Genomic DNA, 123,942 nt, shown 5'->3' with positions numbered 1-123,942 from the left:
ACATGCATCCATCGCGTGCATATATAATATATAGCAATAAATCAAAATGGACAGATTTTTCATTTCATATCAAGTGCATAGGAATAACAAGCTCATCATCAAGGAGTTCACATCTCCGTCCTACAAGGGGCCAGCCTTCACATCTCCGCCCCACAGCATATCCCCGTTATGTATTGAGATCATCTTCCGATGATGGCATCATCAATTTTAATACAACATTGGGAGATGTTTTCAATATACAGCGGGGATGTGGTATGGGGCGGGGACGTGATCTCATCAAGGCGGAGCCATGGACAAATCAATGAAGACTTAAAATCGTTGTTTACGGTCTAGAAATATATCAATATTAGTAAATGATTGCCATGAAAGCACAAGGGAAATGGGCATGCAATTCAATTAATCATACATCTCCAAAGAAGCAAATCAAGCACGGGTTTCGAGGTATGTCCATTCAAATCTCAGCAAAAGCTAAGCCCAAGCCCGACATATGAATAGTTCTATTCATCAATCAATAAAGTTTTTCTTGTTTTCTCATTTATGTTATCAACCAATAATAAAGCGCAAAGCCAATTCCTGTTCGGTTTTGGTATATAGACCAGCACGAGGTTCTCTGGTTCTTAAACCAAACCAAGCCAAGTAACCAACGAGATGAACCCACATCAATGGCTATTTTACGTGTGAGCAATTTAAGATGGGATAGGAAAACGTTAGATGAGTAAAAAATTGAATCCATCATTCAAGTCCATTCTAACCTTGCTTGTCCCATCCTTGATTGTCCATTTAATATGAAATTTAAAACCATCAAAATAATGGTTTTTTAAAAAAACAAAAATTAATATTGTAGGATATATGTAACATGAAAATGAAAATAGATATTTCATGTTTTTGTTTTAAAAACCAATTTGTTTTCAAATTAGATGGTTTTGATTTATTTTTGGAACTCATAACAACTTAGCAAGAAAAAACAATTCACATTGGAGAGATCCCCAAATCCAAAGCTCAATATAATATATTTATATTATATAATATATAATATTTTTATTATATTCATATTATTATATATATAATAAGACGGTCCATGTCACCATGCCTCTTGTTGCTCCATTACCCTCACTCTGCATTCTCCTTGACTCTCTCTCCTCTCTCCCTTCCCACCACTCTTAATCTGTTATGTCATCATCCACTCCTTCACTCACTCTCAATTCCATAACCATCTTGCTATACATGAAAAACGTGAAATCTGTAGTGAATTCAAATTTAGAACTACGGTAATTAAAAAGAATATCTTGGATTGATTTTCAACTTTAAAAGCTAATGTAAATGGTAATAGAGTAGTTTAGCCAAGCGAAGAGTGTTAAAAGTTTAAAATTTCTATGGATTTGCTTCTCGTTAGGTTTGTTTCTATCCCCTCCCAAAATGTCTGGAGACATTTTCTTTTTTTCTGTTTGTTTTCTCACTGCAATCCTTTCTTCTTTGGAGATTGGTTATCTTCATTTTGTTTGTTTGTTTTTTTTTTTTTTTTAGTTTCGTTTTCTCAAATCTGTTTTTGAAGGTTGTTTGTTTAAGATTGTAAGTTTTCTGTCACCCTCCAGCATCTCATATTGTAGGTTTGTTTTCTTTTTTTTTTTTTTTTTTGCAGGTTCATTTGTAACTTATTAGCGTCTCTTTTGGTTTGCATAGGAGTTGTTCAAGGCTACTTCAGGAGTGGGTGAAGACCTGAAATGCACTTCCATCACATAGCCGCCAATTTTGCACTTTTCTAGCCAAAAAGACGGTCCCATTATTTGCCAATATGGCTGGGAGGTGATTAGAAATGGTCTTCATGTTACTTCCCATCAAAACCCGATTCAGACTGATTTCGGATGAAGAAGACGATCGACAAAAAAGAATTTTCATAAGATTTGATTTTCTGATATTTTTCTTTTTTTGTTCCAGCCATGTTTTGTTGATGTTTTTCTTTATTTTTATAAGGGAAAATTTCGGATACTTTAGGCCTAGTGCCACTTTAGTCCTCAAACTTTAAAATGCGACAAATCAGTACCTAAACTTTTAAAACTTGACAATTCGGTACTTGTCGTTAACTAGCTATTAACCAACCGTTAAGTGGCATTTGAAAAAGACACAAATGCCCTTCAAGTGTTATTTAATTTTCTTTATCAACCATCTAAACATTGACAAAAAAATTAAGTCTCAAATCTTTGTTTTTTCCATTCAAGAAAATTGGGGTCACGTTTGAGTGGGCATTCTGGTAACCTCAACTTTCTTGAATAGAAGAGGCAAGGCTTTGAGACTGTTAATTTTTTGTTAATGTTTGAATGGTTGATAAAGAAAATTAGATGACACTTGAAGGGCATTTGTATCTTTTTCAAATCCCATTTAACAGATGGTTAACAGCTAGTTAACAATAGGTATTGGATTGTCATGTTTTGAAAGTTGGAGTACTGGATTATCACATTTTAAAATTCAGGGACTAAAGTGGCACTGGGCCCAAAATATAGGATACCAATCGGAAATTTTCCCTTTTTATAACATGTCATCTTCGAGAGATGTTTGATTTCCAAATTCTTATTTTTGATTTTTGCATCTTCCATTATCATTTTTTTTTCATTTTCATTTCAAATCCCTTATGCAACCAACCACATCAACCCTATGAAAGAAATTATCTTTTTTTACCCTTTTATCTTTTCCTTCTTTAAGGGCCATGGAGTTCTTGCTAAGAGGAGGAACATATAACATATGTTTTACAAAAAAAGGAACATATAACATATTGTTTCCATGATTTGTTTCTGCAAGTATGCATTTATTTGGAGGTAGAAGAGGCAGGATTGAAATTTCATCACTTTCATTTTTTCTTCTCTTTATGACCGTGGATCTTATGGATCTTTCTATCTTCTTCTGCTTTTGTCGGACTCGGAATGATTTTAGTATTGAAAGTTTTGCATTTCATTTTTCCCACACAAGTAGAACTTTATTATATCTCATCTACTATGTGGTACTTGGTGCTCCAGATTCCATGATAATAAAATCGTCATGGTTTTCAAAACCTGACCGGACCGAATGGTCAGACCAGAAAAATCGGGAACCAGTCAGGTGATCGATTCTGTTTTCTCCAAAAAACGGATTTTCCCCCAAAACCGTTGATTTTGGTCAATGAACTGCTGAACCGGGCAGTTAATTGTTCAAACTGTTGGAACGGTTTTGATCGTTGATTTTTAATTTTTTTGAGCTCCATGAATGACACAGACCCTACTTAGAGGGAGTTCACTATTTACATTTTACACACAAAATATTTAAAGAAAATGTCCAAAAAAGGGCCAGAAATTCAATAGGCATGCTCTCATTTAAAATTATTAATTTTACAGTTATTTTTATTAATTCAAAGTCCATTTAAATCCATGCAAATTTAAAAATAATAATAAAATTAATACAACTTTATCTAATCATAACAAATAAATGGACAAAATTCATTTTATTAACAAATTAATAATTAATGAAACTTAAAACCCTTTAAATTATACTTAAAAATAATAATTAATAAATATTAATAGAAATTAGAAAAAGTTAAGGAATGCTTGAGTTGGACTTGACGGCTAAGCTCAATTGAAAATGTCAGAACTCAGAAGTATCCCACTTATATATTCCATTATTTTTAATATTAAATAAATTTTATTATTTTTAATATTAAATAAATTTTAAAATTTATTAATAAAATTAGCAATGCCAATCTAACTAAAAAAAAAAGAAAAAAAGATTGATTCAGACTTTTAGAGTGATTTAACCCAATTGAAAATGTTACATAATTTCTTTTGCTTTAATTTTATTTAACAAAGCCCGTGCATTATACAAGTCCCCACTAAAGTCCCCACTAGTATATCATATAGCCAAACCAAAACAAGTATATTATAGTCATATACAAAATATATAATGTATAAGTTCTGGACCAGGCTAGGCTAGTATTAAACCTCTTGAGACAGAACATGGACAAAGGTCAGGTTTAAAGTTGAGATTGAACCTTGTTGGATAAAAGGCTAATTGGGTTGAGATTGAAACTTCCGGACCGCCCAGCACTAATTAATTTAAGGGAAATTCAGAGTTCAGTCCACTTATTTTTTAAATCTTTTAATATCTTTGCCTGGACAATGAACAAGGCGGTATCTCATCTATCTATATCAAAATTGGTAAAGAAAATCCGTTGTCAAACAAATCACTATCACCATTCAATGTTTGGTCTGGCATCTTCTGTCCGCTGCTTCGACTAAATGGTGCAGAGAAAAGACAATGCCATGTATGGTCCAAGGCCCTAACAAAACAAGGTGGTTCATCACTTGAACAGTCCAAGCTCAGTAGTCAGGTGCTATTCTTTAGCCTGGGAAGAAGGGAACACCAACCTTCAGTATTTCAATTTCCAAGGCTACACCAACGTCTGGACCATAATCATACAAGCAGAAAACCTGATTGAAGAGAACCTAGTTTCTCAGGTCGATCAAGATAATCTAAATCAAGGGATTCCCCATTCTGAGAAGGCATCCGAAGTTCCTAACCGGACAAACCAAAATCTTCTCTCTAGGAAGAAAGTCGCTCATTGTTATCATCAATAACAACAAACACCATATTAAAGAAGATCCAATTCTTTCATTTCCTGTTGATATATGAGATATACAGATAAACTGGACCCAGCTTTCTCTGGCTGCAGTTGCCTTACTATGGGAAGAAAAAAAAATAACAAGAAAATAAATAAGATTAAAATTAAAGAAAGGAGAACAATCAAGACTACTCTATCACCCACCCAGACGCTGGTAATCAGATCAGTCTTCCAGCTTTATTCAGTTCCACCCGTTGTCCCACCTAAGCCAATGGGTTCCTCTATCTATCTTCTGGGCCACATCTGTTTGGTAATGTAAGCACTGATCTTTGTTGTTTTCCTAAACCAACAATATCTCCTCCCTTGGAGGAAGAAGCCTTGGATAAATAAAATTAAAAGAAAAAACCTCTAATTTCATGGTCGCTGTTGTTTGTTACCACTTGGATATGAATCCCGCCCACCATCAGGTTCCTTCCGCCTCACTGCCATTCCTGAACTTAATGACCATGATGCAGGCTTTATCTGTTCCTCATCAGATCTGCTCTGCCCCTGAATAAATAGCTGCCGGGAGCCCCCCAATTCCCTGTTCTCACCTTCCACCGTTGTTAACCCTGAATTCAAATCAAGGCTTGAATGTGATGGCCCAACACCATTCAACCCAGATGGAGGGCCAGGCATGTTCATAATGAATGATGGTTGGGAGTAAGAGGGGCCAGGGACTGGAGAGCCCACTACCTGTGGTGCCACAGGATTTCCCCTTGAATCAACCATGTATGGAACAGAGCCAGGTCCATACATAGCTGGTGAAAGAGACACAGAAGGCCCCACTGTGAGGCCATTGTAACTAAACACCGGAGGTGCGTGTGTATATGTCATCACTGGATATGCTGCAATGCCACTACCTAAGCTTGCTGAATTGGTCCCCATCACATATTCAGCAACCTGCCCATTTGGCAGGAAGGACTGACTTGGGGGTAAAAACTCCTTTCTATTGACCTCCACTTTTGTACCCATGATAGAGATGACAGGATCATTCATGCCTTGGGAAGTTGACTTCATCTCAGCACGTCGATCATGAGAATCATCAAAGACAGAAAAGCTGTCATTCAAGTCTATATTCCTCATTGAAGGCTGTCTTGATGATGAAGCTGAGGAAGGAGACGGGCTTTGATTGCCATTACAGTGATGATAAGGGGATTTTTCATCCATCCTCCAGTCTGATGATGGGGCATCTTCATTTTCATCAACACGATTCAAGTCCAGCTTGAGTCTCTCTGCCCTTTTTGAGCTCACTTCAGTGGAAGATTCCCCAGAAAGAAGGCCAGAAGATACTGGCATTTGTTTCATCAGTGCCGTATCAGTGACCCCCTCATCGTCAACTTCAGCCACGTTCAGATCAATATCAAGAACATCCTGCCTCTGCTTTGAACTGTAGCTGCTTCCCTCGACAGAGGGTGTCTTCTCACCATCCAGAGTCCTGCGGGGAGATGGTGGGCGGAAAGCACTTGTTGCAGCAGACCCCTTCCATCCCAGTGCCCCCTCAAAGTGCAGAGGAGCCACAGACATTCCAGCAGTAATAGCTGCTTTTGAAGCAGCAACAATGGGTTTTGGAGCAGATATTGGAGTCATTGGGCGATCCATTTCCTCTGAGCAGACCTCCTTGTTCAAATCGAATTCATAAATGTCCTTCTCGGTGGTACTATTTGGTTCTTGAGCAGCTTCTGTGACCTGGGATATCTCCATATCTTGCATGCAATCTTCAGATTTTCTATCCCCGTTATCTGAACATATTAAATGCTCTCTTCCATTTGGTGACGAGGCCACTGCACAAAGATTTTGTCCTGTTGGGACCTCATTTTGTGGTCCCATTGTCGATTGGTCCTGCTCTCCATTTATAGAATCAAGGCTAGAGTGCTGCACAACTCCACCTTCTGAATTATTCTCAGAGGAAGAACTACATAATGGTTCTCTATAATCCACTACCTCTTGCTCCACTTCTTTAGCAACTTGTCTAGCAACTTCAAGTGCATCATCTACACCATACTCAAGGTCCATCTCTGATTTTCTCTTGTCAACCTTATCTGAGCCTTCAGTATCTATCGTCTGTCGTGAAACATCAGCATCTATCGTCTGTTGTGAAACATCAGCATGTAGTGCCAACTCCTCTCCTTTCCCTACCTTCAAACTCGATTCACCAGAAAAGTCCTTGAGATCTTTTGTTGGATCAATGTCTTCCTTCCTGCAAAAAGAAATCTGCGAACCCTCTGTCTTTCTTGAGATATAGCCATTGCCAGATAAGTCCTCTGAAACATTGGAAATACATTCACCAGCTTGACCCCTAGATTTTATATCCATTGTGCTTCTGGAATGTTTTACTACCCCACAATCAACTAACCCCCTCTTTGGTTCTGATAGTGTAACCACATCACTGTCAAGACAAGTGGAAGTAGTTGGAGAAATCTTCTTTGGACAAAGTTTCATCTCTTTTGCATCAAAACCAGTTGGTACAGAAAGTTCCACCACAGATTTCTGAGCAGCAGCAGCATCCGTAGAAGAAACATATTCAGGGCCCAGTGATGCAGAAACAGAAGACACGTCCTTGCCAAGGTCATCTGGTATGTCTATTTCTTTCTTGTCATCAGTGAAACCTTTTAATTCTGAAACATCTAAGGACTTCCTAACATCAACTTCAACTGGACCTGGGGAAGTGCATGCCCCTGGGGAGATTGTCCCATCTGCACGAGGCAAAGAGGAATCTTCCATTACAGAGGAGCCAAGAGCATCTCCTGGGAGCTCATCTCCCTCTAACGGGCTTGAATTTTGAGAAATACCCTGATTACCAGACATAGGGAGCTTTATGTCTTTAAGACTCTGTGAGTGAGAGCTATCTGAGCTTCTTGATAGCTGGGATTCACGCCCAGAAGGCTCCACTATGTGATTATCTTCATCAGCATATCCTCTGAAAGGAGTAACATTAAGAACTGTCTGTTCCAGGCAACCACTCTCAACAGCTATTTCTCCACTGGGCGAAACATTGTCATTAAGGCATGCCTCATTTTTTTCAGCATCTTTATTACTGGCTTCATTCTGTCTTCCTTGGTTCCAACCATCAATCAGAGCTCTTGCCCTATCCTGAACCTTGAAGCTGTGGTGGCTAAAAAGATGATTCACAGTTACTCCAATTCCAGAAGAAACTGATTTCTCTTTATCAATGGGCAGCTTCTCAAGTGCACCCAAGAGTGCAGTTACTGATTCTTCTGCAGAACTGTCGCTTTTGTCATTACTAAACTTCTGCACTTCATGGAGCCATTGATTAAGGAAATGGAGCCCATCTAAATGAATAAAGCGGTTAAGACAATCCTTATTTTCTGTGGCTGCCAAGGTGCTTGCAACAGTGCACCACTGTCTGGCTGCCTCTCTGACATTCTTCCCAGGAAGATCATTTTCCTTTATCATAGAAACTAGCTCCTCAACTCTGGCAGGGGCTGTAAGCCCATCCTTCATCTCAGTCAGGGTAAAGAAGTCCTCTAGCGTCATTCTGTTTCCACACACCAACCAAGCAGTTCCAAGCTTTGAAGTAGTCCTTGTAACATGCTCCTCTGCTTATGTAAGAAAGCTAATTGCAGCCTAAGACTTGGACCCTGGTTATGTGATTGTCTACAATACATGACACCATAAGCTCAGTAAGTGTTTAACTGCATGCCAAAACCAACAGAAGAAATACAATGTTTCTATCGATCAAGAGAGAGAGAGTTTTGAAATAAAAGTAAAAGAAAACTTTCATGGTTATAATACATGAATTACACACACATACATACATTATAATCATGGAGAATATTGGGAACTCAGTATCTATACAGCTTGAACTTTTAAGCATTCAAGGTGATCCTAGATCATGCACTGCACTTTATCAGTCTAGATAATGTGCTACGTCAAGAATGCCTTAGCCAACAAAATTTACATCTCAATTGATGGTCCTACTTGAGGCTACGAACTTTGAAGGATGCTTCCACAAGCACAAGTTTGGAGTGTATGGAAAAGAAGAATTTTGAAGATGAAAAAAATAAATAAAGCCTGTCAAGCACACGCGCACCCACACCCTCCCACACACAACAAAAATAAGATAGAAAAAGGGATCTGCCTTCTGTTCCTTTCCCTTTTTATTACTCTGTTCTCTGTCTCTTAAATTTTTTAAGTTAATATAATATTATAGCTTTCTTTAGTTTCTAATAATTTTTTGACATGCAATTGTTCTGTTAAAATGCTTGTGTTAAAGTGTTGTATTTGAAATATTTAAAAATACAATTGTCTTTTAGATATGGTGATTTACTATGTTTTTAGAGGAAGGCCAATGCCATTAGCAAAAAGCATTTCCATTTTTCAATTTATATGCATGCTGATTGGCATGTAAAATTAGGGAACTAGAGTAGAACATGGTTATTTCTTTGTAAAATTCTATTGCAGAAGTGACTAGGTCTTCCATTATCGCCTAGAATAGCCTAGATACCTTGACAACTATGATAACAAATGGTTACAACTGGGGGGGGGATATCCAACCCTCTATGGTCCATTGGTCCATGATCCTTGAAAAATTTTGAGGAGATCAATATACCTGTCTGTTCTTGAAGCATGATTCCATAACAACTCTGACAATGATGGTTGAGCCTATACTATATGCAGAAAAAGAGGGGGACATTTGTGTTTCATTATGGGAGGATAAAAGATGTTAATCTTGAAAACCCACCCCCAACTCCCCATCCTCCAATTGTAACCAAGGAGTAGCTTGCTCAAGTCCCCACCCACCCCCAACTCTCCTTCCTCCAAGATCACATCTGCTGCAAACTTTTTTTATAGTATAAAATTTTATTAAAATCCAAACTGCATACGAAAATATGCAGCAGATTGAAAGGTACAACAGTGGTCCTCCTAAGAGGAGCCTTATCACAAGTAAAATAAAGTAGAAACTATCTGCTGCAAACATGACCCCTCGATGATATGCAAACACGATAGTGATTAAATAAAAAACAGATAAGTCCAGTGTTTTAAATTTGAAACAAAAGTATATTCTGTCCACACTTTATTAAGGGTTGCAAGAAAGTTTTTGCGACCAGCTAAAAAAAAAAAGAAAAAGAAAAGAAGTGCCTCCCTGTTATGGGCCCGAGCGTAGGATCTCGTCACGGGTCGGTCCACGGGGAGAACCTCTAGTTTCCCCTTGCCCCACCCTTTGCGTGCTGACCCTATCGTGGCGACCTAAGGGGTGATTTGTCCAAGAGATCACCCTAACTCTCCTTTACTCTTCTCTTTGACTGAAATTTTGGATGCCTTTATTCAATAATAGTGGCTCCTTAAATAGGAGATTACAAGAGTCCTGCTCTTAGGGAGACTCCTTGCTGAATAGGGAGACCTCCAACTCTATCTTGATAAGATAAGACTGATAAGATAAGATAAGTCTCTCTTAATCTTAAGACTGATAAGACATGTGGTGGTTTGGGGCTTGGGAATATTAGGAGAAGGAATATGACTCTGTTGGGAAAGTGGTTGTGGAGATTCCCCTTGGAGAAGGAGAAGCTATGGGCTAGAATAGTGGCAAGTATTCATGGGCTGGAGCATAATGGATGGGACGCTGGAATCAAAGCTAGGACCACAAGCAATTCTCCTTGGAAATCCATTCATGACTTGCTACCAGTTTTCTACCCTAATATCAGGTATGAATTGAATTCCGGTAACTCCATAAAATTCTGGGAACAAACCTGGGTGGGGAGTGCCCCTCTAAAGGATCAATTCCCTTCTTTGTTTGCTCTTTCTGATCTGAAAAATGAGCCAATATCGTCTTTTACCACCCCGTCCTCTTCCACTTCTGGGATTGAGTGGAACTTGGGTCTAAGAAGGGATTTGAGGGACTCAGACTTTGACAATATTTTGAGCCTTATTGCAATTCTTGATAACGTTGTCTTAGACCCCACTAGGGCGGATTCTAGATATTGGACACCTTCTCCCAACGGCATTTTTTCTTGTGCTTCTTTCTTCAAAGTCTTAAGTCAGTCCACCAGTCCTACCTTCCTTCCTTTTCCTATTGATGAGGTTTGGTGCAGAGCAATACCTCCTAGGGTTGGTAGTTTTTGTTGGGAAGCCTATCAGGAAAGAATCAACACTGGTGATCTACTCCAAAAGAAAAGACCCAATACTTGTTTGTCACCTCAGTGATGTGTTCTTTGTAAAGCGGATGGGGAGACTAGTTTTCACCTACTGGTGTCTTGCCATTTTGCGAAGTCAATTTGGGAATGGGCTTTGTCCCTATTTGGATGTAGTTGGAATACCCCATCAGACTTGCAAGGCCTTTTTCCCCTTCTCTTTTTAGGTGGCGGATAAAAAGGGGAAGGACAATGTGGAGAGGACTAAGGGCTGCAGTATGTTGGACACTTTGGGAAGAAAGAAACTCCAGGATATTCTCAGAAGCTCAGAGAGGAGCAGCAGATCTGAGGGCTATCATTCATATTAGAGCGGTACAGTGGCTAAAATCTTTGGAGCTCTTCACAGATTACACTGTGGATGACATGTTGAGGAAGTGGGGTGAAATTGCAAATTGCACACAGACTAAGTCAGTAATGAGTGTGGTTTGGACCCTTCCACCTAGTGCATTCGTGAAACTAAACTTTGATGGGTGTAGCAGGGGAAATCCGGGACAATCGGGGATTGGGGTGTTTTTATGGATGAAAATGGGGTCATTTCTGCTATGTTCTCTGGCCCAATTGGAGTGGGTGATTCCCTTAGAGCTGAGATCTTTGCAGTTATGGAAGGAGTACAGAAAGCTAAGGAGTTGAACATCAAGAAACTCTTAATTGAAGGGGATTCAGAGGTGGTGATAGGGTGGCTGATTAAAGATCACAATGGCTTATGGAAGTACAATAATGAGAGGAGGAAATTCAAGTGGCTGGTGCGGGAGATGGAAGTTAAGATACTTGGGTTAAAAGATTGGCTAATTCCCTAGCGGACGGTTTAGCTAAACAAGGGGCAGAAAGGGATTCACTTTTTTGGACTAAGCTGTAACTATAGTGTGTTTTCTTTATTTTTTTCTTTTCTTGAGGTTCTTTGTTGCTCTTGGAAGATAAGCGTGTTTGTCTTCCTATTGTAAATCTTCTTTTGATGAGTTAATGAAAGTGTTATTGATAAAAAAAAAAAAAAAAATCTAATAAGATAAGTCTCTCTTAATCCTAATCTAATAAGATAAGATAATCTAATCTACTAACTTAATAAGATAAGAATAACAAGATAGTCTAATCTAATTTGCTGAATGGATAAGACTGTTGCTGCCGAATTGGATAAGATGAGAACACCGGATCATTGCTGCTGCAGCTCCCAATATGCGTCCACATCACTCCCCCCCCCCCCCCCCCCCTTTTCAATACACACACAGACAACCACTAACCATCTCAAAAAAAGTGATCAAATTACTATAATGAAGACCTAAGCAGACAATCATCCTAGTAGTTCCTACTAATCTCCTTGTTCTAAGATTATTTATATGGCACAGAGCTATAGCATTTCAAATAATGTTCTACCATTGAGACTAGAGATAGTTTAGTGGAAAAACTAAAAAGGATAGGATCAGAAATGAAGTCATCCAAAGGAACCTAGGAGTAGCTTCAGTAGGCAGTAAAATGAGATAAAAGTAGACTAAAATGGTTTTGTCATGCATAGAAGACCATCTACAGAACCTGTAAGAAGAACCAACCTGTTGCAAGTTGAAGAAGCTAGAAGGGCTAGGATCAGACTAAAAAGGATATGAGTTGAAGTAATGAGAAATGATTTAAGCACTCATAATTTAATGATGGGTATGACACCAAACGGTAATGGAATGGCGAAACAGGATTTGTGTAAACCAACCCCATATAGTTGGGAGTTGGGAAAAAGCTTAGATGATGATGAGTCCAGAGATAGTTTTGAATTTCAAAGCTGAGTTATATATCATCATGTGAAACTTGATTAGTCAAATTGAAAAGCAAACACAACTTAAAACTCAATCCATAGATTATGCAACTCCAATAATTAATTGGATCAGCTGGGAGAAACTCAAAACTTGAGAATTCAGAGATGGTGGTATGAAGGGTGACAATTCAGAAATGGAGGTAAAAAAAAGGCTGTATGCATTCACAAAAGCACAACAATTCAGAATGCAAAGAACAGCTATCAGTTCAGATATAGGGAAAATTATATGATATAGTATATATCCATGTGCAATTCAAAATTTTCATCAAAATGAAAATGCCACAGCAAAAGATCAACTTAGAATGTGTTCATGCTTAATCTGTTTTAATACTTAAAATTGGACCAAATATCTAGCATATTTTACAAGAACATGAATAATTTGTAATTTTTTTTGGTAAATGTATAATGTAGTAGATATACTATATATTCATGGTATCCTCCTTCAGATGTGAGAAGCCTCTTCTGGTCCTTTAATCCACCAAGAAAAGGAGGCAAATCATGTGGGGAAGCACCAGGGTGGCAATAATTTTGACTATACAGGAAGCGAGGAATGAAAGGATATTCAACAGAAAACCAAGGTCTGTAGAGGTATTCTTGTCAGTAACACCACAAAGGTGGTCCAATGGATCAAAACAATGACCCTTTTTCAGCTCTTAGTGGCTGCCACCGTTCCACCTGAAATGTGTGCAATAAATTAAATCTTCATAGCTGCAGCTTGGGCAATCCTGATCCCTTTGGGTAATGGAGACATTTATAGAGATTAAAGAGCGATAATCCTAGCCATATTCTCCGGACTCTTGGGCTATGCAAACACAACAAGAGTGGAACTAATGGCTGTACTTCTAGCCTAACCTAGCCCAGAGTAGGCATAATGAATTTAAGGTTGTAAGCCTGGAAGCCTGGCCAAGCCCTTCATCACCCCTAAGGAGAGTAAAGCATAGTTGTCAAGGTGATGCCTAGGTGACGAGGTGCCCATGGAGGGTTGCCTCGCTTAAGTGCTTATCTATTTTGTACATGGTACAATGAAATATTTTTATGTTCTTTATTTTTTGAGACTATAGTAATAAAATAGGCATTATTAAACTAAAGTATTCATTTTGTGGGTTTATATGCTATTTCCTTTTTATTATTTTCTTATTTGTTAGTGTTCAATCAACGCACATGTTGGTTTGTGCTGTCTTGAACCCTCGAAGACTTCAAACCTGAATTGATAAACAAGGAAGAACTTAAAATATTGTCCAATCAACACATTCTTCTTCTATCCATTTTATTTTCTTTTTTTTTTTCCTAGGAAAAAAATAGAGTCTCAGCCCTATATCTTCTGAATTTTCTTTTCTTTCTTTGTTTCTTCTCATGAATATGTTGATTTTCTGTCTTAACATGAAGTTTATAATTTTTCTTATGAAGATGATAGATAATTACCTGTTAAAGATGGTTGCTGGTTGCTATTAAACCTAGGGAATTTCCCTAAGGCACTCTGCACCCCCCCCGGTAGCCTAGCCTAGCCTAGCCTTGGTGCCTTGAAAACTATGGAGCAAAGCTCCTTAGTCTTGGGAAATTGACAGTGAAAGGTGATTCAAAAGTAGTAGTGGGATGATTTTTTTTTTGATAAATGAGAGTAGTTTTATTAATTCGAAAAATAGCAGTACATTCAGCCTAGGAAGAGGCATGAGGTATTATCTCCCCCTAGGACCGAGTCATAAACACTAAACAAACACAAGCCTGAAACACAGTTACAAAGTGGCCCAAAACAGATCTCCCCTTGACACCCCTTGCTTGGCCAGAGAATCAGCCATTGCATTTGCTGATCTGCTGACCCACTGAAACCTGACTGACATATTCCTTGTCAGCCATTTAGCTTTCTTTAACAGATCCATGTAGCCCCAACAAGCTGTCTCTGGACTTGTCAACCAGCCCACTACTACCTTGGAATCCCCTTCTACTATCAAATTATTCACTCCAAGTTGACTGGCCATCTGTATACCTTGTACCGCTGCTAGTATCTCTGCCCTTACAGAATCACCAACACCCACTGGTCCTGAAAATAAAGACATGTTGCTATCTTTGTCTCTCAGAATCCCTCCTATTCCGGATGGCCCAGGGTTACCTTGGCAGCTACCATCAAAATTCAGTTTTACCACTCCATCCGGTGGGGATTCCCATTCAGCTTGTGATTTGTTCTTTGTGGAGACTGTAAAAGCCACTGCTGCCCTGTTTCTCCTTAAGTCATCAAAGGAGTAATCTGCCAACAAGTGTGAAGATTTCAGCCACGAGACTATCCTTGTCATTATGCATTCCTTGATTTCAGCAAGACTTCTTTCCTTTTCTTGAAATATTCTAGCATTTCTCTCCTCCCATAAAGTCCAGAAGGTAGCGGCTCTGATACATTTCCACATTAGCTTCCCTCTTTTTGCCAATCTCCCAAAGGCAACCAGAATGAACAGCAGCTTTACTTCGGAGGGAAAGTTCTACCTGCACCCAAATAGTGAAACAACCCAATTCCAAATATTGGCAGCAAAAGAGCACGATATCAGTAAATGGTTACATTCCTCACCCTTCACTTTACACAAGAAGCACCAATTTGGGGACAAACACAAGTAAGGTTTCTTCTTTTGCAAGTTTTCCACCGTATTGATCTTACCCAAGTAGGCTTCCCAACAGAACGCTGCTATTTTAGGAGGAATTGGCCTTGACCAGACCTCTTTAACAGGGAAAACCTGAGAGGAGGGGTTGGAGCAATGGGCTTTAAAGAAAGAAGCACAAGTGAAGGAGCCAAACGGGGTTGGAGACCAAACCCTTTTATCCAGGTTAGGGGGGTCCAGGCACACTAAGTCTAGAAGCAACAAGAGCTCTGAAACACAAAGAAGTTCTTCATCCCTTAACCCTCTTTGAAACCCAAAATTCCAGTTTAAACCCAAAGTTCTTTTTAAAGAGGGAGATGGAATAGAGAGAAGGAAAGCGGTCTTTTAGGGGTTGAGTGCTCACCCAAATATCTTCCCAAAAAAGAATGGAATTTCCGGAACAAGCATCGTACCTTACAAATCTGAGGAACTTTGGGAGAATGCCATAAATAGCCTTCCAAGGTGTTGTGAGCAAAGCCCTTCGGGATACCCCCGCATCCAAACCTGATTCAGAACAGCTAGGGATACTCTTCACTACTTCATGCCACAACCTCTCCCTCTCCAAGGGCCACCTCCAAAGCCACTTACCTAAAAGAGCTTCATTTTTACTCACCACATTCCCTAAGCCTAGTCCTTCATTTTTGCTTCTATTCACCACCTCCCACCTAATCAAGTGATCTTTTTTCTTTTCCCCAGGTTCCCATACGAAGTCCCTCATCAATTTTTCCAACCTCTTTGCCTCCCTTTTAGGAATTCTAAAGATTGACAAGAAGTAGTAGTGGGATGATTAGAAAATGATAAAGCAGTCGCATGACAATGCTGTAACATCTTGAGGGAAATAAGAGGAATGGGAAGCAGTCAGAATATAAGATTCAATTTGATACCAAGATTGGTCAATGCTCTTGTAGATGGACTGGCCAAACAAAGGGTAAACAGAAAAATTGCTTTGGGGACCTTCATGTTAGTTAGCATTGCAACAAAGAGGAGGCAATGGGATTATAACTAGTCCATTTCTGGGGATGCTTGGCATGTTTGCATATAACCAACTCTATTCTTTATATCAATCAATAAAATTTCAGTTACCTATCAAAATAGAAAGGATAATATAGTAGATACATTAGAGGAAATAATATAATTTAATACTTTACCTTCTTCAAAAAAAAAAATCAATATAGTAGATATATACAAACACTTGCATAAGAGGAAAACTGATCCAATACATGAGAGGTATCTAATTTACAGGGTTGAAAAAACAGTCCACTGAAGCATTAATACATTAGCACACAAGACGAAGGTTAGAAAATCCCTGTTAGACAGAAGTCTATAATTAGCATTTTGAAGACCTGCATTATTGTACATAAAGGGGCCATTGCGTGGTGTAATGGTAAAAGCTCAGGCAGTGAGGGAAAATGTGGCTTGGACCATTTGGGAAGAAAGGAATGGAAGAATTTTCAATGATAAGAGAAGGGCTGAGGTGGAAATTATTGATTCAATTAAGACAAGAGCTACACACTGGGTGAAAACTTTGGAGGCCTTCCAAAATTTCTCACTGAATGATATGTTGAGAACATGGAAAGAGGTGGTACTCTCAGCTCAAGAAAAAGGAAAGGCAAGTTATGGTAATGGAAACCCCCGGTATCTAACTTCCTAAAGCTCAATTTTGATGGAAGTTTTATAGGCAATATGGAATTGGCTGGGTAGGGGCCTAGGGGGCATCTTCAGAAATTCAGAAAGAAGAGTGGTGCCTTTGTTTTTAGGACCTTTGGAGCACAGTGACGCACTAACAGCAAAACTGGTCAGCTTCTTGCAGGGGTTAAAGTTGGCTAAACAATTTGGTTTCCGGACTCAGGTGGTCATCTCTTGGACAAGATGCAGTACCCAAATCCCTTGGGCTTTTTGGCACAAATTTAGGGAGATAGAGAACTTAATAAGAGAGTTAAATGTTTCTTTTAAATGGGTGAGAAGAACAGCAAATGAAATGGCAGACACTCAAGCCAAACAAGGGGCTTAAGACAGCATTTGTTTTGGGCAAATCTGTGAACTCTTGTTGTTTGGGGTGGATTTTACACCCACCTTCTTGTAATCTTTAAGTTTGCATTAATAACATTACTTTCTACTGATTAAAAAAAAAAGGTAAAATCTCAGGCAGACAAGTGTGAGAAAGCATGTTTGAATCTGAGAGCAGACTCTTTGTGTGAAAAAATAAATGCCAAAGGTAGGTCCATATCCAGTCCACCCCTCCCAAGTCCCAAGACTCCAGATGGTTGGGACAACATTGGGTTAATGGCCTTCTGGCCTTCTGCATGATTTGTATATTAAGTCTTTTCACAACAAAAATAATCTTCTTGCAGAACATATCAGCAGTAGAGCATTCATATACTTTTGCAAAAAAAAAAAAAATCGTGCATAACATGTTTTAATAGAAAAAGGTGTAAACAAGGCTTCTAGTCATGAGGTATCTGTCAGCCCAAAAATTGCTGCCATGTGAGCAAACAATGACCCCCTGGAGAAAAGCTAAGTTTTCAGTGAATAATTTCACCTAGAAATTTTCAAATAAAGGGTGGTATTGGAATGATTTGCACTAAGGGAATGAAGACATGACTATGAGAGGCTCACCTGCCTGATGGACAGCCTGGATTGCCCAGAAGATAATTCAACCAATGGTAGTCCTAAACCAAAATAAGAACCACATAGGTTCATACAGAGAGAGCATGTTGCCAGGTTCTTGAGTTCTTGCTCAAAACCATTCAAGAACCAAAAGAAATTTCATTTAGAAAAGTATGAATTTTTCAAAAGCCCCTAAATATGTCTTTTCTATTTATATTTTGTCTCCCATAGTTTCTTTTGATTCTTCCAAATATTTTGCAAGTCATTGGATAAGCTTAGGCTAATTAAAGTCCACAGCCTTTTGGATTGGCACAAGAAACATTAAAAATATTACACCAAAAAACAAGCTATGTTCAAATTATGAACTTCTATACTTTGTTGGATAAGAATTTAAGAGCTTTGGATTAAATTTCTGGCTAGCAGTTTTAATTAAAGGGTTATTTATATTGGATCATTGTATCCCTGTAAATCATATCAGAAATAAAGATGCAAAGCTAACATAAAATATCTCATATTGACCAAGTAACAAACAAAAATGGTATTAGATGAAAATGACACTTTTGTAATAATTGTAATGGTAATGCATCAAGGCCAATCATCAATACCTTAGCAATCTTGTCAGACCAAAATAAAGTCATGTTGATTTGATACAGTAACATCAAGGAATTGCCTAAGAGAATTGCCAAAAGCAAGCTGACAGTGACATTGTTGGTTCAGTCTATGTGACCTAGTTCGTGACTTGGTTTGACCATTTGACATTTCCAACAAGCATGATAAGTAAGAGAATTTTATATTAATTCTAAATTACAGGTTTTGCAGATTTCTAATAAATAAAAAAAAGTAAAAAAGAAAAGGCATACCATAAAAGTGCTTCCCAGACAAGGAAAAAAAATATGTGCACTGTTATGGTAATAATAATGTTTTTATCAGAAATAAGGTAATTTAATCTGATAAATAGTAAAGTCTCAATAAAGTACCGTGTAGAGATTAGTAATCCCAAAGGGCTTTACATCATCAACTAATGCTAATGAGGAAAGCATATATACGTACAAAGCTATACACCACTGGAGGAATTAAGAAGTGTAACTTCCCAGTGCTGCTTAAAATGATAATAATCAACAGCTAATAAGATAATGGTAATGATAATGATGATAAGACATCTTGTAACAGAGGCAAAGATTTTGGCATCTGGCTTTAACTGCTCATATTCAAATGGGTACCTGGATCTATAAATAACCTAGCTGATATTCTAGCAAGAAAAGGGGTTTCAAGAATGGAGTTTTTTATGACTTTTGAGAATGGAGTTAGTGTGGGGCTTCCCAGGCCCAGGTTACATATTTGTAATAATTATGACTTATAAATGTTTCAGCAGTGATTTTTTGTATTTGTTCCTCATGATCTCAACGACATGGGGCCCCATATTATTCATGATTTATAAAATCCCATGCATTGTTACTGATAAAAAAGAATGATGATGATAATAATAATAATAATCACACAACACATGAGCAGAAAAACTGCATTTAAAAGGACCCTTCAAGCTAACAGAATAGTTCAAAAGGCTACCACAACCGCAATAATCAACTTAGATATGAATTCATGTTAGAAACTTATTGGTATGATTTCGTGAATACAGACCAGTGGTAGATTTATGCTTATCGCATTTAATGTTAAATGAATACAAACTTGGATGAAACACAATTGGTTCAATCAGAACATGACTTCTTATCAATAACTAAAAAAAAGAAAAAATCTTGAAGTCACAAGTGCAGAATAGAAAAACATGAGAAGATGATATGTTATTCTTTTTAAGAAAAAAGGTTCTAATTGTACTTACTTTAGACACAAGTTTTCTGCTTAAATATTCTTCCTCATATAAATCTCTAACCATGATCTCATAACCTTTTTAGACACATCCATATCTGAACTAATATGTCAATACCAATAAGAACTTGCATAAGGTGGGACACTATAATTGGTTCAGCTAGGGTATCTGGTCTTTCTTTTTTTTCTGAATTGTCTAATATAGAATCTCCAAATCAACCAACCGATGTTCAATGAGACGAACTGTAAGGAGTAGAAGCATTCATGAAGAGTGTAAAGTTATGTATAATCTTTTGGGGAGAAGGAAAGGAAGTAGTTGTAGTAGCCTTTCGGATAACCTTTCATATGACAACAATGACGACAACAATAATAGGTACTCACAGAATAATGGAACAACCCAAGAAGCAAATTATTCACTTCACTGGTGATCTGTAATACAATATGTAATCATGTTCTTTTACAGAAACTCATCAAATGGAACCAGGAGAACCAAATATTGTATATTATACCATACCACGATATATAAATGCCAGATATGGTCAAATTTTTTGCTTATATCTGTGATTCCAGGAAACTATCGAGGTAAAAGTTGGGGACTTGCTGATTCAGATGGATGTATTTTGGGATAAATATGGTGGTTGCTACAAGCATTTTTCCTCAAGATATGTATCAATTTCATGCACAACTTCCATTTAGAATCCATGCATTTTGGATAGATGTAGCAGTTATTGCATTGTCAATTATTAAAAGATATATAGTGGTTATTGCAAGTATTTTTCCTTTAGACACAGTATCAATTTCATGCACAACTTTCATTTCCAGAAAATGATGGGAACAAGTTAGAGAAGCCAAATTTAAGCTACCACCTTATTAAACTACACCACTAATGAACCATTAAGAAAGTAGAGCTTTCAATAGTTTTAAATTTACCAGAAGACTCCAATGCCCTAATTAGTTGAAGCAGCCGAGGAATTGATGCATAATGTACGATTAAGAGCCTATCCACAAAAATTGCCAGGTGAAGCAAATGTCATAGCTAAGAATACCATATAAAACACTAAAATTCAGCTGAGGATAATGATTACCAAAGCTCCAGTTAAGAAACTACAATTCCAACAAACCACTCAAATCGACACCTTGTTGAATTGCAGACAGACTCCAAAACAAACGACAGTAAAATAGCAAACTAAAATGGCTAAAATCAAAACCTTTGGCCTCAGTAAAATAAAAATCGACCAACCCATCACCTCGCAAAGGAAACGAAAAAAAAAAAAAAAATAGCCAACATGATGAAACAGGGAAAATCATCCCACAAAGAGAAACCCACACACTCACTTTCAAACGAGAGACTGGACCATAGAACTCAAATTGAGAATTCTACAAGGAAAGCAACAAGAGCGAAACCCTAAATGTTGGTTCGTTCTTGGAAGGTAGGTGGGTTTGTAAGGAGCAGGGAGTACCAAACATAGAGAATCTACATTAATGCAACGTAAGAGGATAGATAACACGTGTCAGAAACTGTCTAGAAACCGACCAAATTGTTGAATGTGCAGAGCGCGAAAATCATGAGAACAAGAAGATACGAGGTGAACTTTACCTTGTTTAGAATACTGAAATCTTGGCAGCCGCCGAGAGCTTGGAACAAGGGCTTATCCTCGACACTTCCACCGTGTTATCCTATTCACCACCATATCCTCTCTCTCTCTCTCCCTCCTTCTCTCTTTCTCCCTCTCTCTCTTCTCTCTTCTCTGTGTGTCTTTCCCTCTCTTCAGAACCCTCGCTCTGGCGTGTTCGAACGAGAAGAACGTTTCTTCTTCGCACCGGTTTTTTCTTTTTCCCTTTTTTGGCTTGTTTCAGTGTTGTTAGACTCGGACCGTCCGTTGACTCGAGAAGGCCATTGGGTCCCGTGCCAACGGTTCAATCGAGGTTAAACCGTGGTTTATTGCTGACATCATTAAGTAGAGTATCAGGATCTGCTACCTACGACACTCTACCAACACAGCTTCTAACATGATTACCGTTCCAAAACATGATTACATCTCCTGTAGCCGCATATCTAAAACATGATTACCGTTTCAAAATCAATCCAGTACAAGTACGAAACATGTTTGAGAGATCCGTTTGCTGATGCATTCGTTGACGTTGAACGTCACCGTCCCAAAATCAATCCACCGTGCTCACAGCTTTTTGCACAACTGCAAGTCGTTATGAGCACGGTTTTGTGAGCACCCAATCCCCAAAAACATTAGTTGTTGCCGGAGTGGGATCTACTCCTCACACTTGAGCGCCTCACATGCACATCCACCGTGCATTGGGAACATCTCTTATGAAAAATAACTTATAAGTACGGGAGATGTTTTCAATTGATGATAGGATGTGCGTGTGAGGCGCCCTACGTGAGGAATAGATACGGTCTCACTGTTGCCAATGATGTTGAGTGTGGGATCTGCTCCTCACAAATGGGCGCCTCACAGGCACATCCACTGTGGATTGGGAACATCTCCCATGAATAATAACTATTAATTACAGGAGATGTAAGATGTGTGAGGCGCCTGAGAGGCACCAAGTGTGAGGAGTAGATCCGGTCTCACCATAAGAGTGGGGTAAAATAGTAATTGCCCATATTTCCTTTTCGCCATAAACATAGACATGTGCGTGAATTGATGAATGATCCCATTGAATCTGAATTCCTCTCACCATTCAAGGGTTACCACGGTAAAACCATCTAGACAATCTCACGAATCTTAAGAAACTATAGAGAATGGGGCAATTGTAGAAAATTCTCACTAGTTCTTTTCTTTTTTTTTTCCTTCTTTTATCGTTTGATCCTATTTGTTGGTACTCCGTGCTTTGTACTTTAAATAACATCAAAGTACAAAGTACAAAATATATTATTGGTTTTCTATTTTTATTTTAAAAATCATTTGGATGAAAATTCTTCAAAGTAAAAATAAATGATGGCACTTTGATACAATAAAATATTTTATATGTGTGTATGCCATGTGGTATCTAAATGTAAATCAATAATATAGGGCACTACCTGACATCATGTATGAATGTCGCATGGCATTTGAATATGGATCATTGACATATAGATGTTATATGCATGCCACATGACATTCGATGGTGAATTAATGGTATTATATACCGCGTGGCAATATAGATGAATATCACATGGCATTTGAAGGTAAGTTAACGGTGTTGCATGCCACACGACATGTCATGTGTCATTGAATACATTAATGTGCCTATATTTCCATATGATAGTTGTATATGCTACTAAATGGTGGAGTGTATAAGTATCACGCATATGGTTGATACACACATTTTATAAAGTATAAAATATGTTAAAGGACCAAAAAATACGAAGTATCAAAAACTGATTTTATACTTTTCTTATTTTTTGTACTTTTATTTCATGTTTTTTTTTAAAAAAAAAAAAAAACACCCAAACAAAAATGTTCCGGTACTTTTCGTACTTTCATACTTTTGAAAGTAAAAAAAGTACTTTCAAGAGTACCACCAAATAATAACAGGGCCAAAGCTTCGAGCCCTCCCTTGGTCATATTCAAGCTTCAATATTTTCAAGCTTAGCACATGTTTCACAAACTCTTTCATGGACTAGTATTTCAGTGTGTATACTCTTCCATTACTCAAGTCAATGGACATCTCCCATATTACATTAAGATATTGAATTGAACCATCGGAAAATTCAAAAGAAAATTATAAATAGAAGTTGTTTTATTTTGAAAACCAAGTTGTACATAATTTCTAAAGGAATCATGGTTTTACAATTTTAATGTTTTTATATTTTTAACTAACAAAAATACTAATGAGTTAATCATCCAAGTATGTATGTATGTGTACACACACATCCACACAATCACTAAGGTTGTGTTTGCCTTTGGTGTAAACAGTAATTGATGTAAAAATACATTAAAGTATATTGATGGAGTTCAACACCGATGAGTTTTAAAATGAGTGAACCATTGGAACTTTTTAAAGTGTGGCAATCAATGTAAAGTGTGAAAATTGATTTAGTGTTTACATCGATTATCGATGTGAAATTTAACCGTGCGTAAGGTTTAACATCAAATTTTTATGTAGAACTTACTCCGAAAACAAATGCATGAAAATACGATTTAGGAATGGAGTTTTACATTGGTCCATATTTACACTAAAAACAAACACAGCCTAAAAATTACTTTGTAGACAAGCATCTCGTATTAGATGAACATTGCTTAGCAAACTGGGTATGCACTCTACTTTCATCTTTTTACAAATAATAGATTAGATGGGGATTAGACATAATAGGCACAATATAGTAAGCACTTGATAAATATTTTAATTGTCAAAAGTGGTTTTTAATATTTTTCAATGATAGGCCTAGGGGTATTTTTAAGGGATAGGAGTAGAAAATTTTTCCAAATATTCATTGAAAATGCTTACAACTTTGTGCCTTATTCAAACTGGATTAGCTGAACACAATATTTATATAACAGGTTATGAAACCAATGACAATGCCCCACCCCAATCATAAAATATATATGACCCACAATCATTCAATCTCCTACTTATATTATTTATAACTAGGTATAGTGAGATAGGATTTGAGACCAACCAAAGTCGTTGTCTCACATGAATTTACATTGATTAATTAGTATTAGACCTGTTCATGGGTCGGGTAGCCTGATGGCCCGGCCCGCACCCTGGTCGGGCTTGGTCATGTAATTAGGCCCGTGGCCCTGACCTCAGGCCTAATACAGTAAGCCCGACTATGTTTCGGGCCGGGCTCAGGATTTGTCAAAAAAGCCTGGCCTGAGCCCAGCCTAGCCCGACTCAGCATTATATATTTTATAAAATACATAATATGTATTTTATATATTATATAAAATATATAAATAATGTAATATTTATTGAAATATATATATATTTATAATTTAATATATACATTTTTTATTATTTTTATTTATAATTTATTTCTCTCTCTCTATTCAGTCGCTTCAATAGTAGTAACAACATGGGCTAAATTTCGAGTTCGGGCCCAGGCTAGGGCTTCGGGCTTTTTATGAGGGCCGGGCTCAGGCTCGGGCCTTAGAAAAATCTGTTAATACAGAGTGAAAGCCCGGCCCGGCCCATGAACATGTCTAATTAGTGTACACTTTAGTCTAAGGTAAGTGTAGGAGATCCGAACTGATTGGCAATTAAACAACCTTAAAAACTCATTTTCTTAACCATTTATATCAGGGTTCGACTATGATACGGAAAAGATATGATATCTGAAAATTTTCTGACAAAGTTAATTGGAATCATAAACGCGGTAGCCAATCAGGTGTTATTTATCAAAATTCACGGGTGGGTTTTGATTGGTCAAAACTCTTTCCATACCATATATTTTCCGCATCATAGATTTTCCCTTAAAACAACTTAAAATTAAGGAATAGATAATGAAATATCCACCGTTAAAAGGGTTGAGATAATAACTGATTAATTTGAAAAAGTTAAGTCCATCTATGAAAAAAAAAATCGAATAGAGAGGATCTTAAAATTATTGCAAATTCTCTCACTCAAAACTTTTCTCACTAATCCCTTCGACTAATGAGTTTATCTTCACTCCGTTTCAAAAAAGACAAGCGTTAAATTATATTAATTCCATTGCTAGATTCTCATCAGTCCCCTTGGGCCTCGATCATTGGGTTTACCGTTTATCTTCAGTTCTTCACTCCTTCGATGAAGGACGAGCAATATTCAACTTATAGACGCATATAGTCAGGTGGAAGGGCAGCATGAAAGAAAAAATGATCAATGAACTGAAGATATTATTTGCTTTACAAAGGAGAATTTCTATTGCAACATGATCAAATTAGAAGAAAAGAATTCTTTTGCAAGCGTAAGTCAGCAATGACAATCATCGGTTGCATACACAATGAATTAAAAGGGAATGAGGAATGTGCTTACCTTGTGTTGCTTAAGCTGCATTTGGTTGCAATACAAATTTATTTGCAGTGATGCAAAATTATGATAATGAAAATGATTAATTAGGTGCAAATTTTGATTTATTTTTGTTTCAAAATTTACCTTGTTTTGATTAATTGCATTATAAATGAAATAAAGTAAAACTTGAATCAGAATAAAATAAAACTCAAAACAAAATTAAACCAAAATTTGCATTCGTGCAAATAAGAATGCACTGCAACTAAACACAACGGATTGGGAATAACTGTATGATAAATCAGCTGATGGTGTCTCAATTGAAAGGATCATTGACTCGTGGTACCAGATATACCTAGGATCAAATCCCACTGCCACCTGGATTGGGGGGTTAAAGGGGATGGAGGATGAGCTACTCCCGTTGTGTAGTCCCATATATGGAGCACCAAATGTGTGACAAAATAATAGGTGAGAGGGTGTAACAAAGGAGCTAGGGTGATGGTTTTCAAAACTGGAACGAACCGGATGGTCAGACCGGGAAAACTGAGAGTTCCGTTTCCTCCAAAACCGTTTTTTTCCCCAAAACCATTGATTTTGGTCAACAAACCATAGAACCAGCTGGTTAACCATTCGAACGGTTTTGATTGTTTTCCAATTTTTTATTTTTTTATCAGAATGGGCCAGTCATTCAGGCCAAACGGTCAAACCGTTTGAACCGATAACCGAACCCCTGACCGATTTGATCACTGATTCGTTTTAAAAAAACATGGCTAGGATTTGCTTCTTTCTTTTGGAAAAAGGAACTAAGATGCTGATTCGATGTAGATGTTATGAGATATTGTTCAGATTTTATGGATGGAGATAAATATACAAGTCCATAAAAAAGTTGGTGCTTGGGCCCGTCTTTGAAAATATATAGACAAGACAAAATACTGAATCAATCAATATTTTAAAACCAAAAATGCAATACATATCTGTGTTATAACTAATCCGCAAACTTTAGCAACACTTGAATTAGCAAAGAAAGTATAAAAATAAATTAGTGAACCGAAGTTTTTGACCGTTGTTGAAATTTTTCCAGAAGTTTAGTTATTGTAATCATTTCTTTTGAATTTTTTGGTATAGTTGCAAGTAGATCCCTTTTGATAGAATTTTCTTAAAAAGGGCATGAAAATGTCCAAGTATTGTTTTTACTGAAAAAGAATACAAACTTTATGAATAATAAAACCAAGAGAATTTAAAGTTGCTGCCCTTTGAGTGGTTAACATGATGGGAAAATTTGAAAAATAAATCAATTTCAAAAAAAGAGATTGGAAGGGTTTGGGATATGATTCATATGAAGGGAAGATTTGAAAAATAAACATTTTTTGTCAAAGCAACCCCATGGATATTTTAGACATTTTATGCCACTTTTTAGAAGATTCTACAAGAAGGGGTCTACTTGCAACTATGTCAAAGAGATCATGGGAGGTGATTACAATTATCAAATTTTAAGGGAGGTTTTAACAACAACCAGAAAATTCAAGGGAGATTTCAACAATTTATCCTTTTTTGGTAATCTAGAGATATGACATTGAGGACAAATTATTTTCGCACTCATTCACAAATGACCTCTCAAAATCATCTATATAAGGGAGATGACCTTGGTAATTTTCTTCCTGCTTTTAATTTATTTGGTTAGAATTGGTAGAAGATCAACTTCTGTCGATCTATCAATACCAAAAAAAACTTCTATCAATCTATAAAAAAAAAAGAAACACTAGAAGTATAAGTCACGGTCCAAATGGTCCAACCACGCATAGTCTAACCAAGTTGGAAACACCGATCAGTTTGTTATAGTACTTTGTTAACTATGGCGGTGTTTGGAACCGGTGTTGTTGCTCTAGAAAACGGTGACACATCAGCGCCACGTTGGAAAAATCGTTGCTCCAAAAAACGTTAACATGTTTGGAACCGTTTTTCCCTAAAAAATGGTGTTCCAAAATCGAGAAGGCATGGTCTAGGGAAACGTTGAATTCGACGTTTTCTCAATTTAGAGTTTGTTGTTGCCATCGAGGACATGATGTGACAATGATGTGGACTTATGGGTAACAGTGCTGAAAACAGATATGGAACACTGGTACCAGACAAAAGGTGCTGTTGTTGCCCTAGTAAGCATCCTACCTGGCAGCAACATTTCCAAACAAAAAATTAAAAAAAAAAACATTGTTTTCTCTTCCATTCCACACATAAGCACCAGCATCGATGCCAAACATATACTATATGTTGCATGTGATGCAATTTGATTGGCGCTCAAAGCCTAGGCCAGTTTTGAATGGGGTATAATACAAAAACCTCCCCTATAGTTTCATTTTAACAAATACCTCTCCTAAACTTTTGAGCAACTCAACAAAAACCTCCCTTCTGTCACTATCCCAGATGGAAAATGTTAGATTGATGCACCAATTTTTGCCAAATATCCATTCTACCCTTTTATAAATTATTTTACATACAAAATTACTGAAATAATCTCATTTTAACTCAACAAAAAAATATATTTCAGTAATTTTGTATGTAAAATAATCCCATTTTAACTCAACAAAAAAAACATATTTCAGTAATTTTTAATGTAAAATTACCGAAATGATCGTTAAAAGAGGTTTTTGTTGAGTTAAAATGGGATTATTTCAGTAATTTTGTATGTAAATTAGTTTATAAAAGGGTAGAATGGATATTTGGAAAAAGCCGGTGCATCAATCTAACGTTTTTCGTCTGGGACAATGATAGAAGGGAGGTTTTTGTTAAAAGTTCAGGGGAGGTATTTGTTGAAATGAAACTATAGGGGAGGTTTTTGTATTTTACACTTTTTGAATGAGATCGGTGAGTATGTTTGTATTAATGTGTGGGGCCCATGTGACATAAATACTTAAAATCAATGATATAAAGAATTAAAAAGAAATGTAATCACTATTATCATTTCCCCACAAAAAACAGTATTTTACCTAATAAAAATATTTGGATATATGGTGGATTAATGAAAGATAATCAATTAATTAATTTATTACAATAGAAATGGAACCCATATGCTTACTAACAATTAATCTAGGATAATTTATTTATTAACGAAATAGGGCAAGCTTTTATTAATATCAAAGTTTTTTTGTTTTTAATCTTCAATCGTCTAAACTAAGGTGATGTTTGGTATTGTTTACGTATATTCAATAAATGTTTATTGATGGTGCCACATAGGCGCCATTTCAGCATTTTCTCTCTCTTGCTCTTCTGCATACATCGAAAATGTAAAAAGTAAACTTTGGTTTATGTGTGTGTCAGCTATTTGTAGAAGTTATTTTTTGAAGCTTCCACAAACAGCCAAGCGTTTATTCACTGTTACGCATGGATATAATAAATCCAAGTGTTTTTACTCCCATATAAACTATATTAACATAGCTAATTAAACTATATTAATTAAATTGATATATCTAATCTAGTGAGGGCCGTGTAATATACAAGATTTTGTTAAACAAAATCCCAATTGAAAGACCTTTGTTACATTTTCAATTGGGCAAAACCAAACTAATTCCAACCCAAGCATTAATTCAATTTAGGTTGTCAATTAAATTAAATTTAATAAATTAACCAATTTACTTAATTGAATTCTGTTAAGTAAATTATATCACTCAATATAATAATTAGTTATATTTATTAAAAGATAATTGATCTAAGAGAGAGAGGGAAGAATTTTAGAGAAAGTGGGAGAAAGAGAGATGAGGGAATGGGCATAACGATGGAGAGAGAGAGAGATTATAATGGGGATGTGAGATAGTACTTGAGAGAGGTTTTATAAAAAAGTTTTAGGTAAGGGAGATAGTTCAAGGGGAATTTTGGAAAAAGGGAGATGTTTTTAGATGCGATTTAATGAGAATAAGTTATTAATAAAAAATTAGAAAAGAAAGAGAATAATGAGAAAAGAGGGATGTTGACGTGGCATTAAGGAAGGATTAGGAAAGAAAAAGGGAAAATAAGAGGGAATTAAAAAGAATGCATGAAAGAGGTAAGGAACCGCTTTGTTTTATATAATGGTATAGATGAAAAGAGAAACAACTATTTATCAAAATTCTCACAACATTTGATCCAAGATGGAGGGGTGGAATTCACATCTGTGCCCCATAGAGGGCGCACACAAACACCCCACAGCATATCCCAACTGTGTATTGGGAATATATCCCACTGACAATTTCGGGAGATGTTCTCAATTCTTGGGATGTGCATATGGAGTGCAGATGTAAAGGACAAGTGATCAATAAAGGATAAATATTCCCATTGCCGAAATGGATCAGCTAGTAAGATGCATCCACCCTGTTCATTTTGAAAAACAAAATCTCAGACATGAATGTAGCTTATAAAAGCACATGCATGCAAAGCAAAGGTATTTTATTTTTTTGGGTGATTCTCAATGTTGACCAGGTCAAGAGAGGCAAAGAAGGTCTCCTTAGCATTGCTAAAAAAATGGAAATAGAAACCGATCTTTCTTAGTTAGAGTTTTTGGATTTCATCCTCATGGAATTGGTCTTCACAGTTCTTGTAATCACACATTGGGAATATCTTTGTATTTGTACTATTTGTTGGAGATGTTCCTGATCACAAATGCAAATGCCGTGGGGACCAATTCAGTGAGTTGAAAGATATCTCTTGTATGTAGCTATTTCATTAATACTAATCCTGTTGCGCAAAATATGGCAACAACAACTCATGATAAAGCTTTTAATTACAGCTTTTGAAATTAATGACCACAATTCCATGTCCGCTGAAATGGCATAAAAACACGTTAGTATAAGTGGAATCGGGATTTGCTACTCACACCAACCTTGCAGCACATTTCATCATGTACTGGGAATATCTCCCCATAAATAATAGCATACAAATATGGGTGTTCTTGATGTGTGGTTGGGATGTATCGTAAGATAAATGTGAAGAGTGCTCTGTGAGGAGCAGGTTTGGACGTGCATAAAATGTTGCCCAAATTTGAATTATAAGCAATGATAGATTTGAAAAATTAATAACCCAGACTACCCAGTTAGTTATGAACTTGGTAACTTGACATCATTGACTCTATTCCCTAGCGTAATTATGTGATCATTCTTATTTTTTTTCGTGATGAATTCTCATATTTTTTTTGAAAGTTTGATGAATTTTTATTGGTTAGTGTATATCACGTTTTAGTACACTGGTGAGTATGCATGTGCTTTTCACATGACAAATTTTAATGGTGGTAATGATGATGATGATGATAGTACATAATATGTTTTTAAAATTTTCTACAATTATTTTATATTTCTATATTTATAAAAATTATTTTTTTTTATCACACTTATTTTTGTTTAATATGATAAATATAATGATATTAGAGAAGTACCCAAATGTTTTCCACATTTTTTTTTGTATTTTTATACTTTTGTGTATTTTCATCTATTATTATTGTTGTTGTTGTTGGAATCGAGATCGGAATGGTTTGCAGTCGGAATCGAGATCGGAATGGTCTAATTCCCATAATCTGTTTGGTTTAGACAAGAATGAGAATGCAAATTGGAATGAGAGTTCATTCCCAAGGGAGGGGCAAGGAATGGCCATTCCCTTGAATGGGGGAATACCATTCCATCATGAATGGGAATGGGGTTCCGATTCAGCCCAACCAAAGAGGGAATCAAATAGCCCATTATGATTTTGATTCCGGACCCCTATTCCTACAAACCAAACGAGGCTTGAAATGTTCACTCGCCACCAAATAGGAAAATAACTTCATTTTTTGGTTGGCTTCAAGTTTGTGTTTTATTTCTATCATCAATTAAATTAAGTATTTTTTTATCACACTTATTTTTTAATATGGTTAATTAACATAGGATTCAATGAAAGAATGGGAGTTAATGCCCTAAATATAAAACTTATTGATAGGGAATTAAATGAGGGGAAATGTACTAGTTCAAATTACATTTTGTGACTTTACAATTAGAGATGTATCAAATTCAAAAACAAGGGTATTCTAGTCAAGAAAGGGTTCAATAAATGTTAATGGGAGTTAATACTTCAAAGTCCCACTCGTTTCTCGGATTCTCAAGGGGGGAAGATCGATCAATGGGATTGTGGTTCCCATTGTCTGATTTTTCCATGTTCATTTTGTAGATTCATGTGGGATCCATGAAAAAGTCAATTTCCTTGGGTCTCCTAGGTGGATAAATAACTTTTCCACTTGGAGGGAAAGTTGTCAACACATGATGGGACAATATTGTCCATTTTAACTCTCTTTTTTTTTCAATGTAAATGATCATAGTATCACTTGTTGGGACAATAAAAACACAGGTAAATTCACTCATGGGTAAGTGCTTGCTGGGAAATACTTACTCAGGAAAATGGCCAAAGAGAAAACAAACGAAGCCTAAATATAAAACTTAGTGAAAGGGATTTGCACGATAAAAAAAGTGATTGCCCAAATTATATTCTTGTCTTCACAATTACAGAGGGACCAAATTTAAAAATTTGGACATTTTAATCAAATGAAAATTTTACACTCTCATTCACACTTTTAATAGCAGTAGTAAGCGTTCACGTGCTTTGCACATAGCAATTCTATATGATGACAATGATAGTAATAATATATCCAAAATTTTCTATAAATTTTATGTATTTTTTATTTCATTTTTATATTGTTTATTATTAATCATATGCAGATTGTAAAATCCAAATATGATTACATAAATACATCATCTAAATATGTGATAATCAGATCGAGCTATGAAGTTTCAAGTATCATTGACAAGCCCACCTGCTTACCTAGACTCTTCTTTTTCTAATATTTTTATCTTTTTTTGTGCATCTTTTTTTAGTTCATTTATCAAAAATATAAGATTTAAATAGAGGGAATTAAATGAGGTGAAAAATAGTAGTTTAATTTATAATTTAAACCTTACAATTAAATAGGAACTAAATTCAAAAAATGAGTATTTTAGTCAAAAGAAAGTTTCATAATTTTATTCATATTTTTAGTAGTAGTGTAAATATAGAATTATAGACATGCTTAATTTTTTCTACAATTTTTTTATATTTTTGTGTGTAAAAATAATTCAGATATATCACACGTACTTCTTGTTTAATATGATAAATATATGATATTATACATGTGCTTAAATGCTTTTTTGAAAATCTTATGTATTTTTCATTTTTATATTTTTATATTTTATTAATTTCTGAAATTAAAGGTTAACACATTTAACTCAAAAGTTGAACTAATATTATTATTTTTTACATTTCATCTTTAGCTAGTTCTAATTTTTTCTATATATATATTTTTTTGTAATTTTCTATATTTATTTTTATTTTAAAAAGCTTATTACCTTACTATGACTTCATGGGTTGATCAATTTGATTCTGATGGTTGAATTGCTTAGCCACCACTTCCATAAAAAATGGTTTTGTTTTTTAGTCAGTTTTAAAATATATGAGATTATATTGTTAAAACTATTGGCATAGATATAACATTTATTAGTGGAAAATAATTACAATATATAATTTAATAAGAGAAAATGGGATTTAATACTTTAAGTATAAGACTTGATGAGAGGGGGTTACATGAGGTGGAAAAGTAATAAACTAATAAATTATGTTACATTTTCAACCCTTATAATTAGAGATGGAATAAATATACAAATATAGGCATTTTAATAGCCATTAAAACTATAATAAAATGTCTTTCATACCCTTTCTCAAACAAATAAATAGGGGGTAATTTTAGTCCAAAAAAATTTCACATTACATCCACACTTTTATATAGTATAGATAAAATAGAATTAGAGTTGTTCATAAGAAGGCCCAACCCGACCAAACTGACCAACCCGGACCGACCCAACCCGAGTCGGTCGGGTTTTCATCAACACGGGTCGGTTTTCGGGTTGTACAAATTCTTAAACCGATGATTCAGGTCGGTTTCGGTTTACACACAAGAAAACCGAAACTGACCCGAATTGAACCGACTTAGTTCCTAGTTCAAACATGAAGTTCCAAAGCCCATTAGGCCACCTAGTTTTTTAATGGTTGCAAGAAACTTTGGATTAGTGAATAGTGATTAATGAACAACTTTTGTGATTAACTTTTCATTTAAATTTAATCATAGGAGATGGCTGAAATGATGTTTAATTTATGACTGTTTTTAAAATTAGCAAGATTTTATCACAGGGATGAACTTAGAACCGAAACCGACCCAAACCGACCCAACCCGACTCAAACCGACCAGGTCGGTTTTGCTTAACACTGGGTCGGTTACGGTTTCTATGTCAGGTAACCCGACCAGGTCGGGTCAATTGGAAAAACTGTAGTAAACTGACCCAACCCGACCCGTGAACAGCCCTAAATAGAATAAATATAGATTTTAGTGTGAAGCATCAAGTGTAGGAGATTAATCATTCAACTGATAGGAATGCAACTCAAGTGAAGTTGGATGAGCTCCCCAGAGTGCGCACCCTACATCCCATCTCCCCATGCATGGGAACATCTCCCGTGACCATCACGAGAGAAATGGTTGTAGGGCAAGCTTTGTGGGGAGCTCATTCCATCTTGGTTGAGGTCAGCCACAACCCGAACCAATGCATTTAAAGTTTAAAACCTTGATAGACTGCTAACTCTCATCCAATCAAGTTCAGATCTGCACCCCACAAGGGGATGCCCCACAACGTCCCACAGCACATCTCTGCCATGTATTAGGAATATCTCCCGATGATAATATCAGAAATGATGATGTTATCATTGGCAAATATTCCCAATATATAGCGGGGATGTTCTGTGGGACGTTGTGGGGCACCCCACAGCAGATCTGAACTCCATCCAATCCGGTTGAGTTTGGGTTATAAGCTTATCTTGCAGATTTAGAAATACATATACATGCATAAATACAAATTTACAATATGAAAATAATATGATAATTCTCACGACAAAATCAGCTATACCATGGTCATTTCTCCTCCCCTCCCACATAAAGAAAAAAAAAAACCACATGCATATACCACACAATAACTTATAAGGCTATATGTTGATCACAAAATGATTTGATTATTAATAAAATCTACCCTGGCCCATCCCTCAACTTGAAATAAATTTTGGGGTTAATTACAAAAAGGAAAAATCTATTACTGGTAGACATTTGACCAACCAAATCACCTTACGAATTTTGATGAAAACCATCTGATTAGTCACCTATTTTATGATACTAGTGTTTGGCTGTAAATTTTTCTGATATCATGTCTTTGTGGCATGATAATGAAACCCTTAAAAAATGATAACAAACGTAATACATCAGGCTTATTGATGGGAGAGGACTGAGGTTTTATAAATCAAGTCCGCATTAATTGGGACACGCATGACATAATGACCATAAACAACGCCGAACAACTGAATTCATCATTCAGTCATCAGCCATGGCAATGGCAACTTGATAAGTGATTTCAATGAACATCAGTATTGGAATACAACATGATTTCACCAAGGCCACCACCTTGAAAATATATATTTCGTAATAACTAATAACCACATGTGTTGCAATTATTCTGAAATCATACTCTAGTTAATCTCTATTAGACTTTGAAAGACAATGCCCATACTTAGATTATGGCTGCGTTTGGAGATAAGCTTTTGAATTCGCACATTTAAAGCTCAAAACATAATTTTTTTTGTTAGTTTTGCATGTATTGACATGCTTCGATTTTTCTGCTGTTAGATGGCCACCCATCCATCTGGAATAAAGTTTGGGATTAGAAAAAAAAAGCTTTGTGCTTTTAAGACTTCAAAATGTATTGCATTTAAATAATTATTAGAAGCAATTCTTACCAAGTATTCAAAGCACTTTTTGGCCCGAAAAGCTCAAAACCAAAAGCTTATCCATACACATATAGCTTAAATTGATATTTTAATTGACTTAATTTTACTAAAAATCACTAAAATGATTAGCTTGCTGTGACATTCTTTGTTTCCTAGTGATACCTACATTTTCCGATTACCATCCATGGGTTTAAATTTAATCCAGTGTTGATTTAATTTTAGGGTAGAGGACGAATAGGCCCAATTGGCATATATTGTGGAATGCTCGGAGATACTATCACGACCTGGGCCTGGGGGGATATATCACAATTAGGAGACGCTAATCCCAATTGGCCTACGCTATTACACACAGGCCCAATTGGCATATACTGTAGATTGCTCGGAGATACGAGATCAAATCAGTCCCCATAAGATTGTCTCCTACAACGTCTTACAGTACATCCCTACTGTATATTGGGAACATCTCCCGATGATAATATCATCATTTCTAGTATTATCATTGGGAGATGTTCCTAATACACAAGAGGAATATACTATGGGACGTTATGGGGGACAATCTTGTGGGGGGCTGATTTGAACTCGGGAGGATACTATCATATTATATAATTGGGGACCTCGGCCTTTGGGGATGCTATCACGAATTGGAGATACTATCCCAATTGGCCTACGCTATTACACGCAGGCCCATTTGGCATATATTGTGGATATTGCTTGAAGGCTTTGGAAAAAAAAAAAACTTTGTTTTTCTTGGTACAAATGCTTTTAGATGGATGGCAAAGTCATACTCCCTTGGTTGTCATAATTTTTAATTTTTTATTTTGGATGAGGTGATTTTAACATCACCATAAAGAAGTTATTGAACCTACAATTTTAATGTCTATTTGGATAAGCTTTAAATAAGCATGAATACCATGAAATAATTGAGATACTTTAGACATGGTTTTTAAAACCGGACTGGACCAAACGGTTGGACTGGAAAAATTGGGATTTGACCGGTTCCATTTTCCCCAAAACCGTTGATTTTGGTCAGCAAATTGAATCGGTTAGTTAACCGCTCAAACCGTTTTTCTTTTTTTTTTTTAAATTTTTTAATTTTTTTGCCAGAATGGGCCGGCCGTTCGGATCGAATGGATGGACTGTTTGAACCGGTAACCGGACCCCTGACCGGTTCGGTTTTAAAAACCATGATTTTAGATATGCTAAAGGAACTTACAAAAATCCAACAAATGCATCTCAAATTACTATAAATAAAGTATAAATACATAAAGTGGGGAGGAGGGGGTAGCCCATCCCCAACCCATGACTAAGCGTATCAATGGACCCATCCAGTCCAAAACCAATTTGGATGGATTTGACAGACCAAAAAGACATAGTGGATTGAACCAATCCAATCCAAAATATTTATTAGATTGGACCGGACCTGGTCAGTCCGTAATAAATTTATATTAGATTTGGTTAGAGTAAGCCAATATCCGGTCCATTAATATAAGATAAGAATATAGGTGTCAATGGACCAGGTTTGAGTTAAAACTAATATAAATTAAAATGAATTTAAACAAATTGGATGATCTAAACATTGAATTGGACCGGTCCAAAATAGTCCAAATTATTTATTAGATTGGATTTGGACCTGATCCATTTGTAACGGACTCACATTGGACCGGATCAGATTGGACCACCAATCCAATCGATACCCCAACCCATGACCTCCCAACCCTGGTGCAGGTGAGATTTGATCCCTTGCAACAACCTGCATAAGCCTTACCAACCAGCTAGTTGACATCTTGCAACAAGTTAACGTGAATTAAATATAAGCTACTTTGTTTTAAATAAGGGAGTTAGGGCTTTAAATATAGTGTGGAAAAATTTAAATATGACAATTAATGTGCAAATTAATACGAATCAAATACGAGTTAACGTGCTTTAAATATGGGAGGTTGGCTCTAATTTAAAATTTTATATAAATTAGGTAGGAGTGGGCAAAAAAGTTTAAAGTTTAAAATTTAAAATAAGCAAAATGTATTAATAAAAAGGGTTCGACTATGATATGGGAAAAATATCATATGTAAAATTTTTTTGACCAATCAACTGGTATCATAAACGTGATAGTCAATTATGTGTTATTTATCAAAATTCATGGGTGGATTTTGATTGGTCAAAACTCTTTCCATACCATATCTTTCCCGTATCATAGATTTTCCTAAAATATTAATCGGTGCATGAAACATATATAAAGCGACATAGGACTAAGCCATTCCACATCATAAGATTTTCTTTTGCATTGATTTCTCTTAACAACATCCGTGCATCACACATTGTCCAGTCGAAAATAGACATGATATTCAATATTTTTAACTTGTTAAATTTTGCACACTGTTTTCAAAACAGGACCGGACCAGACGGTCTGACTAGAAAAATTGGGAACCGATCACCTGACTGGTTCCGTTTTCCTCCAAAATTGTTTTTTCCTTCAAAACCGTTGATTTTGGTAAGCAAACTGCTGAACCAGCTGGTTAACTGTTCGAACCATTTTGACCGTTTTTCAAATTTTTAAATTTTTTTGTTAGAACGGGCCAACCGTTCAAGTCAAACGGTCGGACCGTTCAAACCGGTAACTGGACCCCTGACCAGTTCGATCATCTGTTCGTTTTTAAAAACCATGATTTTGCACGAAGGGTTGTGCATTGCAAATATGTCATTAGACCTTCTTATAATTCCAAAAAATCTTTCTAGTCTTGACCACAAATTAAATCAGAAAAGAATAAATATTCCAATTACACCCTTTGGGCACCTCCAAGGCTATAAATAATCCTTATGCCCTCCCTCTCCAAAACGGTGCTAGACGTTTATTATCTTGAACAAATTGTGGTGCATACTTTTTTTTTTTAACCAACAGGAGATTTGGAAAGCAAATTGCTAGAGACCAAAGGAACAGTGTGAATTCCGTGCAGCAACGTTCTCCTTTGACTGAATATGATGTTTTAGATTCTCATCTTCTCCATAGAACGTATATCAGAATCAAGAGTCAAGAATCAGGTATGTGATAATTGTAGACAAAAATAACATGAAACACATGGAAGTATATATCTGCAGGATTAAATGTAAAAAATTATTTATTTTGTTTATATTAATTTTCAACCAACAAGATAGATGATGGTTTGTAATTCTTAACCTAACACACCCATTTGTAACCAATGGTCGTCACCATCATCATCATTTAAGCCTTGAGCCTTATTCTAACTATGTATGATCAGGTCCGAATTGACTATATGAATTATGACTATTGTTTTGTCATTCTGTTTGTTCAGTATATCAATCATTTGGTCTTTGCTTTTAATTTCTAATAACAATGATGTGGATATAAAATTAACTGAAAACTCCATTTCTAACCCATACAATGCACGCGAGATGATTATATATATAAAAAAAAAAATAGGTTAGGTAATCAAGTATTGGGATTATATAGCAAAGATATGATATCATGCAGCTCAATTATCTTCCCTTTTCGTATGGTAGGCCAGCAGCTCAATTATGCACCCTTACAAGTTGTCTCTCCGGGACCAAAAGTGTACTGAATGAAAGGGACGACTGTTACTATTGCGTCACATGCTCAATTATCCTCAGTAGTCAGTAGTGTAGCTCAAGAAAATCCTTGATCCCCTGGTAAAAAATAGCAGGAAAAATCGCGAATGGATTGAAGTACCAATCCTCCAACAAGAAGAGTACACATCTCATGCCACCGTAGTCGTAGCAGTTGTACATGAAATACGGACAGTGGTGACAAAAACTAAGAATCAGTTAAAACTGATGTTTGAATTTAGAAATATCTATGATGTCAGAAAAATATGTTATGGAAAACACGCTAAAAAGCTTCCCCTTGAATTTTGATGAAAAATTTACCCAATTGGTTACAACTTTTATGAGGGCTCGGATGGAGATCAAATCAGACTCCCACAACATTGCCCCTACAATGTCCCATACCACATTCCTGCCTGTGTTGAAAACATTTCCTGATGATAATATAAAAAAATGATGATATTATCATCAGGAGATGTTCCCAATACACAATGGAGATGTGCTCTGGGACGTTGTAGGGGGCAATCTTGTGGGAGGCTGATTTGAACTCTACAACTTGTTCCTACAGTGAGTTCAGGTCTGCTCCTTACATCGACCTCGTAGTATATTCTGACTGTATATCAAAAATATTTCCCGTAATTGTATTATTATTATTATTATTATTATTATTATTCATAGAACTAGAGATGAGACAGAATCTGCTCCTCACACCTGGCACCTTACACACACATCCTACCATACATTGGGAACATCTCCCATACTTATTAATGAATATTTATAGATGTTCCCAATGCGTGGTGGATGTGCCTGTGAGGAACAGATCTCGTCACGCTAGAGATGTTTCTAATATATGGTGGGATGTGGCTGTAAGGAGCACATCTCAATTCTCCCACAACATATGAAGAATACGAGAGATGTTCCCAATACAAGGTCATAATATTTATTGTGACTAGATCAGATTTCTCATGGCACATTATATAGATGGGCATTTAGAATATCTTTTTGTCATTCAGGAGGAGATAGGTTCGGATGTAAAAACACTTGTAGTACATTTAGAATGCTTTTACAATATCTTTTGATTAGTTATAAGTTTTGAGGTATCATATCTTTTCAGCATCATAATAAAACCCAAACCCTTGAATTTAAGTCCATCACTGTCCTCCTGTCGGTGTTATTTTTGGTGGATATTATTCAATGAAAATGGAGTTTAAATCTGTCCCCCCTCCCACCCCCACAGCACATTCCGTCGTTTATTAAAAATATCTCTAGATGATAATATCAAGAATGATGAAATATTTTCAATACACGGCAAAGATGTGACGTAGGACGTTGTGGGAGGTTAATTCGGTCTCATGAAAATGCTAGGTCTGCTTTGACTTCAGCTAATGAATGGACAATTATAATATAGATCTACTGACAATAAAACGCTGGTCACGTCATATATGCATATGACACATCAGAATTTAAGCCGCACATTGGGAATATATCCCGGGCAATTATCTCAATAATTGGGGAGAAGACAAAAACAGCATAAAAAATACATGCCATATCTTTTCCGCATCGGTATTTTACTGTTATTTTCTAAAAATTTTATTGTAGGCTGCTCGACCAATCAAACTTACATGGATTTAACAAATAACCACTGATCGATGACCAATACTATTTGATTGATTATAACCATTTCCGATGTACGTGAATTGATGGAGGGAGAAATGGGTCAAAATTGGAGATGCTATACAAATGCATCGTGCACCATATACATCAGCAACATTTTGTTTGGATCGTTACTTTCCACTGTACAACGAGACCGAATTTGCTCCTCAACACGCACATCCTACTATGCATTGAGAACATGTAGGAAACGCATGAATATGTTCATCTTATGACCCGAAATAACTGCAATAAATGACGTAGTGTTCAGCTAAGTATTTAACCTATTGTGTCTTTGTTGTCTCGTTAATACATGTCATATACCAAAGCTCCATACCCGTATGTCTCTATCTTTGGCCCGTTGCTTACCAGATGCTATAGACTAGAGTTACTAGACTGTATAGACTGTAGAGACACTGCACAGTGTACATTCATTGGTCATCGTTTGCAAGCTGTTCATTTTTGGTTTTTTTTTTTTTTTTCAGTTCTAGTTTTTAGGATCGCCTGTAGAGGAAGAGATTGCTCTGTATATCTGGATCTTCACTCTAAACCATAATACGCGGGGTCCGCTAACGATCCCACTGTAAAAACTTTTTCCTCCCCACACAGTTGCCATTAAAGTCAATTACCGAATTCATTTGGATATTTCTAATGGCGGTACTCAGAGATATGCGTAGAAATCGTGGCCACGCACAAAAGAGAAATATTAAACCGAAACCCTAAGCCAAGGCCGGCTGGGAAATGCCAGGGTAGAAAACAAAGATTCGTTTGTCTTATTGTTTTCATTCACCCATTTCGTCTTCATTGCACACGTCACTGCTGTCTCACTTGATATTTTAAATTTTTAATGGCCTTGGTTTCAGTTGTTGGGACTATTAAATCAGTAGAGTTTCCATTGATCGGAACAGAGGAGATAGGACTGAGCAATGGCGAGACTAGTGGCTGCAGCAGCCATTGCTGCTGTTCTGTGCATTTTCATTGTAATTTTTACTTCTGGGGCGGTTAATGGAAAGTACATTAAGTACAACACTGGAGCAGGCATTGTGGAGGGGAAATTGAATGTTCATTTGGTTCCACATTCGCATGATGACGTTGGATGGTTGAAGACAATCGATCAATACTATGTCGGATCGAATAATAGTATACAGGTTATAATGAACATTACGTGTTGCTGATTGTGTTGGCTTCTTGTGTTTTGGAACTTGAGGAATTCGTTTTGAATTGTTTTCTGATTATGTTTGTGGTTTCGCCCAGGGTGCTTGTGTTGAATGTGTGTTGGACTCAGTTGTTGAATCGTTGCGCCGTGATCCTAATAGGAAATTCGTTTTTGCTGAGCAGGTAAACAGAAAGTGGTTTGGTGTTTCCCTTTTTATTTGTTTGGTTGCATTTTGTTATTTTGAATACTACTTACTACTACTAAGTCTCAATATGAATAAATTCGAGTCTATTTATTTTACTAATTATTGACTTGCCCTATTATATGCATCTTACTTGAAAAATCAAGGGTGGAAAATGCACATGGTGCATGACTAGATTGATTAACATGTGTTAAAATTTATGAGCAAAAATAGTCCTATTTTTTTGTTTCATTTTTTTTTATCTTTTTCTTTTGTGAGAAAATGAAAATTAAGTTCCTAGGAAATGAATAATTTAAATTAAAAGTAGGATCTATCTGTTTATGCTTTTGCCAAAATGGGAAGTTGGTTGCATATTGTGAGGAAACTCTTATAACTGCACTGCAGTATGCAATGAACCACTAACGGATGCACAAGAAGCAATTATGGAATATGGAATAAGTTCCTGCATAGAGATGCTCAGTTATAGCCTATAGGTGAATTACATGGGACTGTTCCAAGAAGTTGATAAATGGATCTTACACAGAAGTGTATTTGCATGCATGTATACATGTATGCCCTCTATGTGTGTTCTACAATTTAACTTAAGGAACTCATATTGTATTTTATCCTGGCTACGCATACATTATATATCTTTATGCTTACCTACAAATGTTGGTTGCCTTTTTCTAACAACTTTTATGTGGTTGGTAGGCCTTTTTCCAACGATGGTGGGCAGAGCAAAATTTGGAAACACAAGAAGAAGTGAAAAAACTAGTAGATTCTGGCCAATTGGAGTTCATGTATGCAGCTGTTAAGAAATTTTATTTTCATATTAGAGAAAACATTAGTGTCACCATCTACCAATCAAAAGAAAAAAAAAACATTAATATTACAATCTTATGGTAATGGTTATTTTTGCATATTTGGTTCAGAAATGGTGGCTGGAGTATGCATGATGAAGCAACATGCCATTATATAGATATGATTGACCAAACAACTCTAGGACACCGCATGATAAAGAAGCAGTTCAACAAAGTTCCACGTGTTGGATGGCAGATTGATCCTTTTGGGCACTCTGCTGTGCAAGCATACCTATTTGGAGCAGAGGTATACAATTTTCAAATTGATCTCATATAGTGGAGATGAGATGACATTATGGTGAAACATAACTAAACAACTAAATTCAGAAGATGATATAGGTTGTTTCCTTGCAGCTTGATATAGATGACAAAATGGTTCCTCCAAACAAATTACAAGGAAAAAAAGGAAAGAGAAACTATTCTACATTCTAGGGTTAAAGTTCCCATAAGATGGATATGAAATGTTTCTGCTAGAACTTTGTGCGTGTTCTGGAGTTAAAGGGTTGCTAACTTTATTGTTAATCTTTCCACTTCTTTTGGGATTGGAGGATTGGAACAATGGCATCTTAATTATTTTGCAAACAATATTATGTTGCAAGCAAAATTCTGATCACAAGGAAATCATAGTTTTTTGTTCACTTGTTTAATTGAATTAGTTTGAAGAGTATGCAAATTATGAGAAGATTTTACATAATCGTTTCCTTTGCCTGACACATTCTGTGCTCTCATTTCATGGTCAATGACTTGTACGATAGGCATCAAGTTAATTTCATCTCCACTGATTTAAGAATACTTAGTTGGAGTCTTACAAAGTCATCTTCTTGATTACCAAGTAAAACCTATATTTTGTGTCACTGTGTCATCCATATAGCTTGGGTTCGACTCCCTATATTTTGCAAGGATTGACTATCAGGACAGAGAAAAACGCAAAGAGGATAAATCTCTTGAAGTTGTATGGCGTGGGTCCAAGACGTTTGGTTCTTCTTCCGAGGTTAGGATTTAGGAATATTCAAATTTATTGTGTTTTTATTTTACATGTGTAGTTTGTTGACATGCCTGAATTCCCTGCAGATTTTCACTAGTGCCTTTCCTGTTCATTATGGTCCTCCTACTGGTTTCCATTTTGAAGTAAATGATGACTCATCTCCTGATTCTGCCCCTGTTCAGGTATCTACCTTGAACAAGATCAACTTGTCTCATTCCTGGCTCTGTTTTTCTTTTTTTTTTTTAACTTGTTTTTCAGCTGTACCATCCTTATTCAGTTTAGCTGCACTGATTTATTAGATATGTGTTAGAATTGCAGGATAATCCTCATCTATTTGACTACAATGTTGAGCAACGTGTAAATGATTTCGTCGCTGCTGCTGTGACCCAAGTAAGCCCGAGATTTTTTAAACATTCCCTGTAATGGATGTTATGGTTTCCAATGTGAGTACATCATGGCTCACAAAAATTTGGTTCATCCTTTTCTTGATTACATTGCTTGTCCTTTCTTGGTTAATAGGAAAATGTGACCCGCACGAATCATATCATGTGGACAATGGGTGATGATTTTCAATATCAGTATGCCGAAACTTGGTTCAAACAAATGGACAAATTAATCCATTATGTTAACAAGGTATAATCCACAGAAAAATAAAATAATTATCTTACCAAGTTTTCAATCTTGATCATGGTATTTGGTAAAGTTATGACAGCACATTATGCATATTTGGGACTTGGAAGCAGTTCAGTTCTGCAAGTATATACTTGTTTTTCATTTCTTTCCTTTTTCCCTCCTTGATGAGTAGCACTCAATATGACCCTATTAATATAAAATGGGAACCAGGGACCTGTAAAAAGAATGTTACACAAGGCACTTCCTATAATTGTATGATCAGTGTGTGTGTGTGTGTGTGTATGTTTTATTTTAGGTCTAATTTATAATTTATTTATTTCGTTTTTTATTAACTGAACACAAAGTTATGGCCTATGGAAGTTTTGATATACATGTAGTGTGTAATCCATGACCTGATGACCGGGTTGAACAGGTTTTGGTCAAGTCAACAGTTTTTTGTCAAGTTTTAGAAAAATTAAAGGGGCCGGGTGATGGTTCAACCATTCGAATCAACGATGGGTTGAAAACATTGCTCAGAACTGGTACAAACAAGGGGAATGTGACTGTTTAATTAAAACAAAGCATTGCGGTGGACCCTGTAGATGCTATACAATGTGACTTCTGTCCAGTAGTAATACTAGATCTTTACTTACTGAATTTAATTTGATCAACTTAAATTTACATCCTAAAACGATCTAATTTTTACAGGATGGTCGGGTTAATGCATTGTATTCTACTCCTTCAATCTACGCTGATGCAAAAAATGCAGCAAATGAATCGTGGCCCTTGAAAACTGATGACTATTTTCCGTGAGTATTACTTGTTTCCCTTGTGATGCAACTGCATGAATTCTTCATCTAAATATATGATATTTATATGTTTTTTTTGGTAATTTCTGCAGCTATGCAGATAGGGAAAATGCTTACTGGACTGGATTTTTTACAAGTCGCCCAGCACTAAAGCGATATGTGAGAATGCTAAGTGGATATTATATGGTACTTCATTCTTGTCTGGTTGGTTTTGTGCTAAGAAATGTCTTGATACAGGATGGGTGGGGAAATAGCTCTGCCCCCTGCCAGTACTTTATGTTTGTTATATATGCAATTGGAGCATGGTTGAATCACACCATCTCTTAGTTGTAACTAGGAGATTTTCTGATCCCCTGATCTATGATGATCCTAACAATCTATTCTATAGTTTGCTTTGATTTCCTTAAGAATGTCTATATGGTTCATGAGGAATTGTGCAAATAGAAGTTTGCAGATAAAAAAAAAAAAGAAGTTTGCAGATTTCTAGTTTGTTCAAGTTGTGACCCATAAGATTTCCTTAGTTGACCCATAAGATTTCCAAATTTGCAGATATCTAGTTTGTTCACTGACTCTGGTTTCTGTTCGAGTTCTTCCCTTCTCTATATGGTTATTGAGTATAAAAAATCCATAACTTTCTAAAATAGGCTGCACGCCAACTTGAGTTTCTGGTTGGAAGGAGATCCTCTGGTCCCCACACATTTAGCTTGGGAGATGCTTTAGGAATTGTACAGCATCATGATGCCGTCACTGGCACTGCAAAACAACATACAACAAATGACTATGCAAAACGCTTGGCCATTGGGGCTTCTGAGGTTTGCAGTCATTCCTGGCTTAAGTCTCTTGATTTATGGTTTTTCCTTCTGCACTATGGTCCATCTTATAATTGACGTTGTTTACTTTCTTTCAATGCAATAACCTTCTTAGGCGGAGAGTGTTGTAAATTTAGCTTTGTCATGCCTAGTGAGTTCAAGATCTGGCAATCAATGTGCAGCTTCTGCAACACAATTTAGCCAGGTAAAGATGTTCTGAATTCTTGTATGTTAAAACTGTTCCTTCTGTCCTAATAGTTACCTAGGTATGTGGGAAACTACTGCTGCCATTATTTCTTGGCTTGTAGGCATTGTAGATGCAAAGGTTAAATGCTAATAGTGCTTGGATTATATCAATTCAAGAGATATGTTTACTGAACTTTGTTGCAGAAGTCACCCTCGTACTACATCTTATACAATTTCAACATGCTTCTAGACTAATAAACATTTGGTTTTATTTATTTCCAAACTTTTAGATCTATCACTTGAAGAAGTATAATGTCAAGGAAAAAAAAAAAAAAAGAAAAGGACTGCAGAGGCAGGTGGTGCCTATTATTGGTGTGGATCCCCAAATTTAGCAGAAGCCTCCATGACCGGGACCTTGATGAGGTGACAGTACTTCTAATGAAACTTCAAAATTACACTGAAAAGGTTGGTATATCTGACCAATGTGTATGGAAGTGGGAGATGTAGGGTGAGTTTTCAATCAAATCTTTTGTTAGAAAGCTGTCTACCACAAGAAGTGGCAAATTCTCACATATTGTTTAGAATCACAGGGCTCCATCAAAACCGTTTTCTTGGTCTGGACTGTTGTGTTAAACAAATGCCTCAAAAAAGTGCCTGTTCAACCTAGTTGGGAACCCCCTACACATTTGCTAATTAAGCTCATTTTCTATGACTGCAGTAGAGGCAGCCCTGGACCTTTTGGTATAGGAGGAATTTTCAGACATGCTGATGGGAGCATCCTTGGTCTATTTTCTGGTCCAGTTGGTCACGGTAATGCAGTTAGAGCAGAAGTTCTAGCTGCCCTACAGAACCTAAATCTGGCCAAGAGGAATAATTACACCAACATTATTGTCGAAGGGGACTCTAAAGTGGTTGTGGATTGGGTTAGGCAAGCAGAGAGGTGCCCTTGGCAGTACATACACATTCTGAGAGAGATCTCTGAACTCAAAAGAAACAGAGTTATAGCTGTTCAATGGGTTTAAGATCTGAAAATGTGTTGGCAGATGGCTTGACCAGACAAGGGGTAGAAAGAGAAAATCTATTCTGGGGAGTTGGGACTCATTCCTGACTTGTAATTGTCCCTACTATAGGGTTTAACTTGTAACTGCTGCTTGGGGGCTGGTGTTTTGTTCCTTTTGTTTCTTTTATTGGGTCTTGGCCATCTCAATCTCTGGGATGGCTGAATTCTTGTACTATTTTCAGCTTCTTTAATGAATATTTTTCGTTATTCATCGAAAAAAAACAAGTGCCTCGCAAAAGATATTAATCAGAAGGGTTTCGGGTTTTCCTTTGACTGGCTTTGTTATGTAATCATGCTTAGGAGTGAGCTGATCATCTCTTCATGGACAAATGCCTTTAAAACAATAGGTTTTAAAATAAGCAGGATTGAAGCAGAATATATGCAACATAAATTTAATAATAATAGGATTGAAACAAGAGGAGAGGATGTTGCCCATAGAATTAGAGTGGGATGGGAAAAATGGTGAGGTGCATCTGGAGTTGTATGTGATAGGTGAATATCAGTTGGGCTAAAATGAAGCTTTTACAAAACAGTTGTAAGGCCAGTAATGATGTATGGAACAGAGTATTGTGCAGTCAATAAACATGTCCAAATGAGTGGCAGAAATGTGAATGTTGAGATGGATGGGTGGGAAAACTTGGACGGACAGGATTAGAAAGGAACTCATTCAAAGGAATGTAGGAGAATCATCATAGGTGATAAAATGAGCGAAAGTAGGCTAAGATGGTTTGGTCTCATACAGAGAAGATCATCTACAGAACCTGTAAGAAGTGATCTGTTACAAGTTGAAGGGGCTGGATGAGATAGGGGCAAGCCAAAAAGAACATGGGTTGAAGCAGTAAGAAATGATTTAAGGGATCATAATTTAACAATGGATACAACACTGAACAGAACGGAATGGCACAATGGGATTCATGTAGCTGACCACCCCATATGGATGGGACAGGACTTAGATGATGATGATGAAATGTACTTTACACTTTCTCAAATAAATGAACAGTATAAAATAACCCTTATCCCTGTTGTTGTCCTCTGAACCTGGTGGTTCCACTCAGGAGTCTATATGTCAACTCATGCTATATTACTGGCCAGGTCAATGGCATGAAGGAAATTATTTGGTTTAATAACATAATTTTGCTGGACAATATTCCTTACTAGTCCTTGCCTTTCCCCCCTGTTTTGCGATCAATTTAGCAGTACAGAATCTTTAAGTTTTTCCTTTTTCTCCTGCATTTCTGATAATTGATCAAGTGTATCTTCAATTGATCTGGTTAATTTTATCCCTTTCTGATAGTGTTTTCTCTATATTCCTTCTTTGTCAATGAACAGTGTCATTTACTAAACATAAGCTATTGTCCACCAAGTGAAGAAGAAATTCCAGAAGAGAAGAGTTTGGTAAAATTTTGCCATTGTTTCTGTATTTTCTACAATCCACGAGCTGAAGCATTTAACCAAGAATATTAAACCATTTTATCATAATTGTTAATTTTTCAGGTTGTGGTAACATACAATCCTCTCGGGTGGACTCGCACCGATATCATTAGGATTCCTGTGAGTGCATACTTTTGTTTTGTTTTGGGATGGTGGGGGTGAATTTTGTTCATATTTATATCTATATCTGCATTTATATAATATTTTTTAAAGCTCATGGAAGGCTTCAAGCATTCAAACATACATGGTTAAAGAACTTATATCACCTACATTGTCTAATTTCTGTGTTCGAGTATGGACAAAGAAAAAATATAAAATAATGTGCAAAAGTGAGATTGTTCCCATAACTAGAACTTGGTGGATAAATTATCAATTAAAAAGATCTTCTTGTCTTTGTTCCCTCAAAGAAACAAATTTGTGTTTTCTTTCTTGATTGAGATGAATGTTGCCAATATAAGCAGATGACGTCTGTGGTCTTTGGCCTACCGACATATTTGTTTTAAGTTTTCATGAGTGCATATGGAAAAGGCAATTCCTTCATTGATTTGAGATACAGGGTACTTTCAATTATATTACTAACAATTGAAGCCAATGGTTTTGTTTTTTTTTTGGGGGGGGGGTGTTCTCATGGGAACGATCAAGAGGATCATGAAAATATTTGAGCATTCAACCAATGCCTATGTCAATTTTGTATCACCCAAGAACACCCAGCAATACTGATTGCGCCAATAGTCCTCAAGAAACAACTATGAAATTGAGGAAGGCACTTGGAGATCATTTATTATCATTAAGCAGGTTCTTCCATGCCCTCTTTGAGAAATACCTTGTTCTTTGTTTATTTTTGAGATTGGCAGATAGGGCTCTGGCATGTCAGGTAACTAGGGGAATGGGTGATGCAGTACATCTCTTAAATATTGAAAATATTGCTGAAAATTTTATTGAGAAAAGAGAGCATCCAAAATTTCATGAAGTACATGAAAAGAGAAAGAGGACTGAGAAGGAAAAGCATCATAGTAGCAGCCCTAGCAGCAATTAAGTTCAGTTTCTGTTAGGTTGTTCAATATATCAGTTTTAGTTTTTTAAGAAGTACTATTAGAAGTCTGAGTTATACCTTTTCTGAAGAAGTCAGTTTCCTATTGCAAGTCAGTTTCTTTTTGGACTCCTATTGTAATTAACTCGTCCCTATTATCTACAAGATAGGGTTGGTAAAGCTTTTGAGAACAGAATTGATATTTGAAATTAATTAGTTTTCCGATTACTGTTCACGCTACAGGAATCTGCCTTACTAGTCCAGGTAATTCTACACTCTTTCTCTTCTTTACTCTTTTATTGAATATAAGAGAGGATCCCAGCTCTTTCTATTTTTGTGGGTTAGACATTGTTCCACAAATTAGAACTTGAATCATACTTCAAATTTCTGGACTAAGAGACTTGTTAAGGAATTTATGGTGAGCTAATTGAAATACAGCCTACTATTTGGTGCTGTGCTTCATCAATGGGCTTCCAGGTCATCATCATACATCAATTCCATGATCCCTTTCTTTGTGTTTTTAACCCTTTTCAATTTTTCTCCCCTTAATTTTTTAGTAAGTTCTTGGCATTAATGAGGGAAAAGAATGCAATCAGCAATGCCTTGGGGGGGGCATTTGGATTGCATACTTGAATCTGATAGGTTTTGGAGCATCTAGAATGTGCCATCTGCTCGCTGGTAAGGTCTGTGGCTGGTTGTAGTAGAGGTTTGGGATTGAATCCTGCCTTCACTGGGGTTGGGGGGTCTTGGGGCTTGAGGGAGGGCTACCCCCTGTTTTGTGGCCCATTTGCCTACCCCCCCCCCCCCAAAAAAAAATAAAATAAAATAAAATAAAAAAAGATTTGGATTTTTATGTTTTATTAATATTGCCAGAATCTGTAGTCCAAAATTCTAGAAACAGGTTGCAGATGGATTCTAGAGTCAGTTTGTAGAATCTGCACCAAGCACCCAGATTCTTGCCAGAACTTGAATTTCCATGGTATCCAGATTCTATCCAAACATTCTCTGTGTTACTCCTACATTCCAGGTTGCCTTTTCTTCCATGTCCATGCAGTTGTGCCCTAAACTGTTCACAGCAAGCAGGTGGAATGGCTGGGGTGGTTATGGAGTAAAAATATCAGAGAATATAGGCGTTTAAAGTGGACCATGAGGATGTTAAGGTTGTTAGTAGGGTTTTCAATGGAGTGTGAAAGTCTGAAACCAGATCCAAATTTGGACGATCTCTTTACATAATTGGATTGGATTATTGAACTTGCATCTATTTAATATATTTTTTTGGTTGAAGCATCTGTTTATTAATTGGATTTGATGTGGATGTGACCACATCTGATCCGATTAAGATCCAAGTTCAATTAAATTTTATAATATACATATTATATGTAATGTATATACATATTAATTGGATTTGATGTGGATTATTTTTTAAAATATTTTAAATTTCTGTTAATTTAAAAATAATGAAGTGAACTCGGATTCTGAATCCAAGGCCCTAGATCAGATTGGATTTGGATTAATGTTTTACATAATCAGGTCAGATTTGAATGTGGCTGGATCTGATCCAAATCTGACCCAATTACAGCTTAGTTGTAAGGTTGGTTTGCTATCACTTGTGTTACAGCTACAAGCACAACTTAAAGTTCTGAGGCCTGTTGGGGCTGTAAAATAGATCTCATATGGAGGGTCTAGGGGTTAACAGGAGGCCAAATTGTAGGAAATAAGTGTTAAATCAGAAAATTGCTGAAGTTACAAGGTTTATAGGGACTGATGCAAAACTATTTTTGTGTGTAGCTAGGTTTAGGGTGGAACTTTAGAAGGCTGGTAGAGGGGAAGTAAAGAGGGGCTCAATTTGACCCTCTTGGATTATAATGGATCTGTAGCAGCAAAGGATAGCTAGAGTTTCTCGGAGATTCCACCTTGAAAATCTCCTTGAACTTTTGTCCTTTTTTTTAATGGAAAGTTCTGTTCTGTTATCTTCATCTCTGCATTAACTGCGATATACACATAATACTAAATACTCAGCTATATACATGAACTCCAGAAAACAGATTTGGGGTGTTGACCCATCTCATTAGTGTCCATTCTGCTTTATTGATTTTAACTTCAGTGGAAGAAGCCTTAGCCTAAAAAATTCTGCCATTCCTTTCCTTCCATATAATCCAGCAGATGACAAAAAGGTAAAGAGTCCTACAGCATCTTGCCCTTAACTGAAAAGCCATCACTTCCCAGCTTGACAACAGATCAGCCATTTCGCCATTTTTACTTCAATATTTTTCTGATCAAAGGGTTTGCAGTTCTGTTTTCTTGTGGTTGAAATGTTGGGTACTCTCATTTCAGTGTTCATAATTGTACAGTTGATTTAGAGTTTAGATTTACCATGATTTCAAATTGCTGGACATCCATGTTGCATATGTTCCTTTGAATCTTAATTTGGTGTTCTTTTCCCTCTATTCAATTAATACATCATATGGTCTTTTCTGAAAGATGTTTTTCTTTTTTTTTTTTTCTGTTAGGTCAACGATGCCAATCTTATTGTACAAGACTCCAAAGGTGTTATAGTTGAGGCACAGTATATGGAGCTGGATAATGTCACTATTAACTTGAGAAACTATTATACCAAAGCATATTTGGGAGTGTCACCTAAACAGGTTCGGAGGTATTGGCTTTTGTTCCAAGTATCTGTGCCACCTCTTGGTTGGAACACTTACTTCATTTCTAAAGCTGGTAAGGGAGATAGATGGAGATAGATATTCAACAAATTTCTCATTTTACACAATAGCTTCTTTAATCATTTTTTTCTTATGTCACTTGTCATATAGAATTCTTTTATTATACAGTATTCCTTAAGTACTACTTGGAAATAAGTAAAGTTCCATCTCAGATTGACCATCAGAGGCCTAAAATATCTGTAGGATTCCTTTTTGTACTTTCTTTGATAAATGAATAATGCTTTTATTAATAAGAGAAGAAAGTGTACATTCACCCTAAGAGGAGGCACGAGATGTTACCTCTCCTTAGAGATAAGAATATAACCATACTCTAACAGAATACAACTATAAGGCAGCCCAAAACAATTCAACCCTTGAAACCCCTTGTTTAGCCAAACAATCAGCCATAGCATTTGCTGATCTGCTAACCCACTGAAAACTGACTGACATGTTCCTTGTAAGCCAATTAACTTTCTTGAGAAGATCCCTGTGGCTCCAGAAAACTGTTTTGGATTCAACAACCAACCCACTATCACCTTAGAGTCTCCCTCAACTATCAAATTTTCTACTCCTAGTTGGTCGGCAACCTGTATTCCTTGTACCACAGCTAGTATCTCAGCCCTTGTAGAATCACCAACTCCCACTGGTCGTGAAAATAAGGATAGAATGTTGCTATCCTTATCTCTTAAGATTCCTCTTTGTACTTTCTTGTTAACATCTTTCAATTAGTTTTAAATTCTGATATTGGGTTGTAAAATAATACAGAGAGAAGCAGAAATGGGTATCTCTCAGTGCTAAAGTCTCCAGAAAATGAGACCGTTGATGTTGGACCAGGCAAATTAAAAATGTCCTTTTCATTAACATCTGGACAGCTCAAACGAATGGTCAATTCTAAAACTGGGGTGAGTTTCTTCAAATTTGCCAAAATTCTGTTCTGCTAGATAATGAAGATATTGTTTGATCAAGTATGTTGGATGAACCTGCAAAGAAGATAAACCGATTTTTTAAAATGTTGTGTGAGGTGAAATGCTTTTTTTTTTTTAAAGAACGGTAAAGTATATTGTATTAAATCAAAGGGTATATGGTATGTGATGTGTGAAGCTTATACCCAAGACATGAGGTTTAAGTCTCATGAGATCTCATTGTTTCAAAAAGAAAATGTCAACTAAAGTAAAAATTGCAGAACTATGCCAAAAGGACTACATTTTTATACAAAAGGAATGAATAGATGAATCACTTTATGTAGTAAGAGCTTTCTTACAAGTCCTAGACTATTCTTTTTATAATAAAGCCCTTCTAGACTATTGGAAAACTATTAATGTAAATTGAAACCAACAGATGCCCAGAAATCTTGTCATTTGTCTAACTAGTTCTTGTGGCGAGAATCCTACTTCACATGTTTTAACATAAGGAATTTGAATTATGATGCATATGCACATTATCCTTTTAGGTAAGAGCCTCCAGATAAAGCCCCAAAGCTTTTCCTTAAGCTTTGCCCCAAGGCAAGCCTCAAGAAATAAGCATCAGAAGCTTTTTTTTTTTTTTTTTTAAATAGCACCTTCAAGAAAATAGCTTAGAAATTGGCACCTATAGTTTCTTGAAATCAGCACCACCAAGAAAGTTTAGCACCAATACCAAATATCAGCAAATCACCTTCTGCTTCACTGTAGTTTTGCCACTTGTGTCTGGTCTCACTTTCTAAATATTTTTAGGATTTCTTGGTGTTTCACAAATTCCATCAAGGAGAATTTTAGTGGCTGGTTTGAGCTTTGGCACAATGGTTGGGTTGCTCCATTGTGACCTGGGTGACCAGGGTTCAAATCTTGGAAACAGCCTCTCTGTGTATCTGCAGGGGTAAGGTCACGTGCATCTGTCCCTCCCCAGACCCTGCATTGGTGGGAGTCCCATGCACCAGGCTACCCTTTTAGCTGGCTGGTTTGAGCAGAAGTCAGGAAACATGGAGGTCTTCCCCTTTTCCTATCATGGGAGCATGGTAGGAGAAAAACAACAGATGAGCATTCCAGGAAAAGCAGCTTACCTTGGTTTGTATTGGAGGAGATTCAAATTTCGTGGTTAAATTCTTAAAGTTGAAAGATGAGCATTCCAAGGAAAATAAGATCCACCATTCTAGACTAATGGAACATTGCAAGGAGTAAACTGCTCTCTTTCTTGAAGGCAACATGCCAACAAGGTAGCTGACTTCCTAGTCAGCCAGAGGAAGCAGCCATTCAAGGGTTTTTCTTATCTTTTTTTTTTTCATTTTTTTAAGTATGATAAGCTTTTGAAGGTTTTTGGGGCCAGGATGCCCCTAGATTTGTGTAGCCTTTCTCTCTTGTATTACCAAAAAAATGTAGTTATTTTCTTTCTCTTAAGATGTCAAATTCATTAACCTATCATTTGCATATACTGATGTCTTCTATATGACAGATTTTTCTTTCTTACTTTTTGCTTTTCTGTTTTCTATTTGTTTTCAAATCATTGTAGTTCTTTTATTACCAACTTGAAGAGGTTTATATCAACAAAACCAGATTTTAAGTTCATTGATGTAATGCAACCTTAACTTGCTTTATGTAATCTGTGCTATTTTATAGAAATGTTTTGAGGATTATTTTGGCCAAACCAAAAAGAATGCAAATGCCAGGCTAAATGTTTCTCAAAGTGATTGTTTCAATATATTAGGTTGATATGCCAATACAACAAAGCTATCTGTGGTATAGATCAAGTGGTGGTGACATGGATCCACAGGTATATAATGCTTTCTGCATGACTAAGCTTATTTCTTCTAAACTCATCTAGCATTGAGTATTTGTTTGCACATGTGAATATAATTCTGCAGGCTTCTGGAGCATATATTTTCCGTCCTGATGGTTCCATTCCAGTCGCTGTCTCTAGATCAGTAAGCCATTTATTTTGTATGTTTCTGTGTATAACAAAACCAACAGATGTTTCATTACATAAAAAATGCTGAGCCTTAGAAGACAATGTTTCATTAATTAGTTATGGTTTTTATCTATTATTAGCTGATTTAGTTTCACTTAACTACAGGTACCTTTGAAGGTTTTACATGGACCACTGGTGGATGAAGTCCATCAACAGTTCAACTCGTGGATTTATCAGGTTATTATCATTTTTAACCATTCTTAGAGGCTTTATTTTAAAATTGTCTTCCTGGCACTATATTAGAAACTCAACTGCTCAAGTAGATGATCCATCACTGTTGCTGTAATGGGGTTCTTTGCCATAAGAAGGGCTTTAAATTCAGTTATCTAATCTAGATAATTTTATCTACCATCCCTAAAATCAATTTCAGTAGATAATTGCTTTGCAGATGTTTCAATCCACCCAATCCTTGGAAAACAGCTTCAAATTTACATTCATTTTGTCCAGAGTTACTATTGTTATAGATTGGCTCAGGAAGTTCTGTTTCCAGCTTTTTTTTTTTCTGATAAGCAACAAAACAATTTTATTAATATGATAAAAGCTTTATGAAAGATCATATATCCCATAGATTGAGATGTTCAAGTCCTAATTATATACATTAATGGGCATTCCTATCCTCCCAAAAAGATCCTCTATCTCAACCCCCTGATTTTGCCAATCCATCTGCCAGCTGATTTGCTGTTCTCTGCACCCATTGAACCGCTAACACCCTACCCCTTTTGAGTTCTTTTATTTCTTTTTCTATACATCCAAGGGCAGCTTTCTTCATTTTTTAACATAATCCCATGACTACTTTGGAATCATCCTCTACAATAATGTTAGTATCATTTTTCTTCTTGCCAACCACAACCCTTGCAATTCAAGAAAGAATCTCATCTCTGACTGAAGATCCAAGGCCTCTATTGGTCCCAAAAACATTGTTAATATTATCTCCATTGCTGTTCCTGTAAACTCCACCCATCCCTCAGGGACATGGATTCCCCCTACTGCAACCATCAAAGTTGAACTTAATGAAGTGTTATGGTGGAGGAATCCACCGAGGATGTAGTAGTGATGTACTTACTACACTCCTGCTACTGCTAGGCTGAGCTACCAAGTACCAGTTTCTAATGATGTCATCAATTGAAAAGGAGTCAAACAAACACATTGTTTTAACCCAATGAGTCACTTTCCTTGTGACATTAACAATGATAATTTCTCTATTCTTGATCTCATCCCTAAACAGCCTTCCATTCCTTCCTCCCAAAGAGCCCACAATACTGCAGCTCTTGTGCATCTCCAAAGATATTTTCCTCTTCTGGTATGAGGGATGAACTGCTAAAGGTGTTTCTGAATATAGCATTTACCACAGGAGGGGTCCTGCTGCAATGAAAGAGAGTAAAACCTATTCCCAAATTCCTACTAAAACAGGACAGGAGATTAGTTCTGTTTGCAGCTATTTTCTCCAACTTGTAGGGAAGAAGGGCCTTATCAATCGATGTACTGTTTTTTCACACATTACTATGCTTATGCTGCTGATAAAAGAGGATCAGGAATTCAGCTTTGATACTCAACTACCCATCATATAAGAGGGGGATTTTTTATTTTTTGAAAAATGGAAAGGAACTGTAATTTAGTAGGAAGGGAATATTGGTGGGTTAATATGCAGGACAAGTTAGGAAAATTGGGTAGAAGTTAGTATTTCAGATTAATCGGAACTCAAAATGAAGGAAAGAATGTAAGATAAGATCAAATGGTATAAACGAGTTGGAAAGTTAGGTTTTCAAAGTTGGTTTAAGGTTTTATATGGTTAATCTTAAACTTATGGTTTCAAACTTGAAGTTTCAACATAAAAATCAGCAATAGTCTTTAAACAGACAGTGGATTAAGGTTAAAACTATTGGGGTGGCCAGATTAAATTAATTTCCACTTGCGTTTAAGGGAATTGTGTCCAGATATTTCTTCCAATGATAAAGCTGTATGCAGTAGCTAATCATAGTCTGCAGTGAAGATCTAAAGCAGTACTAAAAGCTGACAATTAATTTATATAGATTAAAAGGTTACATGTGGAGACAATGTGTTGCGTTGCTGGCATCAATATGAGAAGTAGAAAAGTATGCAATAATTCTTTTATTTCCTGATAAAAAAGCTTAATGGTACTGATAAAAAAAGAAAAAAGTAAAAAGAAAAGAAAAGCTTGATTTCCAATTAGATACCTAGGTCTCCCTCTGGGAGGTAATTCAAGATCAACAAACTTCTGGAACCTGGTTATTGATAGATTTTCTGAAAAACTATTCACCTAGAAGAACTATGTCTTAATAGGAGGAAAAATAACAGTAATAAACTCCACTTGGGCCAACCTACCAATCTACTATCTCTCTGTCTTTAAAATCACGAGAAAATAATGACAGGATTTCTATAGGAGCCGAGGGAATCTATGAGGGATCATTTAAGTGGGAAGCAGCATGCAAAAGAAAGGATCAGGGGGTTTTGGGGTTGGGTAAGTTTGGGATAAGGAATTCAGCATTGGGTAAATGGTTGTGAAGATTTCTGGTGGACAAAATAAATTGTGGCATAAGGTAGTGGCTAGTATCCATGGATTGCAGGCTTAACAGATAGGATGTTGGTTTGTCAGATAGAGCTATGATGGCTTCACCTTGAAAAGCCATTTCTGGTATGTATCCTCTATTTTTGAGTTCCATCCATTATGATCTCTGTTCTAGTAATCTCTTTCAGGAAGACCTTTGGGTGGAGAGTTCAACTTTAAAAGACCACTTTCCAATCTGTATTGTTCAGTGCCATATCCATTTAGCATTGCTTCCAGTGAACACCCTAGCATGAGCACAAATTTATGAAAAGACAACCAGTGGGTCCATTTAGCATGAGCACAAATTGTAAATTATTATTGGATATGCCATATCCATTGACTTCAACTCCTTCCTTCTGAATTATCCTAATCCCTCCCTTCTCAAGGCACAAATCTGAGGAGTTATTCTCTTGAACTTCCTCACCCTTAATCACCAAGAAAAATGTTGAATCCTCCAAGTGCTTGGATTGTTTTGATTGCATCATCTTGTTAGTGAATAAGAATGATATTTCTAGGAAGTGAAATGCCTAATATTATCATTTGCTGCATGTTGCAAGTAATTGGTGCTAGTATCACACAATTCAATACTAAGTAAACAATATGTGTCTGTCATCGCCTTCTATTTCATTTTATTCTTTTGTTTATTCTGTTTGGGTAGTGATTTAGGTACACCCCATTTTTGTTATACCAGGAATAGCTAAAAGCACTTGACTTAGAATTCAAAAGTAACCTTGCATATTAATTCTTAGCACTGTAAACAGGGGCACTTTTTTCTTTTTCACTAAGTGCATTCTCTCTCTCTTTCTCATCCTCTTATTTTGAAGTAATGAGTTTATTATTATTTCCTTGTAGTCATTTCCTACTTATTTCTATGCCATTTTCAGGTATTACTAACTTTTATTTTCTGCTTTTCAGGTGACTAGGCTTTACAAAGACAAAGAGCATGCTGAAGTTGAGTTCACTGTGAGCCCCTTTACCAAACTTTATTCCCCAAGATTTCTCTGTTATGCCCATTATGTAGAAATAAATTATAAGGTATAGTTAGGTTTAGTGGTTCTGACATATTTCAAAATGAAGATTGGCCCAATCCCAGTGGAAGATGGTGTCGGAAAGGAGGTCATTACACAAATGACAGCAAATATGGCTACAGAGAAAGTGTTTTATACAGATTCTAATGGGAGAGATTTCCTAAAACGGGTATTTCTCATGCATATCCTTTTGGTTTTGGTTCTAAAAAATATTCAGCAAAGACATGCACATCTGTTAAAAAATCCTTATTTACCATGTATCTTATTTATGGTTGTATATATTGGAAGTTGGTGAAAAAATGAACCACATGTTATTTTGCATATGTGATCAAGTCCAGATTTACTGTTATAATGCTGATGTGCATATCATAACTTTGATAAGTTGTAATTAGTCTATTCATTTTAAGTTATGTGGGTCAGATTGTAGTTGATCATTGTCTTTTAAAAACTAGATTAGGTTTGTGTTTGTGTGATATTGTAAGATGGTTCAACATGAACGAGGTTTATGGGTTATGGGCTCAAGAAAACTAGGTTTTGAGGCTTAAGAGTTCACATTTAATAACATTTCAGGTTTTGAGACGCAGAATAAAATAGGGTTGGTTGTTATGGGAAGTTTCTGGGCCAGGCCAGACCTCAAATAAAGGTGAATATGGGTAGATTTTTTACATTTTATGGAAGACATATGAGTAATTTGATAGTAAGAATAATAGAGAATAGGTGGTAGTGAACAGGAAAAGAATGGGGAAATGGATGCTTCAACTGAAAAGGAGAAATGGACGATGATCTATGGTGTCAGCTAGGGAAAGAAAGTACAGAAAATGGGGCTGTTTGTGAGTGTCAACAGACCTGCACTGGCTTTCAGGGATGCTCCTGCGTCTTATCATCTTATTGATTTCAATATTGTCCTACTTCATTATCTTTAAACACAAGAAGTCTGAAATTCATGTGGTTTTATGTGTTAGATCTTATGGATATTTAGCTAATTTGAAGCCACGGCAATTCTTTTAGAGTAGCCTGTATTGGCAAGTTGCAAGATATTCATTCCCTATCCTAATGATCCACATACTTGGGGTTTATATATCACATGATCATGGATTTTAGATCATCACATCACATCATGGTGGTGAATTCAGTTTTGAATTGGGAGTTATGTATTTGACTTCTTCAAGTAAAAGTGAGCATGCTATTTATTATTTTTCTATTCTATTCTGATAATGCACGCTCTATTCTTTTCCCCCCTTTCATTGTTATTGTTATTGGCTTCATGGGGCTACAAAATGGGGATAGCCTGGCTGTCCCCCAAACTCTGGTGGGGGCAGAATTTGATCCCAAGTCTCCACTACAACCAGCCATAGACCTTACCAACTGAGCTAGTTGGCACATTCTGTTTATGAGTTTCCTAAATTTATACTAGTATTGTGGAATCTCATTTTCTCAGGTTTTTAACCATGACCTCAACGTATGCTTTATGACTGTAGGTGAGAGATTATAGGGCTGATTGGTCTCTTTCTGTCAATCAACCTGTGGCTGGGAACTACTATCCAGTAAGCTTTTCCACTTTTTTTTTTTTTTGATAAATGATTGAAATTTCATTCATGATAATCAGAATGATATTACAATACAGCCTGCCCAAAGGAGAGGCACGAGCTGGTACCTCTCCACAACAACAACAACGTACTACCTCAGACTAGTAAAAGAAAGTTTAGAGCTGCCCAGAATAAATGTTCCCTTGATACCCCTTGTTTAGCTAACCCATTCGCTATGGTATTAGCTGTTCTACCCACCCACTGATAATTAATAGTTATTTTCTTATGGGAAACCTCATTATAAATTATGAAATGAGGTTGATTCAAAGATCTTGGTTCCAAGATAATCACTAATGGAATGACATTACACACATGCAGAGGGAGATAGACCCTCCATTAGTTGGGTGTTAGGGAATATATTAGCACAAATATTCATAACTGTCCGATACTGTACCTATTTTTGTACTACAATACAAGATTGTGGAAGGTCCAAGAAGGATCTATATTAAAACTATATAATCAGGTTAACACTTGGCCTGTAGATGCCTCTATTAACAGAGCACTGTATATGGGGCCTACTTATCTGTAAGTAGAGCTCTGTAGCATGTAGAATTTCCATGTGTTATGTGTCTGTTTTGTTGATAAGTGGATAATATTATCGCAAATAGAATACAAAGAAGAGGGATACAATTTTTAGGGGATTATCTCCAAAAAAAGACCTCATCTTAAGTTGACAATCTAGTATAGGTTGAAACAGACACTTGAATAATACATGGAATCAAGTCATATTAGAAGAATGAAACCATCAATGGATTAGGCTGCACTAATTGCATAAATAAGCTTCTTTTTCTGTACCGAGTACCAACAAAAAGGACAATTTATATAGACATTACTTGTTAATAAACATTGATTTGTTAATGCACCAAAGGGAACTTCTAGAGTTCAAAATTACATTGCAAAAATGCTTCATATTTCTAGTTCCTTTACCACTGACAAAAGAAAATATCCACATCTCTGAAAAATTTCAGCTTAACCTTGGAATATTTACAATGGATAATAAATCCGAGTTCTCAGTCTTGGTTGATCGTGCCACTGGAGGTGCCAGCATTGAAGATGGAGAACTAGAGCTAATGCTTCATAGGTTTATTTCAACACTTTTCTATTGCTATACATTCTGTTTTCTATCCATTGCTTGTTTATAATATCTTTGTCATGTTTGCAATAAGCATGTTAAAATTGACCTTTGGTTCTATACTAGGCGTATGATCTTTGATGATTCTAGAGGTGTTGGTGAGGCTCTTGATGAGACTGTGTGTATAGAAGATACTTGTCAAGGGCTTACGGTAAGTTAACATATACTGATGTTAGTTGTGCACCATTGCAATTAATGTTAAGTTAAATCTTGGATCTAATTCCAATGGTGAATAGGGAAAATTAAGACAACAGAATTCTACTCATCCATGCTACCGTTATTAGTCACATAAACAGTATAATGAATATTTCATTTGTGAAGCATAAAAGCTACACACCAAATAGTTATTGCATAATTTCTTCTTGCCTTGAGCTTAATTGCAACAGAAAACTCTACTTATTTTTTCTTCTTTCATTTAGTGCAAATAGTCTGGATATTAAAGGTTAGAGAAGAGTGGAGAGGAAGAAAACTATGATTTGAAGGGAAGAAAAAAGCTGGGACAGTGGGACCTTTCACTGTTATTTACATATTAAAATTTGAAAAAAGAATTACATAATACCCCTGACAATGATAATAATAAAAAGATATTAAAAAAACTCAAAATATTCAATATGCTCCCTCAAATTGAGCATAGAGATCTATCATGCCCAGCTTGCCAAGATTATTTTGTAAATTAGACTTGGCCACCGTTTTGGTCATTCTATCAGTTAATTGCAACTATGAAGAAACCTCCATCAAAGCAACCTTTATCTCAAATAAAATGCTGATATGCTTCAATCTGTGTACTGTGATCATGTTGTACAGGATTGTAAGCAAAATATTAATTGCAGCTTGGTTGTTACAATATCCCAATAGAGGAGTTTTAGATGTAATTATAAACTCATCAAGAAGGGTATGCAACAACAATAATTCAAAATTTATATCAGCCATAGTTCTGCAATCAGCCTCTGCACTAAACTAGACAACCATGGCTAGTAATTGTTATATAACTTTTTAATACCTAGTAAGAAAAAATCTCTGCACTACACTGCATGACAGCTGTGTATAATGAAATTAATGGTTATTATTTAGAGGGGGATTCTTCATGTCTATGTTGGACGTCCCATGGTGCATGTTGTTTGCTAATGACATTGTTTTAACTGATGAAACTAATGAAGGATTAAATGCAAAATTAAGTTTATAGACAATTTTTTTTAGCAGCAAGAGGTTTCAATATAAATAGGACTAAAACAGAACAAATGATTTGTAAATTTAATAATAATGGAAGCAGTAGTAGTACACTTAGGATTGGAGACCAAGAGATAAGTCAATGTGACCTTTTAGGTACCTGGATTTGATAATTCATAACAATGAAGCAATGTTGTAAGACTCAAACCGAACACAAAACCGGAATGCTTTACCGGTCGTTAGGGGTGGCCACTAGCCGAGCTTCTCACTCGAGCCCAGTGAAGCTCGGCTCATGAGCCTAGTATAATAAATAAATATACATACATATACATATAAATATATAAATATATATATATATATAATTTTTATTATGTATAACAAAAAATTTTGTATATAATATTTTTATTTTTTATGTATAATAGTAAATAACTTTTATAATTCTTATTTTTTGTATGTAAAATAAAAACAATTTTTATATGTATAATTTTTATTTTTTAGAAAAAACTTCTCTTGTAGTCGAGCTCGAGCCTAAGACTATTCCAGCGAGCCGAGCTCGAATATCCAAGTATTCGGCTCAGATCGAATCCACCCCTACAGGTCGTGGGTCCAATGGTTTGACCACTAGTCACACATTTAATATATAATATTTTTTGTAAATTAAAATATGTCTAAGTATGCTGATTGGATGGTTAGTTCATCATTTTCGGTCCCAAATGTCAACCGTCTAGAGTTCAATTCTTGCCATTATCATTTTATGAAAATATACATGTATTTAATAAAATATATACATTAAAGATACATATTTGAGCACAAATAATGAAATGTTAGTGATAATAAGTTAACTTAGCCAATTAACAAGTCACAAGTTTGAATCTCACATTGATGTTATAAGTTTCTAAGCATTTTCTGACTCGGGCGCAATGTCAAAACTGGAAGATTGTTAAAATTTGGCCGGTTTTCAATGGTTCTACTGGTTTTCCGAAAATTTGATACCCAGTGGTTTAAAAAAAATCGGAATGGCCTCCAGTTCCCAGGTCTAACAGTTCGGCTGTTCGGTCAAGTCTTGGTCTTAAAATATTGCAAAGGAGATATTGAGGAGGATGTCACCCCTAGGACTAGAGTAGGATTGGAAAAATGGAGGGATACACCCAAAGTCTTATGTGATAGGAAAATACCACTTAGATTAAAAGGAAAATCTTATAGTCTTATAGAGTTGTTGTAAGGACAGCTATGCTGTATGGAGCAGAGTTGGATGATTAAGAAACAACATGTCCAAAAAATGAGTGTGGCAGAAATGCATATACTGAGATAGATGAGCAGAAAAACTAAAATGGATACGGTAAGAAATGAAGTCATTCAAAGGAACTTAGAAGCAGCTCTAATACATGATAAAATGAGAGAAAGTAGCCTAAAGATGATTTGGTCACATGCATATAAGACCATTGACAGCACCTTTCACAAGAAGTGGTCTATTGCAAGCTGAAGAGTTTAGAAGGGCTAGGGGTAGACCAAAAGGGGCATGGGTTGAAGTAGTAATTTAGCAACGGTATGGCTTTGAACATAATGGAATGGTGAAACAGAATTCGTGTAGCTGACTCCATATAGTTGGGATAAGGCTTTGACAATGATGATCTTCATGTCCATGTAAAAAGATCATTCAAGGTCCACCAAATTTGTTGAGGTTTCTTCTGCATGTTCAAATTTTATCTCTTGATTTGAAATGGAAAACTTTTAGGCTTTTAATTCCTGTGGTAGGTATTAAACTGATTGAAATTACTAGCAAAAGTTCATATGATGTTCAAAAGTTTCAACTGAATCTTCCATCTGTTAATTTTCTTTATTGTTCTTGATTGTTCAGATTCGTGGAAAATACTATATAAGCATCAACCAGGTTGGGACTGGTGCACGCTGGCGCAGGACATTTGGTCAAGAAATTTATTCTCCCTTGCTTTTAGCTTTCACTCATGAGGTATATCTTACATGTAATGTTTCAACTACATATGAATTTGTTTCAAGCATACGTGAAAAAATTAAAAAGAAAAAAAAAACATATAAAAGCTTCTTTGGGAGAAATTCCAACATGGATTAGGAAAATAAAAAAAAAAAATCAACATGGACTAGAAATATTTGTATAGAATATATGCATAGGGAAAATAATCATCACCCATCAGGCCTGGCTTATGGGATGAAATCTTATTATCCGAAGCCCAAGACCCAGCCAATGGTTGGCTAGGTCTACATGCCCATCAGACCACTAGGCAATGGTTGGCTGGGTCTACATGCCCATCAAATGTCTTCTTACCATACTAATCTCATAAACAATTGATATTACAGAAAATGGAGGATTGGAGAGCTTCTCATGCGACAGAGGGTACTGTCATGGATCTTGACTATAGTTTGCCTCCTAATGTTGCACTGATCACACTTCAGGTGATCTTTCCTATATTCTTGAACTGATTTTGCATTAACATTCTCTGCCTTTTCAAAGAGCATGAATGACTTCAATTATATATGAATTTGCTTTTGCAGGAGCTAGAGGATGGAAGTGTGCTCCTTCGGCTTGCTCATTTATATGAGGTAAACAATGATATATCTCAAATCTCCTTCCATTTCTATTAAAAATGGAGTTAAACGATAATGTTTGAATGGTTAATAGTCAAAATTAACTGTTGTCCCCAATGAATTATCAATTTGAAATTATTAGGTATTATTTTTCCACCTAATTTTTATGATATGGATTTGATTAGGCTGGTGAAGATTTGGAATATTCAACAATGGCTAAAGTGGAACTAAAGAAGATTTTTGCTAAAAAAACGGTGTGTATTTCCTCTTCCCCTTAATGTCTCACCCATTTGAATTGTTTTATAATACTTTTTCTTCACACGAGCTTTAGACATTTAATGTAAGATTTCATTGCAAGTTGTTGGTTCATAGACATCTATCGCCTGGTTTTTTCATTTTTATAAAATATAATATCATGTTATATGTTACAATTACATTTAATCTTGTGTCTTTTTCTTTCTTTTCGTAGAACTCTGTAGTCAAGTCATTCTATGTTTATGCCTCTATCTATATAGAAGCAGTCTGTCACGTGAGCAAGTAACATGTTTAATAAGATAAATTCTGGGTTGTGTTTTTCTTAATTTATTGTGATTCCATCTTGCAGATCAAGGGAGTGATAGAGACGAGCTTGTCAACAAACCAGGAGAAGTCGAAGATGAGGAAGATGAATTGGAAAGTTGAAGGGGATGGTGGAGAGATGCCTGTAGTCAGAGGTGGTCCAGTTGATAATTCTACCCTTGTGGTCGAGCTGGGCCCCATGGAAATCCGCACTTTCATATTGACTTTTTAATCAGATCTCGGTTGTACTCGACCTAATTAATTTAACAGATCTCCTCACAAGCCTCTTCTATCTTGAACGATGTAAGACTAGTATATGAATAAGTATTTTCCCTCATTTTCATCTCGCGCAAACATTAAGACAAGGTCCGAGTCAGCTACATAACCCCTTTGAAATATTACTGTATAGACTATAGAACCCATTAAAGGTGGGTTGGCCATTTTTAAGTTTCTGTTCTCTCATTGCCTCGTTGCAGACTCGAGCACTTAAGAAAATCCAAGCCATTAACACATCAACCTGAAAAAATTCCAATTTTAATACAATGCTGAGAAAGTGTCAGTACTCAGTAGTGTGTTTATTAAAAGTCCAATTTACAATGCAAGCATCCCTCGTTGAAGGAGCGAAACTTTCTTCACCGGTTTATAATGACTAATGAGTTCTTGCTCATGAAAAGTACGATACTGCTAATAGCACCTAAACGGAAAAGCTATTAAACGCCTACTCCGATAAAATCAACCACACAGACCACTCATGGATTGATTTAGGCTGCATTTAGAAAAGATGCAAAGTGTAAATGCAAATATGCAGAGTGCATTTGGATTTTTCAATTCATACAAATGCAAAGTTGAATTAGTTTTGCATTACAAATTTACTTTCTTACCAATGTAATATACCTCTTTTTTAACAAAAGTTCACTTTGAATGCAAATTTACTTTTTTTTCTTCAATGTAAAATTACATGTAAACATGACTTGGATATTGTATTTTCTACTGTTGTCAATGTATAAATGCATTTTTGCCAAACACTAGCAAAACTGAACCAGAATGCATATTTACATTGAACTGGCATTTACATTATATTTGCACCATTTCCAAATGTAACCTTAGGCTCTGTTTGTCTGCGAACAAACACTGAACCGGGGTATTTATGTACCCCAATTCATATTTGCAAGCATTATTGTACCTATTTTTTGGATACAATTTCTTTTGATAATTAACTTTTTGACCAAAGTCAAGTCATTGGAGCATAAGATAGTTGAAGCATTTAATGGTGGGCCCACACTTTGTATAGATTTCAAATAAACAAAAGTGCAAAAACGGTTTAAAATTTGAACCACTATTTTCAAAACCAAATCAGACCGGAAAAACCAAGAACCGGTCACCTGACCGGTTCCGTTTTTCTCCAAAATCGCTTTTTCCCCCAACACCATTGATTTTGGTCAACAAACTGCTGAACCGGCCGGTCAACCATTCAAACGGTTTTGACCATTTTCCAATTTTTTAGTTTTTTTTTATTTTTGTCAAAACGGGGCCAGCCATTCAGGTCAAACGGTCAAACCATCCAAACCGGTAACTTAAAAACCATGATGTAAACTCTGTTTGCATTCATGAACTGAAAAAAGGGTAAATATGCAATGTACATATTTGAGTTTGCATTGCAACCAAATGCAACCTTAGGTGCAATAAGGATAAGAGAATTACATTGTTTAATCAGGTTAAAACCTGATAGGCTGATACAATTACACGGCATTATTACCTACCCCGAGGTCTCAAACCATTCTCGTTTGCTTGTGCTCTTTGCAACAAAACTCTAACCGAGAAATCACATGGCTGGTATGGGAATTTGAAAGGCATTTTATCAGATACACTTGGGAAACACATAGATGGGTCAAGGTTCGAAGTATATAAAATGCATGGGAACAGTGGGAAAAAATAAAATAAGCATGGATGCACAAGTGAACTAAAGTAACACCAAATCTAATTCTCAAATGACTAGAAGAGAAATTATGTTTTAATAGCTACCTCTGAACAGATTTTGACCCCATTTCTCTCGACTAGTTTCAGGATAAAATTTCATTTCTCATTTTCACATAGAAAACGCAAAATACAAAAAGATAATATTTACAACATCAGATTAATTATGGAAATTACTCCTTATCAACTTCAGCAGGGAAATGCTACCCTGTGATCGTCCTCTTTCCCCAGTTGATAGTTTCCTTTCACCCGCTCTATTTCCCTGAAAATTACTTCATTGTTTAGTAATTAATGATTTAATCAATGGGTTGCTTGACAAAAAGGCAGATGCTGTCTCCATTCCAAACAAGTAATTTAGGGTTCATTCCACCTATTCATAGCAAACAAAAATCATAGTAATGACGAAAAAAACTTGCATATATCTAAAACAATTGTTAGAAAAAGGTGATCAGGAGGTTAGATTTGTCCAAGTAGTTAAAAATTGGCTTTGCCCATCCTATATTGGTTCACTATCAAAAGCAGATATAGATAGTTCAAAATTTTAGGGAGCAGGTATGCTACTATGCATACCATTTTGATAAATAGAGGGATCACTTTCCAAGACTTGGTTACCATAACTTTCCAAGACATAGCAAACTATCAGAACAGGAAATGTAAGACACACCTTTGGTTTCTCATTTTCATCTTCCAAGTTCAAACCACTGATCTCTTTCAACAATAAAGATGAAGCAGGTTGAAGTTTCCTTGTTGCCAAAAAAAAACTAGGTTAGGACTTCGGGTAAGAAAATGACATGCAGCTTGAAGTAAAACCAAAACTGTTGTCTAGTTGTGTTCAATGCAATTACCTCCCAATTTTAGGCCATGTATTTCGTTTGCACAAGAAAAAATAACATACCATGCATAATGTTTTCGTTTGCACTTACCTTCTGGGTTTCCCCAACTTCTCAGTTTTAGTGGCACGATCTTGCTCAGGTTCACCTTCTGCAATATTTTCAATGGTAGTGGATTCTACATTTTCATCGAGTGATATCCTTCTACACAACACTTCCTACAAGGGAGGAAAAGCTCAACACACTAATTCATAAGAATAAAAAAAAGCAATAAACATGTCACCTATGTAAACCAAGGACCTGCTGGCCTATGTTGGAAATTAAAATTTACATTAAAAATTGAAGTATTTAAGCATGAAACAGAACCTGTACCCATATACAAGTATCATAGAATGCCACAAATATTTTTAGAAGGAAAGGGTTAAAATATCGATATGAAATGGGGTGTATTGTATCCATATCAGCAACCATGGAAATGCAGGCTGTAACAGATACTGTCAAGGTTTGGGAATAATGCCTAGGTCTTTCTCATTCATGTAAAATAAAGTATCAGCCAAATGTATACACACTAATATCCAATTCTGGGTATGGGGTATATCGATATTTTAATCCTTGCTAGAAAATAGTGAATTTGAAACAATACATACAAATAACAGGCTACATAAAAAACTTCAGCAAGGCAATGTAGGGGGCAAAAACTTCTGGCCAAAATTGCAGATTTTTAATGGGTTTGGGGGAGGAAAGTTTAAAGTAGCGTGACATGAATTTGGAACTTTAAATAATCACAAAGATTGTAACCTTTCTGTATTTACTAAGCAATTTCTGCTCTGATGTCAAAGTACAACTGTCAACTCCTATTATGAAGCTGACCGATTCAACACAACACTGCCCAAAACATGTTCTCTCTTACAGTCCCTTGTTTTGCTAAGGTATCCGCTAGCCCATTACCTGACCTTCTTATCCATTTAAAGAACACACCAATCTCCCTCGTTATATTGATTATTTCCCTTATCATCTGTCTATATTTCCATGCTCCCAAACAACCTGACTGCATCCACCCCATTAACAGCTTAGAGTCCCCTTCAATCTCCATTGGATGCAGCCCCAATTGTTTGGCATATCTTACGCCTTAAAGTAAAGCCATCACCTCTGTGCTTAATGGATCTCCTTCTCCTATTGGCCCTGAAAATGGCAATAATCCTGTCTTCCCCATCTCTAAATACTCCCCCTATACCCGATGGGCCTGGATTACCTATAGAGCTGCCATCAAAGTTCGACTTTGTGCTTTGGAAAGTTAAAGGCATAATATATGCCAAACAATTCGAGCCTTCTTGCACTTCTTGATAACGTTGTCTTAGACCCCACTAGGGCGGATTCTAGAATTTGGACACCTAACCCCAATGGCATTTTCTCTTGTGCTTCGTTCTTCAAAATCTTAAGTCAGTCCACCAGTCCTACCCTGTCCCCTTTTCCTGTTGGTGAGGTTTGGTGCAGAGCTATACCTCCTAGGGTTGGTAGTTTTTGTTGGGAAGCCTATCTGGAAAGAATCAACACTGGTGATCTACTCCAAAAGAAGATACCCAATACTTGCTTGTCACCTCAGTGGTGTGTTCTGTGTAAAGCAGATGGGGAGACTGGTTTTCACCTAATGGTGTTGTGCCATTTCGCGAGGTCATTGTGGGATGGGGCTTTCTCCTTATTTGGATGTAGCTGGAATCCCCCATCAGACATGCAGGGCCTTTTCGCCCCCTCCTTCAGGTGGCGGTTAAAAAGGGGAAGGACAATGTGGAGAGGACTAAGGGCTGCAGTATGTTGGACACTGTGGGAAGAAAGAAACTCCAGGATATTCTCAGAAACTCAGAGAGGGACAGCAGATTTGAGGGCTATCATACAGTTTAGGGAGGTACAATGGCTGAAATCTCTGGAAATATTCACAGATTACACTGTGGATGACATGTTGAGGAAGTGGGGTGAAATTGCAAGTTGCACGCAGACCAAGTCAGTAATGAGTGTAGCTTGGACCCCCACCCCCACCTAGTGGATTCTTGAAATTAAACTTTGATGGATGCAGTAAGGGAAACCCGGGACAATCAGGGATCGAGGGTGTTTTTAGAGATGAAAATTGGGTCATCTCTGTTATGTTCTCAGGCCCAATTGGAGTGGGTGACTCCCTTAGAGCTGAGATATGTGCAGTTATGAAAGGAGCCCGAAAAGCTAAGGAATTGAACATCAAGAAACTTATAATTGAAGAGGATTCAGAGGTGGTGATAGGGTGGCTGACCAAAGAACAAAATGATCTTTGGAAGTATAACAATGAGAAGAGGAAATTCAAATGGCTGGTGCGGGAGATGGAAGTTAAGACATGTTGGATTAAGAGATCAACTAATTCCCTAGCTGACGGTTTAGCAAAACAAGGGGCAGAAAGGGATTCCTTGTTTTGGGCTAAGTTGTAATGTTAGTGTCCATGTATCTTTGTATTTTCTTCTTTCCTTTCTTGAAGTTCTTTGTGACTCTTGGAAGATAAGTGTGTTTGTCTTCCACTTGTAAATTTCTACTGATGAATTAATGAAAGTGCTATTGATCAAAAAAAAAAAAAAGAGGAGCAAAAGAATCTTAACTCCCCAGAACAGAAATACATCTGAATTAAACACTCAAAACCTTACAATTGAGCCCAAAACCCAAAATTTCTAAAAACTCCTTGCCTAGCCAATCCATCAGCAAAGGAATTAGCATTTCTTTTAACCCAAGTACATAGGACTTCCATATCCTTAATCAGCCACTTGAATTTTCTTTTCTCATTGCTGTAGCTCCACATCTTGGAAGTGTCTTCTTTCAGCCAATCCACAACAACCGCAGAATCTCCTTCTATAATCTGTTTCTTAACTTTAATTTCTTTGGATCTTTGCACCCCAATACCCGAAGGCCTGGGATTCCCAATGCTACTGCCATCAAAATTTAGTTTGACAAGCCTAGGAGGTGGAGGGTTCCACATGAGATTTAAATTCTTCTTCCTTGTAACTGAGCTAGCAACTTCTTTCCACTTTCTTAGCAAATCGTTTGTTGAAAAATCTGTAAACTCCTTCATTGTCTTCAGCCAGTGTATTACTCTTATATAAATCAATTCTACCATATTTTCTAAGCCTCCCTCCTTTTCCGAGAAGATCCTTTCTTTCCTTCCATAAAGTCCAACAAACAGCAGCTCTCACGCATCTCCACATAATTCTTGATCTTTTCGTTGAGCATTCAACAAGTGAAGAGGAAAACAAGTTTTACAGGCTAGTTGGAGGTGTCCACCTGCACCCAAATAGAGAAGCAAACCAATCCCAAATATTTTTTTCCAAAACACAAGATATTATTAAGCGGTACCCAGACTCACCAGCAGCTTTGCATAAAACACAACAGTGTGGAGATAAACAGCTATTGGGTCTTTTTCCTTGAAGTCACCTGTTTGATTCTTTCAAGGATAACTTCCCAACAAAAGCTCCCAACCCTTGGAGGTATAGGCGTACACCACACTTCCTTGATAGGGAATGACAGTCCAATAGGAATTTCTGGTTGTATCAGGGCTTTAAAGAAGGATGCACAAGTAAAGGATCCAGAGGGAGACAAAGACCAGATCCTACCATCTGTTTTTTTGGGTTCCAAGAAAATCCCATCAAGAATGGACAGAAGAGAAGAAACATTATCCAGTTTTGTGTCCCTGAGTGCTCTTCTCAAACCCAAGTTCCAACCAAACCCAGAATTTGAGTTTGAAGAAATGAGGAAATTGGTAATTGGTTTATTTTTTAGGGTGGAGATTGCAAATGGAGCCGGAAATTGTTCTTTCAAAGGGGTCTCCCCAACCCAAACATGTTCCCAGAACTTTATGAGATTACCCGAATGTAAATAATACCTGATCCAAGGAGAGAAGAGAGGCAAAATAACTTGGTTGGATTTCCAGGGTGATGCTCTTGTAGCCATAGCCAGAATTTCAAAGTCCCAACCAATCTCTGCAAGCCCATGAATACTACAAATTATCTTAGTCCACAATTTCTCCCTCTCCAAAGAAAACCTCCATAGCCATTTCCCTAGCAAAGCCAAATTCCTCTTCCTTATATTCCCAATGCCTAGCCCTCCATCCTGCTTATTCCTACACACCATCTCCCATCTAACCCTATGATCCTTTTTTTCCTCTCTCGGCTCCCACAAGAAGTCCCTCATTAATTTTTCCAGCTTGCTAGCCACCCTTGCAGGCACCTTAAAGACTGAAAGGTAATAGATGGGCAAATTAGCTAGGGTAAGACCTGATTAAGGCAATTCTTCCCCCAAGAGATAGGTAGTTTTCTTCCAAGAAGCAAGTCTCTTTTCAAACCTCTCCACTACAAGAGTGCAAAAACTTCCTTTTTGAGGATTATCTCCTAGAGGAAGACTGAGGTAAATCAAAGGCCAATTCGATACTCCACACCCCAAAAAATTTGCACATTCAAGGATCTCATTTTCCCCCATATTCACGCCTACAACACAACTTTTGTCAATATTAGCTTTCAGACTGGACATTTGCTCAAATAGTTGTACTGTAACTTTCACATTCCTAATCCAATTCATGTCCCCCCCTCACAAAACAAAATCGTATCATCTGCAAACTACAAGTTTGTTAATGGTATACTTTCCCCTCAATGCTGGGAAGAAATCTACCACCGTTCCGTTCACCAAAATAGAGTAGTGGCAAGACCGAATACACCCCAACACCCATCTGCACCATCTATCTCCAAACCTAAAATTAGTCATCATCTCCAACAAAAAGGACCAGTCTACAAAGTCATAAGCTTTTTCCAAGTCTAGCTTACAGACCACCCCCTTCTTCTTAGATCTCTTGAAGTCCTCCACACTCTCATTCGCTATAAGAATTAGATCAGTGATTTGCCTGCCCCTCACAAAAGCTCCTTGATTATTTGAAATGATGGTATTGAGCACCTGTCTAATCTTGAGGGACAAAACCTTCACAATGATCTTATATAGATTGTTCACTAGGCTAATAGGTCTATAATCCCTTGGATGTGTTGCCTCTCTCTTCTTGGGAACCAAAGCAATAAATGTGGAATTCAACCCCGGCTTAATCACTCCTCTTCTGTGGAACTCTTCAAAGACCATCATTAGCTTCCCTCAAAACCTCCCAACAATCTTGGTAGAATGCCATCGTAAAACCATCTGGGCCCAGAGCCTTTGATCTAGCCATGGAGAATACTACCTCCTTAACCTCCTCCACCTCAAATTTTCTCTCCAACCACTCCCTATCTTCTGATCTCGACCTTGGCCAATCCATACCCTATTACTTAAGGGTTTTTTGTATATAGCCCTAAAGTGGCTAGCAAACTCCCTAGCAATCTCCCCCTGATCATATAAGGTTATCCCCTCTATTTCCAAGTTTGAAATAAAATTCTTCCTTCTTCTCCCACTTGCCAAGCAATGAAAAAATTTTGTATTCCTGTCCCCCTCCTTCAACCACCCACACCTTGACTTCTATTTCCAACTGATTTCCTCCTTAAACAATTCATCCTCCAGTTGTTTCCACAGATTCCACCTCTGTTCTTTGTCCTCCTGTGTTAAATCTCCCCTTCCCTCCTCATCCAACTCTTCCAATTGATCAATTACAGTTTGCTTTCTTTCTTCCAACCTCCCAAATTCTAAGTTGTTCATTCCTTGATTTTACCCTTCAATAGTTGTAATTTCTTATGGAATCTCATTCCCTTCCATTCTACTTCAGGGTCACTCTCTAACCACCACTCCTTGATTTTATTAATAAAACCCGGGTGAAGTAGCCACATGTTCTCAAATCTGAACGGGGAAGGCCCTGTGCTTCCCATCTCTTCCACACCAATCATGATAGGCCAGTTGTCTGAAGTTACTCTTGGAAGTGCTCTAAAGGCCAAGCTACCCCAATGTTCCTCCCAATCCACTGAAAAAAGAAACATGTCCAACTTAGAGCAAATGGGATTCACTTGTAAATTGGACCAAGTGTAACTACTGCGGGCCAATGGAATCTCTTTAAGTTCAAAGCTTTCCACAAATTGATTAAACTTCCTCATGCTCGTGGTCACCCTCTGTCTAGGATTATTTGTTTCTTCCGAAAACCTAATTACATTGAAATCGCCTCCTAAACACCACGGTCCATCCCATTATTCCCTTACATCCCCCAATTCTTCCCATAGATTCCTCCTCTCCCTATAATCATTAGGTCCATACACCACGGTCATCAGGTGAGAAGTCCTTGAACAATTCACTTGTTTTCAACCAATGAATAACCTTAATAGTTATTCCATCTACAACTTCCTCCTTGGATCTTTTAGTATTCTTAAAGATCCTATTCTATATTTCTTCCCATACTGACCAAAGAACAGTTGCTCTTGTAGCTCTTCACATGATTCTACCACACTTCTTCGGTTGCTTGTAAAAGTTTGGGTCAAAAAGGCTTACCACGTCTAGGAGAGGGGTCCACCTACAACCAAAGGGAGAAGAGAAGCAAAGACTAAATAAAAGACACAAAAGGACAAGATGCTAAAAGGTGTGTGATTGTCTCACCAAAACCCAAGTAGGGGCTACAAACATGGGGTGAAAGGCAAATGTTTGGCCTTTTTCTTTGCAACAACTCCTAAGTATTGATTTTTCGAAGTGCAACCTCCTAGCAAAAAGCCCTGATTTTGGGAGGTACAAGACCACACAAAACCTCCTTTGTTGGAAAATTCCCTGCAAGGTTAGCGGACTAAAGGACATCATAAAGACACACAAGTGAAGACAACCGAGGGGGAGGGTTTCCAAATTCTACTATCCAAGCAAGATCGGTCCAAATAAACCGACCCTAAGAGCGCAACAAGTTCATCCACCATCTCCATTTCCGACTCCCTTAACCCTCTCCTCGATCCCAGATCACACGAATTATTAATAAAAATGGAAGAGACTACTTTCTCTTTATTTCCTGAAAGGAAGTAAAGGGTAGGGAACCTATCTCTAAGTGAAAACTCATCGACCCAAGCACCTAGGGGTGAGCAAAAAAAAACTGAAAAAATGAACCAACCGAAACCGAACCAAAAATTAGGTTAACCAAACCGATCGATTCATTTTTGGTTCAACATTAAAAAAAACCGAAGGTACCAGTTCGATTTTGGTTACCCAAACTAGAAAACCGGTAGTTAACCGAACCAATCGGTATACATATATTTATATTATATATATATATATATTATATTTTCTATACATTATAAATTAATAAATATAAATTATATATAAATATATATTTATAATATATAATATATTATTTATTATTTAAAATATAATATTATATTTTTTTTTCTAGTATTTTATTATATATTTATATATTTTTCTATAATAAATATTGTAAATAATAAAAAACCGACGGTTAACCGATTGGCTTCAGTTCGATTTCAAAAACCGGTAACCCCAGTTAGGTTTCAAAAAGAACCCCTACAAGTGTCTTCCTAAAACAACTCTTTATTCCCTACACAAGCATTAAATTTGAAAAATGGAATGATAAAAGGTAAGAGTTCATGAATAGCTTTCCAAGAAGAACATCGAGAGGCCCTAGGGTTGAGACCCACATCCCAACAATTATCCATCATTCCATGTATGCTAACAACCACTCTATGCCAGAGTCTATCTTGTTCCGACAGCAATCTCCACGCCCATTCCCCCAACAACACTTTATTCCTTAACCTAATGTTTTCTATCCCTAGGCCACTATCATCCTTACTTCTACAAACCACCTCCCACTTCACTAAGTGATCCTTCTTGGTATCTCCTGGCACCCATAGGAAATCCCTCATAACCTTCTCTAACTTGTTTGCCACTTTTGCTAGTACTTTGAAGGTGGACATAAAATACATTGGTAGGTTGGCCAAAGTTGACTTAATTAGAGTTATCCTACCCCCCAATGAAATGTAATTTTTCTTCCAATTTGCAAGTCTCATAGTGAATCTTTCAATCATTGGATACTAGAAACTCTGTGTTTGGATTTCCTCCCAATGGTACTCCAAAATAGTGTTGTAGCAAATCCCCTACTTCGCACCCCAAGAGCCTAGCTAACAATTCCATCTCTTCTTCTTTCCATTCACAAAACAATATGATATCATTTGCAAACTATAGATGTGTAACCACCACTTCCTCCCAATTCTCCAACCTTTAATCAAATTGCTAGCTACCACCCTTAAAATTATCTCACCCAGTACATCAGCCACTAAATGGAGAAGTGACACGAGGAAATACATCCCTTTACCCACCTACACCATCTTTCGCCAAAATCCCTACGAGTGAGGACCTCTAGGAGGAAATCCCAATCAACCAAATCATAAGCCTTTTCCAAATCCAACTTGCACACCAACCCCTTTTCCTAAACTCCACACATCCATTGCCAATGAGAATTTTATCCATTATTTGTCCCCCAAATGCAAAAGCCCCTTGATTTGGAGAAATTAGTGAAGGATGTTTTTTTATTCTTAAGGCCAACACCTTAGAGATGATCTTGTACAAGATACCCACCAAGCTTATTGGTCTGAAATCCTTTGGTTGTAATCATGGTTCAAAGTATTGATACGCCTCTACATATCAAAAAAGGCGCATCGGTATTAAAAACACACGTAAATACATTTTTTTAGTTTTTTTTTCAAAATTTGGTTTTTGGGGAGCTAAAAATGAGTTTTTTATTAAAAAATGGTGGGGTCCCGAAAACAGGTGTTTCAGGACCCAAAAGATACAATACGATACACCTGATACGGGGCATATCATAGTGATTTTTTTAACCTTGGTTGTAATGTATCCAATTTCTTTGATATTAAGGGAATGAAAGTTGCATTTGCTCCCGAAATGAATTTGCCCCTCACAAAGAATTCTTCAAAAACCTCCATTCAATCAACTCTTATAATCTCCCAACAATCTTTATAGAATGCCATCATAAAACCATCACTTCTACTTCCTCAAAATTTCTTTCCAAACTGTTCAACAACTCTCTGTTTCCTAACCTCCACTCCAAGTCCTCTAAACTTTCCCTTGAACTCCCCATACAATCATAAAGTGTCTTGAAGTGGTTTACAAAAGCTTGTGCTATCTCTTCATCCCTTGTCAAAATATGTCCATTTCACTCCAGCTTCAAGACAACATTCTTCTTTCCTCTACCATTGGCCAACAAATGAAAGAAATTGGTGTTTCTATCCCCTTTCTTGAGCCACTTGCATCTAGATTTTTGTCTCCAACCGATCTCCTCTTTCCTTAAAATCTCCTGAAGTTCCTTTTTTAAGTTCCACCTTTCTTCCCTATCTTTTATGCTCAGATTTCTCTCAATTTCCAAACCATCTAAATCCTCCAATCTTCAGATAATCTCAACTTTTCTTTCCTCAACTCATATAGAGACCTCTTTATTCCAAACCTTGATTCTAGCTTTCAACAATTGTAACTTCTTGTAGAATCGTTACCCCTTCCACCTAAAATCCACTTGATCCTCCCCCCACCAATCTGTCACCTTAGGTATGAAATCCGAGTAACGTAGCCACATATTCTCAAATCTGAATGGACAAGGGCCACCTCCCACCCTTCGTTGGGATAGGTTAATTGGACAATGGTCTCAAATGGGTCTTGGCAAGGTTGTGACAACCAATCCCCTCCATTCCATTTGCCAATCAGTAATGAACAAGAATCTATCAAGTTTGCAGCAAGTAGGGACTTCTTGAAAATTTGACCAAGTAGAGTTTGCCTGTTAAAGAGGTGGGTCCCTCAATTCAAATGTCTCCGCAAATAGATTGAATTTTCTCATACTAGAAGTTATCCAATGACTTGAATTATTTGTTTTACTCAAAAATCTTATTACATTAAAGTCCCTACCCTAGCACCAAGGGCCCTCCCAAAGTCCTCCATTGCCTATAAGCTCCTCCCAGAAACCCTCCCTTTCCCTATAAGAGGTAGGACCATAAACATTAGTTAAAACACATTCCTAACCATCGGTCTTTCTTTTCAACTTTAAGGATACCGAGTACTTTCCGATTAGCTACTCACCACATTCCCCCTTTGCATTTTTCCACAGTGTAATGATTCCCCCTGAAGCTCCCCAAGATTGTGCATAGGCCCAGCTTGGATCCTTAGCTAACCAAATGCTCCACACCCACCTTCTGTCTACCTTGGGTAGCTTAGATTCTTAAATTAAGACTATGTCTGGCTTTTCTCTCCTCAGCATATCCATAACTACTACTCTCTTTCTTGAGCTCCCCAAACCTCTTACATTCCAGCATAACAACTTCATAGGCACCACTCAAAAGCATACCCTTACTAAAAAACCCTTTCACAACTTCTTCTACCGACGCTCCCCTTATCATAATCCACCTCACTTAATTTCTTTTTTCTCTTCTTTAAAGTCTCTTCTCCCCTATTCCTAAACTCTTCTTCCCCTTTCTTTTTTTAAAGAGCTATTTACTCTTCCTACTTTCTCCAAATTCTCCATCATCTCCACTATCCTAGGATTCGGAGTGTCACCCTCCTCATCCCTCTCTAGTTGACCCACATATTTCTCTTCTACTCCAATTCTAACTAACTCCAAAATAAGCTCCCAAATCCTGTTTCCAAGCTCTTTATCCTCTTGTTCAACCGACAATCCATCAATCACCTCTGTTTCTTGCACCTTATCACACAAATTGGCAAACTATATGGTTGGGCTGGTCTCACTTGTAGACATGACACACAAAGGACTAGAGGAGACATTAGTATTTACTAAAAACGAGTCAATAGCATTACCTTGCAAATGGTAAGGACAGTCTAGAGAGTTTGACATATTTTGACCACTAATTGGTCTCACGTTAAAAGACACCCTTTCAAAACCAACACCTGGAGTGTTATGCAGGGATACTTGTGATGCATATCTCTACTTCTGAGTTTTGGGATTGTTAGAGTACACAAAACAGGGGTATTTTGGTCATTTGGGTTTATCTATTTAAAAGTAAAAGGTCTGTTTTATTTAAGTTTAAGTTATGTGTCCCATCACTTATGAGGGACAATATGGTCTTTCCTGTAACTATGTTATTGGAGATAAATACAAGTGGGTCGATTCTTCTTCTTCTTCTTCTTCTTCTTCTTCTTCTTCTTCTTCTTCTTCTTCTTCTTCTCCTGTAACCTAGGACTAAACAAGGTTTTCACATGGTATCAGAGCGCATGTAACAAGCTCAGATCTGCTCGTCTTGCTCTTTTATTCTGGTTTACCCAGTTTTTTTATCGCTTTCCTCTCTAGGGTTTTGCAGATTTCTCAAGAACCATTGGGAGATTAAGGGAAAGGTTGAAAAGGAGTGGTCATTTTTCTCTGCAGGAGGCCTTCATGCCTCCGGTTTGTGGTGCAGTGGCAGTTTGTGGTGATTGGTAGGAAGCTCTCTATTCGATGGTATGAAGAGAGCAGGTTCGGGTGAACAGTGTTCAGTTGAGTACAAGTTGGTTCTGCAGAGTGCAGTGTAAGTGTTTGGTTTAATGGCCGAGTGGTTTCAGCCCTTGTATTTGGTGTGTGAATGGTTCTGCAGTAAGCAGTATAGGTGTTTGATTTAATGACTGAGTGATTTCAGCTCAGCTCTTGTTTTTGGTGTGTGAGTGGTTCTGCAATGTGCAGTACAGGTGCTTGATTTAATGACCAAGTGATTTCAGCTTTTTTGTATTTGATGTGTAATGTGTATTTGAAGAAGTTGGTGGTGCTGAAAGTGAGATAAGTTTTGTGGAAGTGCGTGAGGTTGTGCTGAATATTTGAAGGTGAATACTCTACATATAGCAGTGATTTCTTTGTGAGGTCAGGCGAATTAATTAAGACGGCATCGATGAGAGATGGGAATGACAATAAAACAGGCGTTATGATTTCTCCAGATTACCTAAATGTTCAAATGACATCTATTAAGTTGAATGGTGAGAATTATGTGCCGTGGGCAAAATCTGTGGAGGAGTTTTTAAAAGCCAAGAAAAAAATAAAACATGTGAGAGAGGAGAAACCCTCCTCTGATTTTCTAGGGTTTAGTGACTGGGAACAGGAAAATGCACAAATAATGACATGGTTGTGGAATAGCATGGAATCAAAAATTAGCGTGAACTTTATGTTCCTAGATACAGCTAAAGAAATCTGAGATCATGCTAAGAAACTATATTCCGGGCAAGACAATACAACTAGGGCGTATCAGTTGTACCAAGAGTACTTTAATCTGAAGCAAGGCAATCAAAGCTTGGACGAATACTATGCAAGTCTAAGGAATATCCGAAATGAGCTCAATGTGTATCATCCTCTAACACAGGATGTTCAGATTCAGCAACAACAGCGTGAGAAACTTGATGTGACAAGGTTTCTAATGGGTTTGAAGGATGAATATGAGCCTGTCTGAGCACAAATACTGGAGGGGTCTGCTCTTCCCTCACTTGAAGTTTTTACCCGTCTTAGGAGGACATTTATTGAGTCTATAGAGCATTCTTCTCTCTCAGACAGATCTGGTTTTGTGGTGACTAGAGGGGGAGGCTGTGGAAATAGAAGTGGTGGTGGTCGTCGTGGACTTCCAGGTAACCGTGGTGGTCCCATGTTTAACCGTGCTGGGGGCCGGAGTGGAGGTCGGGACTCAAGGGGAGGTTGTGGTAAAGGAAGAAGTAATGCCCCTAGTAAGTGTACATACTGTGGATTAGAGGGGCACACGGTTAATTTTGCTATGATTTACATGGTCCACCCAACACAGGCTAACCATGTTGTGACTAAGGGTAGTGGTACAGCTACTGAAAGTCAACAAACTGACCCGATCCCCTCCACATCTACTGGTGTTTCTGGAAAGGAGATGGTGAGTGTACCCCGTGCAGTATATGAGCAGTTCCTTCAGACATCTTCTCAGTAGAACAAAGCTACCCTTGCCCATTCAAGTATGGCTTGCTTGGCTTCCAAGCCTTCACACTAGATCATTAACTCCAGAGCCTCAAACCATATGTCTGGGACTCCTAATGTATTTTCTTCTCTTTCTCGGTCCTCCACATTTCAAACAGTTACTCTTGCTAATGATTCTACATCTCCCATCTATGGTGTTGGTGATGTTGATTTCTCCTCCTTGTCTTTATCATCTGTTTTATATGTGCCCAAGTTCCCCTTTAACCTTATGTCTGTTAGTAAATTAACCAAGTCACTTAATTGTTCCATAACCTTTTATCCCTCTTCTTGTGTGTTTCAGGATCTCAAAACGGGCATGAAGATTGGTGGAGGGAATGAAGCAGGTGGATTGTATTACCTTGATGGTGGTGGCCCTCCAGTAGCTTTTCAATCGTCTCTTACTCCTCTTCAATGGCAATGCAGACTTGGTCATCCTTTTCTCAAGGCTCTGAAGTTGTTGGTTCCTTCCTTGAGTCATCTTTCATCTTTGGATTGTGAGTCATGTCAGCTTGGGAAACATCATTCTGATGTCTGGGGTCCGATCAAAGTAATGTCATACAATGGCTATAAGTATTTTGTAATTTTTGTTGATGATTTTTCAAGGATGACATGGATTTATCTTATGAAATATCACAGTGAATTGTTCTCTATTTTTCAAAAAATTTATGCTAAAATACATACCCAATTTGGTGTTCATATTAAAATTATTCACTCTGATAATGCCAAAGAGTACACCTCAATACCATTTCAACAATACTTAGAGCACCATGGATAAATCATCAAACTTCTTATGCCTACACCCCTCAACAGAACGGTGTAGCTGAAAGGAAAAATCGACATCTCCTTGAAACTACCCGATCTTTGATGCTTAATATGAATGTCCCAAAGCAATTTTAGAGTGATGTTGTCCTCACATCCTATTTTCTCATCAATCGGATGCCCATGTCCATCCTTGGAAGTCAATCCCCCTTCTCGGTGTTGTTTCCCACCTTGTCTCCGTTTCCTCTCACCCCAAGAGTCTTTGGATGTATTTGTTTTGTTCAAAACTTGGGGTCTGGTTTAGACAAGTTAGATGCACGAGATAATAAGTGTATCTTCCTTGGCTACTCAAAGACTCAAAAAGGGTATAGGTGCTATAACCCTAACTTCCCTAAGTCATTTGTGTGCTTCGATGTCACCTTCTTTGAATCGTTTCATTTTTTCTCGGATACTGTAGTTTCTTCTCCTTCCCCCGTAGTTCTGCTTCTCGTCCCTATTGCGGATCCCCTTCCCGTGGTTCCCATTCCAGTTGCAGAAGAGCACCGGCCCCTCCTCCAATTCAGCCCCCATTGACAGATCCTGTCATTGCTTCTTCTCCCTTGGACCTTGATCTTCCTATTGCCCTGTGGAAAGGTAAACACACTTGTACTTCTCATCCTATTTCACACTATGTTTCAACTGCTCACCTTTCTGCTTCTCATCGCAACTTTATATCATCGCTATTATCGGTTTCCATTCCCAAGACTATTCAAGAAGCCCTTACCTCCCCAGGGTGGCAGCAAGCCATGGAAGAAGAACTCTCTGCTCTACAACACAATCACACGTGGGAACTCACTGCTCTTCCTCCTAATAAGCATGTAGTTGGGTGTAAGTGGGCCTACACAGTGAAGTGTCTTCCAGATGGCAGTGTGGAGCGATTGAAGGCCAGGTTAGTGGCCAAGGGCTATTCTTAGTTGTATGGTGTGGACTATATGGAGACATTTTCTCCTGTGGCTAAAATTGGTTCAGTTCTGGTGTTGATTTCATTAGCTGCTATGTATGATTGGCCTCTTGTGCAACTTGACATCAAAAATTCTTTCCTACATAGTGATCTCATTGAGGAAGTGTATATGGAGCAACCGCTAGGGTTTGTTGCTTAGAGGGAGGATGGTAAGGTTTGTAGACTCAAAAAGGCAATTTATGAACTGAAACAATCTCCATGCACATGGTTTGGCAGGTTCAGTGAATTAGTGAAAGACTTTGGGATGAAACAGTGTTAGGTAGACCATTTTGTGTTCAGCCATGACTCAAAAGATGGGAAAATCTTGCTAGTGGTGTATGTGGATGATATTGTCATAACTGGGAGTGACAGTAATGGGATTGATAGGTTGAAGAAATTCCTACAGGACCACTTCAATACGAAAGATTTGGGTAAGTAGAATTACTTCCTGGGAATAGAAGTTGCAAGGTCAAGGCATGGATTCTCAAAGAAAATATGTTCTTGACCTACATGAAGAAACAAGACTGTTAGGTGCTAAACCAGCAGAGACTCCAATGGAACTTAATGTCAAGTTGAGTGTTGATGTAGGTGAAGAGTTTGATGATCCGGGAAGATACAGGAGGTTGGTGGGAAAGTTGAATTATCTGACTATTACCCAGCCAGATATATCACTTGTTATGAGTATGGTGAGCCAGTTTATGCAACATCCTCGGATTCCTCATTGGGAAGCAGTTTTAAAGATTGTTAGGTACCTGAAGGGGGCTCCAGGTCGTGATTTATTATACCAAAGTGGAGGGACTCTTGAAATAGTAGGGTATACAGATGTTGATTGGGCTGATTCTATATCAGACAAGAGATCAACTACAGGGTATTGTACCTTCCTTGGTGGCAATCTTGTAACTTGGAAGAGCAAGAAACAAACAGTGGTGGCAAGTAGTGCAGAAGCTGAGTACAGAGCTATGGCTCATACCACATATGAACAAGAATGGTTGAAAAACTTGCTACAAGAGATGGGGTTCTCGATTGACAAACCAATGAGACTATACTGTGATAACCAAGCTACTATTCACATCTCTTCCTACCTAGTCTTCCATGAGAGAACCAAGCATATTGAGGTCGATTGTCACTTTGTGAGAGAGAAAGTGATAAGTGGAGTGATAACCACATCTCATGTGAGCTCAGGAAAGCAGTGGGCAGATCTCTTTACAAAGGGATTGTCTCGAAGAAGAGTAGATTATATTTGTAACAAACTAGGACTATGACATATACTCTCCAGCTTGAGGGGGAGTGTTGGAGTACACAAAATAGGGGGAGTGTTGGGTTTATCTATTTGAGGGGGAGTGTTGGAGTACACAAGATTTGGGTTTATCTTCTTCAATGCGGATGAGGGAGCATTGGTGCTAGAAGATGATAGACCAACATTATGGTCTCCTAACTCACGTCCAACCTTTTTCATCAAGTGATCACATGTTCTATCTTTTGGGGTTGGGCCCAAAGGGCCAGGACTAACATATCCCGGCCCACTATTATTATTAACTCAAAATCTCAAACTCGAGCCTGGGTTGACCCATTCAAAGGCCCATTTAGTGCTCTTTCTTCTTTACTCCCATATGTCCCCTCCACATGACACTAGTTTAAATTTGAGTTTTCCCTGGCCTCACCACTTGAGCATGTTACCACCTGCGCAAATGTTTTAGTTTTATAGAGAGCCGTTTGAACCTTTGCTTGTGTCTTCATATTACCATCAATAGAAGGAAACCGGATCACGTCTTTCCGTTTGACAGACCCTTCAATTCCCATATTTTTGAAACTTGCGCAAATCTTATAGTTTTACATAGAGCTGCTTGAACCTTTGCTTGTGTCTTCATATTGCCATCAATAGAAGGAAACCAGATCACATCTTTCCGCTTGCCAGACCCTTCAATTCCCCCATTTTCAATCCTGCTACCTCTCTCTACAACTTCTCCCCATGGTTGCCTCAAGCCCAGCTCCTGGCCATGTCATCTTCGTCTTCCTCTAGCCTCCCAACTCTCCACCATTGTGCTTCAACAGAGGTAGTAATCCAAGCTCTATATTCCTGTTGGAATAGCTTAGTTTGGTATTATATTTATTCTGTTTAGTTTATGGTCTGTTTGCTCTGTTAAAACAGTATTTTTTATCATTGTTTATGTACTGTAAGTACAGCAGCGGCGTAATGCTGGTGCCGCCAAACAGATTTGAACTCTCCAAACACCTCCTCTTCTCTTCACCCTTCTCTCTTCTCTTCTTCCTTGTTTCTCCTCTTTTATCTGCTAATACATTCGCCTGTGAAGATTCCTAAAGGGCTTTGCTCCAAACAACCTAATTTGCACAGCTCGAAGGTTGAAGCCTCAAAGCTAACCATCTCTCCGCCACACAGTTTTGCAACCATGTTGAAAACCTCATCCGACCAGAGGTGAAAAGGTAGCCCTAACACTTTCAGCTCAATACAGCTCGTGGATTCTACAGTCTTTTCGTTACAGATTGGGGACCAGTTTTCTACCAGCACTAGACCTTGATTTGTTACCACCAAAACCGTTACAAAGTCAAGAATAAGTGCCCGTAGAACTGCCAACGTCTTCTGTTCATCAAAAGGGAAAATTTGCAGTTCTTCTGAAACTTTCAGAACCTCTTTAATATCTTCACCTAGACTTTTCCAATCTGTAATTTTCTTGTTTACTGAAATCGCCATATTGTTCTCCCAGTCTTTCTTAGGTTTGTTCACCCACATCTTCATCAAACCTAGTCTTGCATCAATCTGGACATCATCTACTGAATCATCTTCCTTCTACTCTGTATCCTGCCTTCCAACATCAGTTACCATCTTTTTGGACTGTTCCTGAAACTCTTGATTTGCATTTTGAATATTCTTCTTTTCTCTCACAGCCACTAAGAAATCATGTAATGTTTGTGCTACTTTATCCCAACCCGAAGCCTCTTTTCCTTCAGGGAAACAAGTAAACTGTTTCATTCCCTCTCCGTAAAACTCATAGATGCCAAAAAACCTACCTTTCCTGTTCATCTTTCTTTCAGAAGAGTATTTTCGGTCTTCCTCCACAAGATAGCATTTCCATTTTCTTGTTTGTATCGTTTATCTAGGTCCCTCAAAGAAGCCTTGGAACCACAGAACTGCCTTTCCTTCAAGGGTCAACAAGGCTTTTTGTAGTTCCACCATCTTCAGAACTACTACTCCTCTGGTCCAGACTTCTTCCAAACCAAATCTCTTTGCCTCTATCTTCATAACTCTCCTCATCTTCATGTTGGTGCAAACTCCATCTTCCTCCATGAAATGTGCATCACACCAATGTTCACCGTTAATTAAAAAGATCTTCAGAAACAAATAGTTAAAATAATCAAACATGTCAATTCCATATGTATATGGTTCTCTGATTGATAACCTTCAATGGGCAAGTTCAACCTAATAAAAGAACCTAAAAAGTTCAACCCAATAAAAGAACCTAAAAAGTTCAACCTAACTCTGATATCCTCGGGTTTGGAGAAGGATGTGCACCAACCTAATAAAAGAAGAAAAAATCTAGATACGATCACACATCAGAGATCAAAAACACATGTATGATAGGTACAGATTTAGGTAAGCCAAAAACGAGAACCTAAAAATTGAAACAAGAGAATGCTATTAAGGTTTTAAAAAATCAAATACCATTTAAAGTTCCACAATATACATTTAAAAAAAAAAAAAAAACAGAGAGTCTATTCAAAAAAATCCCTTTGGATGTAAAAGCCCTGATGAAGATATTGACACAAACTCACAAGATAATGATAGTTTGCTAACACTTGAAACTGTAAATGAGAATACAACCTTTTTGTCTTCATTAAGCAATTTGTTCTGCTCTGTTGTCAAATGGTCACTATCAACCAGGATTGTCGACTGAGAAAAGCAGACCATTGATTCTGAATGCTCCAAACTAGCTGCTGCCAAGAGAAAGTGTGGAAAGTGCTAGGTTATACTTGCATAATTATCTTCCACAATGTAATCCATTTTCTCAAATAAAGCTTTGATAAAAAGAGATGTTCAAGATTAAACCTGTTATATCTGCATCAGAAAAGTTGTCTGTGACCTGCAAATACTTCAACTCTTCAAAATGACCATTATTTTTCTCATCTCTGGGAGATATTTGACTTCTCTGATTTACAGTGTTGCATCCATATTGAAATTTTAGTTCATTTATGAACATTATTAAAAACAACTAACAGATAATGAACAAGGCAATTGCAAAAGAAACCAATGCTCCCAAAGGAAAATTGGGAATTATAAAAGAAACCATGAGTGAGATTATTAAGATTCAAGCATCAAATAAACCGTTTGCTCACCCCTAACTCTGATATCTTCAGGTTTGTAAAAGGATGTGCACCAACCTAATAAAAGAAGAAAAAATCTAGAAACGATCACACATCAGAGATTAAAAACACATGTATGATAGGTACAGATTTAGGTAAGCCAAAAACGAGAACCTAAAAATTGAAACAAGAGAATGCTATTAAGGTTTTAAATAATCAAATACCATTTAAAGTTCCACAATATACATTTAAAAAAAAAAAACGGTTGGTCTATTCAAAAGAATCCCTTTGGGTATAAAATCAACAGAATAGCTCTGATGCAGATATCGACACAAACTCACAAGATAATGATAGTTTGCTAACACTTGAAACTGTAAATGAGAATACAACCTTTTTGTCTTCATTAAGCAATTTGTTCTGCTCTGTTGTCAAATGGTCACTATCAACCAGGATTGTCGACTGAGAAAAGCAGACCATTGATTCTGAATGCTCCAAACTAGCTGCTGCCAAGAGAAAATGTGGAAAGTGCTAGGTTATACTTGCATAATTATCCTACACAGTGTAACCCATTTTCTCAAATAAAGCTTTGATAAAAAGAGATGTTCAAGATTAAACCTGTTACATCTGCACCAGAAGAGTTGTCTGTGACCTGCAAATGCTTCAACTCTTCAGAATGATCATCATGTTTCTCATCTCTGGGAGATATTTGACTTCTCTGATTTACAGACTTCCGCATACATATTGAAATTTTAGATCATTTATGAACATTATTAAAAACAACTAACAGATAATGAACAAGGCAATTGCAAAAGAAAACCAATCTTCCCAAAGGAAAATTGGGAATTATAAAAGAAACCATGAGTGAGATTATTAAGATTCAAGCATCAAATAAACCGTTTGCTCACCCCTAACTCTGATATCTTCGGGTTTGGAGAAGGATGTGCACCAACCTAATAAAAGAAGAAAAAATCTAGACACGATCAGACATCAGAGATTCAAAACACATGTATGACAGGTACAGATTTAGGTAAGCCAAAAACGAGAACCTAAAAATTGAAACAAGAGATGCTATTAAGGTTTTAAAAAATCAAATACCATTTAAAGTTCCACAATATACATTTAAAAAAAAAAAAAAAACAGGGAGTCTCAAAAGAATCCCTTTGGATGTAAAATCAACAGAATAGCTCTGATGCAGATATTGACACAAACTCACAAGATAATGATAGTTTGCTAACACTTGAAACTGTAAATGAGAATACAACCTTTTTCTCTTCATTAAGAAATTTGTTCCGCTCTGTTGTCAAATGGTCACTATCAACCAGGATTGTCGACTGAGAAAAGCAGACCATTGATTCTGAATGCTCCAAACTAGCTGTTACCAAGAGAAAGTGTGGAAAGTGCTAGGTTATACTTGCATAATTACCCTCCACAATGTAATCCATTTTCTCAAATAAAGCTTTGATAAAAAGTGATGTTCAAGATTAAACCTGTTACATCTGCATCAGAAGAGTTGTCTGTGACCAGCAAATGCTTCAACTCTTCAGAATGATCATTATTTTTCTCATCTCTGGGAGATATTTGACTTCTCTGATTTACAGACTGTCACATCCATATTGAAATTTTAGATCATTTATGAACATTATTAAAAGCAATTAATAGATAAAAACAAGGCAATTGCAAACTGAGCTCTGATATGGTCCTGTACTTGACAATCTAACAGCGAAAAGCTTGATTGATCAATCACAGCATCACAAACTCTTATCTGACCACATGAACAACTAGATTTCAAATCCTGCAATTCCCTTTCCAGTTCCAAAGATCGAATTTTTTCCTTTTGAAGGCTTTCCTGTAAGTTGAAGACTTCATTTTCTGATTCCTGTTTGAGATCAAAACTTGCAAATTGGTTTAGTCTTAACTATTTGTTATTACTAATAAATTTATGTAGCCACAATATATCCAGGAATTTTAATAATTATCTACAACAAACATCATGTAGTATTTCTGTTGACAACCTCCAGCATAATATTATTACCTGGAGCTTTTTCTTATATTCGCCCAACATTTTCAGCAAGTAGGCTTTATCACTAAGAGGTCCACAGTCACTCGGCTCAAGAACCGGTTTATCTATTGCTCCGTCTCCTTCATGTATCTGAGAGAATATATTTTCAGTATAATGCATAGGCATACTTGAATAATATTGCAGTTTCCACTTATATAAGCTTTAATGCATTGAGGGTTCAAAAGGCAACAAATAGCTCTTTTAATATTGATCAATATGACAACCAGAGAAAGACACAAGATGGTTTAGGGAAAAGATTCACAAAACCATTCTGGACAACTATGCTTTAACTCCATCATGCATTTACCACATACTCCCCAAAAACATTTAACCCTTAAAAGGAAAATGACAGCATACTTATTTAAATTGAGGGATGAAAAAAACAAAATGGAAAGCATAACTGATACATTAATGGAATGCCAAGAGACACAATGGTGGAATTCATGCATCTACTGAAGAAATGTTTCATCCATCATTGTGTTTGTGTGAAACCCAAGTGGCATAGGCGGCACATTGGCATACTTTGCAACTGAGCAATTGCCACAACCAATTCCTACCAATCAAATAAGGAAACACATCTATAGTTTTGAGTCTTTTGAGAAAATTCACATGCAGCTTAGGTGATAATAATAGTTAATAAGTTTTGAATATCCCACTATGTAAGACAATTTATGACTAATATTTGGCTTAGCAATTGAGCAATTTTCACTATGAATTATATTTACCTCTCACTTCATCAAGCTAATTATATGTCTATATAAATCTCACCTAATAGCTTAAGCTTTTAGGTTGAATGGTTCTTTGAGACATACCAACATAATTAGACCATTGCACCTTAACTGATTTTTATGCCATCCATGTTCTACATACAGAATTCATAATAGCAATTGTTCTATCATAGAAGAACACAATATAAAAGTTAGTATATAACTCAAAACCTAATTTAAATGGCATGAAAAATGTGCTTCTTCGCTAACAATGAAAAATGTTTCTATGTCTAAGAGATAGACTCTTACAGTGGCCATTTCTCAATTCAATTGCACAAGCTAAAATATCAAAGCCAGGGAACTAGTTGAAGTAAACAGAAATTCCAGCAGAAGTTTCTATCTTCACAAGGACAGAATAGCAGGATCTTCTATATGTATAATTTTTACATTTACTAAATTTATTAGCCTGAACCAGTATTGACCCTGTAACTTCAGCCTTCAGGTGCTCAGAATTTGCCCCAACTATTTTTCAAGCTATATCAATTATAGGAAATAAGATTTCACGTGCATTTGACAAATATAGGATCTTTCCACACAACGGTCTAGTTTTAGGCCTTTAATGACATTCAAGTGGCATAACCTTTAATCCTGCAAGGATTAATAACCATAAAATATACAACAATAGGTACTTCATACAAACATTGCACTTCCACAAAATAAAATCCTACACCCAGTACCACTGAAAACAAAACTCCAACACCAATGATGCCACCTGTTTAATTTTGAACTAGAACCAGGACCATTGCTAATATGAAAAGCTCTGAAAAAAGAATATTACAGAATGGACAATAAAATACTACCACAGCATCTACATTGCTGAACTTCCTTCTCTTGGGCTGCTCTGTTCTAGGCAACATGTGATTGTGTCTCTTCTGATAGGGCAAATTGGATGGTTCTTCAATGTTATTGAACCTGACAGTGAAAGTACACCAAAGAGAGAGGGGGAAAAAACTTAATAATGAAACCACAAAGTATTTAACCTGATCATAAGAAGAAAACAAAGGACAAATAAAGGATGCGTACTTGATTTTCATATAAGGCGAAGACTGCCTAAGCAAGTAGGATGTATCAAGATAGTCATGTTCTCCTGGTTTTACAGTTAAAATCTGCAAGACAATATCCTAGAGAATCTCAACGGTTCTTATCAATTTACTGGAAAGACAAATTACCCTCTCTTTCCATGACAATAAAAGAGCAAAGAAATTCTCAGTATGTTATTTACCAAAATCTGCATGGTTACAGCATAATCTTGTGTAGCATTACTGATAAGCTAATAAAGCAAAATGGGCAATATTTGCCACCATATGAATGAAAGCTAAATTGTAAGGAAAAGGGTTAAAACACATCAAGTGGATTTATTATGTATAGAAAGCCTCAAGGTGAACAGTTGTGTGCTTTGTCAGAGTCATACCGAGTCAGTCAACCATCTGCTACTTCACTGTGGTTTCTCCAGTGAGGTTTGGAATAAGGTCAAGAACTTGTTTGAGGTGAAAAGTTGTTGCCCTGAATCAGTAGCCAGATTTTGTGAAGGGTTGGAGAGTCAAAGGCCGCCCTAAAGATGGAAAGTTGTCTTGAAACCTGACTCCTGCTGCAATTTTCCGGTGCATCTGGCAGGAGAGGAATGCAAGGATCTTCAAGAACCAACACAGCTCTTCAGACACAGTGTTCCAGAAAGTTATGGGAAAAATGTTTTCTTGGTTAGCAGTAAACAATGTATTTAATGACAGAACTTTTAGTTCCTTTTTTGGTAGGGAATAATTTTGTAAATCAGGGTTTGGGGATATAGTTCTGCTGGTTGCAGTTTTTCGTAAATCCATGTGTACAGCTCCTTGTTGTACATGCTTTTTGTCTCTAATGAGTATTTCACATTACCTGTTTCAAAAAAAAAAAAGCCTCAAGGTGCAGTTACCCACCAGCTTAGGAGTTTATTTATGTTTTGCATTATGTAGTTTTACGTCACATGACAAGTAGAGACAAATAGAATACATAAATAAATTGCTCACTGAAATTAATTGTAGTAATAGTATTTGTTATAGTAGTAGTAGCCAAGCATTTTTTGCAATATGGAAAGAGAAGGTGAACATAAAAGAATCAATTGAAACATGCTATTGAAATGGAATACAACATACCAAAGTTATTCGTCTCTTGCCTTCCAAATAATCTCTTAAATACCTGGTCAACTGTTCAAGAAAAATTATTGTTTATGTCTCTGTTAACAATACAAAATAAAGTACAAGATCAAATCATCACAATAGCATGCCTTAAAACAATCACAGGGAGACAGAAAAGGTCATGCATGAAAGGAACAATACACATTAAGGATCAACAAGATGAGAATTAAATAAAGTGAAAGCATCACCAAAGAATTTTGGAAGTGCTTCTGCAATGGCTTCTTGGGGTTCTTTTGATGCTCCAACAAAGACTGGGGACAGGAAACTGAAGAATTAATGAAGAGACAACAACAGAATGTAAACAACCAAAGACAACTGAAAGAGGGAAAAAAAAGCATTGTTTCACTTAATGAAGGACAAGCAAAATCCAAACAAGCAATGTAAACCAACATACCCTGAGACATAGACTAAAGACCATAGACGTGTTGTTGATGAAGTTGCTTTCCAATAATTGTTTGCCCTGCATTTGACATAACAAATATTGTACAGCATCAAAACAATGTTCCCTCAAAAAACCAATAGAACTTAAATGAAATAGCCACTGAAACAAACTGAAAACGCAAAATTTTCAAAATAATTTGAAGGTTAAGAACCTGATTTCCAGTTCTCTTTTCCCTTTCAGCTCCAGCAAGGTCCACAATTGTCAAAACAGCACAGGATGGTTGAACCTCAGGCTTGCCACTAATCATTTTAGGCGAACTACGGATGTGAATAATGCATTGTGATCGGCTACAAATGTATGAAAAAGAACCCATAAATGATAACACATTTCTAATCCCAAAATATGGTTCTAAATTTCTCCCATTAAATGTTGAGAAAATAATTTTTTAAGTTCATATGGACACTTGTCACAACTGAAATGTTTACCCAGCTTTCATGAATAAAGAAGTATATGTCTTTTTAAACAGCTCCCCTGCATACATCACATTGCACTTTTTTGGACTATCAAAATACAATATTTATCACCAAATGTAATTTGATGCAATGAATACATTGTGTGTGCATGGAACTTCTAAGTTGCTTCATTTTATATGTCAGGATTTGTTGGTCTGTAGAGATTCTGCATATGCATACAGAAGTTTTTTTTAAGAAAAACATTTTATTAAAAGAAAGGATAGGAAAAAAAAGGTGCAGTACCAGTTGCCGCTTTGGAACAGGCAACAAAGCCTGAAGACAAAAAAACTAAGACGAACCAAGATTTTGAGAACCATGGAATGAATCATCCAAACCTTGACAAGCAATTAAGTCCATTCCTACTTCCAAATTCTCCAACCCTCAAATGTAATGACTACATCATCTATGGATAGTTTGATCACATGAAACTTTTTCACTTATTTCTCCAGTTTCCTTGAGTCATTACCTTCTATTTGGAAGAGTTATAGGATCCGTTTGGTTCACAATTGGAATTGGAATCGAAATCAGAATTGAAATCAATCGGAATCGGAATCAAAATGGTCTATTCCAATAGTCTGTTTGGTTCAGACAGGAACCAGAAGGGAATTGAAATCAGCTGGAATGGATTTCATTCCCAAGGGAGGGGGAGGGAATGGCCATCCCCTCAAATGGGGGATGCCATTCCACCAGGAATGGGAATGGGATTCCAATTCCGCCCAACCAAACAGTTGGAATCGGAATGGCCCATTCTGATTCCGATTCCACACCCCTATTCCCGCGAACCAAACGAGACCATAGTGGACCCACGGATGTGATTTGATTATCTCGATCGAATCTTTGCTTGAGATAATGAGTGAATCCAGAATATATCTTAAATAGATATTAGTTGCATGTATTGTCAATTCTATGTTTAGGAAAACCAAATATTTTGTAGATCTTATGCAATCCAGTTTATATCTTTATAAAATACTTATATAATAGCATATTTCAACCAACTAAAGCATGACGAATGAATTGTCTCTACTGAGGTGTTTGGTACAAACTTCTTCAAGCAATTGTGTATTAACACCTAATAGACCCTATAGGCATCAACTCCTAGAGAAGCTCGGTGGCTGACTCTAAGGTTATTCTTAGAGGTGTAAATCAGGCAGTGCCACCCACGGCTTGGCATGAATTTGGACCAGCACGGCACGGCATGACAGTCTGCAGCCGTGCTGGGCCTGGGGTTTTAGGCACGGCCAATATATATTATTTATTTATATAATATATTAATGAAATAAAAATTTTTTAAAATTTTATTATACTAATTTATTTAATTATTGTATATATAAGCAATTATATACATCAAAATTCATATAAAATTAAAAAATTATGTTTTTTGTCAATTTTTTTTAAATAAATAACTTTGGCCCAGTGCACGGCCCAACCTAGCCCAAGGCTCGGCCCACGGGCCAGCCCGACCACGGCACAGCACGAGCCTGCACGAGCTTGGGCCGTGGGCCATGCCGGGCCGACCCCCCAAGTTATCCCAAGGGAGGGCGGCACGGCCTGTTTTACACCTCTAGTTGTTCTATCATTCTTTTCCTTTCTTATTCAACAAATCTACTTTAGATATTTGGCATATACATGAGATCCATAGTTAGCCATTGTTAGTCCTATCCTACATTAGTAGACCCAAAATCTTTAAACAGATACCTTTATCAATAATTTCCTTTCTTCCACGCCAACTCATAGGGAGCCGCTTCATTTTCAAATGAACTAAACATAAGCTTAATCTCAAATTATTTGAAGCCAGCTATGTGAATTAGCCTACATTTAATTCAGTCTACCCCAGTACCCCTTGCTCTTTTAGACTTCTCTGCTAGCAGCAACTCACTCCTCACTAGTGTAGCAATTGTTGTCTATGCACATGATTAATGAACCAACTTCCACTCTTCTTATCACCAATTACTCAATTAGGGATTTAAGGCTACTCTTAAGTCCTCCCAAATGCATTTATTTCTAACTCTATCCTTTTAGTATTGCCATTCATTTGCCCCACCATCTTCAACCCAGTCGTATTCACTTATTTTTTGAACATGTTTGCTGATTTCCCATTTATCTTTTCTGCACAGTTTGACAGAATCTCACCCTCTTTTTACAAATTAATACCTACACTGTTTATCGAAAAAAAAATCTCCTCCTATCTGCATCATTATACACTAGTTATACAACACACTAGATGAATATCTCTACATAAACCGCCCAGCTCTAACACCATGGGCATCATATTTTTTTAATTTCTCCCTCATTATTGGATAATTGATCCAAGGTACCAAAAGTGGTTATTTTAGGGCATCTCCTAATCATCAATCTTAATTGTATTACTCATCATTACAGCAATTTGTTACTAAAAGTGGAATGCATATATTCTATCTTAGTCTGGCTTTTCTTAAAACACTTCAATTCAAAAGCATCCCTCTATTGTTCTAGCTTTAAATTCAGCATCTTCAGTAATTCTTCTATCATTCTCATTCACTCAAACTCAACAAGTGGAAACTCTTAATCACCCTAGTGAAACCAGAAAAAAAAATGAATTTCACGCTAAAAAAACATCATCCTCCAACAACAGCATTGACATGGCAGATTTATGGACATGTAATTGACGCACAAACTTGACGGGGGGGTCCCTTTATCTTACTCTTTTATTGTTTCCAGCAACTAGTTTTTTATGAAAAAAAAGAAGTGAACTTTTGAGTATATATCATCTTCAACACTTTTGGGTTTTAAGCTTTGGTCTCGAATTGTGAACCCAAACCATTGCACGCATAGGCAGGCTGTTCATGTACTTCAACAAAAAAAAAATAGAATTCTCAATATTGTTACCTAGATTGGCTGTTTGCATTTGTCATTGCAGTAGTTCGTTTTAGCATTCCACGTGCCACTACACATTCTGCTTGTACAACATCCGAAACCATGACCTGCGAACAAGATTATGTACAAACCTTCGGTGCAATAAGCATCCAATTGAACGTATCACGTAAACCGCTACACCTACCTCCTGAGGACCTTTATTAGTTAATTGTTGCGAGCACAAATCAGCTCCATCGGTGGATAAATCAATGATCCTCTCACCCTTTCCTCGGTCGGAGTATATTTCAAGCATCGATATATAATATGACCTGTTCAAAAAATAATTAAACTTGCTAGCAGAAGATCAGTAAAGGAAATACCCTGCTTATTATGTTGGCCTGAGACAAAGCGTAATGAACAGTGCCGCCAAAAGCAAGCAATTACCTAGACATCTTAGAATCACTTCCGTCAGTCTCACTGAAAATACGCCGAAGAGTGAGAGGAACAATTCCAGGTTCCCTCGGACAACCAAAAATTGTATGCGTCTTTCCGGAACCCGTAGGCCCCATAGCTGTTAACATCCCGCTTTTCCCTGAGATGAAATCTGATACCAGAGGATCCATCACCTTCTCATAGATTTCCTTCTGCAAGTGTTTGGGGAAAATGACAATAAGGAACATTGCCACATTGGCATTCCAAATTTGACAAGAAAATGGAAAGGGACACAGGAAACCCTAAAAATGTAAAAATCAAAATAATAAAACGAACACCTGAGAAGAATCGGGAGAAAACACATGGCTGAAGCCATGGTAGACCTCAGTTTTCAGTCGCTTCGAATCCTGCAGGGACAACGGCGGAGAAAGTGTCACGGAATGCGAGTCATTCGCAACCAAGCAGATCCCTTCCTTCTTGTTCGTATCATTGTTCTTAGCAGCTTTGAGCTTCGATCTTGTTTCAGTGGCCTTGTTCTTCTTTGAGGAAACATTAGTATCTATCAGTGGCTTAATCCTCAAGAAGACCCTAAGGTTCTCGGAATTCCCATTTTCCGGTGGAGAAGGTATAGAAGATGGCATTGCCACCGAAGGGATTTGAGGAGTGTCATCGTGAAGGAGCTCCTCTAGAGGGCATCGAGGTATGTCCTTAAGCTTTGACGCAGACGGGTTCTGTTTAGTGGAATCCGGAGCAGTGGTCGAAGGAGTCGCCCTCGCCTTGCGCGGAGGGTTTCTCCTCACCGTGACCATTGCAGGACACAACGGAGGGCTTTTGAACTCCATGCCCATCTACCCCCTTCCCTCCGACCGTCTCTGGTTATTTTCTTCTCTTCCAAGATTTGTTTGGCGGGAATTCTTTCTTCCTATTTCAAACGTTTCCCACCGCATTTCGCTGAACAACTCCGGATTATAAATACAAAGTTACAACTTACAACGTACTTTACCGATCCAATAGCATTGTAATATCATTCAAGCAACATGAAACGGATGCAACGCGGTGCGTAGATCATTTAAATCAAATTTTTACCTCTAAATAAGCTGGTTTGCCCGAGTGGTTAAGGGGGAAGACTTAAGATCTTCTGTACAATAAGTACGCATGGGTTCGAACCCCATAGCCCAGCACTCAGAGCTTTTAAAAATTGATGGGTTTTTCTGGCGTATTGCTTCAAATGCAAAATAAATAAATTGTTTTTGTAGTGCTAGTATGAGGTTGGAAACTATGCACCGCAACCTAATGCTTTAATCAAACCATTCCACTGGCGAGGGTGTGGTTTAAAACAAAAAAGAAGTTTGATAAGATCAACGAGGAGCTGCTGCGACCGTTGAAGTTTTGGGATTTGATCTAATCAGATCTGATCCAATGAGTCCATTATAATTTATAAATGGTTCAGATCAAAATCAAATCCAATCTAATGAATACTCTAGATCATTTTGGACCAATCCAATTCAATGTATAAATCCCTCAATCTGTTCAGATTAGTTTTAAACTTGGATAAAAGACTTAAACCTCCCCTGTCAGAACAACATGCCGTTTTATTTGACAAAATACATCAAAAAACATTTTTACCCTTCTTTAAACATTCAAATAAAACCACTAAAAATGTAAAGTCGAGGAAGAAATGGGATGTGAATTTATGATGACTTGTGAAACTCTCCCTTTGAGCAAGCTATTTAGGGCTTTATTCAAGTCTATTTGTTTCCCAAAAGACATTGTCATCTTGAACTGCATCTCATCTGAAAATAAATAATGTTGTACATTCTATTTAATCATAGATAACACAATAAGTCTTGATTCTTAAGTTTTTAGTTTTCAATGCCTATCCATTTGGTTAATGGATGAAGTTCTCAAGTCATTCAATGAAAGCCCATTGGACTTTTAAAACTAGGGAGAAGTAAATCTTTGCAAATTATTTCTGGAAAACTCGTACGAGTTATGAAGTGAATTGACATTGTTTCGGGTTGTCTTCCTTTGTTTTTAAATTACTTGCACATATTGACTGTGATAAATATTCTGAGGTTTTTGCTAAAAAATAAAATTAGACAGTACTCACAAGATAAAAACCAAAAAAAGAAAAAAACAGCACAAATACCATATGAGACTACTGGATCACGATTGGGGTTTCAAATTGAATTGAGACCCCTCACTGAGATGGGTTTATTGAACAACCAAGTATTGCTACTGAAATATTGGGGAGCTCTAATAAAAGGATTAGAATGCGAGTTTTGGAATGATTTTTTGGATTACGCTACCCCATTGTTGATCCAAAATGCTATAAATGATCCATTTTGATAGTCATTTGTATCAACCTCCTTTGGTTTGTAAGGTGGGATGCAATAGGTGATAAAGGATTGGTTGGTCAATTTGTATCAGGAGCAACAACGAGCAAGCTCATGTTTAGTTAGTAACTCAGTACATTGTCCTCCTATAAAATTTAAAAAATAACGATGGATATAAATGTCATTTCATCCTATAAAGGCACATTTAAAATTTTCAAAAACTTAAATTGCACATTATTTCATGTATAACAAATATGAATGGGAAGTTAATGGATTGGAGGTTTTTGTCCACTCACGTCAACATACAGGGGAAGTCTAAGCCAATTTTGAAAAATTGGGGGATGTTTCATTGTTTAAGTGAAATATCAGGAGAAGTTTAAGTCTTTTACCCTTTTAATTTAATTTGGTGGTCCAATTCCAAATCAGTCCATTGACACCTGTATTCTTATCTTCTATTAATGGACCAGATATTGGTCCAATCCAACCTAATCCAATATAAATCCAGTATAGATGACCAGTCTGATCTAATCCAATAAATACTTTGAACAATTAAGTATGAATTGGTCCAATTTAATATGTTTTATTGGCTTGTTAAATATGTCCAAATTGATTTTGATTTAGGGGTTGAACCCAAATCCAATCCATCAACATCCCTAATTGCAACTATAATTTTGTCCACTAGCAAATAAGTAATTTAATACCTAAATATAAAAAAGAAAACATAGATTTTCAATATTTGTCTCGATTTCTCTACATACCCAAGTACAGACTATTTGTTCCATTAAGTACAAGTTAGTTGTTTATAGGGATGCAAATGGGGTCAGGTCGGATTCGAATCAAGGTATATTCGAATCCGATCCGATTGGATATGAGTTTGAACCCGATTGGGAAGTCGGATATGATCCAATTCGATTTATTTCTCTAAAATTTAATAATTTACTAAAAGAAAAATAAAATATACCAATTTAAACAAAAAAATAAAAAATATAAGTATTTTTTATTTATTTTCATCACACATATATTCATGTTTTTTATAAAGAGCTAAATAATATAACAAATTTACAAAAAGTGCAATATAAATTATATATATATATAAATAAACAAATAACATATATATATGTAATATATAATTATATAAATAAATATATAACATGCATATTGGATTGGATAGGGAGTGACCCAAATCCAATACAAACATCGGAAATAGGGTGATCCGAATTCGACCAAATATGATAGGATCTCAGATAGGATTGGACCATGATCTGATCCATTTGCACCCTAATTGTTTCATCCGTCTTTGGCACAACTTCAGAGAGAGAGAGAGAGAGAGGTGTTAAGGTGAGAAGAATTGGGTTCCTATTGATGGAGGTATATGGTTCAAGAGGAAGTTTTAGAGTTCACATCTGCACCCCACAAGGGGGTGCCCACAATGTCCCACAGCACATCCCTGCCGTGTATTGGGAACACCTCCTAATGATGACATCACCATTTCTAGTACTATCATCAAATGTTCCCAATACACGGTGGGGATATGATGTGGGATGTTGTAGGGCACAGATGTGAACAGTGAACTCCCAGTTTTATGACTGTTGCTTTTGGAAGAAGAAGAAATGGAAGTTGAAGACTGTGAATAGATTAAGACTAAAATGAATCCAGATTTACTCCTCAATGAGTGTGCCTTACATTAACCTCACAATGCTTAGACCCACATATTGCGAGCCTCTCCATATAGTTGTATGCTATCATTCAGGGGAAGATGTTCCCAATGCATGGTTGCAAATGTACCATGTAGGATGGTATTTCAAGTTCGGATTTACTCGCCACAAAGTGCGTCTCACACCAACTTCACATCACATTGCAGCCGTGAATTGGGAACGACAACATACACTGATACATGTATGGAAGACATTTCCCATGCATAATTGAAAGTGCTGTGAGGTTGGTGTGAAGCGTGTGAGGCGTATATCTGGACTAGATTATTTTAGCCTGACCCGGGCCTAAGTATAGGCTATAGCCCTTATTGTAAGTGCAATGCCCGATTTGGCCCATGGTCACCTCTTGTACCAAGTATAGCTTATAATTCATATAAAAGTAACTAGTGTGTGGACATGTGCAAGCAAACGTAAAGATATAAGTTGCAATATCTTATCAAATTTAACTTTTTATGATTGCACCGAAATGCATTTCTTCATAGTATAGATACGTATAGATAAAGTTAGCTGGTGGATTGAAACCACCATTAATGATGGCACTGTAGCAATTCTTCTTTCTCTCTTCTTTTCAACGCATGTTATTGTTCAATCTACACAAAATCCAGAACAAACACTGGCCTTTGATACGAGATATGGCAAAAAGATAAAAAAAAAAAAGATATACGAGATCTACAAAATGATCAGAGCACCTGTAATTTGGTGGCACAGATAGAGTCCATGGGTTTCTGATTTTCGGAGTCTGATGCCAAGCTTGATCAGGCATTCTGAAGTGTGTGTTAGTTTTGAATGTTTCAGCTTTCAACCCAGCATGTGATGCCTCATGATGTCCACGACTCCCACCTAACCCATCCAACAATCCGAAGGATAGAAGACAGCAAAGAAGAAACAGATCGATATTAACCAAAATCGTCAAGCAGCCCACTGAGCAAGCTCATCCCAGGGCTCTTTTGTGACCTCTTCATTATCATACTTGATCTCAGAGCTTCTGCTTCCTTGTACCTTCCAACAGACGCATAAACATTCGAAAGAACCACGAGACAATCTGTATCTTCTGGTTCCAACTCAAGCAACCTACTTGCAGCAAGTTCTGCCAACCTTACATCACTATGCATCCAACACCCACCAAGCAAAGCTCTCCAAGCATTCGGGCCAACTTTTCCCGATATTGTGTTCATAAATATACTTGCATCAGATAAGCGCCCTGCTCGTGCAAGCAAGTCAACAACGCACCCACAATGTTCCCCACTGGGAGCAATCCTCTTCTCTTCCACCATCTGATTGAAAATCACTAACCCATCACCAATCAGCCCTGAATGACCACACGCACTTAACACATTCAGATAAGTAACATTGTCTGGGTGTATCCCGCTTCTTTCCATTTCTCTGAATAGAGACACAGCAGTTTCTCCTTCACTATTGATCCCATATCCAGATATGATCACATTCCACGAGACAACATCTGGAGAAATTATCTCCTTGAATACACTCTGAGCACTTTCAATATCCCCACATTTTGAATATGCTGATACTAAGCTATTTTGAACTGATTTGTACCGAGCAAAGCCAACTACTAAGATATAGCAATGGAGCTGCTTGCAGAGATCTGAAGAGGCTAGTTGACCACAAGCTGCTAGTGAATTTACCAGTACTACGGAATCGATATGAAAACTTAGTCTTCTTACTTGAATCAGCAAATTTAAACCTTCTTTAGGCCATCCATTCTGTAAGTAGCCTGATATCATTGCCGTCCAAGTGACCAAACTCTTCTCTGCCATCCGATCAAAGACGACTTTTGAAGAATCAAGGCACCCAAACTTGGAATACATTGCAAGAATAGAGTTTAGAAGATGAAGATCCAATCCGTACCCGTGAATTACAGCAAGAGCATGAATCGCTTTCCCAGTATTCAGATCTCCCAATAACGCACATGCTCTAGTGAGATTAACCAGAACTACTGTATCAGGACTGAAACCGCTATCCCTCATTCTGCAGAACAGCTTAAGAGCCTCAGAAGCTAGGTCGAGGTGGACCAACAGACCAACCATCGTAGTCCAACTGATGACATCCATGGATGTCATGTTGTTGAAGACCTTAGTTGCTGCCTGCAAGTCCTCCAAATTCGAATACATGTCCAGAATTGCATTGATGACAGCCAGATAAGAACAAAACCCTGTCTTTAGGACGAAAGCATGAACAGACTCGCTCAATCCCCGTGACTCCAAGGCAATGCAGCCCCGGATAACACTCAACATGGTAACTGAATTTGGCAACACATTAGATGGCCGGAGTTGGTTAAATAGCATAAATGCTTCTTCAAATAATTCGTTGTGGATAAATCCAGAAATCATCGCAGTATAGGTTACCAAGCTTGGCTCCCTTATTTGCTCAAATAATTTATATGAGTCAACAATATTCCCACATTTCGCAAACGCATCTAACATGGCAGTCCCGACTGTCAAATTGGACGCTAACCCAGTTTTGATAATCAATCCATGGATAGAATGTCCAAGCATCGGGTCTAATAAGCCCTTCAAGGTAACTAGAATAGCTACCATGGTGAAGGAGTTCGGGGTCAAACCATGAAGCCGCACATGCGAAAACATCTCCATCGATTCCCTGTACAATCCGCTTATTGCGTATCCGTGAATCATAATCGACCACAAGACAATATTTTTGTCAGGAATTTCTGCGAATAGCTTATTTGCATACTCCGCCCTACCGAGCTCGAAATAACCCTTCAAGAGCCTGGAGGCTTGAAAAGAATCGACCACTGAGAGAGGATTGTGCGACGAGCAGTAGAGTTTATTCAGTTGCAACAAAGCGCAAGAGACTAGTTTATTAGTCTTTCTAAACGTCATAGAATTCGATTAAATTTCTGCTTTCGTAACCAAACGTAAAAAATGAGCAGTATCAGATCGGGCTAAAAGTAAAAACCAACGATAGCAAGAAAGAAGAAAAAAAAAAGGTTGCGCCAGTGACATTTATTAGTATTTTAACTATCACAAGATTCACAACCTTCGACAAACGCAACCAAACAAACAGACCAACCGAAGACATTTAAAGATTTGAACAGAAAAACATTATCCCCAGCAATGCCCTTTTCCATAAGTTTTATACCTACCATATCCTCAATCACAATCGAGGGAAAACAAACCGGAAAAGGGGTAAAAAGGTAAATAGAAAATACTACTCCACGTAAGTAAAATTTCTACTACATGGCCAGCAGATTCGGGGGAGACTGGGGATGGGGAGGGCCGGCGAGCATGTGAACGACTTCCATCATGGTTGGTCTCTCAGCGCTCATCTCTGCAACGCATCGCATAGCCACATTGAAAAGGTTGATCATCCCGACCAATGAATACCCACTTAACCTGGGGTCCACCACAGCCAAAACAGCAGCAGCATCCGACGGCTTTGAGATCTCCGATAATTCCGATATTGTCTTCAGGACCCACCTCACGATGTCAACCCCATCTCCAAACTCGCCCACAGGCTTTCGTCCCGTGATCAGCTCTAGCAACACAACGCCGAAGCTGTACACATCACTCTTCTCGTCCACTCGGAGCGTGTATGCGTACTCTGTTCCACAGCACAAGCGCAATTCCGTCATTCTATTTATTCTACTATTCAATTAAAATCACGTTGTTTCTAACAGGAGAGCGAGGATCAGATGGTTCAAAGTTGACCACGATTCACGAACCTGGGGCGATATAACCGTACGATCCAGCAACGGACGACATACATTCCGACGCTCCGGCGCTGTGTAAGAACTTCGCGAGCCCGAAGTCTGCCACATGAGCCGCGAAGTCGGAATCAAGTAAGATATTGTTTGACTTGACGTCCCTGTGGATTATAAGAGGAGAGCAGCCATGGTGAAGGTAGCACAACCCCTTTGCGGCCTCCACTGCTATTCGATACCTTGACTCCCACTGTAAATGCGACCCCTTCGATCCATGCAAAAGCCCTCCCAAGCACCCATTGGGCATGAACTCGTATATCAACAAATTTGTATCGTTGTTCGACACAAATCCAAGCAACTTCACAATGTTTCGGTGTCGAATCCTTCCAAGAGTCTGAATCTCCGCAGAGAAACCGTGGTCATTCCTACCACTGCTGCTTCCGACCAGTCGCTTTATCGCCACGTTCATGCCGTTAGGCATGGACCCACGATAAACAATCCCAGCACCACCTTTGCCGATGATATTCTCTTCTTTCAAGCATTCGACCACGTCTTCGACTTTGAAATCGAGTTTCTGGAATGGGGTGAGCTTCCAAGCTTTCGATTCCCGGCATTTAATCCGGTATCTGTTGAACTTCAGAGCTGCGGCGAAGAATGACAGGACCCCAATGATTGAGACAACGATGATGGCGACTTTTGACGATGAAGACTTTTGGCCCGAAAGTTCATCTTGGTTCTGGGGTAATAAGCAAGATAAATGGTGTAACGGGCTACAGAGATTGGGATTTCCGGTGAAAGAACTGTCGTTGAAGACAAGGAATTGCCCACCCTCTGGAACCGGACCCGACAAGTTGTTATATGATAGATCAAGTATTGTCAGGCTCGTCATGGAACGTATTTCAATTGGAATTTGGCCTTCAAGTTGGTTTCTTGATAGGTTCAATGTGCTAAGGATCTCGAGCTTCGCAATCGCTCTGGGGATTTCTCCAAAGAGATTATTCGAACTGAAATCCACCAATGTAAGAGATTTGCAGTGAGCAATAGTGGTCGGTATCTTTCCTGTAATGTTGTTATTGCTGATATTCATTTTCGAAAGCTTCTTTAGATCAAATATCTGCGGTGGAATTTCGCCGGAAAATTGGTTTAGTTCAAGGGAGAGAGTCTGTAAATTCGTCAGGTTTGCAATAGCCGCTGGAACATTCCCCGTAATCCTGTTGTTGGAGAGAGTCAATAATCCGAGTATGCCGCCAGATATTTCATCCGGAAGTTTGCCAGTGAAGTAGTTATCACTGAACTCTAGCATGTCCACTAAAGGTAGGTTGAAGAACCCGGGTGGAATCGTTCCGTTGAAAAAGTTTTTCATGAGTCGTATGCGAGTCAACGATTTACAGTCGCCGAGCTCTTCTGGAACCGGTCCAAAGAAGTAATTATCCATCAATATTAATGTCTCCAATCTCTTACCGTCGCACAGATGCCGAGGTATCATTCCGGTGAGATGATTTGTAGCAACGTCAAGTTTCGTTAGCTTACCATTACTACCGAGATTTACAGGGAGCTCGAAGGTGAAGTTGTTCTCCCAAAGCTGCAAGACTTCAAGGTAAGGAAGGTCGGCGATGAACGATGGGATTCGACCGTGTAGATGGTTACGGAACAAGTTAAGGAGAGTTAGCTGCTTTAGCTCAGAGAAGCCTTTCGGAATCTCTCCCGTCAGTTCATTGTTGGAGAGGTCCAACGATTTCAGACTGACAAGGCCGGAGAGCTCCGCTGGAATCAGACCTGATAATCTGTTAAGTTGTAGAAACAAGGTATGCAACAGCTTCAAACGGCCCAAACTTGCAGGAATCTCACCGGTGAGATTACAGCTTCCCATATCAAGCATACGTAACGAACTTAACGAACCAAACTCGGGCGGAATGCCTCCTTCATACATGCTGAAATAACCAATGTAGAGTTCTTGTAGATTCGATAGCCTGCTTAGACTCGCCGGGACCTTGCCAGACAGTCCGTTTCCGTTCAAGCCTAAGTACTCCAAGCTCTGAATCTCGCAGTAGACAGAGGGAATCTCACCGGAGAAGTAATTCCCGCCTAGATGCAGATGCTTAAGCCGCTTAAGTTTGACGAGCTCTATGGGGAGCGGACCCGAGAAGTTGTTGTTATAGATGTCGAATACCTCCAGTTCAAGCAAACCTCCAAAAATGCTCTCTGGGACATGACCGTACATGATGTTATTCGAGAGGTTTAGAAGCTTGAGAGAGGTGAGGTTTGCGATCTCCGCAGGAAATTTTCCAGTAAGGTTGTTGCATGAAAGAGTAAGATTGACGAGATTGTTTAACAGGCCGATCTCCGGAGCAATTGTTCCAAATAGAGGAACGAATGAAACATTGAGAGAAACTACTCGTGAATTCTCGTCACACGAGACGCCAGAAAACAGGCAGTGCGAGGCCCGAGAAGATGAAACTATCCAGTCGTCCAGGCCAGAACCTTTCGGACCAATCATGGCGGTTTTGATCTTCATCAAGACGATAAGATCTGTAGATGAAGTTGGAATGGAGAAAGCGAGACAGACTGAAACAAAGAAAAGAAAGTATCTGCAACTGCAAATGCCTCTCATCTCTGCACTCTGTAGCTCTTTAGGCATATTGTCAAAATCCAGTTAGGAAGCGTAGATGGTTGAAGCCGGATTAAGTAAGAGTTTGCAAAACCCTGTTGCAGCTTCTAGGAGAATCGACTCTACAATATGAATAAATATAAACAAAAGAAAAGAAAAGGAACAATTGAACAAATGAGAGAGAGAGAGAAAGAGGTTCCACCGTTTCAGGCGTGCTTCCTCCCTTGTCGCAGAAGGGAAGACTGAGCTCTGAACGTTAAACGTGAACACGGTCTGCTTGTGGCCGTATATCTTGTTTTCGACGGTGACTAACGGAGGGTTGACGGAATGTCCTGAACGTTACCTTTTCAAGGATGGGCTTTGGATCGTAGGATCTCTATGGCTATGGGTTAATGAGCATAGTATTGAATAGGTGTGTTTTTGACGGCGTTTGAATGACAGCGGAAGACTGAAAGCAGAAGCTTCGTTGTGGATGTTATGGGAGCAAAGGCTGTCTAGTGTCTATGCCTTTGGCCCAGTAGACATGATTGTCAGGGTCAGGGTCAGGGTCAGCCGGTCGGGGATGCGATCCTCTGTTTTTCCGAGTCGCTGTGTTTACGACGGGGATCATACCCGTACTAAGTTTCCAGCCCACCCGACCACCAATGCCAACACATAGCGTTTAGCCGGAGTTAACTTTGGCCGTTGGACTCGACATGTTAAACTATCCATGCCCGTGTTTAGTTTTAACTTTTATGTCAAAAAAGAAAGGGAGGATGACGGTTCAGCACAGGGTCAAAATTTGTAGGTTAAAATTACATTTTGGGTGGTGTCGGTTCGGAACGATCGGCTATAGATGCATAGAGTGGGGGTTATTAACCTTTTGAATGTTTATAATTTTCAGTGAAAATCAGAAATATGCATGGGCCTGTCCGATACTTATCTGAAAAAGGAATTCGGGTGCAATTAGTCTACCCCACCCCATGTAACGTATGATGGCGTATGTTATTGAGAGCGTTCCTCGGACATGATACGATACTATGAGAGTGGGATAAAATATTAATTACCCGAATTGGTACCAGTTCTTCATGATGCGTGCCTCACTCCGACCTCAGAGTCACATTTCACCTTGTATTAGGAATATCTTTCCATGAATAATAAATGCAAATAGGAAAAATGTTCCTGATATACAGTGATGACATGATGTGAGGTTGGTGTGAAATGCACTTTGGCTGTTTTGAAATTAGTGTAAATCAAGAACGATATAAATATTTATATTGGTTCGGTTTTGTTGCGTCCGGAAATAGTGTATAATAATGATCGACGTAAAACTCCATTCTGTTTTAGTTTTACAAGCGTTTGGATGGAGTGGAGTTTTATGTTGTAAATCAATGTAAAGCCTCATTATATGTAAAGTTTTACAACATCAATAATTGATGTAAAAATTTACACTGATTGTATCACGTTTTTCAAAAATACAACGGTTACTTAATGATGGTTCAGTGTAAAACGTCATCAGTGTACTTTTACACCAACAACAATTTACATTGATTCCAAACACAACCTTTGTGAGGAGCAGATCCGGATTCCCATATTTTCTTTTAACCAAAACAATAGATATGGGCATAAATAGGTTAACATGTCCAGCCCAAAAATGCTCTCAACAAAATAGGTTGTTTGCCCCCCAAAGTTATCCCCTTCCATGTTGATCGGATGAAAACTGCTTCAGTACTCACACTGTTTGTACAACCGCTTTCAGTTGTGCATTTGGAATATCTCCTCGTGAAAAAAAGGACACAAATATGGAGATATTCCCAATATACTAGTGTAAAGGTTGTGAGAATAGTGTGATCACTGAAGTTGATCTCTTATCTGATAACCAAAGTTAATGTTTGAAGTTTAGGCTTGATGGTCCACGATCTGGTGCTCCCTACTGGAGGACAACTCGGATGTCGAAGTGGCAAGGTTGACTGGCCGATCTGTAAGATACTAGAAGTCCAAGTATCTGGGGTGCTTTACCCGATGTGGCACTCAAATGCTTAAGTTAACTAAGAGTGTGTGTGGATGCTAGAAAGCAAGAGAACTTAGAGGGTCTGAGAGCAAAATCGTGCTACCTTCTCTGATCAATGGGATGCTTTTATATAGGCATTGGTTGTCGTAAACTTCACGTAGTGTGTCCAAGATCTCTAAGAGGATATGGCTTACCAGTTCGCCTTGTTCGGATGTAGTTTCATGCTCGAAAATATATTCTATGTAAAGCGATAGGACTTATGTAGTCACCTCCGAAGCGAGTAGGGCGGGAGTCAACTCCGTTGATGAGGCAACGTGACCCCGAAGGATTCGGAGGCGGCCCACACATAATGGAGGTCGGCCACCACATCACGCAGGTCGTTGTCTGGGCCTCAGCCAGGTTGTTGGTGAGAGGTCGCCCCTCACGCTGACCTGATCATATCACGACATCCACATGTCAGCCTTGCCGAGGTGGTGTTGGGTCATTTAAGGCAAAGCGAAGTGTGCCTAAAGTGTTCTTGATGTTATTGCCTACGTGGCATTGAGATGTCATGACTTAGTTTTGGAACACCAAGTGTCGCAATATCACTAAAGGAAAAATCACCCTTCATCAACGCTGTCTAACAGAAATATAGAAATGCCATGAGGCAATATCTACCCAACCCATCGCGAAGAAAAGAAAAGAATAGGCCAGTAATTTAGTATCTCTATTGATGAGGGCAGATTTGGCCCTCCATTGAAATTAGAACACGTGGCACCTTGTGACAATTAGGCAACAACTTACCAAGTTGGTGTCCCACCTGGGCACCGGCCTGGCCGGCCTGGCGTGGCCTAACGCGACCTGCACATGGCCTGCACGCGACCTACGCAACCTGGCCGACCTGGATCAGCCTGGCACATGATCCGACCTGATCGACCTAGCCGCCCATAAGACACCCACCGATAAACTTGGCATGCATACCCCACGAGCTCGGTAGCTCACCAAGGAGCCAGGCAGCTCGGCAGAGTTCGCCATAAGCAGCTCGGCATAGCTCCCCCGGGCAGCTCGCCACTTGTAGGGTAGCTCGGTACAGAAGAGTATGGCGTATCGCAGGAAGATCTCCTGCCTGACAACCTGGCCCAGACACCGACTCGCCGACTGACACAGGCGCCGACCTGGCCGCCTGACGCAAGCGCTAGCCTGACGACCTCAAGGAGTTCACCACCGTACCCCAGTTCTGACGGGATGTGACGAATCTTACCGTTTGGAGGCTTTTCACCAACCTAACCCGCGAGGACTTCAGTATATAAAGACCTCACCCCCCAAAGGGGGGGGGGGGGAATGGAGGTAATTCCTGCTCTCTAGTTCTCTCATTTCTCCAAAATCATCTTCAAGCTCTCTACAATCAGAGTGCTAACTTAGGCGTCGGAGAGTCCCCGCCAGGAAAATACCCCTGGGTCCTCTGATTCAGTTCTCGCAGGTCCCTCAGCTCCCACCGCCTACAAAGAGGAGGAAAATATGGAGTTCTCGCAGGTCCCTCAACTCCCAATGCCTACAAAGGAAAGAAGGTCACCTCTTGCAGAGGGCAGTCGGGTTGCGCTGCACCAGGGAGCTCCACCATTCTCTGAGTCACAGGCCGCATAGTAGGGAGCTCGCCACCAGGGAGCTCGTCACCAAGCAGCTCACCACGAGGGAGATCGTCACCAAGCAGCTCGCCACCAAGCAGCTCGGCACCTCATAGGTAGCTCGCCACCAGGTAACTCACCACCAGGGAGCTCATCACCATGTAGCTCACCACCAGGGAGTTCATCACCAAGTAGCTCACCTCCATGCAGTTCGTCACCAGGCACTTCACCACTAGGTCAAATGACGAGGTACTTAGCCAAAAAAATTGGTACGTGACTATAAACGATTACATCATCTATCAAAAGTCTCCTTGGTTTGGCCAATAGTTTTGTTATGCCATAATCCAAGCTTTCATGACAGAACATATTCTTTGTTTATGTGGGTAGGCAAGTGCAACTCTCAGTAAAATGGGTCAATGGCTATGTTGTAAATGCTGGTGCTAACCCAGCTTGACTTGACCATATAGGATCATATTCTTGTCAGCTTTGATCGGGTATTGGGCTGGATTCGGGTTAGTCAAACTTTTTGATCTTTTCATATTCATTCTGATTGAGCAAAATCTGACCAACCGACCCCCTTGGTTTCATTAAGGTTATGTTTGGTTTGAAGGAAAATGCAGGGAAAGGTTGAGAAACATTTATAAACTTTGTATAGGTTTACCTGTCTTTCCCTTCTTTTCTATACCTTTTCCTTCAAACCAAACATAGCCTAAGTTGTAGAATTTTTTTAATTTTTTCTATGTTATATTTTGTTTATGTGTGGAAAAATACTTGGCTCCAGCCTCCTACCCCGATAGAAGATATACAATAAATTTAAAGTTTAGGGTTACGGTTTAGAAGTATGGGTTTAAGGGTTTAAAATTTAGATTTCAAGGTTTTATGGTTTAGGGGTTAAAGGGTTTATGAGTTTAAGATTATAGGATTTAAGAGTTTGAACTTTAGTTTGTATGGTTTAAGGTTAGGATTTTTAAGGTATTGGGTTTAGGTTTTAAAGTTTAAATTTGAAAAATCAATAAATGTCCTGTAACAGCGTAGGAGTCAAATTTGAAGCTTCTCAGTTTGGAAGGAGTACAAATATAAATTTATAGAATACAAAATATTGTATTTTATATTATTTTGTATGTATTTACACTGTACATATTTTTATTTGTACTCCTTCCAAACAGAGCCTTAAAATTATGTTTCATCATTAAGAAATCTGACAAATTTTCTGAGAGATTTATTACATTTCATAATGAAAATCTCATAAAAATTAAATCGAAACGCTTGAACACCTTGGCAGCATGCATCTTCATTCTCCACCAAACAAGTTTCTTATGTGATTTTCAGAAAAAAAAAGCATATTTGGGTCTGCTGTCCATGAAACAAAACTTTATGTAAGGCATCTGGTGTTTTGGGAATGTGGTGATGTGGAGCCAATTTCCCAACATGTAAGTGTCACATAGGAATTTTGGCTTTACCAATTCATCATCCAATTTGATTTCGTTCAAGTGCAATTGTTTGTAAAGTCACCAACTGACATGGCTCGGCTAATATGATATGTCACTAATTATTAGTGCGCCCTTCGATTTAAAATTCACTTTGGGCTGTTCTTTTTTGGGATTTTGATAGGAGTAAAGTTGGTCAATAGGATTTTGATTATCATTAAGCAAGATACCCATATTCTTTTTTCAAATTTATGTATGCTTTACAGGAAATTTATTTCATATCACTTATCGAGGTCTCTTAGGTGGGTAAATAACTCTCCCACCAAGGGGAAATTGTCAACACTTGGATGAGACATAATTGCCCCTTTTCATAATGTTTTTTTATGACTAAAATGGTCAATGTCTTATTTACATGGGAAATAAAAGAACATGGATAAGTGAACTTATCTGGCTAAGTACTTCTTATAAAACAATTACTCGGGTAAATAACTTTTTGAAAAACGAATAGGGCCCCAAAGAAACATGACGGTTTCTCATTGAAACAGCGAACATTTTGTCCATCCCAAATTGTATCTAATAGCATGTAGTGGGGCTTTAAGGGAATTTATATATGATAAATAAACAATTGATTAGTTAAATTCATGCAACAGGGCTTAAAGGGAATTTATATATAACAAATAAACAATTGATTGGTTAAATTTTGGAGTGTTTATTTAAAAAATAAATACTTATTGTAATAAGCTTCTAGTGAAAAAGCAAGGATAGTATACATATTCTCAAAATGGCATGATGGGCCAGAGAAAGAAATAAACACTTACATTCTTAAGGCCAAGCACTTATTTGGACATATTTCTCAAGCATAAATAAATGCTTATTGGCATGGTCCCAACCCAAATGAATTGAGGGCTCATTTGGTTCATAGTTGGAATCCTAATGGTCTATTCCCGTAGTCTGTTTGGTTCAGACAGGAATGGTAATGAAAATTGGAATCAATAGGAACGAGATTTCATTCCCAAAGGAGGGGCAGGGAATGGCTATTCCCTAAAACGGGGGAATGTCATTACAACAGGAATGAGAATGAGATTTCAATTTCGTCCAACCGAATAGTTGGAATCATAATAGCCCATTTCGATTCTAAACCCTTATTCATGCAAACCAAACACGTCATGATTATTCGAATAAACACTCCCAAACTTGGCCTTTTATATCCAAATTATTTTTCTGACCCATCGTGGAGACTTTACAATGTAATAGTCACTTAGAGGTTTATTATCCTATTTGCCTAGGAGTGACAACGGTATTCGAAAATCCAATTTCGAAAACAAGATTTGATATAATCGAATCGAATTCAGATAATTCAAATATATAATCGGTCGAATTCATATATCTTATTCATATAAAATAGTTAATCGGATTTGAAATTCGAATATGACCTAATTCAATTTGATTGAATATTTAATTATTATATAATATATAAAATTTTTGAAATTTTTATATAATTTATATATAATAATTAAATTATATAAATAATTTATATGAATAAGATATTTATTTTATATATTTATTAATTACTTAAAATAATTAATTGGTTAAATTTGAATCAAATCGAATTCGAATATTAATTTTCAATATACGTCGGATATCAAATTTTCTAATCGAATTCAAGTTCAAATAATATCTGATTTGATTCATATTTGATCCGTTTACACCCCCACACCTACCCTTTAACTCAGTTGGATTTGTTCCTCATAGTCCAAACAGTGCTACAACCAGACATGACCTCTCTTTGAGGCATTCCTGTACTTGGTTTTTTTATCCCTAAGTTCTTCTCTCAGGCTATTGTATCGGATTTGTCCACCAAGCAAAATTGAATGAAATTGTGCCTTTGGGCTTCAATATATATATTAAAGTCATATTCCTATTGATTTTAATTTGCATTCTGATTCCTGTTTGAACCAAACAAACTATAAGAATGAACCATTCTAATTTTGATTCAAAGATTTCGATTCTGATTCCAATTACAATCAAACGGACCCTACATCATGATCATCAATTGTGAACGCCTTTTTTTACTCTTTTTTATAATCAACATGGACAACTTTTTGGCGTTGCCGTCGGATTTGTACTTGGTAGAATATCGTCGTCGTGCTGTATTCTAATGTGGGATTATGGACCACGATTCAGCAAGCTGCAAGCAAGGTTAATTTGTTTAATTTATCATTTATCATATAGTGTTGATTAGGAAGCCTGTTAGGCTTAATATAAATTTTTCTTCCAGAAAGACTTAAATTAAATCTAAGTTGAGAAGATATTCACAAGTAGGCTAAAAGAGAAGATTTGAACCCCACAGACGTCGTCGTGAGAGGAAAGAAGGAAGCATTTATTCTTCCCCAAGTCTGGACCAACCACGTTGGTCCACCAAGAACATATGCAAATTCTCATTCTTGGGTGAGCAGAAAGAGTCAGAGAATATGAGAGCAATACACATAAAGTGAGTGATACAGAGAATATTAACTTTGTTTTTTCGAATTCTAAAATAAAAATTTGTGCGTTGCGATTTGCGAAGACTAATGGGTGATAAGCCTTTCTTGGTGGCTTTTAGATGTCTGCCAAACATTAAAGAAGGTAGCTTTCAAATGTCGACAAAGGGGAGAAAAGAAATAAAGGAAAGTAGCTTTTGGACGGTACTTCTTCGCCTGACCCGGCTTTTTTCTCCATTCTGGGCTTTAATTAATTCGTTGACGAACAAATTCGGTTTCTTCTTGTTGTCAAGTATTGACCTAATTTTATTATCCTTTGCCAATTGCCAATTTGCCATGCAACCCGGTCCAGCAGTGACCGTTGAATTATGAAACTTCTATTATTATTCTACGTTATCATCAAGACATCAACTAGTTGATAAACCGAACCGGTTCCGACTGAATACGAACTGCTTATGCCCCGGATCCCGAGTCTCGGCCAGACCAGTGAGAATTATCGAAACTATAACCAACCGTAAAGCGTCGTCAGTGTAAATTGACAAGACTTACAAGAAGGCTATTAGGGTTCAGATACTGTAGGTCCTCTCTTTTTACTGACTGAGCTTATGTAAGATAACGATATGATTATCTGAAAAGTTTGTACCATCCATAGTTGATGAGATTGAGATGGTTATGATAATAGATGTAAGCATAGATGAGGTATAGGAATATTAAATAAAAGCTACGCCCAGAGAGTTGTTCCCCTTAACAGTGTTTTACTGTTTTCCTCGATCGATATTGGCACTTCGTTCTATTCGCAGTCGCTTTCGTGTGAACTGTGAGTAGGGGTGAGCATTCGATATATTCGGTTAAAAATTAAATTGAATAAACTGAAATATTAAAAATCGAATTGAAAAAATATAAATTAAATCAAAATCGAAATTAAAAAAACTGAATTTTTCAGTTAAAATCGAATTTTAATAATATATACTCTATTATATAATCAAATTTTAATATATTATATATTAATATATAAATATATAATATATTATTTTTATATTACATATAATAATAAAAAGTTTGATTAATTGGGTTAAACGAAATTCTAATTCCAAAAACCAAAACCAAAACCAAAAATCAAAATAACAAAAACTGAAAATATCAAATCGATTTAACCAAAAACCAAAAAAATCAAAATAAAAAATTTCGATTCAGTTAACTGAATAATGCTCACCCCTAACTGTGAGTAAAAGCTAACACGTACAATAATGGTTATGCGATGGAATAACCAAGTAAGGTTTTCATGATCACGATCTCAACTTTACACTATTTTGGTTTCGAACTTTGGACAGATTCATTCAAATTTTTGCAAAAAGCTAAATTCGAGAGTGACCATGAGTACTGTAGCATCACTCCATAATTTCCAAGTAGATATGGCATTTGACCCGTCTTCATGGAGTTTTGTTCTGGTTCTAAATTTATCCCAATTATATATATTATTATAAATAATAAATAAATATAAATATAAATAATTAAGACTACGCATGGCAAATTTAGGGATTCCAGTTTCCCCTGATATGAGGATGGAATTGAGATTTCTAACTCCAGTGGAATTTGGGGCTGGGTATTACCGTTCAATGGTGGAGACGGGTCATGCAAAACCCATACCCACCCCAGTTCCATTGACAATCCTATTTCTCGGTGGAGAATGGGCTGGGATGGTTTTTTTTAATATATATTTGATGGTTATATAAGCACCACCCTAAATGATGTTTTCTTGCGGATGACTGTTTTTGGGTTGGGTGAAATGGAATCATTTTTTTGTAATGAAGGTTATCATTTGACTGGATCTTTGAAACGAGCAAACCTGTGATTTCATCAGCTTGATTTTTATACAAGTCATAAAAATCAATTAGCATAGGCCTTTGTGATGCACATGATGAGGTACCCTCCTTCTCCCTCACCCCATAAGTTAAAGATACTTTATTCCATTCTTACCCCGACCCTAGTGGCACGACAGGTTTGGGGTGAGGCATCCATTCTTAGGGATGGAGAATCCTTAAATTTTCTTCACCTTGAGGCAATTAAATAAAAAAAAAATCTAATTTATAGATATTTTACGATTAGGATTATGAGAATTTTGGGGTATTTTAGGAATTTGATTAGGATAATTTGTGGGTATTTTATAAATGAAACTATATGATCTTGATTGATGATGCGCGATCAGGCAACTCCCTATTGGAAGGTGACTCGGATGCCGGGCTGGCTAGTTCATCGTGTCGACCTACAAAGAGATAGTATTAGAGTGTCTAAGCTGCTTTACTCGAGGTGGGCACTCCGATGCTTAATTTAGCGAACTTACGTTTTGGAGGGAGCTAAAGAGCAACATTGCTAGAGTATGTGAGAGCTGTATCAGGCTTACCTTCTCTCAGGGAGGGGATGCCTTTATATAGGTGTAAGAAATCAAGAGCTTCTTGTAATGCATTTGAGATTCCAAGGAAACCACACCCGCCATGTTTGAAGGAGATGGATAAAGTTCGTTCGATCAACTCCGATGCGGGTGATATGGAAAGACGGGTGTAATGGTCGAGTGTCATGATCCCGCAGAAATAATAAACAATGATATGCTTAAGGAAGAGGTCGACGAGCACATCTCGCATATTGCCACCTAGACCTTAGTTAGTCAACAAGTCCTCGAGAAGGTCGCTGCTCACGCCAAAATCACTTCGACTAGTATTAACGAGGTACCACAAGTCGACAAGTCCTCTAGGAGGTTTCTCCTCACAACGATGTCCCTTGAACCGGTAACAACGAGGTACTATAAGTCGGCTCTAGACAAGGTGTTGCTAGCCGCCCTACCAAGGTTCTGAAGTTGTGTATGAGATGCTTCAGAGTGATTCCGGGGTGCACCCTCTTGACTCAGTGGGATACAAGTCTATTTACGTGATGGTGAGGTGTCAAGGACGCATGAGTTACAAGAGTCCACGGTTTTTAGTAGGCGAACAGGATCCGGTTTATGTTCCAATGGGTTTTTATGGTTCAGTCCACCTCTAATGTAGAGCTAGGATTTGTAAGGTGGACTGAATTCTACCCGTGGATTAATGTCAAATTTACGGACAGGATCCGGTTTATAGGAGATATTAATAGATTAGGAGGAGATGCAAATCAGATTTATGAGGGAATGGCAGCCCAAAAATTCTTTATTCAATCTCCATTTTTTTCGTCGTTTTGTCAGGAATTAATTTTATGTTTATATAAACATGCACGTCTTTAATTCTATCTCATGATTGTTGGGATTAGATTCAACAAAACAACATCCAAAAGCAATTTGATGAGAGAAATAACTAAAATAAAATCCATATTCGATCCGGTCCAATTCGACTCGAAAGATGTAAGCCTGTAATAGGAGTAGACTCGCAATACATACTCGAATATAAACGAATCAAATTTACATATAACTACTATCCGATTCCATCCGATTATTTTACAGGACTGACATTACTAATTCACACGCACAAGACAAAGTCATAAACCCTTATTTAGTGGAGATAATGATATTCAAAAATCAGGATGGAATTTGAATAGTTTGAATATTATAATTGGTCCAATTTGGATATTTGATTCATATTTTAAAATTGGATACGATTTGATTGAATTTAATAAATATTTAAATTTGATCATTTATTTAATTATTATATTTATATATTATGTATATAATAATTAAATTATATAAACACTTTTATATATTTATTAATAAACTATTGGTCAAATTCAAATATTTAATCTAAATGAATGCAAATATTAATTTTCAAGAATTCGATTTGGATATCAGAATTTTGCAATGGAATTGGAATTTAAACATTGCATAAATTTGAATTCGATCACCGTACCATTAACACAAAAAATATTATTGAAACGTAGAAATTCCTATCATCACCACCTGTTTCTCCAAATCATAATTTTTATTTTGAGAAAATTTCTGATTAGTACCCTATACTTTGGCTTGAGTGGCAATTTGGTCTCCGAACTTTAAAATGCAATAATTTAGTATTCAAACTTTTAAAATCTGACAATGCAGTTATTGAACTTTCAAAATATGACAATTCAGTATTTACCCTTAACCAATCCATTAATCAGCCATTAACTGACATTTGAAAAATCAAAAATGTCCTAAGAATATCATTTATTGTCCCAAATTTTAGATTCTTTTAAACAATCATCAGCTTTTTTGAATATGACAGGCTATAACTTAAGACTGTATGTTTAATTTTGAATCAATGTTTGGATGATTGATAAAAAGAATTAAATGTCATTCAAAAAGTATTTTTAACTTTTCAAATATCACTTGACTGATTAATGGATTAATCAACGACATATACTGAATTATGATATTTTAAAAATTCTGATACCGAATTTTCATATTTTAAAACTTAAAATATTAAATTGTCGCCTTTTAAAATTTAGATACGAAATTATCACTCGAGCCAAAATACAAGATACTGATATTGAATTTTCCCTTTTGTTTTTTATCAATCGGCAAAAGCCGTTCAGCAACACCGAGAAAGTAAAGTGAACGACCGTAGCTCGGAGAGCTTGGCTTGTCAAGTTAGTAGTAGTGACGGTCATCGGTTCCGAACTAAAGATACAGAACATTCAGCGGCATGAATCATGATACTACTTGTGGTATTTACGTGCACGGCACGGAACTAATACGTCGTACCTGAGTCTGAGCCTGGGAATCTGGATGGTCATCACTCGTCAATCTGATGTAATGAGATGAGACATTTTGCATGGAGGGCGCTTGCAAAATCTACGGCACATTGCAACATATCAATCTCGTAACTGCTTCTGCCTTGTGCATATGCTATGCTACCAGTGTTTCTTCTCCTCGCTAAAAAATTAAACTAGCCCTTTACGCAACCTGAGTCTGGTTGTTGTCTGGCCTGGCTTGTCAAACAACGCAATCAAACGAATGTGATCTATTCCAGAATCCAGCGTCTCCCTTCTTTGTTGCAACGTTTTTAACTTGCTGATTCTTTGTTCTATTTGCTCATCTTCTCATTTACTTCAGGATTTGTAGGGTTTAATCAAATCACTCAATCACTCAAGGGGGTAGTTTCCCTATTGGATCCTGGTGTGTAACACGGTACATTCCTGTACTTGATTGAACAGCCTGCGGGATACGTGGCCGCCCAACTATTGCTTTACCATGTCATCCTAACTCAGCCATGTCGGGTTAGCTTGGCCACATCGGATTAGTTCGGTTAAACTACGTTATTACTGTGGCACCCCATCTTATCCTCTCAGCCACGTTAATTACACGTCATATGAATGAGCACAACTACAGATAAAGAGGAATAAGGAAGACGACTCCACTAGAGAATGAGACTCTATTCCAAATACCTCGGTGGCTAACTTCATCCCGACAATCCCGAAAGCCCAGTCCGTCCAGGACACGGATCTTCGGCTATAAAAAGTTACTATATGCTCGAGGTAAGGGATCTAACTTATGAGACCTACACCGCTACTTAGCTCGGACCTGCATCCTTATAGCTCGGGCTGACCATCCTACCACCTCCTACTAACTTGAGCGTCGAAGTTCTTACCCGGGGATAACTCATCGGGTCTCTGACTTCTGTTTCCTTGATCACAGGTCTTGAAGCGCGACCTCGTCCTTGTAGCTCGGCCCCGCCCTGCAAAGCAAGGACTATTTGGTTGCTCTCCCCAATTCGTGCACTACCTCAGATTGAGCAGCATCAGATTGGTGACGTTTGTGGGAACGACACATAAAGCCTTTCCCGAAAATCTCATTCCTCGTTGCGCGATCAAGGAAGCGATTAAGATGCCTAAAAACCAGTATGAACGAGCGACTGGCCATTCCCCATATTGGGAGAACCAAGAAGTCTCGCAACCTTCGGCCGCAGTAGATCCATCGCATTTCTGAGACATACAGGATGCCCTTTCAAAGCACGTTGGCCCAACCAAGCATTGCACCATCAGTCGTCCTCATCCTTACAGTGCAACATGGCTCATCTTGGATGGACCCCATAATCGAGTATCTTCGAGAGGGCACCTCCCTAGAGGATCGGGCAGAAGCAAGAAGACTCCAACATAGAGCAACTAGGTATTGCCTGATACAGGGTCAATTCTATCGTCGTTCCCACACACTTCCCTACTTGAGGTGCCTCCCCCCCAGCCGAGGCAGACTACGTCCTTAGGGAAATATATGAGGCCATTTGTGGAGATCACCCCATCGCACGCACACTAGCCCATAAGGCGCTCCAGTAGGGGTGTTTCTGGCCGACGATGAAGCAGGATGCCGCCCAGTTAGTCCGGAAGTGCGATAGTTTCCAATGCCACTCTAATCTACATCACTAGCCCGCGGCCCCTTTGAGACCGATCGCCAACCCATGGCCGTTCGTCCAATGGGGAATGGACATCCTCGGCCCCTTCCCCACCGCGGCTGCACAAAAGAAGTTCCTTCTTGTAGAAGTTGTCTACTTCACGAATTGGGTAGAAGTCGAAGCCTTAGCGCGCATCACTGCCCACAATGCCCGAAACTTCCTTTGGCAGGGAACCATTTGCCGCTTCGGTATCACACGCGTGCTCGTCATAGACAATAAAACACAGTTCACAGACAAGAAGTTCAAGGCCCTCTGCGCTGACCTAAGGATCGATCACCGAACTACCGTGGTATACCGACCTCAGAGCAATGGGTAGACCGAAGTAACCAACCACATCCTACTACACGGCCTGAAAACACACCTGTATCAGGCCAAGGGAAGGTGGGTTGAGGAGCTGCCGAGCATTCTCTGGGCATACAGGACGACCCCATGAACTGCCACCAGAGAGACCCCTTTCAGTCTGACCTATGGGGCAGAGGCCATGATCCCCGTAGAGATAGGTTCCCCAACCCTTTGGGCCGAGCTCTTTGATGAGGGACAAAATGATGAAGATCTACGCACAGAGTTGGACTTAGTAGAAGAAGCTCGGGACCGAGCACATGTGAAGATGGTTGCACAACAGCAGAAGATGGCACAACATTATGATTCTAAGGTAAGGAGACGCGGGTTCAAGAAAAGCGATTTCGTTATGCGCAAAGTCATAGTCCCCACACCAGGAGAAGGAAAGCTCGGACCAAACTGGGAAGGGCCGTATATGGTCACCAAAGTCTTCGGACCAGGTACTTATAGACTTGAAGGCCTCGAAGGTCGACCAATACCGAGGAGTTGGAACTCGAGAAACCTCTGGATGTACTACCAGTAGACCCACAAGCAATAAAAATCTCCTTTTAATCTACTTCATTGACCCAGAGGCGCACCCACAACCACCGCACATGCTAAGTCGCACTGCCAACTGAGCTGATTTCGCCAATCCCCAAATGGCAGAGCTCATTGTGCCCAGCTCGACAGCACATTGCTAAGCAAGCGACCCAACTCAGCTGCCGACGGTTGAGCCTAAACGTGGAGGAAGAACGCCTCCGCCCGCTAAGGCCTGAGGGCGATTGAGGAACTCCGCACTACCGCTGACTTAACGACTGAGCTAGTTGTGAAAGGGCTAGCCCCAGAAGGGCCCCAAAGGCTCCCGAGACCTGAAACTGAGCGTCCCATGGCTGAGAGCTCGGGAACTGAAATATCTCGGACAACTGTAACCTTGGTCAGCACAAGACGGGGACGCCAAGGCATAGCCCAACCGGCTACACCTTGGCCAATGGTAACCTCAGTCAACACAAGACTGGGGAGGCCGAGGCATAGCCCGGCCGGCTACACCTCGGCCGACGGTAACCTCGGTCATCACAAGACTGGGACGCCGAGGCATAGCCTGACTGGCTACACCTTGGTCAACACAAGATTGGGGACGCCAAGGCATAGCCCGATCGGCTACACCTTAGTCAATGACACATCGGCCATCACAAGATTAGGGACGCAAAAGCATATCCCTACCAGCTACACCTCGGCCAACGGTAACCTCGGTTAGCGCAAGACAGGAGATGCCGAGGGTTAGCCTGCCCGGCCATGCCTCGGCCAACCATGCCTCGATCGGCTATACCTCGGCTAACGGACTAGAATCACGAAGTATGAAGAAGACGCCCTAAGCACAGCCTGACTCGACCCACACATTAGCCCGGCCGGTCACACCTTCGCCAACGAAAGAAAAATGGTACAAGACTACAAGTAACAAGATGCCGAGGCGTAGCTTGGCTCGGAACACATAATAGCCCGATCGGGCATGCTTCGGCTGAAAAAAGGAAAATGCACATGCACAAGTATAGCAACAACAACAGGCATTGTCAACATGAAGAAGAACTGATATTCAATTTAAGATGGTCCATTACATCGTTTAAGGCTCGACATACCGATCCAACACAAAAAAACAAACACAAGAAATAATGAACATAGGAGGCCGTCGATCAGTCCTTGGCAGCAGAATTAGCAGCACCAACAGCAGCTTCGGCCTCATCCTCAGCTCCCTCGGTGGACCCTTGCGGAGAATTGGGGTGAAAGGCATCCCAGCCTTGCGACTCAACGACCATCTCTAGGTGACGGCGAAGGATCTTTTGTTGGAAAAGGTTGAACCCAACCGCAAAGGAAGCCTCAACATACTCATCCATGTGCAATTGCATCTCCTCCGATGCCTTGAACTTGTTGATGACTTCCTCAGTGGCCTCCTGTCTTAACCGAAGCAGTGCACATTCCATGGTTTTCCTACCAACCCCGACCGACTCCTGAGGTATGGACATGGTCATGATTCCCTGTAGTAGCTGCTCAGGAACCTCGGGCGACTCAAGATTATCGTTCACGCGAACCGACCACCTCAGCATGTGCAGACCCAAACTGTTTCTTGCCTCAATCACCGACCCACCCGCAGGACGATGGACCCCTTCGGGGTCAACCACGACGACGTCGTCCTCCTCGACCTCTCATTGTCGAACTCTTCTTCACCAATGATCTGCCTTGTTTTTGGATCGTGGCCGCTCTTCTGCCTCGGGACGAGCTTCCGATTGCACACTAGCTCATTCTTGCCTTTGTCGGAGCGCCTTCATCCGATGAACTATTTCTTCCTCGCTGGCCATGCTCACTCATGTAACATTGGAGGCCCAAGATTAGTACAAGGCATGCAAGATAAATTCAGTTCGACAAACAAAAGTAAAAGGAAACAAACCAGCCACCCTTTCCATCAGCCCAACGAGCATCAGCATCTCCGAGCATGTGTACGCGATAACGTCGATTTCGTG

General features: G+C 37.8%; 5 protein-coding genes and 1 non-coding gene across 34 annotated transcripts; 2 read left to right on the top strand and 4 right to left on the bottom strand.

Annotated features, from left to right (window-relative positions):
* Positions 1–4,612: 4,612 nt before the first annotated feature.
* Positions 4,613–21,460, bottom strand: LOC104590021 (uncharacterized). 5 transcript variants are annotated; one of them, XM_088888075.1, is made up of 3 exons: positions 21,218–21,450; positions 20,551–20,618; positions 4,613–8,277 (listed from the first exon to the last, which is right to left on the bottom strand). In XM_088888075.1, exon 3 carries the CDS (start codon positions 8,117–8,119, stop codon positions 4,997–4,999), a length of 3,123 nt encoding a protein of 1,040 aa, XP_088744201.1. In that variant the 5' UTR covers positions 8,120–8,277; positions 20,551–20,618; positions 21,218–21,450; the 3' UTR covers positions 4,613–4,996. The 5 variants fall into 5 exon arrangements, 4 of the variants coding, with proteins under 4 accessions (XP_088744201.1, XP_010246826.1, XP_088744200.1 ...); XM_010248524.3 differs by having other exon boundaries at positions 4,613–8,239; XM_088888074.1 differs by lacking the exon at positions 21,218–21,450 and adding an exon at positions 20,706–21,173 and having other exon boundaries at positions 4,613–8,239.
* A 19,407-nt stretch (positions 21,461–40,867) lies between these two features.
* LOC104590020 (Glycosyl hydrolase family 38 protein) lies at positions 40,868–66,334 on the top strand. 3 transcript variants are annotated; one of them, XM_010248522.3, is made up of 30 exons: positions 40,868–41,366; positions 41,481–41,765; positions 41,872–41,955; positions 42,666–42,754; positions 42,887–43,061; positions 43,686–43,805; positions 43,886–43,981; positions 44,118–44,189; positions 44,319–44,432; positions 45,120–45,220; positions 45,313–45,406; positions 45,865–46,032; positions 46,145–46,234; positions 48,605–48,670; positions 48,770–48,826; positions 52,247–52,457; positions 53,207–53,343; positions 55,121–55,186; positions 55,278–55,337; positions 55,487–55,558; positions 58,863–58,910; positions 59,025–59,144; positions 60,454–60,519; positions 61,530–61,642; positions 61,760–61,844; positions 64,719–64,829; positions 65,195–65,290; positions 65,390–65,437; positions 65,608–65,676; positions 66,027–66,334. In XM_010248522.3, exons 2-30 carry the CDS (start codon positions 41,544–41,546, stop codon positions 66,210–66,212), a joined length of 3,036 nt encoding a protein of 1,011 aa, XP_010246824.1. In that variant the 5' UTR covers positions 40,868–41,366; positions 41,481–41,543; the 3' UTR covers positions 66,213–66,334. The 3 variants fall into 3 exon arrangements, with proteins under 3 accessions (XP_010246824.1, XP_010246823.1, XP_088743478.1); XM_010248521.3 differs by having other exon boundaries at positions 41,354–41,765; XM_088887352.1 differs by lacking the exons at positions 40,868–41,366; positions 41,481–41,765; positions 41,872–41,955; ... (1 more) ...; positions 42,887–43,061; positions 43,686–43,805 and having other exon boundaries at positions 43,923–43,981; positions 44,110–44,189.
* Positions 66,335–67,970: 1,636 nt separating this feature from the next.
* LOC104590018 (ATP binding microtubule motor family protein) lies at positions 67,971–98,196 on the bottom strand. 23 transcript variants are annotated; one of them, XR_016076684.1, is made up of 23 exons: positions 97,231–98,196; positions 96,905–97,104; positions 96,666–96,789; positions 96,494–96,588; positions 93,328–93,463; positions 93,129–93,194; positions 92,923–92,985; positions 92,693–92,743; positions 91,587–91,669; positions 91,364–91,475; positions 89,770–89,886; positions 89,431–89,613; positions 89,225–89,336; positions 89,000–89,109; positions 88,643–88,687; positions 88,353–88,464; positions 88,128–88,240; positions 87,771–87,835; positions 87,484–87,583; positions 87,259–87,368; positions 68,878–69,002; positions 68,619–68,697; positions 67,971–68,216 (listed from the first exon to the last, which is right to left on the bottom strand). XR_016076684.1 is itself a non-coding variant. In XM_088888880.1 (23 exons), the coding sequence occupies exons 1-23, from the start codon at positions 97,738–97,740 to the stop codon at positions 68,115–68,117; spliced, it is 2,796 nt and encodes a 931-aa protein (XP_088745006.1). In that variant the 5' UTR covers positions 97,741–98,196; the 3' UTR covers positions 67,971–68,114. The 23 variants fall into 23 exon arrangements, 19 of the variants coding, with proteins under 19 accessions (XP_088745006.1, XP_088745008.1, XP_088745016.1 ...); XR_016076687.1 differs by having other exon boundaries at positions 88,128–88,237; XM_088888880.1 differs by having other exon boundaries at positions 87,259–87,371; positions 87,771–87,815.
* TRNAL-UAA (transfer RNA leucine (anticodon UAA)) lies at positions 97,989–98,073 on the top strand. The gene has a single exon. It is a non-coding gene; the product is annotated as a tRNA-Leu (tRNA).
* A 3,640-nt stretch (positions 98,197–101,836) lies between the features above and the next one.
* Positions 101,837–103,549, bottom strand: LOC104590044 (pentatricopeptide repeat-containing protein DOT4, chloroplastic-like). The gene has a single exon (XM_010248559.1). The coding sequence runs from the start codon at positions 103,547–103,549 to the stop codon at positions 101,837–101,839; it is 1,713 nt and encodes a 570-aa protein (XP_010246861.1).
* Positions 103,550–103,917: 368 nt separating this feature from the next.
* On the bottom strand, positions 103,918–107,981 carry LOC104590016 (receptor protein kinase CLAVATA1-like). The gene is made up of 2 exons (XM_010248511.3): positions 104,641–107,981; positions 103,918–104,519 (listed from the first exon to the last, which is right to left on the bottom strand). Exons 1-2 carry the CDS (start codon positions 107,255–107,257, stop codon positions 104,152–104,154), a joined length of 2,985 nt encoding a protein of 994 aa, XP_010246813.1. The 5' UTR covers positions 107,258–107,981; the 3' UTR covers positions 103,918–104,151.
* Between the last annotated feature and the right edge of the window lie 15,961 nt (positions 107,982–123,942).

This window comes from Nelumbo nucifera, chromosome 5, assembly GCF_055504915.1.
Source record: "Nelumbo nucifera cultivar China Antique chromosome 5, China Antique-T2T, whole genome shotgun sequence".
In the NCBI taxonomy this organism is placed as follows: domain Eukaryota; kingdom Viridiplantae; phylum Streptophyta; class Magnoliopsida; order Proteales; family Nelumbonaceae; genus Nelumbo; species Nelumbo nucifera.
This window is presented reverse-complemented; position numbering and strand designations above follow the sequence as displayed.

What these genes read in the sequence shown, in the direction of transcription:
- LOC104590020 (XM_010248522.3), top strand. Translation starts at nt 41,544, where the DNA reads ATGGCGAGACTAGTGGCTGCAGCAGCCATTGCTGCTGTTCTGTGCATT. An exon ending in TAATCCATTATGTTAACAAG is followed by an intron (nt 44,433 to 45,119) that starts GTATAATCCACA and finishes TAATTTTTACAG; the next exon opens with GATGGTCGGGTTAATGCATT. An exon ending in CTAGAGCTAATGCTTCATAG is followed by an intron (nt 61,643 to 61,759) that starts GTTTATTTCAAC and finishes GTTCTATACTAG; the next exon opens with GCGTATGATCTTTGATGATT.
- LOC104590016 (XM_010248511.3), bottom strand. Translation starts at nt 107,257, where the DNA reads ATGCCTAAAGAGCTACAGAGTGCAGAGATGAGAGGCATTTGCAGTTGC. An exon ending in GTACGGTTATATCGCCCCAG is followed by an intron (nt 104,520 to 104,640) that starts GTTCGTGAATCG and finishes GCTGTGGAACAG; the next exon opens with AGTACGCATACACGCTCCGA.
- LOC104590021 (XM_088888075.1), bottom strand. Translation starts at nt 8,119, where the DNA reads ATGACGCTAGAGGACTTCTTTACCCTGACTGAGATGAAGGATGGGCTT.
- LOC104590018 (XM_088888880.1), bottom strand. Translation starts at nt 97,740, where the DNA reads ATGGGCATGGAGTTCAAAAGCCCTCCGTTGTGTCCTGCAATGGTCACG. An exon ending in AAAAGAGAACTGGAAATCAG is followed by an intron (nt 93,195 to 93,327) that starts GTTCTTAACCTT and finishes TGTCAAATGCAG; the next exon opens with GGCAAACAATTATTGGAAAG. An exon ending in AAGTTGGGGAAACCCAGAAG is followed by an intron (nt 68,698 to 68,877) that starts GTAAGTGCAAAC and finishes TTTGGCAACAAG; the next exon opens with GAAACTTCAACCTGCTTCAT.
- LOC104590044 (XM_010248559.1), bottom strand. Translation starts at nt 103,549, where the DNA reads ATGGAGATGTTTTCGCATGTGCGGCTTCATGGTTTGACCCCGAACTCC.